At 42.1% G+C, this 141,116-nt stretch overlaps 1 protein-coding gene across 2 annotated transcripts; it reads left to right on the top strand.

The window, feature by feature from the left end:
- Positions 1-20,882: 20,882 nt before the first annotated feature.
- On the top strand, positions 20,883-108,979 carry sez6a (seizure related 6 homolog a). 2 transcript variants are annotated; one of them, XM_084028637.1, is made up of 19 exons: positions 20,883-20,968; positions 22,415-22,555; positions 64,735-65,445; positions 65,912-66,033; positions 78,254-78,446; positions 88,918-89,103; positions 89,925-90,093; positions 90,618-90,784; positions 90,887-91,081; positions 91,817-91,955; positions 99,141-99,337; positions 100,051-100,245; positions 105,220-105,411; positions 105,571-105,765; positions 105,849-105,887; positions 106,256-106,364; positions 106,460-106,556; positions 107,076-107,149; positions 107,983-108,979. In XM_084028637.1, exons 1-18 carry the CDS (start codon positions 20,887-20,889, stop codon positions 107,100-107,102), a joined length of 3,156 nt encoding a protein of 1,051 aa, XP_083884763.1. In that variant the 5' UTR covers positions 20,883-20,886; the 3' UTR covers positions 107,103-107,149; positions 107,983-108,979. The 2 variants fall into 2 exon arrangements, with proteins under 2 accessions (XP_083884763.1, XP_083884762.1); XM_084028636.1 differs by lacking the exon at positions 107,983-108,979 and having other exon boundaries at positions 106,460-107,661.
- Positions 108,980-141,116: the final 32,137 nt, after the last annotated feature.

The following is a 141,116-nucleotide window of genomic DNA, read 5'->3' as shown; positions in this document are numbered from 1 at the left end:
AAAATAACACTAAACAAATGACATCATCGCCGAGACGGTTGGCTGAATTGGACAATCGGCATCTATTGGATTTTGCAGGAAATCTGCAGCCTTGTTTCACAATAATAGCCAGAAAATAATGGCTGCTTGTTGAACCAACACAAAGAGAAAGCATTTAGAGTGTCAGGCTTCTGCAAAATCCCTCTTTGTGGTGGAAAACAAATGGTAGCGCTAACAATACGAACAGAATAGAAGCTAGAACCCCAACTAAGGTTTCATTGTTCATTTAACAACGGGTGACAGCTGTTTAAAATACACTAGCACCTTCGATGCTGGCATGTAGAATTACTTTTCCCCTTTTTTTAGGGGGGCATTTCTACTCATAGATGAATTTTCCGTTCATCCCAAAAAACAACACGTTCTCTATCCTGTTAAACAGACGCTTCGTCAAAAGTTACAAGTTGAATGGAAAAGTTTCAACAAGGTGAGATACCAAATCATCTCGAGTGAACGTGTGCCGTGACAGTTACCTTCGGACACTTCTGACCGGCCCATACAGTGTCCGGCTTGTGAGAGCTATAGAGTGGATTTGTTGCGGGCTCCGTCCCCAGCTCGTCCCTCAAGGGCCCGTGGCTGCTGCAGACCTCAAAGTGGCTGCGGCTCAAATCGAGCGATCCGGGTGATGTATTGCCTCTGGGTGTGATGTATGGCTGCTGCTTTCTTCCCACAGGCCTGCATTGGGTTGTGTTTGGTCAAGTGACCTCCGTTTTCCTGTGCATCCCATTGAGTCCCCGCAGCCCCGATCTGCTGTCTGGGTGTAAATATGATGCATGGCGCCGCATTGGCAGACGCTGAGTGATGGGCCTCATTGTCCGTGGGACGGAAATCAGATTCCCCCGGGTTTGTTCCAGCAGCCTTCGCCCCCCCGAGCTGAGTGGGGATTCACTCCCTCCACATTTGTTAAGTGGAATTGACTGTCAGGTGATGCAGGATTAGTGTTACGCCTGCTGGCTTTGGTGTTATGCACTCTAGCCTTTGCATGACAAAGAGATGAATGATATGATCATTTAAAGGGCAACGCCACCGACTTTAAAGCATTAAAAACACGCAGCACTCATGAGAGACTGATTGAGTTGTTGTTTTGAATATTCTAGATGCACCGGCTCAAGTTAAGTATTTACATTCTGGTAATCAAAGTGAAATAATAAAATGTAGCTCTATTGGGCACTGAGTTCACATATTTGTTCTAAAATAATCTTAGTAGCTAATTGTATTCACCTTATTATACCTGTCAATAGCAAGGTGACATAGTATTATATTATCATATATATGGACTCTAAATGGACCATCATTTAAATGAACATCTGTGTTGAAGAAGACTTGAAACTAGAGATTGAGACCATAAACTCATGTTTACAATGCCGAGATAATACATCAAGTGAGAATTAAGGTTATTTTCTCATAGATTTCTGTGAAATCAGACTTATTTTTGCAACCAGAGAATTCGCCCCCCGATGGCCACTAGAGGGAATGCAAGTTTGCCGCCTGCTTGGAACACAGAAGGTGACATTTGCCTTTACAGTCCAGCAGGAATGCTTATACAGCACTGACTTTTATTGTGTCCAACCTTTAATCAGCCAGCCTGTGCAAAGCTGGCATCAAATATCTAATTTCTCAGCATCGAGTGGTTTTATTTTTTCTTGCGTCCGTTGCCATGCACCACACCCCCCCACTGAATAATGGGTCAATGAACTTCCATAACAGAGAGAACTGCCAGGCGCTGACACAATACATTTTCCCCTGCAATAGCTACTCTGGTAAATACACACACTGAGAAATTAGATTTGACAGGTCATTCAAGTCTCGCCTAGGGATCTGCAACTTTGCGACTGCAATGTTTTTATTTATTATTTTTTTCGGCTCAAAATAAACAGCTCACCTCAAACGCTCCAAGCGTTTTGCAGATTTGACCGTTTCCTTTAACCTCTTTAGATCTTCTGAAACATCAACAGGAAGTAGAAAGAAAAAATATTTATATATCTCAGCTACTAATCAAAGAGCATGTGAGGGTAGAATTACAATCTCATCCTTGACTTTTGCCTCTACACTTGTACTCTGAGTAAACAGTGAGGGAGGGAGTGAACTGCTCGCCAAAAGGCAAAAAAACAACTCCCAGGGGATGAATTTCGAATCATCGTGATCATTTTTTATCCGACTGTAATCATATCACTCTGGCTGAGCAATAACAAAAAGAAAGAAAGTTTTAAAAGCCAAAGTTTGCTTCCTGGAGAAGCTGCTGCTTCTTTTGCTCCACTGCTCGAGTACATTTCAGTGGCATTAGCCTCACCTCTAACTTTGCCCAGAGCTGGTGGCACTGCTGGAGGATAAAAGCCCTGCTCATGGATCTTCTAGAGTATTCATGTATGTCCACTGCAGCTCCCTTGGCAACAGTGAGGGAAAGGACTTCAGTCTTTAATGCTGAGGTGGTGCACTGTGAGTATCGTACAATGAGAGGAATAGACATCATTCCATTTTAATATGTAACCATCCATTCATCAGTGATCAACACCTTCATTAATGCTCCTGCTGTGAGCCTCAACTACTGTTGTCAAGACGAAAGCACAAAGGAAGCTTTGGCATCTGACATTTGCTGTTTCCACAATTCCACCTCCACGGTTCGTATCCTGTCTCACGACTCAGCCTGACACGACAGCAGCAGCTGCATTGTCTGGTTACCTCCTATTTTTGTCTTTATTAGAAACAAATTAAAAGTAGATTTCGCTATTAGTTGATAGATTCAGTTCCTAAATTATGAATCTGGCATTTATTATTTCTACTTGACATTTTGTTGCCCTTTTAAAACCAAGGGCAAATAAAAGCTGATAGAGTCCCCGGTCACACTGGCATACGCCAGCTGTTTCCTAAATGCCCCTTAAGTGCGTCGGGCAAAACAGCTGACAAAACATGTAGTTCATCATAATTAAAAAACACACTAATGTGGCTTAATGGCTGTCCAGGCGCACGCACAGGAAAACAATGGTTTCTAGTGACGTGGCATAAGATCTCATGACCTCTCCTGTGACATTTTTGTCTTCATTGAAACATCTCAACAACTTTTGGACAGAAAATGTGTACAGATGTTCATGGTGCTCAGAGGATGAACCCCACAGAGGTTCACTTATCCAATGAAATCTCAACATCTAACTCCTGCCACAGAATTCATTCGTGGTTCTCTGACAATGTGTATCAATGACTTTAGTGATTCCCATATTTTTGTGGATTATTGGGTGATTTGGATCATTTGCACGTGGATGATTGTACTTGCAATACTGTAAAAGTCCACCAGCAGTTAAAACAACATTTACATAACATGCATTAGCTGTGGTGATCCTGTCTGCTCCCCTCTCACTCTCCACAACGTCTAATGGACTATGAGACAACCTGCTGCTTCCTTTCTGGGTATTAGGAGGAGGCAGATGTAAATAGTTTAAACTGGTTGGTAATCTTTTTAAAACTTCAGTCTAAGTTCAGTGTCAGTGTTATGCACATGAGAACAGTAGAGAATAAGAAGTTTAGAAAGGATGGAGGTTACGAGCCTCACAGCCCTCCCAAACTTTCCTCCCATCTCCAGAAAAGTGTATGTGCTCGTGTTGAGATTGTTTTTCTGTGAATACTGACTACGCTCTGGGGCCATCTTGTTTTGTTTATCATCCACTTCAAAATAAAATAACATGCTATTCTACCAAAACATCTTTTGGGAGGTGCATTGTTGTTTTATATGTAAAAAAAAAACAAGAAAACCCCCGCTAAACTGGCATATGTAGGGTGTTTTGTACACACACACACACACACACACACACACACAGACAGAGAGAGAGAGAGAGAGAAGGCATCCTGCTGCTCCTCCAAAATGACATTCTGGCAGATGTAGACATTTATTTACAGGTGCTATTCAAGCTCGGGAAGACGGCGGTGTCCTCTGAGCATCTGGATCCCCAGTCTCAAACCGGAGTCCTGCGCCTGCCAGCACGATTCAAAAGCTCACTGAATCAGCGGCAGCATTGTATCTCTACCAGAAAGGTGAGCTTCATTAAGTCCCCCCCCTCCCGTTCCTCTGGCATGGAGTCTCATCACATTGCTTTCCCTGAAACGCAGTGAATAATTAAACTGACTGGACACAATATTGAGTTTGGACTTTCCCGAGGGATACAAATATTTCTGTAACATCTCTGAGGACACAAATATAGCTGCTGCAGGAATATCAGCTTCGACTGATTGATCACCTATCGCTTCATGTGCATGTGTGACCACAGACATGTATTGCATCCTCAGAGTGGGCATGGGCCCAGCTGGTTTGGATGGAAGATGATCAATTAAAATCCCTGGACTGACTTTCTTTCACCCCTCAACGAATCCCATTCAGGTGGCATCAAACAGCGTTTAACATCCCACCGCAGCTCCAGCACACGATGGTTATCCAATTTAGGCTGCAAAGCATTTTTGTTTTCACATTCAATGAGCTTTTATTTATTACTAGAACAAATTTCCCTGCCTCTTCTGGTAAAATGTTTTCAAACATCCAATGCATTCATTAATTGTATTTATTCAACAACCTTTTAAAGAGTACCACCTGTAAAGTTTCATAACTGCTGCATATCTTGCATAGTTGTCTCACTGACAACATCCACCCACAGACACAAATATATATCATATTAACAGATTAAATAATATGAATTATTATAGAAGAGAAGAACACTAAGAAAGGAAAAACACAAGAAATGTAACTATAATACAGTCTATTTGAAGTAATCCTTCTGACATATGAGATCCTTTCAACTGATGTCTTAAAGCCCGTCTCTACACAATACAGTGTATAACCTCATGTTTCTACAATAGAAACATGCTCAGCGTATTCACCGATGAACAGATCGACTCCAGACTGCTTCAAAATGATATTTTGGTGACAAACTTCAAACAAGGATGCAAATCCAGCGCGAGGCTGTCCTCTTCCACATGGCTCACTCTACTGATCGTATGTGCGGCAGCAGGACCACACGTGTTAATTAACATTCGCAGGCATGTATCACATCGCTTATTTTTGGACCGGTTCAAACGGCGAACTGCTGAATATTAATGCTGCTCTCTGGGTTGTGCACAGGTTAAAACATGTCCTTTCTGATGAATAACTAAGGGATCATGTATAATGCATAAGACCTGCTTGGGGCTTTGCCGTTGTCTCAGGTGTCCACGTTGGGAGGCGTTGGAAGTCACCATCCGGAGGAATTGTGACTGTAACTACAACGAGCCAATGCTCGGCTGACCGTGGTTGTAATTATGTTAAATAAGTCATTAGAATTATGTTGTCACATTGTGTTGTGCTTTGAATTAAATCAACAAAACTGCATCTGAGGTTTTTAGTCATCTAGATTTCCCCATAAGCTCCACCCAAGTGTATCACACCATCCTGCATACATTCAAAGTGCATTTCTCAACAGTTGTTAGGGTGCTCTAAATCAGCACATGCTTCCCAATCATACTACTCTATGACAGGCGCTGTTTCATAGAAGAGATGGTGGCATGAGAGGCCGACGCTGGTGAAATAATGGAGGGAATATACGAGCATGGCTCGAGGCGCTAGATTGTTAGCTGGCTGAGTGAAGCTGCTTTGCAGCACTAGTTTGCAGACCCCTGGGCACCCGGTCCATGTAAACAGAATATTTATTTAATCGTCTTCTTGGCATGTGGGACTGTTCCAACTCAAGTAAAATGCTGCACATGGATTTATTTTACTCTCGTCTGCTGATAGTGTGTAAACCTTTGCCTGCTTATTGGTCCGTTTCGCTTATTGATTCGTCGGCGTATCGATTCACGGGAGCATGTCGGTGGAAGTGTTACGGCTTGAGGAAGGATTTAGTCTGGACCCAAAAATGCAGAGTTGTAACAGATTTATTCCAAACAAAGTATCAACAGAAATCGCCTTAGCAAGGGAAAAAATGTTCTAAGAAGTTTAAACAACGAAAAGGGTCTTCACAAAACAAAGTAACAACACAAAGTCACCACGAGGGGAAAAACCTACTAGTAATCACTAAACAGGAAAAGAACAACGAACCACCGGATCGTGGAGAGAGGCGAGGAATCTGCTCAGAGACATGTACATGCGAGGAGGACAAAGGATCATCTGGCACAGGGCAGACAGAGCAGTTGGCTTAAGAAGCCGGCCAAACGAGCCGATAGGCAGCAGGTGTGTCTCGTGAACTGCCCTGGAGCACCGGCCCCGCCCCTCTCCACTCACCTGAAAAAAGGAAAAGAAGGTGAGGAACACAAAACAAGACCTGAACCACCACAGTACCCCCCCCCTAATGGACGCCTCCTGGCGTCCTACCAGGCTTACCCGGGTACCTAACATAGAAATCTTGCAGCAGCTGTGGATCGAGGATGAGGGAGCGTGGGAGCCATGAACGCTCCTCGGGGCCGTACCCCTCCCAGTCGACCAGAAACTGAAAGCCGCGACCCCTCCTGCGGACGTCCAAGATTTCCTTCACCGTGTATACTGGATGACCATCGATGATGCGGGGAGCTGGCGGTAGCGGAGCAGGGGGCTGAAGGGGACTGTCTGTGACCGGTTTGAGCAGTGAGACGTGGAAAACCGGGTGGATCTTGAGGGCGGCGGGGAGGCGGAGTCGGACGGCGCTGGGGTTGATGATCTTTTCAATAGGGTAGGGGCCGATGAATCGAGGAGCCAGCTTCCGGGAGTCGGTTTGAAGGGGAAGGTCCCGGGACGACAGCCAGACCTGTTGGCCCACCTGATAGGCCGGAGCTGGGGTCCGATGGCGGTCCGCCAAACGTCGGTTTCGCTCCGCGGTCCTGCTCAGGGCTGTGCGGGCCTCCCTCCAGACCCGGCGGACCCTGTGAAACTGGGCTTGTACTGAGGGAACCGCTGCGTCGGACTCCTGGCTAGGGAACAGGGGAGGCTGATAGCCCGAGGTCACCATAAAGGGTGACATACCAGTGGCCGAGCTGATCAAGGTATTGTGGGCATATTCGACCCAGGGGAGGTGTGTGGCCCAGGAAGCGGGGAGACGAGAAGCGACGCAGCGGAGGGCGGACTCAAGGTCCTGGTTAGCCCGCTCTGTTTGGCCGTTCGTCTGAGGGTGATAGCCGGACGACAGGCTGGCGGTGGCCCCCAGGGCCCGACAGAAAGCCCCCCAGACTCGAGAGGTGAATTGTGGACCTCGGTCTGACACAATGTCCAAGGGGATGCCATGGAGCCTGAACACATGTTGAATGAGCAGGTTAGCGGTCTCCAAGGCGTTGGGCAGTTTCGGGAGGGGAACAAAATGAACCGCCTTGGAGAACCGATCAACAATGGTTAAGATGGTGTCATTACCTTCTGAGGGAGGGAGGCCGGTGACGAAATCCACAGCGATGTGTGACCATGGGCGTGGGGGAACAGGTAGAGGCTGCAGCAAACCAGCTGGAGGACGATGAGAAGCTTTACTGCGCGAACACTCAGGGCAGGAGGCAACGAACGTCCTGACATCAGCTGCCATTGATGGCCACCAGAAGCGTTGCCGGACCAGTGCTAGCGTGCGATATACACCAGGATGACAAGCTACTCGAGAGGTGTGGCCCCAGATGAGTACTGAAGACCTAGCAGCCGGAGGAACGAACAGCTGTCCAGGTGGGCAGCCATCAGGGACCGGCTGATTCTGCTGGGCGTCTTGTACTTCCTGCTCCACCTGCCACTGCAACGCTCCCACCACACGTTGAGAAGGAAGGATCATCTCCTCCTCTGCCTTCCCTTCCTCCACAGTGAATTGACGTGAGAGGGCATCTGGCTTCACGTTCCGGGAACCAGGGCGGTAGGTCATGGTGAAGTTGAACCGCCCCAGAAAAAGCGCCCAGCGTGCTTGACGGGAGTTCAACCTCCGGGCGGTACGCAGGTACGCCAGGTTTTTGTGGTCAGTCCAGATTATGAAGGGATGAACAGCCCCCTCCAGCCAATGCCGCCACTGTTGAAGAGCCAGCACCACCGCTAACAACTCCCGGTTCCCCACATCGTAGTTCCGTTCTGCTGGGGAGAGGCGTCGAGAAAAGAATGCACACGGGTGGAGTTTGTTGTCCGCAGGGAGACGCTGGGAGAGGACGGCCCCGACCCCAGAGTCCGAGGCATCAACCTCGACCACAAACTGCTGCTCGGGATCTGGGTGAACAAGAACAGGCGCTTTAGTAAACATCTCTTTTAAAATAGTGAAAGCGTGATTGGCTGCTGGAGTCCAACAGAAACTAACCTTACTGGAGGTGAGTTGTGTGAGAGGGGAAGCAACCTGGCTGTAATTTCGTATGAAACGACGGTAAAAGTTAGCAAATCCTAAAAATCTTTGGAGATCTTTTCTGGACGCGGGAGTGGGCCATTCCCTGACCGCCTCCACTTTGGAGGGGTCGGCACGGAGCTGGCCTTTCTCCACAATGTACCCCAAGAAGCTCACTGAGGGGACGTGAAACTCACACTTCTCTGCTTTAACAAACAATTTGTTCTCCAGCAGCCGGGTCAGCACATCACGGACATGAAGCACATGGTCTTCCTGAGAACGAGAGAAGATTAAAATATCATCCAGATACACGAAGACAACTCTGTCTAACAAGTCTCTTAACACGTCGTTAACCAGTGATTGGAAAATCGCTGGGGCGTTGGTTAGGCCGAATGGCATAACCAGGTACTCATAATGCCCCAAGTGAGTGTTGAAGGCGGTCTTCCATTCATCACCCTCACGTACCCGTACCAAATGGTAGGCGTTGCGCAGGTCCAGCTTTGTGAAGACTGTGGCATGGTGCAGCGGACTGAAGGCAGAGTCAATGAGAGGCAGGGGGTATTTGTTCTTCACGGTGATGGCATTAAGCCCTGTATAGTCAATACAGGGGCGTAAAGTCTTGTCTTTTTTGGCCACAAAGAAAAACCCCGCCCCCACCGGGGACGATGAGGGCCTTATCAGCCCTGCTGCCAAGGAGTCGTTAACGTATGTCCCCATGGCCTCTCGTTCTGGTTTTGTAAGGTTGTACAAACGTCTAGTGGGGAGTGGGGCACCAGGGAGTAAGTCAATAGCACAGTCATAAGGACGGTGTGGAGGAAGTGTGTTTGCGGAGGTCTTGCTGAAAACTTCTCTTAAATCATGATATACTCTGGGAACATTTGACAAATCTATGACCTCTGTTTGCTGAGCGGGAGCAGGGGACCTGGCTGGAATGGCTGACTGGAGGCAACAGGCGTGACAATGTGAACTCCATTCCCGGATGGAGGCCGTAGGCCAGTCTATATGTGGGTTGTGTTTTTTTTAACCATGGTATGCCCAACACCACAGGAGTATGAGGGGAAGAGATGACAAACAGTTCTACAAATTCATGGTGATTGCTGGAGAGGATGAGTTTTAGCGGGTCGGTGCGGTGGGTGACTATCTCCAGTAGCTTACCGTCAATGGCCAGGACCTCTTTAGGGGAGGTAAGTTTATGTAGGGGCAAATTGTTCGTCTTAACAAAGTTAACATCAATGAAATTGTCGTCAGCTCCTGAGTCGACCAGGACTGCGACTGGGAGCGAACGTTGTGGCCCGTGAATCATACCTGCAACCTGTATGCGGGATGAAGTAGGGGAAGAGATTCGGCTCACCAGAGTTCCCCCATCTACTGGCGAGCCTTGTCTTTTGGCAGCTCTGGGCAGCTGGTGAGGAAGTGTCCAGGGTGGCCGCAGTAGAGGCAGAGCTTCCCCATTATGCGTCTCCGTCGTTCTGCCAGCGTGAGATGAGCTCGTCCCAGCTGCATGGGTTCTTCTTCTGGGGTGTGAAGAGTCCCTGGGGCTGCCAAGGTGGCGCTGTTGACTGTCGGTGATGTCTCGAGGAGGCTGGACTGGGAAGCGACGAGGGGCCGTCTTCTCCTTCCCTCTGTTCTCTCTCTATTTCTTTCCCTGATCCGATTATCCAACCGTATGGCCATGTCTATCAACTGGTTCAGGGAGGTGCTATCGTCACGAGTGGCTAACTCGTCTTTCATAACCCCCGATAAACCTTTTAAAAACACTGCTTGTAGAGCTGAGTCCCCCCACCCACTTTCTGCTGCCAAGATGCGAAACTCTACCGCGTACTGGGATACTGAGAGAGAGCCCTGATGTAAGTCCAGAAGCTGGCTTATGGCCTGTTTGCCCTTTACAGGATGATCAAACACCATTTTCATTTCCTCTATGAACGAATGGTAATCAGATGTGATGGCTGAGTTCTGACTGGAGATGGCTAACGACCATGCGGCCGCCTGTCCTATTAGCAAGCTCATGATAAATGCTATTTTGGACTGGTGTGTGGAATAAGTGCCTGGCTGTTGACTAAAAACTAGTGAGCATTGGTGAAGAAATTGTGCACAAGTCCCTAAATCTCCTGCATATCTGGCGGGGGTAGGGATGTAGGGCTCACGGGGCTGCAGCGGGGAACTGACGGGTGCGTCAGCTGCAGGAAGTGGTGGTGATGAGTCCGGGGATGGAGCCAGCCGCTCAAGCAGGAGAGCTAGCTGTCCCCTCATCTGCGCCATGCTTGTCGTCATCTGCTGGAGGTGCTCTGTTGTTTGCCGCAGGACTGACTCCTGCTGGTTAAGCCTGCTCGCTTGGTCGGCAAAGGCATGTTTGAAGCCCTTGATCTCCGCTGGGTCCATGAGGGCCAGATGATTCTGTTACGGCTTGAGGAAGGATTTAGTCTGGACCCAAAAATGCAGAGTTGTAACAGATTTATTCCAAACAAAGTATCAACAGAAATCGCCTTAGCAAGGGAAAAAATGTTCTAAGAAGTTTAAACAACGAAAAGGGTCTTCACAAAACAAAGTAACAACACAAAGTCACCACGAGGGGAAAAACCTACTAGTAATCACTAAACAGGAAAAGAACAACGAACCACCGGATCGTGGAGAGAGGCGAGGAATCTGCTCAGAGACATGTACATGCGAGGAGGACAAAGGATCATCTGGCACAGGGCAGACAGAGCAGTTGGCTTAAGAAGCCGGCCAAACGAGCCGATAGGCAGCAGGTGTGTCTCGTGAACTGCCCTGGAGCACCGGCCCCGCCCCTCTCCACTCACCTGAAAAAAGGAAAAGAAGGTGAGGAACACAAAACAAGACCTGAACCACCACAGGAAGATGCTGTTGTTAGTTTGTTAATGAAAACATTTTGCTATTCAGGCATTCAACATGAATGAACAATTTGTGGGGTGTTTCCCCCCCCCCCCCCTGCAATGAAAGCGGGAAGAAAATGATGCATTGTGTGTGTTTGTGCGCCCCGTCCTTGTGGTGGCACATGTACTGCCCCATGTTGTGAGTGCTCCCACTGAGCTGTAATAACACACCTCACTGCTGTCTGAAATATTCATGGCCAGGTAAGAGTCATCACTCTGAGTCAGTCACATGGATTCCTTATTATCAGCCCCCCCCCCTCCTCAGGCCCTCCGGGTCACTTCATTCCACCCGCTTACTGCTGCATCCCACTCGCCTCTCAGCCACCCAGCGCTGCCACTGTCCCACTCTGCATTGATTTCTTTGTATCGGTTTTCATATAGGACTCGGCGTACATGCTTGAACGCATTTTATTTAATGCCAGAGTTTCCACTTTAAGTGGAAAAATGCTAAAAAGATGATGAATTGGAGATACGGGGTGTGCATCCAGCAATGGCTGCCGTAGCAATCAGAGTGTTGTTTAAATGAGCAAAGGTTAACACTTCTAAATCAAACCTCATTTCTTTCTATGGTTGACTATCCCCCCCCCTACAATAGCCATTCACTGTATATACATTCTGTGAATACCATGTAGTCCCTTTCATTGTTGGTGACCGCCGCACTAAATTGCTTCTCCACACATATTACATTTAAACGTAAACAGATAAACCAGTTTCCTCTTCTGTTGTATTCCTGACAAAGTGCACCTGCTGTTATGAAAAATGCCGAACAGCCTCGGGCTAGTCTATACAATTATTGCAGATATGTGCTGTTTATTCATTATTTGTGTAAACATGTGTATGTGCATATTGTTGTGTGTGCATCCGATTGCTTGGAGGTTGCCACGTGGCCACATTCCTGCGGTCCGTCTGTGGGATAGATACAGAGTTTTTGTACACAGCCGAGCGCTCGGCGGCAACATATAACAAAACAAAACAGTTTAATTAAGTCCAGTTAGCCTAACTCATGCAATAATCGAGTTGTGGTACAGCACAATAATGATTGAATACTCTCAGGAAGCCAAAACAAGGCCATTACCAAACTCTTTTTTTTTTTTACTTGGGGCCTTGTCTGAAAATATTGATAAATTCTTCATGAGCAAATCTTGCCAATACCCGTAAGGTCAGGCCTCCATAAGCTCCAACCTTTTCCACTCAGGCAAGAGCAGCAGCTCGTAGTATAAGCAGCTTTTCTTGGCCAAACTGCACTGATCAGCGCTCCACAGCTGAGGCCATTCAGCGAGGTCAAAGTCAACCTGCACCGGGTCACGGCCTCAGCCAGGTACCGTCAGTTAGATACAGCCACAACTCAAAATACCAGAACAGCCTCTATATTTTTCTTTTTCTGTGTTTGTTGAAAAAAAAAAGATTTTTCCCGGAAAAAGATTTACAGAGTCCTGCTGTTTTGAACAACACCGAGGTTCATAAACAATCACAGCTGGGAGCTTCTTACAACAATCACACTTTCCACTGCCTAGCTGGAGGGGCTGCGTGTGAAGTGGTTTGCTCAAGGGCACATGGGTATTGGCTGTTTACGGAGGAATACGGGTTCAAACCCGGACCAATGTGCCTTCTCTGACAGTAGACAATAGTCACTTATGTAATCTGTGTAATGTCATACACATCCAGCAATGAGGTGCAGACCTCTGAGGAAATCAACAAGGCAGAACTAAAAATAAATCAATCACTGGAAATGTCATGCCTCCCGGTCAATATGGTGGGCTCGTGTACTGTATTTTATCGTTGAGGTTATTGTTCATATTGTTTATACAGCCAGTAGTTGATTCAGGACGATAGCAGACACTGAAAACAGAAAAGAAAATGTGTTTGTTTCCCGTCTTTTAGGGCGAAGGAGATGCAAGACGTGATGTTTTCATCCTTGTGTGATGCGTATTAAACAAAATCTCCCGTGTTGACATTTAATGCCCATTTCAGCCGGCTTTGTGCACACTCACAGGCTCTATAGCAGTTAGAGGAAACTCTTTGTCTCGATATTTCATCAGCCAAAACTTTGTTGCTTTTATTCCTCTCGGCTTTTAAATCTGGTTGCAGCAATTGGGAAAAACACGTTCTTTAATGATGTTTACCGTCTTGTCACTGTCATGAATACAGTACAAGGAAAGAACACAATAGCGTCACGGAAGCCAACTAAGAGGTACTTTTGAATGGAGAAAAGAAGAAGAACAGAAAAACAGGTCCAGATCTCACTCCTGTTGACTGCTACATCGAGCCGAACATAAGGAGGCCATTAAGAACCAAAATCCTCACACAGTGAAGGAACATTAAAGGAAATAGTGAGGCATGAAACAAATACATGCAGCTTGCAACGCCCAGTGCACAACCCCAGCCATACAGAATGAGATATTCTCTGCAGAGATGTCACGGAGCGATCTTATCAGAGGGTTCATATTGTGAAGTATAAAGTGTTCCCAGCGATAAAGCTGAAAATATATACCGATGTTAGAGCTGGAAATATTACAAAAACACTGCAACGGTCAGCAACCTTGAGATATTGCTGTGGAGCTCTTGAGGTTTTGTAGACTTTGATTCAAGTCACAGTTCACATGCAGCAGGACTGACAATGGTGAGGGTTAAGCATCTACAGAGATATGATCTGGAAGAATGAACAACCTTGGGAGGGAAAGGCTATGGCAGGCAGGTTCTGTGTGCAAAAGGAAACCCGTTCTCATCCCGCCAACTCATCATACGGATGCATTATGTTATGCTGCTTATAATATGTTAAAATGACGTTTGGGCACCATGGAACCTATTTCACATTTGGTTTTGGCAACAAAACACTGGGGGACATGAACACTGGTCTTCTTATTTAATGTCCTGTGCTTGTTTGACCCAACCGTCTCCCTTCTTTCTCATCTTAACTAGTGTTTATATACTCGCTCTGACATTGCATTTGGATGATTTAATTTGTGATTCCACCATTAAAACTGATTCCAATTGACTTTCCATTGTTTTTCACATTTTACGTGTCACTACATATCGGCTGTTAACATTTCAGGTATTTCTGTGAGAACAATTACAAGATTGTGGTTTGGGTTAAAATCACATAAAAAATGACGTTATCGTCGACTCTTGGTTCCACACAGGACATAAACAGTGGTCTCCTGGGTGAAAGAGCTGATAATGAGGTGTCCTCAGCTTGGTGTATGACAGCGATACATTTGTGTATACTATCGGGGAATATTTGGTGTGTTTGGGGCATTTATTATTAATGCTTATTCAAAGTGACAATAGTACGATAGCGTATTAGGGCCACTGTAGGAAAAAAAAGCAGAGAGGTGAGCAATATTCTGAAAAAAAGTGGCAAATTTGCGACTTTAAAACTATTTGCTGGTTTTAAAGGGTGGTTTGGCTAAGCTAGCAGTAGGTCATAGAGGAAGTAAACATGTTGCTTGACCTGGATGTTTGCCAGTGTAAGCTGTGAACCAACAATAACGATTAACAGCCATCTCCCTAAGGACCTTAGCAAAGCGTTGTCACATGTTGGAATGGATTAATTAGAAAGATAAAAGTGACATTCATGGGAAGTTAGCTAGCATAGATGCCGGTTGTTGGCATCGTAATAAACTAGCAAATTTGCTAGATTTAAAGTCGCAAATTTATCACTTCAAACTAGCAAATTTGCGACTTTTTTTCTTAGAATATTGCCCACCTCTCTTGGCTCCGTTTTTTATTCTTTTTTCCTACAGTGGCCCGAATACGCCATCGTACAATAAAAACAAAAGTCTTGCATCCTTAAAGAGACTGATCCAGTAGATGTATAGCAAGTCAGAGTAAATGACACACACACACACACACACACACACACACACACACACACACACACACACACATATATATATATATAAAGCCTTTTTAAAATAAAGACATGGAGGAGACTGAAAATCAATTTGAAGTGCGCAGCTATCTCACAAAAGAACAAAGTGGACATCTCCAGTTATATTTGATCAAAAAAGGCGAATACACCTCAAAGATAGATTTGTCGGTTTTAAAATCAACAGTCACGCTTTAAGAAAAAAACAACCGTAAATAATGTATAAAATACAGCTGTCGCTCAAACTGGAGCACTTTTTTAAAATGATTTGTTAACCTTGCAGCTCCAGGAGGAGATGAAAAATGTAATAGAATGACCATCCATCCTCCTTCTTGACATTTGGTATTTCAGAAGCACTTCAAAGGAGCTCCTCTATTACCTCTGTGTAGCTATCACCGCACCCTTCTGCAGTGTGCACTACTGTGCTTCTACAGCCAGACGTGTGGAAGACTCCTGTGAAACTCCTCCTATCTCAAGCAATTCCCTTCCGCTGCACTCGCCGGAGATAGCTGTAATTATCACGTTTCTGGATGGCTCCTCAGAACATCTTTGCTCTCTCTCGCCAAAGTTTCATTGATTTAGCTTGGTGTTAATTTGAAAAACATGAAGCTCTGTCTATTTATTGTGCATGAGAAGGGATTTCCTGCAATTATGACTGTTTTGTTTTTATTTGTTACTTAAAGGTGCTATGACAAAAAATCAAGACGCATCTATTGCCTCCACACGGCTTTCACGTGTCACAACATAAAAACACAATAATAACATACCAGCAACTGTTATTAGTAGTTATACCGACTGTATATTCTAAAATGATTTATCAAAGAGTATCTCACATGTATGATGCATGTGAGACTAATCTTCGCTCAATCCTATTGTATCAGAGATCTGATTTCCCTCTAGAGGTAACATCAAGAACAGCTGACCCTGAATCTGCACTTCATTGTAAAGTACACCAATGTTGAAAAGCAGAATATTTGATATACTGTAATGCTCTTTGGACATTAACAGGGTTAACTTATGCTGTCAGTAAAGTGTGTGTGTGTGTGTGTGTGTGAGAGAGAGAGAGCATAAAAGAAAGATAGGCAGAGCAAGAAGCACATTTTAGGTGGAAGGAACAAAAGAAAATCAAACTCTGTGGCAATAAAGTAAAATCCCCTTTAAGCCTTTTCATTAAAAATGACTCTCCGTGAACAATACGCTTTTGAATTCTAATTGAACACGTGTTTTAATAGAAAAGTGACATTTAAATGTAATTTAATGGTGACTAGAAAAGAGAAGCGGGGGAAAAGAAGAAAAAAAAAAACCCCACTGTCAAACTCGCCCACTGCCTCCCATTAGAGCAACCGCTAATACCTTTTGAAGAGAACAACATAACTTCCCTGTCATCTCAGTTGTCAGGTTGAGTCCGAGAGCTGAACGGTGATTTCCGGGCTGGAGCCCCCTGCTCACCCGAGGGGGCGAGCGGCACCTTTGTGAAGGTAGAAAAAAACAAAAAAAACAGCCATCGAATTCAGGGAGGTGAGCTGAGCAGCGGGCAAAGATGAAAGCTGACGTTGAAAGTGGCGAGACTTGCATCTCGGTGACTCAGGGCCTGCATGCTTTAGCAGGATGTCGCTGAACTACACACACACAGCAGTGAGCTCATGTGTGTGTGTGTGTGTGTGTGTGTTGGCGGGGGCAGATCTGTTGTCTTTGTGCAGCCGCCCGCCCTTCATCTGCACTTAACTTCTCATTAGGGGCTCCTGTGACATAAGGCAACAACCTGTGACCAACTAGGCATGGTGTACGGCTACGGAGAGCGGGAGGGCGAGATCTGCCGGATGTAGGCGGTGTGTGTGTGTGTGTGTGTGTGTGACTTGTTGTCACTTGTCAGGTAGCGCGGCCACTCGCCTTGAGATACTTGGCTGTTGTCTGGGAGTGCTTTATCATCTTGATAAATGCAGCCTTGGAGCGGTGCACTATCAGCATGCTCAGGGGCATGAGACACACTCTGACTAATGAAAAGAGAAGGTCAAGGGGAGGGAGGGGTACGCGGCATGCAGGAGAGAGGGGGGGATCGTGAACAGAGATGTGGATGTAAAAGTGCGGGACAACATGTCACACATCCCATGAAAGGCATCATCCTATTTTGTTCCTGCCGTGGTGTTCACGTATGTGTGTGTGTGTGGTGTTTGTTTGTGTTTTTGTGTGTGTGTGAAAATGAATTCTTTGGCCGTGTACAATCCCTTCTAGCTGAGCACTCTATTATACTTATGGACAGAAAACTTCATCTTAACATACGCCTCTGCAAAGGCACACAGAACACTGTTTATCAGGGCGAAATAGAGTTTCTCGCTGCAGCGATTTCACTTCTTTAAAAAAACAAACAAACATTCATTACGGCGTATCTGTGCCGCTGCGGTTGTAATTACATTTGACGAGAGGGCTCACGTTCATTTTCTCGCACCCTGTATTACAGGAGACGCGTTCCTTGTATCTTGAATGTTATTACAGCAGGTGTTGAGAATTCCTTGCGAGGTGTTAATTTTGGAGTCATCAAAGTGACAGCTGGGAGCTAGGGAATCGTTTCGGGGGGCTCATTACCATGGACACCGCTGAATCTATCGGCGGGGTTGGGGGGGCGCCGCATGACTGGCCAGACGGGGCTCTAGCCTCGCCGTCAGATAGAAGAGCAATGATCAGGGGGTTAACAGATGCTGCTCAGTCTTTGGGGTCGCATCCACTCTATTCCCACTGTTGGGACTGAGTGGAGCCGGCGCAACAACCCTCCACACATGCTCTCACACCAGTTTGAAGACTGCTAAGAGAAACGTTCCCCGCTGCAGAGTGTCTCCAAACACTCTTGTACGGCACGCAACAGCTACAGATCCACAAAAAAACGTCCTAATTTGACGGTCAAAGGTCATGTGCTGGGTGAAATCCTCCTCCCCTCCTGTTTCCCTTTTTTTTTCTCCCAAAGAAAATGAATGTGGACAGAAAGCTTCAAAAACTGTCTACTGTGCACTTGACTTGCTCGGAGGGAGCTCTTTTCCAATACATGGTAATGAGGAGTGTGCAATTAGCCGGGCTCTACCAGGAGGAAGCGCACAACAAAGGGGGGAAGAAGAAGAAGAAGAAGAAGAAGAAGAAGAAGAAGAAGAAGATGCTACAAATTGCACTGAGCTATTTATACAACGGAGGCATGGGCAAGTTGAGACGACACTTGATATTTATAGGGGAATCGGGTCATTGTTGTCGCAAGGACCAGGCCATAGAGAGGACAAGATAAAAACAATAGACAGAAATCTATTACAGATATTCTTCTGAAATAGATTTTTCCCCATTGTGGAGCATTATCAGTGTTGCAGACTAACTAATTGGTAACAGTTATCATGAAAATAAGGTGAAATGACTGATTTGATAATTATGGATAGCTCACCCTCCATATCTTTCACATGCGTTAATGCCGTGATCCTGCTTATATATTAGTTCAGTTTAGATAAATGGGTCACGCTGACGGTGTTAAAACTGGATACGTGTAATTTGTTGCACAACCCTAATTACTGAGCCAGCAATACGCTGATATGTAAGAAAACATCATCGTTAGCATAAGATGTTTGGTTCATTTCCATATTGGGCATCATTATCATTTAGCCAATGTTGCCTATTAAATATGTAAAAGCTGTGGAAACAGAATGTTTTAACCTTGAAATGTCAGTTCCAGCGGAGGTGAGCAGCACAGGGGAACAGAATGAGTCAACGCTGATCTGGTCTTGTGTCCGGCGGTCTCTCATCATCGGGGATATGGATTAAACACTCCGGCCTGCTCGTCCCGTTCGGTCTGTTTACACAATCTGAGGTGAATTTTCCCAGACCGTCATCAACATCAAATAATTTATTAAAAAAAAACCAAAGATAAGACTCATGTCCTGTCAACATACGTAATCAGTCAAACTGTTAAAATCAGCAGTGACAAATGATTATATTATATTATAAACATGATATGCACATTTCTTATTTTGCTTCCTCTTATCTGTTCCAAGAGAAATACAATTTGATGCATTATTCTGTGGAAAGAAGCCTGGTGATTAAATAAAAAGGATACCATTCAATAACAGAAAAGGAAACGCATCATCAGCTTTTGTGGATGAGAAAAAATATATGGAATCAATAAAGAAGAATGTGTTTCTTTTTTGTTTCTTTTGCTATAAAAAAGAAGCCAAAACACATATTTCAGCAATCATAAAGAGAAACTCTTGGAGAGAATCAATACCTTTAGAAATTCACGTCCCTGACAGTCTCTTGTTTCCTATGATCAGACTTCTCTGAGTATTTAACAGTTATATAACGGAGACTGTTGGTAGAACTTCACCAGTCAGTATACATATTTTTCTAAAACCTTAAAAAATGAACAAAATAAATCACAAAACGTGTACAAACTAAACCTTAGAAAGAAACACTCGGCCAGTATTGAGCTGTATCCGCTACGGTTTAAACTATAGTTAATTGTAGTCATTCAGGTGTCTATTATTTTCTAGAACAAGCTCCGATATTATCCGTTTCAAACCTTAAATTGTTCACATTTCCCTCCCATCTAGCAGCTGACAGTCTGACTGGCATAGCCTAACACGAGACAAATAGCAGTAAATAACAGTGAACAGACTTTTGGTCCAGAACTCTAATTGCGACTGTTAGCTGAAAGGGGTCACGCTTCTGCACTGTGAATGTAATGCGCGATGATTAGCCCCGCATGCATTTGTGAGCCCTGTGACTGTGATATTGTTGCCGACAGTGTCTGTAATATGGGCTGTAATTTGTAGGTTGTAATGCTACGTGGGCAGAGACTCATTGATAGTGTTTGGCACACAGCCTCGCTTTGATGAAGCACTTAGCCGAGCGAGTCAATGTGAATATCACAGACGGCGCTCTGAGTCAGTAGGAGTGTGTTTGTTCGCCGAACACGCCGACGTAATAATCAGTCAGTCCTTAGCCATCTAATGAACAGTCATCATAAGATGTGTTTTTTTACATAATCCTGCCATCGAAGATAACCTTAATGCATGTAAAGGCTTGCTGCCGATGTGTGCCTCATTACCTTGGTACATTGGTCATTTCATTTCAAGGGTCTGATTTTCATTAACTGCTCTGCCCCCCTACCCATTAGCAGAATGAAAGCTCGGCTCAAACCATCTGGCTGCCAACTAGACCTCAGGGCTGCTTTATGGCTCCGCCGAGCTTCACTAAAGGGAAAGTTGCACTATTAGAGCCTTCTTCTGAGTCAGGCCGGAGGGATATACGGGAGTGATGCAAGGAGTGTCCCATGCTCGGGGACATGGGGGAGGGAAAACAGGGAGATAAATTTAGAGAGAAAAAGAGAGACGGGGTGATAGAGGAGACGGAGGGAGAGGCAAAGTGAGACAAAGTCAAATAGAGCCTGAAAGAAAAGCCCACATGAAAGAGGGAGAATAGAAAGGAGGGTGCAGAATGCGTGCAATGACAATGATATTTCTGAAAGTACATTTCTGAAAAGGCAGTTTGGATTTAAAGGAGGCTGTAAGATTCAACCATGGACTGATAAAAATGCACCGTGCCAAATGCCTTTAATGGAATACTGCACACGTAGAGCTCCGGGAACAGACGGCGGTCCGGCTGCTCACCTGTACACCTTTTATTTTTAGAATGAGCGCTCTTGTTTTGAAATAACATCTGCTCACACATACTATTTCAGAGTCTTCTGTGTACTCTGGTTCTCTTCCAGTGCTTTTATTCTTCACTCCTATCCCTAGTCACCCTCTTGCCTTGTAATTGGTTTTATTTTGAAACCGTTTGGCTCCTGTCTCGCACGACAGACTGCCTCATGAACGCACGTCAACCTGCTGTATCTCCTTCCAGTCGGGTGACAGGGTGCAATACAACAGCGCGGGAAACCATCAGGAAGAGTAACATGTTTTGTTGCTGGTTTGTTCCTGTCAACTGTGAACCACTGCAGAGTTTAAACCCAGAACGCATCACGTAGAAATAAGTGACTGGATCAATTGAATGCGGACAAAGTCATTTTTTTTAAATTGTTAATCTCGATACAACAGGGTGATATGACCTAAATGACTAAAGGCAGTGTAATGATAGGCATGGCACTTACTATTTCCTAATAATTGTTGGTGTCACAAAAGCAGCATACTTCAACAAACTTATCCAAATAGTAATTTCCAAATAATCACGTTTGTCCCTTTCAGATGATTAATGAATGAACACAGTTTCTAGCAGCTACTGGCTAAGAGAATCTCTAATGTCTTACATACAAGAACGGTGATGTAATAATGTATTGATCTTTTCACTTGCTCGGTCTCCACGGGGAGGTGAGGGGTCAAACACACAACACCAACCCTTAGGGCTTGTAGGAGTTTGACGTCTTGCTCATTCTGCAGTTTGGCAACTCTCTGCCTCCATGTGAGATGAATACTACCTACTTCCTCAAGGAGTGTCACAAAGACCAAATACTGTATTAAATGATCCTTTACCCACAGTAAGACCATTCTATTCCTTAATTAGAGTTGTCCTACACGCACAGGGCATACAGATACAGTCCTCGGGCAAACACACAACGTAGAAAAGGGACATCAAAAGGGACCTAAGAGACTCAGAGCATGGCATGTTTATTTCCAGCACCTGAGGACCGTCTCACTTCAGGGTTCATCATGCACAGCAGGCTCTGAGTTTTACTGTGAATGGGTCTAAAAAAAGAAAAAAAGAAAAAAAAAAATCCACTCAGCTGCTGTCCTGACTCGTGTAGGGAAAAAAGGGCAGAATAACCTTTGCTAAATGTATGATCAGAAATAAAATGCAATGCAAGTCAGAATCTACATAATGTATGATATTGTACATGTATGCACCCTCCACCTTAAAGCCTCTTGATAAAGGATCACATATGATAATAAATAATCATAAATCATGAACAGTGAATATAAACACAGTCTGTCAGAGCCCATATAGTAAAGACGACTGTGCTCTTCAAATGAAGAATGAAGAGAGAACGTAAAAGGTTCCCTGTCTGAACCCCGTTGAATAAGTTGGCGGCGGCTGTTCCCTCAGCGGACGCTAGGAGCTGTCCGCGGTGCTGAAGCCTCGGCTGCTGCCTCGTCTCTCCATGTGCCGACTGCTCACACAGACGGGAATCCGCTTACGGAGCGTCCAAATGAAAAGAGGAAGCTCCGCGTTTCACTTGATCATTCTCGACCATCTTCACAATTAGAAGAGGAAGCGCAACAGCAAACCGCGCGAGCTCTCCTTTGTGTTTTGCGGACGTTTGAATTTGCTTGTTGTTCTTAAGCCTTGGAAGTATTTTTCTTTTTTCTCTCTCCTTTTCTTTCTTTCTTTTTTTTCTTAAGCCAACACAAGGACGTGTTCTGTAGCGACGCGAAGAGCGACCCCGGCTGTAGTCGACATGTGTGTGAGACAGGACTGTCAATTGAAGAGCCTCTTCGCGGTTTTGCTCCTCGCCGCCGCCGCGGCCACGACGCACGGCCAAGGTAAGAACTTGGGCTCTTGCACGCACTTTGTGGGGATTGTTCCGCGGACTTCACGGTGTCGAACTCCACGCGGTGCCGGCCGATGACGCCCGGTGCACCGCCGCCGGATCCACAAGTGTGTACGTGGCGGAGCTGACACACAACGGTCCATTTCATGTTAAGTTTACCATGTTGTCGGTTCAGAGCTCCACAAGAAAACATGTCATAGCTTTGGATTTAAAAGTTGCAGACGACAAAGACGCCCCCGTTAATCATCTGCACGCAATCTAAACTGATACTATTTTCTTTGACAACAGAAATACTTAAATAAGAAGCACGCAGGACGTAAAAAGACAACAAAAATCAGCTTCCAAGTGCAATACTGCATAAAGTGTGGAGCAAATTAGAAGTTACACATCCTCACTGGGTTAAAAACACTCAGTTACATAAGGATTTACTGTCAATCACAAGTCACACAACCTCTTTAGATGTATGTCATAGAAAACAACCCATGGGGAAATCAAGATATTCACAAACTTAACCTACTCTGAAACCATACTCAGTGTGGTGTGTTTTCTGCAGTGAGATGCTTCTTCCATGTGTTGAAGCCCGGAGTAAACAGTCCGGAAGTGACTTGTTTTGGGCACCGAGGTCTGCGTGACAGACGGTGCTCGGTAATAAGACTCTAATCCTCTGGAATTGCTGAAGATTATTGACCAAGCTGTTTGACACAGTTGAGTGCTTGCGGGAAGCAGCAACACGTCCACACACAGTGTTCTTGTCCTAATTATTTTTCTATTGTGCGCCTGCCCTCTCTGTATCTCTCTAACTATGCATGCTGGCATGTACCTGTGTGTCTGTTTCACTATCACCTGGCGATGTGGATCTCCTCCTTGTCATGCAGTTTGAGCCTCCTCCAAGGTGATGCATGCAGACACAGTTTGTCTGGCAGGATAGCAGTAATGATAATGAACACAATGTCAAAAAAAGGAGAAAAAACTCACCAAGTAGTCATATCTGTGCTTATTTATGTGAGTGGGATTACATGTTAATAATAATCATAATTTGGACACTTTTTCTATGTGCAGGACAAATAAACATCATCAGTTATGACAAGCGTCACATAATATTGGAACACAGCCCTTCAGCATTAGGTGTAAATGGCCGGATGCTTTTTCCACATCATCTTCTGATGACGCCTTTCATGAAAGCTGTTAGTTTTTGCCGTTGAACGTGAACACATCTACGGAGGGACAAGTGGTTACTAAACAATGCAATTACTGTGAAAATGAATTTCACATTGCTTGGGCTCTTTCAGTCATTACATCTCAGCCCATGCAAAACCAATTCTGGACCGGTGCCTGAAACCACATTTTACACTATTCACAGAACATCTGCTGATGGATATCTGGAGGAGGGAAAGGTGCTGCTTCCATACAATACACAATATCACAACCTTACAGGAGCAAATTGCAAATCTAGTTATAGCCCATAACCCTCAGAATACATTTTGCATTGTCAAATGTTTCACTACATTTTTGGAGTGAACACACACTGTGCATTAGTGCATCGAAGATATACATTTTTTATTGGTTTCAGAGTCACAACTGCCCCCATACCAAGAACACACCTGCACTCCTCGCTCACGCCTCAAAACCTCCAGGGAGATGGGAAAATGTGCACCGTGCACTTTTTTTTTTATTTTAAAGCAAAAATCAAACTTAACAGCCTCCATTAGTGGATTCTCTGCCTTTGCTTAGCCAGCAAATGTCCACGTCTTGAATTCTCCAAGGTTGGCTCTTTACATTTTTAATTCTATTGGGTTTGATGTGCTTCCATTGTCACACGTTTTCAGCATGTAGACACGGGAACCAGTGAGGTCTCATGTGTGGCTCAGCCTGTTGTTGTGAACTCTCCTCGTTCTGTTCCCGAGCCGGGAACACCCAATCCATTTCACTGTCACCAGCATGCACCATTTTGTGGACTGTGACGTTTTTTTCCCATCTGTGGTGTGCACATTCACATTAGTGTGACAAGAAAATGTCATTTTCAGTAATAAATGTTGCTTGATAATTATTAGCAAAAAAATTACAAGGGGCTGATTGATCCTCAACCGCTGGGTTGAATTGTTCCCAACACTTTCTATTTGCAGTGCAAATTCAGGCTGCTTTTGTTATGCAAAAACATCACACTGCACACAAACTTTGTTCATTTTCTTTCTTATTTTGGAGACATCAGTGTAGATTTTCGTCTTCTTACTGTTCATACCTTCTCAAAGTCAGAAAAAAAGCAAAAAAACAGGGATTAAAGACATTTTTCTGACACATACATGTATTTAGAGCAGTGGCTATTTCTTTCATATGGTTAGCATCAAATAGACAGCAAGCATTCACATGATGAAAGGAATGTGAGCATTAATGACCCTCTGATTAAATACAAAAAAATGGAACCTCTGGACAAAGTTCATGGTTATACCAAAAAAATGTTGATTTCCAAATGAATCTGTCAGAGCTTCTTCCCCCCATTATTAAGAGGAAATTAAATGGACAGCCCCTGTATCTGCACCATGCTTTGTAAGAGACATTTTCATTTAGTCGGTCCTCGGCCTTCATTCATGCTTTGTGGAAATGAAATAATGACTTTGTACTTCTGTGTGCAGTCTGCTAAGTTTCCTTACATGGTGTTTTCTCTCCCACATGGCAAAGAAGACACACAAGTCAAACTGTTTAAGTCCCTGAAAGTCTGTTGTGTTTGCCATCTGTGTCCTTGGATAGAATCTGTCTCATATTGTAAATACATGGAACAAATACACATTCATTCATATTTAATCTCATTAAAACGCCGCTCACTCCATGAGAATCAAAATGAAAGTGTGTCCATTGGCGAGGTGTGAAATGCACAGCGACCCGCTACAGTGTTCTGAGGATGTGATTACTAAATTGCAACAAGCAATACTTAACATGAGAACGCTGCGGGCCTTCAATTATCTCAACGCGAATCTCCGAGCGACAAAGTGACAGGACTTGTTATGAACATTTACTTGGATGGACAACCTGAGGGAAGCAGCTTGAACTTGTCATAAAAGCTATCAATCAAATGTACCCGCTGATATAAAGCGTGTTTTCCGATGTATTGCTTTTACAGCACTGGGTGAAGTTTAAAAACACGAAGAGAAAGGAGCTCGGTACATCTGATCCATCATTATGTAGAAACATCCTATTGTACATTTACTGAGAACATCTCTTACAGTTTAATTCGTTACAAAGCTGCTCAATAATAATTGATTTTTTGTAAAAGTATTCAAATGAGTACGTCTGAATGGATGCATGATTAGTTATTAATTATGCATCCGGATTTTATCAGTGTGGAGAGTTTGCGTTGGCTTCGGTGCGGCACTTGAAGTTTTCCACAATTTAATGGCATTCGACTGAGCCTATTATCTTTATGCTTACACATTATCTCCGCCTGTTAACAATGATCTGTAGCCATCGGGGAGTCGGAGAAAAGGATGTTTTATGTATCCTAAAGCTCATTAAAATGACTTACGATCTCCTCCTGGTTGACAGAGCGCTCCCCGATATGCCACTATTGGTTTCATGAATGTATATTCTGAAAGTCCTGCATTCACAATGTCTGGCTAATGTTATTCACCATTATGATAATTGCAAATTAGATTATTTAAAACAACAGTTTTGCATCCAGTTTCTCCTCTCCAAACTAGAACTGTACTCTCTATGCTGTGATGGCGTTGACTTGGGGTTATTATTGGAAAAGGTTCATATTGAAGCTGCACATCTGATAGTCATTGAGACACTGAATGAGGAAGAACGTTTCTATGGACCCGATTTTGAGATGAAATTCATTTCACGTGTAAAAAAAAAGAAGCATTTTTGTGTTTGTGTACTCGATTCAACGTGATGGCAAATCTCCCTGTTTGTCTTGCTAACATTACAGGTTACAACGCTGTTTTCTGTTTTTCCATCACTGGAGGTTCATATTCACAAACGGCTGTGAAATGTGCCCGGATCATGGGAATAAGGCGGCACACTTTAGGGAGGCTGCTTTAACGATGCGCTTGAAAAATCTGAACATTCTAATGTTCCAGGGTGGGAAGAGAAATCATTCAACACCTGTTTGTTGGATTGCCAGTGATTAACTTCATCAAGGGCTATTCAGCATCTGTGTGCTGTCATAATTAGTTTAACTTTCCTAAGGCCTGTCAATGGTAAATGAGAGTCATTATTCCAGAATGCCCCTCTTCAAGGCTTGGCGCCTGCCTGCCTGCCTCAGCCCCTCTCTGTGCCTGCCTCGCTCTCTTTCACTGCCTCCTAGGTGGAGCTCACAGCTTGGCTGAATGCGACTCATTTTCAACTCTTCATGTGCAAATGCCTCTCTCGCCTCGTGAATATGTTCCGTGCATTCTAATTTGACTCATTGCCTCGTGTACTTTCTTCCTCAAAAGTGCAGAGCTTTATTTGTCAAAAGGAAAGGAGTATTTTTTATTTTTTTGTAAGGATCTTTTTTTGGATTTCATCACCGTTTTTTTTTCTTGGAGCGGCTCCCCAACAGCTGGTTTGCCCCTGAAGAAAATAAAGCCCCGTGCCTCTCTCTAAATCGGGCCGTACTTCAGCTAAATCCGCAGTTTGGTATTAAAATTCTCATGTGATGAACGTAAAGAAGTTGGACACATGTTTTTTTTTCTCCCCTCGTATCCTTGTGTGGTCAAAATGCAGCATCAGCTTTAAAAATGAGGGCAACCAGCTATGTTGTATGAATAGTAACATGTTTCTTCTTTTAGAATCAGGTTCTTTGTCAGATTCTCTTTCCTGCTCCCTGTTTTATTTAACAGTTTTGCATTTCATCTCTCTAAGAATAACTCACAAATGAGTGGTTGACATTTGGGTCTGAACATTTTCATAGTTTGGTTTAAACCAAGTGATGAACTAAACATTTTCTCTTCTCCAGCAACAACATACATAAAGGCTTAAATATTTCTTGTATGTTTACACATACTATTATTCAATTCTACTATATTGTCTGCATCAACACCAACATCATTCTCACCATCAAAATATGTATTCAGAAGTTACAGTATTGGCTACTAGACCATTAACCAATCAAACACTGGGAGTCTTCTTGTTTTTAATTCGTAAATAAATTACTGTTCACACAACATAATTAGCATACTCAATTTATGAGTTATCACCTCACCTTTGATCCCATAAATTTGAGTCTATTGAGTATGCAATGTATCACAATAAATACATCAAAAACAGTACTTTTGGATTAAAGCACTCCAAACTGTGAGTAATTACTAGAACAAGTAAGCAGAGAGTCAGGGACAGTCTCAGAAAAAAAAAAAATCTAAATTGTGTGCACCATATGATGGTTTGTTAAAAATGTACATAACTTTAAAACTTTTAAAAATACAAAAATGCAGAGAGACATTCAAATTGGCTGCCCCTCCCCCTCTGAAAGCTTCTCCCATCCTGTTTATTTAATCACTTTGACCGTTTGAATGACCTAAAATGTGTTGTTGTATTTAGATAATTATGTGAGAGGTGTTTTAACTCAACACAATCATCCCTTCAGAGATTTAAAGTGACACGTTTGCAATGAAATTGTCAACATGTGCCCACAGCAAAGGAGCTAAATATTCCTCAGGATGGGAGGAAGTTATGAAATCTCTCTGGGGCCAGACTTCCAGCAGGGAGGGCAATGGACTCTGGGAAACTGGAGGGCCATAGACATTTAATTTATTCCAAGTGCAGAGTGCCCCCTCTATACTAAAAAAAAAACCCTAAATGAAGCAATGTCTACTTTTACTTTGTCAAGGTAGTACATCGCTGGCCTACTTCCACCTACTTTGCCTTTGGCCTTATCGATCGCAACGGTCGTCCAGCGAAAAAAATTTAAAAAAGAGTCAGCACGGTTTGCCTCCCCAAGGCCTCCCCTCCGCACCTTTCACGCTCCGCCCGGCCGTGTGCACACCTCTCTAATCAGGACTGGCGTGTTTCGTGGCAGCGGTGGGGATGGCTCTCTGAAACGATTAGGCTCGGGGACAGCTCCGGCTCTCTTTCCCCTCTTCTCCACGCCACATCCCATCTAGAAAGCATTTCATCTGCGGCTGTGGGTAGGCTTATGCGGGGGTCGGGCAGCACTGGGTGAAAAGCAGCAGGTAATAGGCTGTGTAATGTGTTTGGGGGAGTAGTTTTAGTATTCACAGTTAGCGCTGACCTCTGGCAGGCTGAGCCACCCCCACAGTAATTTCCTCTGAAAAGATGTAATTGAATTCATCAGGATGAGTAAACATATTATAAGTAGCTGCGAAAAGATAACAATGTTGTGGATAGATCAAGGGAGGGGATAGGAGCTCCACGGGTAATTGAAAATAGTCAAAGACAAACATAAGCGAAGGAAGTGTGTAGGACGTCGGAGAAACATTCGTGGTTGCTTCTTGTCTGCTTCTCTCCCAACATCTGTCCACAGATGTAGGATTTAAAGTGCTGCTGATCATAAGCTCACACATAAAATAACACATTTAGAGCGGACGCACCATTCCACTGAACCGAGTATGAAACATCTGCTGAACCGAAGCGGGCACTATCACCGGTGTTCATCCATTTCTAAGCATCTTGTACAGCCGGCGTCTTTGGGCGAGACAATAAAGACACAGAGGCGAGGGACGCGGCGTGACCCCGAGCCTCGTGCTTCTGTGGTGAGATGTATTGCAGCGACGTCCCAGAGGACCTTGTGTATAATTCAGAGGCTCTACCATCGACCGCCATCTTCAAAATATCGAACATTGTCAGTCCGAGCGACTGCCGGGTGGTCGGGCAATTGTCTGTCAGTTATAAGGCGGCGGCCCTCTGCCTCCGCTTCTCTCCCGGTGATGGAGAGCCGGCTCATTGTGGCCGTTCTCATCTGTCAAAGCCGCGAGCAGCCTTTAGAAAGAATCCCCGTCCTTAAGAATGGATTACTTAGCAGGGAACAGCTGGAGCTCTGTTAGACTGCCATTGATTGCTGGACTATGGCTTTTAGTGGTAAATGCTGGTCCATGCATAGGAAGCTGCTGACATTTCTTTAAGATGGTGGGAGAAATAAAGGGTGACATGACGTTCAGTTGCTTCCTGATAATGGAGGAATGCTTTGAAAGCCAAACAATACCGCTGACAGGGACTTGAACAAACATCAGTTTGTGTTCCTTCTCTTTACGTGACATGAAGACAGGCGGAATATCTCAACAGCTATTCGATAGATTGCCATGAAATTAAGTAGAGGCATTCGTGGTCCCCAGAGGATGAGACCCGCTGCCTTCTGTGATCCCCTGAATATCTCTCTGGCACCACCATGATATTGACATTTTGTTTTTCCAGTGGATCTTTACCACCAAATGGATTGCTAATCATTTCTGGACATATATTCATGATCCCCAGAGGATGATTTGTAAAGACTGATCACTTTTCTTCAAGTGCTATCATCAGGTCAAAAAGAAAGCTAACTGGTTCATGAGCAAATCCCCATGAAATAAGCCAGTGCTAGCATGCTAACACACTAAACTAATCAGCATATTAGTATTGTCATTACATCGTCATGAAGAAAAAAATTGGCAAATTATTTACGATCCATAGAGCATTTGTATGATTAGATTCAAACTCTTCTAATTAACTGCTTAGGTTTGTGGTTTATATCTGTCATTTTGTCTTAAATGTGAGGCCAATATGATTGCAAAATGATAGAGGTCCATAGTGTGTGTTCAGAGGCGTGTGTGATGTGACTATTATTACACCCCCTGTTTGCCTTCTGGTTGTTTTTTTGCTGATGTGCCGAATCCCATTGGTCCTATACATTACTAAAGCCTCTGTATTGGAAACATATGGGAGAATAACATTTTTATTTGACTTTAATTAGATTTGATTTAACCCAGGAGTCGGTTTAAAAATGTTGCTCAGCAGCTTGAGGGAGGAGCATGAAGGCCGGCTGGGAAGGATTAAGTCTGAATTACGAAGGCAAACAGAGAAAGGGAATTCTGACAGTAGGTGATGATCCTCGCCAAATACCAGACCTTTTACATGCTTTACACGGAAAAGTGTGGTGTGATTTGTAGCATATCTGGATGATGAACGAACCAATGTCATATTGTGTTTTTATTACATTCCTTTTCATACATGATTCAGGACAAACGATGTGAGATATATGTAGGATAAGGCACATGACATCGGTTTAACCTCTAGTGAAAACGTCTGCTAACTTAACCGTCAATTATTCCACTCGCTGGAAATAACTTCCAACATGCATCAATGGACTTAATGGTGATATTTGTGTCAGATTTAATGGATAATGACTTATCACACCATTGATTTATAAGTGAGGTAAACTAATGACAGTTAACGCTTCAGCTGAAACCATTTTCCATCATATAACTCAATTAGGTATTCATTTATTCCTATTAAGACAACAATAAACTGACCTATGGATGAGCTGGAGCGGAAACGCCATCACTCTCAGGTCAATCACGCGTCTTTTTACTGCAGCGTGCCTCGGCGCATGATGGGCTGTAACAGGCCGGTGCTATAACAAGAGCACATCTCAGCCTGTCCCAGCATGCACAGGGCAGAATCTACAAAGGGAAACAAACTCCCATCTAACTGGCTGTGAGGCGTTGTTCCATGCTGAGCTGCCTTGAAATGCACCATTTTCAAAGAACTGACGATTTTCCCTCTCCGTCCTTATTTTTAGACCAAGCGACAACACTTAAATGGCACCGTTGTCTTCACCTCAAAAATGCATTGCATTAACAGATGAGCTGTAAGTCTTCTTCTGTGGGTGGCATCATAAACTGGTTGCTTTTAGTGGAGCCTGTTCTGCCCCCCCGATGCTTATCAGAAAACAGCCACCGGAAAAGGAGAATTGTGTCCAAAAACATCTCTCATGCTCTTGAGTTGTCTCCGTGCGGCTGCTGTATTGTGAGTGAAATGTTTTTGCTACATCCTGTGTTTTTCACGAGGACAAAATGTGTAAAACAGATTTTTTGCGATGTGCGAGGACAGCTGTTGGGACAATGACTGGGTTGGACTTCTCCGGCACACAGTGTCTGTCTCTTATTATCTCCGCACACGGGGTGACGCCGATTTTCGTTTCATTTAAAAAAAAATGTTGTTTTGTTTTCTCTGACTGGGGCCGTGTGTAAACAGTGTAGCATTAAAGTTCTCACATTGAGAGTGCGTCTTGAAGGCGATCACAGCTGCGAGGGTAAACCCTGCATTTTCACGGCGAGATATTGTCCCTTGGCTAAGGTGGCAGGTTATAAACAATTTGACAAGGAGGGTGCGAGAGACGGGGAGAGAAATGAAACAAAGTAGTGGGGAATCTTCTCCCCTTCTGTTTTTATTAGGGAAAACATTACATACACCACTTGGTTGATGCTTTTATCCAGAGTGCCTTCTCAGAAAACCATGGGAGCGATCCAGCAGGGGTTCAGAACCCCACCTCTAGAAATGTTAATATCCATCTGTTTTTATTCGGAGCTCCTGAAGATATCCTGACCAGACAAGAATCATCTGGTGTACACAATGAGCAGGATGGTGGGTAAATATCTGCCAATGTCAGTGACCGCTCCTGCTGAAAGGTGACGTGTTGTTTAGCCAGACTTATTATATGTCCCTGTCAAAGTCGTTTCCTCCGGCGAGTAAGTAAATCTGGACAAGGTTCGAGCAAAGCTGTGGAGGAAAAAATCTCATCACAATAGTGCACCACTTGGCTCCAGTGCAATTACCTTCTGTAAATGAAGCTCAGTCTGTCCTGTGAGTCGCTCACACTATGCAGGCGCTTTGCACATACTCTGTGTCAACAAAGTGGCACCGGCCTCCGTTCGGGAAGGTGCGAGGCTGTTTACCTTTGTTGCTGTGTGGATTGATGAGGTGGAGGAGGCAGAGGCAAGAGCATGATGTGAATAGTCGGAGTATTACTGTGGAAAGAGGTGTTTCCCCCCTCGGGGGCGGCTAACTGAGTTTGACAAAGCTGTTGCTGCTGAGCGGCTACAGGGACGCTCCCTGGCCCCGCTCCAGGAGGCTGGGCTCTGCATGTGGATGCACATTCGAGGCGGCGATGAAAAGAGATGCAGAGACGGGAGGGAGGAGACGGCTCCTTAGTGACAGAGTGGAAGTCAGCCTATCATGTGTTAAGTGGAGAGAATGCCAGCATGGTTTGACTTCCAGGGAGCTTCGTCAGTCCCAGTTAATCTAAGCAAATGTCTTCACCTGCACTCAAGGTTGAACTGGTAAGAATTAGCTGGTAAAACTTTACTGTGACCTCACAAAACACGTTTTTTCGGCCATAAATGAAGAACATAACATAACATTTTGGAGGGACATTGACACAAACTGCAACATGACCGGCTAGCGGATGCATCACCTTGAGGCAGTGATTCTGGTTTGCATCCGTGAGTGAGTGATTGTGCACCTCTGTGCTGTCCACAGCTAATCTCACATTCTGCTGCAGCAAACTGCAAACTGACTGCCTGCTGACTCCTCACTCACTACTCTTAACAGGCTTTTGGCCAATAGGGGCCGTGAGTGACATCACAGCTGAGAACAACCCCCAGACACCACTCTGTGGTCAGAGACACAACCACACCTTCACTGTGTATATTTTGGAGGAAAAAAAAGGCATAAAGCCTAATAACGCCTGTGAGAGGGAGCTGGATATCTGCATCGATTATTATGAGAGGGTATCTATTGTGTGAGATGTGGAAGTGAAAAACAGGCCTGGGGTCTAGACCGAGGGTGAGCCAATCGTGTGTTGTTTTCATTCAAAACAGCAGCGGTGGTTGCTGGCCTGGTCCTGGTGGAGATCTACTGTATACTCCGTGTGCACCTTTAGACAAGATATTAATATTGATTTCATTCCAAACTTCTCCACAAACATTCTGTCCTCTGGCTACAATAGAGTATTTGAATCTGTCGTCCTCGTTAGATTGTTGAGCAATTGTACTTTTGGTGTTTTGGAATTGCCCATTTGGATGGCACGTAGCCATCCCTATGGCTTTTAAAGGGGACAAACCACGATGATTTTCACACGGCTCCAACTGCCGAGCAAATTGGATTAAACGTCTGCTGTGATTTTGGAGTCTTTTTATTCCGCAGCCTTTCCTTTCATTATCTGTAATATGCACCCTCCCTATCTCAGCATCCTTTGCCATTAGTGAGGGTGCTCTCCCCCTGTTTTTAACTCTGACTAACGTATGGTCTTTTTCTCTCATATTTACTGCACTCAACTGTAAATGAAAGCAGAGATAAGAGAAAGGTTTCAAGCCAACCGGATTTGTCACCCTATAATCCAATGGGATTTGCAAGCTCACATTTCATTCCACAGTACAATCCAGTCTGTCCAAACTGATTATGAAAGCAAATATGAGGACAAATGTGTAGGCACAAGTTCAAACAGATTCAAAAGGTCCCCCCCCCCCACTCATTCATTTGCCTCCACATGCCACCGTTTGCAGAAAGGGGGTGGATCTACAGGGATTAGACAATCACAGTCTTTGAACCAAAGATGAAATGATTGTTTTCATGTGCAAAGAAGAAAAACTAACAATGACTATGGGAATTAGCATAATACAACTATAACGTCAACAAATGTTGCTATGCATTTTCTTCCAAGGAACATATAAACCACAGATATATTTGTTTGGATTGTTTGGTTTTGTCTTATTCAAACAAAAGTTCATCCTTCAAATCCAAAGATGGTTCAGTATCTAAAAAAGATGTAATTTCCTCACTGGTTGGTTAGAGCGACTTAAGTGTTAATTTGATGTTTCTAATATATTATAACATGCTTTCTTGATTTTTATTCCTTCATATATTAAACAAAACCAAAACAATGCATGTCTCCTTGGTTACCGCTGGGTTTAGAGCCTTTAAAACTGAAATGATTGACCAAGACACATACTGACAGAAGAAGCACAGAAGTGTCATTTTCTCCCTTTTCATCGACTCAAGAATGGATCCTCAGAATAGAAGTGTTTTAATAGATCTTTGGGGAGGAAAAATATTGTTGTTTCCATGGTAATATCAGTGAGGATTGTTCGCGTGCAGAAAGTCATTCCAAGACGAAACTATTGAAGTAAGGTGACCAACCGCAATAGTGACAGGGAGGCCTCAGTTCTTCAATTTAGACATCTAATGAAGCTGTAAAATAGAGTGTAATAATAATAATAATAATAATAATAATAATAATAATAATAATAATAGGAATTTTGAATGGAGTTACACAAAAGGGACACAACAGAAAAGGGTCAATACACGAACGCACTCACAGAAAAACTCTGCCATTAGGCAAATGGATCTGGAAAGCCCCTCTCCAGCATGTTTGCTCTTTGTCTCGGGCTGTCTGAGGATTCGTGAGCTTGGAAACAAACTGCCTCTTGATCTGAAAGCCCAGAATCACGTAGAAGATAGATCAAAGCTGGTGCCTCCTTCCCGAGATGCTTTCGTTAAAGTCTGGGGGGAAGATTGAGCGAAGGATGGGAAGGGAGGGGGAGAGAAAAGGGCAAAGTTTGTGTGTGTGTGTGTGTGTGTGTACCTATAGTGTGTAATTAGGGTGGTTTTCTGGTAAATGTGTAGGAGGGGAGATGTTTTTGTAGAGAAGAGAGAAGAAAATCCTTCTGTCGAGGACTCGAACCAGCCTAGGACACACGAGCATCGTGGCCCCGTTAGATACCGTGAGACAAAATAGGGCCTTGTTAAATGATGTGTGAAAGCAAGAACTGGAAAATAGTGTTTGCAAAACCCCACAGAGTCGGCAGTTTTGTCCCCTGCTAATGTTATGTGGATTAAAATGCCAGCGTTAAAATAAAGTTTAAGAGCTTAAATTTGAAGGTATTTCTCGCTGAATCAGCTGAATCAATAAAAATGTTGCAGTGCGTTTTTGTTGCACAAAGACTCAACTTTTCAGTGCTGTAAAAGAAAAAAAAAACCAAGAACAAAAAATCTGTTGGCAAAAGATGGTGACCATATCCAATAAAGCATTCAGACCCTCGCAGGTTTCTTGGCTGTGTTCTATGTTCAGTTAATGATTAAGCAGAAAGCTGTCCTTCTGGCCTTTATTTGAAACACTTCCTGTGAGAGAAGCTTCTTAAATTAATTATGTTTGCCTAATGAATAATTAAGTCAGAGGAAAGATAATTTGGCGTTACGCAGTGAGTCAGACCATTGTGCATGTAGAGGAAGCGCTGCTCTGTGTGCCTGGCTGGTTTCACATTGGGAGTGTGTGAAATGAGAATTAGCAAACAATTTGCCTCCTGTTCCATCCTTCGCCGTGACTAAAACATCACCGCTGATTATGTCTTGACAAGTGTCAATATTGCATGCCTTGTTTGTTAACCGTACCGGAGACAGGGCGGTTATGAGCTGCCATTGTTGTGGTTTCAAATTGTGTTATTGATTGGCGGGTTTGAATGAGCGCAGATAAGATGTGTTATTGTGTCGGGGTGTATTGTCACAGAATATATAAAGAATGAAGTCGAAGCACAGCCTTAATGACAGGAGACATAAACAGACGTTAATGGCTTCTTTTCTGTGGAGGTGAGACAACGAAGATAGAGATTAAGTCATGAAAGAAGATGTCTAATCATCGATGTCATGCTGGTAGGTTTCTCTCAAGATCTACATGCTGTTACAATCTGATTTATGTTCCTATCATTTATTGGAATTAATTACTGTTTTTTTTTTTTTTGTACTCCTTTGTAATTTAATCTCTCTCACTTTCAAAATATTGCCATATGTGTGTTTTTTCTAAAAAATATATCGTTTGAAGACCCAACTCCAGCGTCGCCGTGTAAACTAGCAAAACCGGTCCCCGTGGAAACGGCGTCACTTCGCACATGAGTATTACGTTGGCAGTCAAAAAGGCATGCGCGAGTAAGAAGACATTAACTATGGCGGGTTACAGAACTGTGTTGTTATCTCTAATAAATGTAGTAACGCTCCTCCAACAAACCTTAGCTTTGCTGCAGCATTAATGCGATCGCATCGTTTTTAAATGTTGTCGTCTAAACGCAAAAGAAAAAACTTTCCCATATTTTTAGTGTCTTGTAAACGTAGCCTAATATACACGAATACATATCCACACACACACACATGCAGAGCGAGAGAGAGCGAGAGAGAGCCAGACGCACCCTTCCCTTCTCTCTCCTTGCCTCGCTCTCTCCTCCTCTTTGTTACTCCCTGGTTATAAAGACATGCCAAGAAATCATCGGCTCAACAGGGAAAGGGCAAATCCTCTTCAGCCAATTTAAATTCTCCTGAGCACATGGTGCCGACAATTCCAAACTAATTAATAGACATGTCATGAATAAAAACACTTTGATTATGAAAAGAGGTTGCCCTGTGCCTCCTTTTAGGCTTGTCATTAGTATGAGGACACATGTGGTGAATAGCTGGAGTGTTGGTACCAGCAGCCCGAGACAGCCGCAGATGCCCCCTCTTGATTACATTTTTCTGTCCATGTTTTATTCAGGGCCGGCTGCGTGGACCCCAATGCCACAGTCTCTGATTAGCCATACCTGAACCAACAGGAGAGCCAGGGCCGGCAGGGCCGCGAGGGCAAGGCCTGTTCAAAGGGCAGGACACAAAGACACACGACCCTTGAGCCCTCACTCACAACTCTGAGTGCACTCCGCCGCTCGCTGCCCTCCCGCTCTCGCCGTCTAAGTGACATACAGCGCAGGTCTTCCTATTGTATGGCTCCACTGTAACCTGCACCTGCTCAGTTCTGTTCACGTGGCTGCACATTAGGTTGGACACAGTTCGTCTCAGGAAGCAGTTTGTCTGTCTTGACCTTATTATTTAACGTCATGTTTTGATTTGGTTGACATTATTTGCCCCGCACACCACCTGTCAATTTCTTCTGGTAATAGCTGGACCTGATCCATCCAATAATGATCCTCCAAAGCATGTTCCTGTTTAGAATAAGACCTTTAAATTATTTGTGAGAAGAGAGGTTATTATTTTGAATGGTTTATAAGGGCAGCGTACAGCAATAGACCAGCAAGTTATAATCAACTAAAAATGCATATAATAAAAATGATACATTCATGATGTGTTCAATATTAACACATTAGTTTAATGGCTTATAAATATAGCACATTGTTTGCAAATGAGGTATTAATAATTTACAAATACATATTTGTATATATTGCATATCTTTTTTTTTAAACCAGTAGTTTAATGAAGGCACAGTAGAGAAGATTTGGTCGATATAATAGTTTCCATCGGGGAATCTCACATCACACATGATATGTACAGTAGCGGATGTATGTCGGAGCTGTTAGTGTTACATTCGGCTGCTTTATTGATCCGTCGGTACAGTGCAGCGTCTCAGGGATGTACAATACACGGTCTCCAAGCAGTTATACACGGCATCGTGGAGCCTCCTGTTACGCTGCAAAAAGGTTCTGGCTGTCAACATGCGGTCCTCAGCCCAGCTGATTCATCCCAAAGGGAAGCCGGACCCCCTGCAGGAGCCATCTGTATCCCCGGCAAGACTATCCATCATCCTCACCGCAGCGCTCAATTTGGGGTTCTTCTGCAGACAGCTTCAGGCAGCAGTGAGCAGCTTTACATGTACGTGTTGGTAATGAGAGCCCTTGAAACCACGGCTAGTGGCTCTCGCAGCCAGCCTCGGGGCTGAGGAGAATCAATGAGTCAATCCCTGAGGCAAAACCCACGCCCATCCTCCAGGGTTGTTGGTTTCTTCTCCAGACGTCTCATTGTGGAGACAGCAACGCTAAATTAAGTGAAGAAAAAGTGATTGGTGTGCTCGGTAACGTACAGCTGTGGCTTCTATAGGTCAGTGATTCTCAAACAGGGAGCGCCAAGAGGTCCCTTCAAGGGTTTGAAAGGGAGATTCATTCCACTGCTCCCTCATTCAGTGTTTTTCCACACATACATACTGTACTTTAACAGAAGAAGCCTCATGCAGAGATCCCACAATCTTTTTTCTTTTATCAAACAGGAATGTTATCTGCACAGACATATGTAGCAGCAAAACTGGGAACGGTATGTATTTTTTTTGTGCTGTGGTCTCCAGTGCAACAAATGGAACAACAACACTGCTCTATTAGTGCTCTTGAGTATTTTGATCATAGCGCATATCTCTCCTGGAGGCGCCCGGCATCCTATTTATCACACTAATGGTCGATGTTGTTGTAGATTCCACAGGAAGTTTACATTTTTACTCCACCAGGTGTGTTGACTTAAACCTCACGTTCATTTACATCCTTGGGGCAAAAGTTGTAGGGAAGGGAGTCGAAGGAAATTGTGTTCCCTCACGCTTGAGGGTTCGCCTGCTGCAACAACAGGAAAGTGCTTTTAATTAATTTCCACAGCTCAGACTTTCCAAGCAACTCCCCCCAGTCACAAGCCTGTTTCTCTAACCCTAGGCGACCACTGCCACCGCCACTATTGCTAGGAAACAAACACATTTATGTCAAACAACCAACCCCTGCCTTTTAATGCGGAGCAGGAAACAAGAAACCTTTCACAGAGCCTCGGAGAACTCATGCCAGGGCCGAGGGTCGTTATCTTTTACAGTTGTACCAGTTGTATTAGGCGTCACACTGAGAGTGTGTTTCTCCTAATGGCTATCTGAGCCGCCGCATCCCTACCTCCTCCTGTCACACACACTCCTGATCCGGAGTCTGTCAGTCGGCACGTTCATCTGTCCGGCAGGTCGAGTAAGTGGAATCCATTTTGTTTCGGTTAATGTAATCTGGCTCAGCTGACTCGTGCGCGCTGGCGGTGCTCTCGGAGGCCACAGGCTCTTTGGAGGGAGAAGATAGAAGAGCCCACGTTTTTTGTGTTGTCGTATTAAGTCCACGTTTCTACATCGCAAATCTCATTCTTCATGCTGGCGTGCTGAGCTCACGCAGTTTCTCAATAATCTCATAGACTGGTTGGCGACACATCTAAATCCCTCTCCTACAGGTTTCCCAATTCCACATTAGGTTTGTTGTGATGTTTTCTGAACCACGTACAAAAAAAAAAGTGTAAACAACATAAAACGTACTCCAGACAGACAGGCATAATACCTAACCATCTTTCCACGCCCAACACCTGTCCGTCCACACCTCGTGTCCTGCTGAGTGAAAACGTCATTCCATATCTAGTCACTAGTGGGTTTTTTTGTTACCTTTAAGTAAAACGCAGCCTCTACATTGTTCCATTTTATTTTGAGAAAGGTGCTCAGACAGATGCAAAGTGGTACAATGCAACCACCTGGTGTGACATGATAGAAATTAAATAGGTTTTAGAGGGAACGACTCAGGGCTTTGTGTGTGGGGAAAAAAAACCTTGACTGACACTGGAAATGTGTCAGGCTTCCTGCAGGTACCACAGTGGTAGATACAGTCGGATAGTTAACTGTGCAATGCTTTGAAACCACTTCTATTGGATTTCTATCAGTGTGTTTAGTTCACAAGATTTCTGTGTTAATGGTTCTGTTTCTATTCTTAGACGGAGAAGTCTCCAGAGGGACCCTTGCTTTTTATTTTGATCACACATGAAGGTATCCTGATTTTCCCAGTAATGATCCCCTTCCTACCTGTCTGCGAGATTGGCAGTGAGACTCCCTGTAGACAAACAGCTAGTCGCAGTGTTGGAAATTAAAGGGAACATCTCAACAATGCAGAGAGACGGTATAGGGAAAGCTTTACTTAAAGCATTAATCGTGTCCCTGAGAGCTCTGCCACAACCCATCAGCTCTCCTTTAAAAGGAAAATACTGGAAGTTATGTGCTCAGCTCCATCAGTTCTGCAGTTGTAACATCCCACGTAATTGCTCACCACAAAGTCAGAATATCCTCTCGCTGCTCATAGAACCATTTTGAAACTGAATGTCGATCCAATGTCATGAACGCCCTCCTTTGTGAATGTTTTGTCTTCTCCCCGACCGCTCTCTTTAATATCAGCCAGCAGTTTCCTCCACCAGCTGAATGAACGCATTCGGAATGCATGCAAGATGTCTTGTGTGTGTGAGTGTGTGTGGGAGCAGTTGAGCATGTGGCCGAAAGACTGTCGCTAATAACAGAAATTACATTTCTGTAGATTAACATATGGAGATTGCAGGCTGTGAAATTGACTCGAGGCTGTGAAATTAAAGGCAATCCCCGCCGAGGTGAGCGCGGCGGTTGTTCGGGGGGTGGAGCGCTCGCCGCCGTACGTGTGTATACCGCAATTCAATTAGTGCCCTTGATCATCTTCTTTAGCAAGTCTGATGTGGTGTGACTTTGCGATCCAGGCGCTGACACACCGGCTCAATCTGTGCGAGATGTTTGATTTATTTGTTCATTAGGAACTCTCTCTGCAGACCCAGACCTCTCATCAATCCCTGTTCGCCCTCAACAAGCACAATCAACCGACGTTCCATTTCACAGCCAAAAGGGAAATAAGAGAAAAAAATTGCCGTGCATCATAACCACTGATAAGGCCGCCAATTTTTTCAACTAACCCATAGCATGGTAATCCCATCTAAAGTGGATTAAATATTAAACAGTTTGGCGCGTGTGAGGAAGGAGAGCCGGGGCTAGTGAAATGCCAGGAGGATTAAGACGGGGCGGATATGTTGCGGCGATAGTGGCATGCTATCCCAGAGTTGCTGTTTCTCAATAATAGAGACGTCAAGAAGGGCAACAGGAACGGAAAGGAGGGGTGAGGGGGGGATGTCCTCACCTCGAGCGGTAGGAATCGTATGGAGTCTAGGATTCATCATCACTGCTTCGCGTTGGACTTAAAATGACAATAACCTTTGCTGCTGAGGAGAGTCCCACTAGAGATGCTGATCTGAACGACGTTCGTTGGGAATAAAAGTGCTTTATTATGAGGTCAGAGCAAAACAATATTTACAAACGTTATCAAATTGTTTCATTAAGCCTTTACAAACACACACTTGCGTGGGCACACACACACTTACCAAATGTAATAATCCATAGCGATCAGTTAATAAGCAATTGAGTTTCGTTAAACAAACACTAAAACAACCTTGCCTTGAGGAGGAAGTGTTATTCATATCCATCTTCATGCTTTATTTTGTAATGTTTTATCTCTCCCTGAGCGATCACTTTGTCAGCATCAGTAATGCCTATAAATCCTACTGTGGAGGAGATTAGTCTGAGAGAAGTGCTGCTGCCTGCAGTAATTAAAATTCTGCTGGATGGCCAGGGTTTCTCCAGCCGTCATCTTCTCCAAACATCGTTCACTGTCTGCCTTGCTAACTCCCTTTGTCCTTTTGTCCCTCTCAATAGTTTTAATCTATTACAACACATTTGAGGCCTGATAACAGTACTCCGCCGTGCTTAAGTGGATGATGAGCGACGGGAACAAAGGGCCTTTTGAGAAAATAAAACCAATGACAGTCACGTAGCACTTACACTACTGTGGCGTTAAATCGTATCTTGCAGCTGTCCGGTGTTATCTGTAAATGAAAAAAAAAAATCAGACCGAGTGTTTTTTGCAGCTATTTAAAGCAAAAATGTGACAGAAGAACTGATGCGTGATAAGAGTCGTGTAAGACATATTCAAATTCTCCGCATTACAAGTTCAGACACAGAAAGTCCACTGACTCTCCATTATAATTCAGTATTTATACCAATCCCACCACAGTTTACAAATTATGATTGTTGCAAGATGTGGGTTCGTCTGTTTACTTCGTGAATCATTTTTAAATCTAATCCAGATTTGTTGACAATTGCTCTCTTTTGATTTAGTCATGCGGCCATCTGCTGCTGCCGTCTACAACTGATCCCACAAACTATGCCCGTCTGCGCCTGGCTGTCTTGCTCTATAAACATGTAGTTTATGACACTCCAGCTCATAGCCTGACAATTGCACTCAGTCACAAATGTAATAAAATGCCATTGTGCATCTCTCTGCAGCATCAGCGGTATGCAAAGGCAATGCAAATTCCTGTTCCTCAATGTCTGACAAACAGCTTTATAATTCATCATTTTCACAACCAAACTTGTGACTCCTTCCATACGGACTTCACGGCGCTGGAGTAAAAAAAAAAAAAAGAGAGAGACTTGCATGATCTATGGACGGTCTCCGTCAATGTATCATCATTATGGTCATCTCAGGGAAAAGTGTGTCTTCATCTGACAAAGACACTTCAAGTAGCACTTACCCTGGACAAACAACACATTGCAGGTCCTTGACTTTTATTGTCACGTCTGCCAGGGGATCAGGCAATCGCTCGGTGTGTGTGCGTGCATCCGTGAGTTTGTGTGCACCTCTGTGTCTGTCCGCGGTTAATCTGGCATACCGCTGCAGCCAGTGTTGTGCAAGTTCAACTGCAGGGCAAACTACTACCGAACCTGGCTGTTTGCTCACAAAGAACTCAAAGGAATTATCCCTTGAGGTGCCCTTTTGGGCCCTGTTCCCATGTTCACGACTACATGTTTTTTTTTAGAAACAATAACATGTTCACATGTTTACCTTTTACAGGCAGCGGGGGAGGGGAGAGGAGGGGAGGGGCCTAGTGAACCTGAGTGATGGAGTGAGAGAGGTGGAGAGGAGTGCTGTGCATGAGGACTGAGAGAGACGCTTCGCTCACACAAACTCTGTGAAGAAATCCCAGTGATTGCTGAACTTATAGAAGAGAAACTACAACAAAAATATTGATCTCATCACACTAGTATTGATACAATACCAATGCTCACCTTGAATATCGATACTATCGATATTTGGATCGATCCGCCCGCCCCTAACAACGACATGCTGTTTCTAACGTGAGAGCAGGTCGTGTCACTCGACTCATCAGGAGAAAACAAATTCCGTAACGTTTAATCGGACCTCAACATTGACGTTCGTCGTCCATTTCTGAACTAATTCACTTTCAAGTTCTTTATTTACAAATGCGTTGCGTTCAGTTCAAAGTTCACAGGAAAAATGAACGGGTTCTTTTGAACTCGTTCATGCACAACAACTGGCTGCAGCACACTGCATAATATTTTGGGTGCTCCTTTATGGATGCAAGCCCAAGGACCTCTCATGGGAGTGAGTGAGTAACTCACTCTCCCGGCTGTATAGGGGACACGAGTGAGACAGAGTGCATCTCCGACCCTCAGCAGCTACTCTGGGGTTGGAAACACAGTCTGTGTGTGTGTGTGTGTGTGTGTGTGTGTGTGTGTGTGTGTGTGTGTGTGTTGTCGGGGCTGACTATATGGCCACTGCTAAGTTGCTATTTTTTGATGCGAGCACTTATTCATAGCCTTTTTAATGGACGTCAACCCCAATTTAACACTTGTATTATCGGAAAAAATAGACTTGCTAAAAAAATGCTTCAAGTCGGGCCGAGGGATGGAGCTGAGACATCTGCAAATAATAAAATGAGAGCATTTCTTTTGTGTGAGACGTGCGCGTGGAAAACACGCCTGATACACGCCTGGTCGTTGCAGACTGGAGATCGTACACCTCTCTAGTTGCCACTGTGATTTATATTCTTACAAACACACAATCACACACACACACACACACACACACACACACACACACACACACACACACACACACACACACACACACACACACACAGACTCATTACAGTACAATGCTGAAAACCAAATTATAACATGCTGTCTCCCACCTCTCTGTTTGCAGAATCATGTTCCCGTTACACACACAGGCAAATTAAAGTGAAGATATTTGTAGATGTGACCCTTACTGGTTTTCTCTACGTCTTCAGAATGACAACATTCAAGGAAATAACAGACATGAAAATACTGTAAAGCAATCACTTTCTTATCTTAATCTGTCAGGCTTCAATGCTGCCAACTCAGTGAGGCTCAGCAGTCTGCACTTTGAAAGATCTTTGATGACAGTAATCTGCTCTGTTTCGCAAGCTGTGCAATCGACCGTTTTTCAGGAGGGAGTGAAAATGGCGCAATCGCTCCTGTCCGATTTTTTTTCTCGCTCTACTTTTGCCACTTGTTGCCTTAAATGTCAGCTGTTTGTCTGCTTAATCACCTTATTGAACTAGCCTTTGTGTCTGAGTTATACTAATGGTGCGATTGGTCGATGAGTCCGTGTCTCGTTTATAAGTTCTCCACAGAGTTATGAGCAAAATTCTGGAGTTTTAATCAACAACCATGCCCACTCAGTCCGCACCTGATTTTGTTTTATGGCTTCGGTGACCTTTTCTGGGCCATAAAACTCCACCTGTGCCAATCTCTGTGACGTCGCAGGGTCATCGCTTCATCAGTTATCTCTTCACTATGACAGCAACATGACCTGAACTCTCCGTCCTCAGTCATCAGCCAGAGAGATAGATGGTTGGATCTGTAAATGTAGCAGTTGCGCTACATGTGCCGACATAAATTCCCCCGCTGATAAGAAAAACACTTTGTAGGCTGCAGGTCATGGCTGCTGCTGTATCTCAATACGGCAAAGAGAGCAGGAATTTAGTCTTCTTGGCTCTCCAGTTTTATAAATAATAATTATAATCATTTATAATTTGGTAATAAATTAACTCATGGCAGCCTTCTGAGCAACTAATTTATTTGAAGTGATAGATTCATTTGAAAAAAGAATGCTTCAATCTGAAATGTGAAATAATGTGAAGCAAAAGACACATTTGTAGTATTTATTGTATATGTTATATATCCCAAATCAGAGCTTGTGCTCCCTGAATGAATTTTATCAGAAGAAGTTGATTGCCAGTCTGGCACTTTGCAACACTCATCCACAATCCTCCATCCAGGGAGTCGGCCATCAGCACTATTGACGCTAAGCCTGATTGATGCGGTCTGGCAGACAGCATCGACTGAAGGAACTACAGTGTAGTGCAGTGAGCGGCTGCTTGGAAAGTGCCAGAGAGAATCCTAGAATCGTCAAGCAAATACCAAAAGACAGGTTTGATTAGAAAAGCAAAAACAACTTTTAATGAGAGATTAATAAGAGGAAATGTCTCAGATGTTTAGGTGCATGTTTATTATTTTCTTCATGTTGAGACCTTAAAGACTAATACATATGGGATAGAAGCCTTTTGGTCTTATTTAACTTTACTTGCCCCCCCCTTTAAAAAGCACCTTTAATTTTAATTGAATTTAGATTAATCATCCTTCTAGTCAGTGTAGCTGATTTGCATGCTCCTTTTTAGTTTTTCTTTCAGAAAAACAACAACATCTACCTCAAAACGTTGCCTCGGGGGCATGTGTGTTTGTGTTTTGGTTTCAGAATATTGAAATAAAGGTGACAAGGTGTCAGGCACTAAGTCAGCCCAAATCTCTGGATCAGTTTTTAGTTTTTCCCCCGGTAGAAGCAATGAAACTATGATGACAGGTTGCTACAAAATGAAAAAAAAAAACCCTAACTCTTTCAGACTCAGTTTGGATCAGAATTAGCATAACCTGTCTGTGAACAGCCGTACATAAAGGTTGCTGTCCTTTTAACCTTGTGTTTGGCACCGCTCGCAGCGCTGACACTGATGTGTCGGACCGCTTGCTTATTCACCTCCCTCCGGGACGGAGCAGACAGGTAGCTGGAGCCGTGTGAGGGCGCTGGCTGGCTTTGTAGTGACGACAGGCGATGCTTTAACAAGCTCTAAATGGTGAATCTCTCTCATTTAAGTATTTAAGTCACAGGCCACCGGTGCCGCTAAGACCTCAGGCCTTGTTGCAGACTGGCTTCATACGTGAATGCAAAGTCACTTGTCAAAAAAAAAAAAAAGATAAAACAGTGGGCACTCAATTTTGCAGTCACACAGAAATTAATTGGAAAATCCCACAATTTACACTTGAAATGTTTCCTTATCTCCAGTACAGACAAATATAGGGACAAAGACATGATTAAATGGCTGTTGCAATTATGTGTCCATTTAATTTATTCCTGCCAAAGATGGAACAAATATCAGGTGACCAGTAGGAAAGCTCTTTTCACAGGAGGCTGAGCTAATCAAACATTTAACAATAGGACAATGTGTATCACATGGTATCCGTTTCCAGTAACGCTGGCTGCACTGTTTCCCCCTGTGCAGGAATCTCTGCCAAGATTTAAGGGATTAGACGGGGTTGTGTTTTCCAGGGCTCAACAGGCCGCTTAACCTTGCACCACTGTGGCGACCATTTTGTACTCAGATTAAGCAGCAAATGTACACATTCACCAAATTTGCTTTGGGAAAGTAAGTGCTTACTGCACCACTCTTCGGTTAATGTACTGTCAAATTTTGGTGTCATGGATTTCAAGGTCCATAAATGACCATATCTCATTATAAATATTTTTCTATTATATTATATTTTACTATTTTATCATTTATTATTTATACTCGAATAAAATAAAAAATAGAAAAGGGTGTTAGGGCTTTATATAGGGAGAACAATTAGGAATATGTTTTTATACTGCATTTTGGAAATAAAGTCAAAATATTGAGAATACAGTAAAAGTATAATTGAGAGTAAAAGGCTGAAATACAACCTTGTGAATAAAGATGCCTTTTGAGATTAAGCTAAACTAGCATTAGCGCACATTTTATTCTGAAATTTGGTCTTTATTCTCAAAATTCACTACAAAAAAATATCCTAATCCTCTCATTTCCCCCCTTATGCCTCGTCCAGCAAAAATAAGCAGGAGGAACCTTATATAATATATAAGGTTCCTCCTGCTTATACATAAGTAAAATTTAGAGCAAGTGTCCCACACTGAAACACTATTAAACGAAACACTGAGTGGTATCTCTGCTAATTGAAGGGGTTTGTTCCAAAACGCATTAAGAGAAGTGCTGCCGCTGGAATCCAATCAGGAATTCAAAGATAGATGATTTGAGTCGCACGTTAATGGCTCTTTTATAACACGGGCTCTTGAGGTGACTCCTCACACTTAATTAGGACATCATGTACTAATGTGCTTCATGCCGGAGATCATTTTGATTTTAATAACATGTACTGTATCCTTGCCCACTGGTCCCTAGTGCACTCTGCATGGAAGGCAGCGGATTTTAGACATAGAATATCTGATTACACAAATATCCAACTTAATCTGTTTATGGATTACAGCGACATCTAAATCCAATATGGAAAATCCTGATTTTCTTTTTTGGCCTTTAAAATCCTCAGGTCAAGGAGTGACATATGACGGGAGACGTACAGTCAGTGAATATGCAGCTTAAAACGACTGGATGAAAGTCGATATTTTGATACACTCAAAAACAGCACATACACTCATAATCCTAATAAGAATATTCTACTAAAATAGGTCATAATATATAAAATAGGTCATATATATATATATCATGATAAATAAATATAAGGATGACATCTGTGATAAACGCACTGACCATAAACTGTCAAATCAGGGCAGAACCAGCCTCCTGGCCGCTCCCTTTGCTACGCTCAGCACCCTTTCCCACCCTCGTCCGTGTGACTCCCCTTCAGCTTCGCGCGTGGCTTCAGCGTCGGACACACTTGGTCAGAGTTCACTTTGACGGGAGCTAAAGTGAGTCACATAGTGGCCGAAGGCATTAGCAGCCAATGTTAGTCACCATTAAACATCTCTTCACCTCTCTCCATATGACCCCTTTTGAGTCCTCGCCCCGGCTCCGGCTTCTACGTGCTGCAAAGTAAACAGCAGCTGGAAAAATGTACAGGGGGAAATATGTTTCTTTGTCAGACACATGACGATAAATACGGAAGAAAGAGGAAAGGGTAAAGGGGTAAACACATATGAAAGACGGGCACTGCGGATGTGGATGGCATTGGGTTACCTACATCTGCTGGCATACTTTTATTTGATTCATCTGTTATTCATGCACCTAGTTTATCTCCCGCTGACAAGTTGTCATTCTCCCCTCGTCTTTTGTCCTTTAAAAAAAAATACATTGAATTATTCACCTCGCTTCATGTATGATACTGCTGCTGTCAGTCCACATCACTCTGGAAGCAGATAAGAGAGAAGTTTTTGGGTCATGTTTGTAAAAAAAAAGAAGAAAAACCTGCCAGAGGATACTGATCAGCCTTGATAAGGTGCTTCAAGATGCTTTAAGTTCTTGCTACCGTCTGTTTAACTTGTGAACAGAAAGGCTTGAGGTGCCGTGAACTTCCAGGTGATGCTGCAGGAGAACGTCTAAAAGAATGAATTTACTGAGCTCATTCACCACGTGTTAGAACAGCTGACTTCCCAAAGGTCGTCACAGGATGATGTTATCCGTCTGACTCACTTCTCCTGGTGGACGGGTGCACCATCTCCAAAGGACCCACAGCAATCCTGGGTTTGGTATGCTAGAGCGTATGAAATCTATAAAATCACCCTGTTGTTAGACGCTACAGTGCAGTTTTGTAGCTGACAAGTTTGATTTTTCAGCGTGACAATAACGCGGCTGATCACAGTGCATTAGCTGGAAGTACAGTAGGACTTGTGTGTGTGTGTGTGTGTGTGTGTGTGTGTGCGTGTGTGTTTATGGAGGGAACTAATGTTTCCAGCTCGCTCAAATCAAGGTCTGCTCATCTCGCTGCAGAGCTGCGGCATAAACAAACACCTGCCGGTGTGAATATCAGCTTTGATGTACATCTCTCACATGCAACGGCGGTGTAGGGTTAGTGCTGGCGTGGGTGTTGGGACCACCTGCTGTCTTGAAAGACCTCCAGGAGAAGCGCTAGATTCTCGACAGGGCTGGAAGAGGAGCGTCGCGCACAAAGGAAACACGAGGGATCCGAATGAGAGAACCGTCCCCTCGTACTCGGCTAAGTGCGTGCAATGCTCATCGCTGCTAATCCTGGCGGCCTCTCGATCCAGATTAGCTCTGACGGCATCGGATCAATAATCATGTCTCACATGTAAATAAGATGCAGCAGGTTTGCATCAAGAGAGAGAAGGTAGGCAGACTGATTGCTAAAATATGGCTTGGCATCGCTTGCAGACTTCTGCAATTAACAGAACTATATGAATGATGCAAAGATTAAATGCGACCCAACAGTTTAGCTGCATGAAACGGGGCGAGAGCGAAACACCTGCTGATGAACGCCTCAAGATTTCTGCCGAGCCGTAACAGACAAAGCTTTAAAAATGTATATTAACAGTGATGTGAGAAGGATGAATGACTGGGCACTAAAATTTAGTTTGCAGCCCCTTAAATTCGTTCAGGCTAAACCACTTTAATTTCCCCCTCTTTCCCCCTCTCTTCCACACAGATTTGCTCTTGCACCACATGTGTTTGTAGATCCTCTTAGGGTAGCCAGGCTTGAAATCCAATTTTGGTGAAGCTATAAAAGCGCAGAAAAGAAATAAATAAAATAAAAAGTTTATAAACTGTGATGATTCTTTTCATTACACAGGCGCCAGTGAAAAAACAACTTTAGTGCAGAGAGGTATTTATTTATTAATTTTTTGTGATTTTACACACGGACTCAAAAAATGCTTATGTATAGTTTATTTTTCCAAAGAATAACAGCTGCTCACCAGGAGCCTTGTTCATCATCTGGATTTTGTTTTTACCATCTGCCAGTGCTTCGATTTTATTGGCTCTACTGATGTTCTGCAATTACCTGGTGTGGTAATTTACAACACATCATAATAACCTGCTCCTGCAGAAGTGTTTAAATAAGATCAGAGCAGAATATTCTCTCAATCATGCACGAGCACACCACTCTCACACAGTGTATTAAAGCAATAAGCCACAATAGTCTGCAGTTATGTAAAGCAACTACTGGAAGAAGTATTCTGAGGTAAAATGAAAAAAAAAAAAAATCCACTGTTAAGTGGATGATTGTGTTAATAAAACTACTTTGAGTTTTATAAGTCACTAAACCAAAGTTGTAACACATTTATACGATACCTTCAGGCTACTTCAAATATGGAGCAATTTCCATTCAGCGTGGTTTTAAATGTGATTATTTTTCACCCATCCTTGACTCGTAATTATGCATGCATGTAGAGAATGATAACCGTGTCACAGAAGATACAGAATTACAAAGACACAGTACACTGACAGTAGACTCCATGGCATCCGCTTTGCATGGAAATAAGGATTTCACATCATACAGAATGATGTAAGGAATACTACAGTTAGGTGTGCTCCATAATCCAATAAGCATAGAAACAAATGTGTCTTTTTTTCAAATCTGCCGCACAGCTTATCAGAGTGATCATATTTCCTCTTACATGATATTTTGTCCTGCAGGACGTTAGCTCCCTTTAACCCGTCCCCATGCTCCAAACACGCAGTCGAGCGACGTGTTGGGACATTTTTAATCGCTCAAAACCTGAAACACCACCAGCAGCTGTCTGATATATTGAGTCAAACTGTTATGGTGGAGAGCAACATCAGTAATCAGAACACAATAATATATCGTTTTGTTGTTTTCAGAGGGCTGTCTTTCTGCCTTTATGTAAATACTCGCTGTGATGTCATTGATAGTCAAGAAAAAAATGGGACCATTCATGCACGCAAACACAGGTTACTAGGATCGGGATTAATGATAAAATGTCACATTAACTGGGATTAATGTAATTATATTACTGTACTGCAGTATTTTAAAAGTCTAACAAAAAACACTGTTAATGCTCGGGATTTATTGATTTTGCTGTAAACAAGGTACTGCTTCTCGCCAAATAGATAACAAATATATTACAAATACACTGTATATAATATATTTTTACTTTGAGTTCCACTCAAAAAATGAGAGAAGTATGTTTGCCGTTTCAAGCTTTTGGTTTGAATTCCAAACAATCATCAGGAGGAGGAAGAAGAGTGTTTGCTTATTAACAATGAAGCTGATGATGTCACAGACAGTCAGCGGCGGTTCATAAGTTTCTAAGATCGCACATAAACAAACGTATAAACGCTCAGAGGCAATGCGAGTGTTGCTGTGCAGTGTGGATGTGTTTCTCATACTCACTTTAACGGTCTTATATGAGGAAGCCCATCTATCTTCATGCAAATTGGCATCGTGCACTTTTTCCTTTACAAATGCAAGTTTGAGCTGAAACACTTATGGAAGGGACCTTTTCGTAGGACATGTGGCTTCTCGGCTCCAAAGGGCCCTGCATCTATCAGACCTCTACGGGAAGCAGAGTCATCCATCACTGTCACTGTTAATATTGTTTCCCCTCACCTCCCAATAGGCAGCTTGTGTATTGGTTTACAGCATTTATGTTTTCAGACTTGTGTACTCACAGGCCCTCACCTGGCTGTGCTCTCTGGCATCCCCCTGCCAGAACGCATAAAACTAATTTCAATGTTACATGCAGCCAGCATATTAAAATGTCTCCGCTCCAAGACGTCTCTCTCTCTCTCTTGTCACATTCTGTTTCTTGTCTCAAGAATGCGTTGAAAAATGTTCTTGTGAAATTGCTAAGATTTGCTGTATTTGTAATCGATTACATTTCCAATGCTTGGTGACACCAATTTCTGAGTCTTTACGTGGGAGAGATGTCCATTCATGATAAAGTATGACTTTTTCTCCATTAAAGTCAAATAAATGACATTTTGTGAATTAGCTCTTTTTCCACAATGCCTGCAAATCCTAAAGCAAAAGGTTTACCTTGACCTATAATGTGAACCTGTAACATTTTAATAGAATAATTATCTAATATAATAATATAAATTACATATAATCTGCGTGCGATGATACACAACAATTGTAGTTTCCTATACATTTCAATCTTGATACACTTGTTTGGAGTTTCAATGGCTCCAGTCCACAGTCATATTTGTCAATGTTCACAATCATGATTAAATTAGTATTTTTTAAAACATTCATGTCTATTTCCGCAAAATCTGTATATTGATGAAAAAGCAAAATTACAGTTTTTGTAATACTCGTTATGAAACAAGATACCCCAACTCAAAGGTTGCTCTTCTAATTGGATGAGACGACCATCAAAGGGTTAAAAGAAAAAAAGGAATTCTCCAAATTGCCAAAAACAGACCTTTGTTGATACAAAATACAAAAATTGCAGTTGTCCTGATCAAAGCAAAAATGTCGTCACTCCACTTAGATGCAACCTTCCAGCATGTGTCTGTCAAGTTTCGAGAGGAGAAATTGGCATCTTCTTCTAAGAATAGGAACCTAATGGTGGGTCTTTCTCTCCAGCTGTGCGGCTGTCTTTACTTACAAGAGACTCAAACATCACATGTCACAAAAACAACATTTCAAACGCCCCGTCTCTTTGCTCCTCCTGACTTCTCGTCCTTTTGACCACTTTATTTTGCTTGCTTGCTCCGGCAGAGTGCACAGAAAAAATACTTGTGCTCACAGTGTTGGGAGATGTGAGTGCCAAAGTGATTTTTGTCTGAGAGTCTGCTCGTCCACCTCCTTCGATCCAGTTCTGTAAATATATAAAAGGTCAAGGCTCACACTTGAATGCGATCGCTTCTGCTCTGCCTTCCAGCGCTATTATAGTAATCACCATTTCCCCCCGCATACGTAGACGCTCACATCCACGTTTCCACGCATGAAAAAGGAAAAGGAGTCACAGCAGAAATACAACAAACACAACAAAGTCTAACGACTTGACAATGTGAGACGACACAGCAAATGTTCAGCCCGATTGTTGGACAAACATCACCCTGATACATCACACAGCATCACTCCAATGACTTGCTTTGTCCACTTTTGTGTGGTCACTGACTTAAGACCATGTTGTTGAGCTAACTGTTTCGGTATACCGTCTAATGTGAGTGTGGAAGGGAACCACATAGTTGGGTTCAAGACACAGACTGTATCTACAAATTGGATGAAGTCATTGTGACGACCCCCGATTAGTTGTGGACTATAGTTTTGAAGCCTCAGGATTGGCATTTTGGCAGACGCCATCTTGGAATTTTTGCAACCAGTGAACAGATATTAGGCCTACAGGTGGATCTGATGAACAGAAGCGCCAGAGCGGCACTCATTTACATTTAGCGTATTTAGCAAACGCTTTTATTCAAAGCAACTTACAACAAATACATTTGTCGGAAGAAAGTATATCAGAAACAGTATATCACTAGCAGTAGGCTACAGTAAGGCACTCCAAGCAGCAACCTTACTGGACCCATCTGGATTCTGGTGTGAAGCTGTTTACAAAGTTAGCTTCCATTATTCAAAGTTAACTTATACTATCTTGGTAAGTATAAAGTAATCCTAGTAGCTATTTGTATTGGTAGCATGGTAGCAAGGCTAGCCACCTGTCAATCACAAGGTAGCCCCGCCCTAAAACATACCCTGCTTTATTAGCTATTTAACTGTAATTGGGACCATAATTTACCAAATCAACATCATGCTGCATTGAATAAGACTTGATCGAGACCATACACTCATGTTTACTATCTTTACTGAGATAATACATCAAGTGAGAAGTAGGGTAATTTTCTCATAGACTTCAATGAATTCTGACTTTTTTTTAAACCAGAGGAGTCGCCCCCTGCTGGCCAGCAGAGAGAAGGCAAGTGGGCTTCACTTTTCAGAAGTGGAGGTTCCCGCCCAGTTCAACCAAAAGCATGTGTACGCATGTAAAGTGTGTGTATCCGTGTGCTATCCAATGATGCGTGTACCGAATGAACCAGGCAGCACACATCACAGGAGCGGCAGTACTGCAATGTATGTCACACTATAAAGGCATCGACAAATGGAACAGCTGGTCAGGTGAGGACTACAGTAAGGCACAAGGTAAACTGTACTGAATATTAAGTCTGGACTCAAATAGACTGTTTGGCTGTGAATACCAGGAGGCCTGTTTCAAAGGAAGTTGACTCTGCAGGAGAAGACTCCCACTGAGCGAAAGACTGAGGTAACAGATTTCTAGTTTGCATGATAGTTCGGGTGAAAATCTATTTGAGTAAATGTGCCAGAGTGAAGTAAGCTGCAGGCCCTGGTGATGGATTTATTCTGCAAAAATATTAAAGATAGTACCTTGAGGTAATTCTTTTAAAACTGATAAAAAATAATCCCAGTATTCTTATCCAATGAGGGTTTCTTCCCTCTTCTTTTCTTCCATTTGCTGGAATAAAAGAAAGCAGTGAAAACAGCAGGGTGCCGAGTAAGCCCACCTCACCCATTTTTAACCTTATCTTTATGGCGTTGCCAAATGCCGCCATGCTTGCACACACCATTGAAAATTCAGTTCATTTCAAGTTTATTAACCTGAACAAAAGAGCAATGTACTACCTGGTAAAAGCAAATAATGGGAAAAAACAAAGACAACAACCCTCAATGTTTCTTGCTGGCACCTCAATTTCCCTAGTTTCAGATGGCCTTTTTCTGTCTGATAAAGAAAATGATGGAGTTCTTGAGGCTGAGATGAGTCTTTCTTGCTTGTGCGAGGGATTCAGCGTTTTAACAAGAAGTCTCCCAACAACCATTGACAGGTGTAATGGGCATGTCAATCTGTGACAAGTACACAGATAAGATTGGAAATTGCCCGTGTGATCCTTTAGTAGTATTTTCCTTGGCCTGATGAATTTGTTAAGTGGCTGGGGAATGATTGAAGGAGGTATGACTGCATGACATCAATCAATCGGTTTTAAGTTCACCACCAATGTATGTAATGTTGGGATTAACATATATGTGTACATTATACAATTTCCCTCTACAGAGAGAAAGAGAGCCTTTACTACAAGACGACTGTTAACACATTCTGCTCACATTATTTAGTAATCTGCTGCAGATTTGGAAGTTGTATGTCTTTTTTCACCCACAGCTTCATTCTTAATTGACTCCACCATGGAGTAAATGAGAAGAAAATGAAAAGATAAATGACTCTAATGGGAGGAAATGAAGTGTGAAAAGAGACAGCCCTCCTTGTATTTTCCAGGATGCAACACATTGGTGAATTGAAATACATCCGGCTTCTGTACAAGAGAGATTCTGCCATGATTACAGAAAATGATGTCATTTTAATACCGGGGCGTTTTGCACAACAAGACATGTACTCATTTATTCATTGGTTTTCTGGTAGAAAAAATATAACAAAAGGTTAAAAGCAAAGAAGACACAGAAGAAGATATAATAGGAAGAACTGTGGCATGGAGAATTGATTAAACTAACAAAATGATAGATTATCAAATAAATGATTGCCATTCAAACAACCCTTCAGTATAGAGTTCAGAGTTGTTTAAGCTTGGCCCAGTTACCCCCTGCTGCTTTGGTGCTTTACAGTAGATTTCATGCAAGTGGCGGCGGCTGGGTAGCTCCGTTTCTGTTCTGCTCCAGTTTAAAGGTCAGGTCTTACAAGCTTCCTAGCACCATTAAGACACAGTTTGTTTAAAGCCTGTCTGAAGGACAATGCTCAATGAACCGGAACACAGACAGGCCGTAATAAATGAAAGGGAAAAGTTATGGTTCCGCTCAATGAAGTCAAAGGGCAGATGGAGGATAAGAGTGCGTCTCATTTCAATATGCTGCTATCCTCACGACTCAAAGACCAGAACGAGGGTAAAAGCTAAATGTGATGCTCAGAAATTCATGGATGCACTATACTGAGCTTAGAATGGAAATTACTGTGTGATTTGTGACCTTTTGGGTTTTTTTTCTTCCTTTTCTTTGAAAGGCTTATTCTTCCAGGCACTGCTCACTTAATTTCATTTTCTTCATTTTCTTCCTGTTACCTTTTTTTCTTTCTTTTTTTAAATAATGTATTCACACGTCCATGCACTTGTCACACCCACAAACCACATTAAATTAACAATTCATTACGTTAACTAATGGAATCATTTATCAGTTTCACCCCATTATTTCCCCTTATGCCTTTCCTTATGGCTTCATGCAAACAAGTGTAGACGCTGCACGATACTGCGGGAGGTTGCAGCGAATGACATTACTCGGAAATGTTCGCCACGTGTCTGAATGAATTCAGCTCAAGGCTCCGCCGAGGACCCTAAAAAGGAGTCATGTAGAGCAATCTGAAGGCCTCGTATCTGAGCCCAGCGGAAGCTGCTTATTGATTTGCTTGTCTAGTGGCTCTTTGTAATAATAAGGAAATAAATCCCCTGGATGTGAGGAGATTGATGTCAATCAGCGGCCCGCCTCAAGTGTGGCTTGTCCCATCTTATTAGTGCTCCCTGCGTGCGCTGAGTGTTCACTGATGACTGCATTGATATGCAACTGAAGAGATGAGGCTATGTGTTGCCATCTTGAGGAGGATTCCCCTGTGATTGCTCACTCAGTCTTCTCAGTCAGTGGCGACTGAGAGAGAAGATGTCATGGAATATCAGGGCGAAGCATAGCTCACAGGATGGCCGGCCGCTCTTTATTCTAATCTAGTCAGAGATGAGACATAGGACGGGATACGTGCGTTATCATTTTAGAAGTCTTGTGCAAACCCCATTTTGGCTCCTCGAATGCTTTCATCGTGTTGAGAAAAACAAATGAGCAGCCCAGTTGAGACGCTCAGCTCAGTTTAGAGCAGCAACATTGTTGTCGCTGCAAGACAGCATAAAAACGTGAGAACAACGAAACACAATGACAAAGACAAGACCATTCAGAATAAAATAAAGGGTGTACAATAAAAGCTTGCAAAGAGCAGCATGGAGTATAAACATTGGAAATGTATAAAATGCGAAACTGCGTGAGGAACAAGAGGCGGTGTATGAATGATGGCATAACATCCCGGTTGTTTTCATTTCACTTTATCCAGCAAGATACCTTTTAAAGATTCAGCAGGACGACACCTTTTTAAACATTAATGTGGCAGATAAATGTCAAGAATATACGATGCCGTATTAGGGCCACTGTCGGAAAAAAAGAAAAAGAAAAAAAAACGGAGCCGAGAGAGGTAGGCAATATTCAGAGAGAAAAAAAAAACAACAGGCTGTACTTTGTACTTTAAAACTAGCAAATTTGCAAGTTTATAAAAGTAGCAATTTTGCTAGTTTTAAAGTCACAAATTTGCTACTTTATTACGATGCTAACAACCGGCATTTATGCTAGCTAAAATGCCATGAATGTTGCATTTATTTTCTAATTAATACATCACAACAGGCAAATTGTCATCTTATGGGTGTTTATTGATCGGGCAGTTGGGGTAAATGCTAGCAGTAGCAAGTAACATGTTTACCACTTTTTTTTATAGAATAAAGAATCTTGCCCCCTTCTCTCACCTCCGTCTTCTTTTGGCATGTATTCACGTGTACATAAAAACAAGTTGCTTGGATCCGCTAACATCGGATATTTGCTGTTGCTATGCTGATTAACTGTCTCTATAATGGTTGCGTATTTAGTTTCAGGTTGGCATGTCCTTACATAGCTGAATAAAGTGTCTTTAAGAACAAGTGAACCTTTTCCTCCGAGACCCTGAATGTCCTGAATGTGCTCTGCTAAATGTGCCAAGCAGATGAAACATTACACTAAGTATATCTCCCCCGAGACAATAAATGGTATTTTATTGTATTCGTGACACGGCTTAGAATAAGATAACAGTTATCTCATTATGTCAAGGTAATTACCACCTTTAATTTATGAATTAGCACGACAGTAATTAACCAGCTTCGGTGTGGTGTGATTTAATGTCGCTGTTGGATCTACTGCAGTAAAGTAAGCAAACTTCGACTGAGGTACACACCATGCTACATTTCATATCAGCTATATCTCCTGTAGGCAGTGGATGATGTGGAAAATTTATGCTACAATTATCCTGGCAAAAATATTTGTGATTCACGACGTTATCCCGATAATCATCAAAATATGCTGTCAACTCTTTAAATGGCAGCACAACATACTCAAATAACTTTCCCCTTACTTTGTCAAGACCGATTTGTATAGCACATTGTACAGAAGACACCTATTTTTGAAGATTGTAAATTAATAATTAAAAATTAATAAAGTTTAAAAATTAGCAACATTCTACGAGTCTGTGTGAGGCCTATTTTTTTTTAAATCATGCTCTACTATTCACTTCTCTACCACGATAGCAAGCTAGCTATTTCAAGTCACTCAAGTGACAACAGTCAAGGTCATCTCACTGATGAAAATTCACCACAATCAACTTATTGTGTTTTTATCCCGATCCGCAAAGAAATCCTATACTTCTGATGTCACTCAGGCCATAGCAACACGTCTTTAACCACCAGTTGTACAGTAGACAGCACAACTTTCACACATGTCAGCATCGCTTTGTGATTATATTAATTGACCGTGAATTGATGCGACTTGCAGGTGTGTGCAGGGTTAAATGTGACACCCATTCTGTGGACCTGACGGAGCACATCGAGATCACTCTGTTCTGACAGTTGCCTGGTTATGCCAGCATGTAATAGTACCTCTATACTCGATTGGAGTCCTTCAAGCACATTACATTTAAATTGGCAGGCAGTACAGGGTGTGATTTTCTAGGTATGGATGGAAGCAGGTGAGAACTGGACCTGCCTGTGTTTCAAATTACAACCTTTGCCAGACCCTTGGAGAGTCAGTATCCAGCAAAGGTTGTCATTTTTTTTTTTTTTTTACAGATAAGACAAGATAGGTAACAAATCAAATGATCATCATTTCAGTGTTTGCTTGCACAAAAGTGTGTTGCTAGGTTTGATAACAACATGAGAAAAGCCCATGGAAGCCTCTCTTACTTGTATAAAAGCTGGTCTGCCTGACTGTTACAAGTTAAACTGTATGAGTTGTTGGCTCTTTAACACTTAACTGGCTGAATTTGATCTTTCAACTTTGCATGCTAGAATTAGGATGATACAGAATCAATGTGCTGCAGGCCATATTTGATGGAAGGAATCATTTTCTGAAAGACAGCAAATGACAACCCTTTCTCACTCTTCCCCAACTATTCAATAATAATTGGTCAGTGACCCTTGATTTCATAAATTCAAGCACTTCAATAAAAACCCGTCCCAGCATTAGTAAGAGCATGTGATCTAATATGATTCAGCCGGTATTACTAATTCAGGCAGAGCATTTTTGATCAATATATTGGCATCAGCCATTAATACATTTTTTTAACAAACAAAAAAATCTTGATTCATTCCATTTATCTAATTTTAGGTTCATAGCTAAATTCTAAAATCAGTTTTATTTTGGGTATTTCTATTATTCTCAAATTGTTTTACTGTCATTTGCCACACAGCCCCATGGCAAGAAGCTATTTCACACATAACTTTCTAATGTTGCTAGTTTGGGATCGGGGACGTACTGCAGAGAGAAATCCAACCGGCACCCGTTGCATTTACACCGATAATGTTTCATCGTTGTGGCCGTAATAAACATTATTACTGCTTTGTACATGTTGTGGAAGTCCCGGACACACCGGGAAACTAAACGGCGTCCTGCCTGAGTTCATACCGGGAGGGGATGTTCCCATTCATTTTCTATGTAAGAAGCCATGCGATGTCGTCACGGAGCGGCGAGTTTCGAGAGACGGGGCCGCCTCCACAAGCTCTCGGAAATCTTTTATACTGACCGTTAAATAAAGACAGATTCAGCAACTGCATAGCTTATTTCTCGCATAAAATGTCTTCAGAAACACATTTCGGTGAACTATTTTCGTAAAATAAGAGAATGTTTTTTTAATTATCCCGGTAATTTGTCTGCGTGATAAATACTAGATGAAAATTGGTTGAAATGCGTGTGTCTCACACCCAATGCATGAGACTTGAGAGCCCTGTCAATCTAATATGGCATGCTCTACACGTTTTCTTTGCATATTGCCAGTTTAGTTGTGTAAATATGAAATTTCATATTGCACCTGTCACATCTTCTGCAGCTCAAATTTAAAGTCGCAGTTGGCAACATTTGTTTGATCATATTCACTGAAGCCGAGACTATGTTCCTTTAGAACAACATAAATCATCCAGTTTTAGAAAAAAAAAACGCGCCTCTACGTTCACGTAGCGTTGTTTGTTTTGCACCCGTATCACCCTGTAGTTCACAGTTCGTGCACACGCCACAGATCCCACCTCCCCCCTCACGCATGTTACAATATCACAGGCACACACCTCAAGCTAGGTATACGCTAAATGACATTAGCAGTTGCTATCTATGAGTAAGTTAGCCAGCCTACCTCTGTGTAGCGTGTACTCCATGCCGTTTGTCGATGAGAGAAGACACGTGCGCGTTCACAGGAATCTGGTGCACACGCACTGACGAGCACTCAATGGGAGGGAGTGGAGGAGCTCGGTGGTAGAGGGGGAGGGGCGTGAGTGTTGTAAACATTCAAAATTTGATTCGATTGCGACTGCAGCTTTAAGGTATTTTACAGACAAGATTAGCAATCAGTGACATTGCAGTCATATCTACTGTAAGTATCACAAATATAAATAATATTTGCAACCTATTAATGCAACTTCCTTAAAAAACACAACTACGTATCTTCAACTGTAAACACCTAATTAAGGTTCAGCAATGAGAACAGCTTGGTAGCAGCACTCGCTCCGCTGTAATCACCACAGTAAGGTCTCCAACCTGTACACATTGATCCTGTATTGATCTGTGTATGAGAAACTCTGGTTTAACCCAGTTCTCCGTTCTCACTCTCCACTTCCACTCGATATTCTGACTGAGGAGAAGCTACTGGATGGTCAACAGCTGACCAGCACAGATAGAGATGGATCCAGAGACGAGGCAGAGAAAATAAGAGTTGGGCCAGTTGGCAGTTCAGCTCAGCAATAACAATACTCTTGTCAAAAGTGTAATTCCCCAGTTCCACCATACAGTATATTCCAGATTCCTCTATACTTTGCAATTATGAAGAGCAGCGGGGGAGGGAGGTGGCAGCCTCGTAAACTTCAATCATTCATGAAGACCTCCCTTTACACTCTTTATTCTCGCCGGTTGTGAGACATGTCAAATATGCTTAGTTTGCCTTTATAGTGCGGCTTTCGCTGCTCTTGTTGTGACAGAATAAGGCTACAAGGAAATGTTCCTCCTCCATCTGAACAGAACATCAAAAGGTCTTTGAATTGCTCCGCCAAGAAAGATAAATGTGGTGTTGTCGCGTCTGCCAGTGTAATGTAAAACCATGTGTCAATTCTGTCAGCCTGGGAGAGGCTTTGTAACAAAATTGTTTACTCTTCCTCTCGAATAGCTCGATCAAACTTTTATTAGCGTGGTAAAACCACTCTGCATCAGCAAAATGTTACAGTGGCTTACAACTACTTTCGAAGTTTTATGAGCGAAGCAGTGCCTCTTCTGTGGCGCACATCATTTTTCTTTTTGCATTAATTCAGGCACCATTTCTCATTTAAAACCTACATATGTATTTCTTGTTATGGGATTCCTTATAGAATCAATAAAGACAAAGTCAGTTTTCCAGGTTGAATGTTTGCCCTTGGCAAGCACGTTTCAGCTTTCGTTTCATATGCAGGAAAAGCCGCGGCGGCTTGTAATCAATGTCATAGAATAAGCCAGTCAATTGAAGAGTAGGCAAGCTTTATAATTTAATCAGATGTTAAGAACACGGGGATTAAACAAGTTTAGACAGGCTCTGAAGCTCACCATGATAAGCATTTGAGAATATATCATTATATAAGTTCTCCCATCACATGCTTGCATTTTACTAACTAAAATGTGCACAAACATCATATAACCATCATATAATCATCATATAATGGGCCATTAAAGGCCATTTTCCAGTGAATCTTGCATGGTTTTTGACTTGCAGCCTTCATACAGCGCTGTGGCTAATAAAAACACTCACCATGACGATTTCTTTTGCCGCCTGTGTCAACAGCATCCTTTCATCTAGAAAGCATGAAAGGTGTACTGGCAGCTTTTCTGCCTCGTTAATACAAACGGGTGCAAGCTAATTAAGGTGTCAAAACAGATGGCATTGTTTCATGCACACATAAGAGGATTAGATGAACTCCCTCAGTGTTTTTGGATATTCATCTTACGGCATTTGAAAAAAAACAACAAAAAAAACAGAGAAAGGCTGAAATGGCATTAATGCCAAATTAAAGTAAGAATTCACAGTCAGCTGTAATCATTATAGTCAACTCATCTCACTCTCCTTAAAAGATGTCGATTGTAGTAGATGTTATATTTTTTTGTCCAGCACTGTATTCCTAGATCTGTCTTAACAAGATAGACGGACATCTTGCCTACAAACCCTCAAAAACAGCCAGTCAGCATTTCAAAAACTTAAGACAACTCTTTCTATAAAGGTAATCTTTCGTCCCATCTGAGTGTGTATGTCTAGCAGCCTGCCGGAGAACATTTGATCATTTCAGGATAGCTGTCCTGTCAAAGCCACAAAGGACGTACAAAGACATTCATCTTTGCTAATGTTGTCGCTGTCTGGAGGATTTGCAGTGGTGGGAGCCATCCATTCATCACATTATCCCCAAACAACTGATGTGAGGAAATGTAGCAGATAATAGGGTAAATATGGCACTATTGGACTCAGTCATTGTGGCAACAAAAAAAGCCCACTTACACTGCATGAAGTGATTAGCCAGTCTCTTCTTCTTGCGCGGTTAAAAGATGGCTGATAGAGGCATAGAGGTGAGAACATAATGAGTTTTATATTGGACTGGATTGCTCCTTCAAATTTGGTGAAGAGCTGAAACCAGAATTGTATTCAAATGCAGCAGATTCTCTGTATCATTCAAGAGCAGGTGCCTCTTAGACTGAAGCAGATTTTTACAGGGATTTAAGTTGAAAAGTCAGTAAACTTTAATGTATTAAGCCATTTTGAGTTGCTTATGATGGCGTATTAGGGCCACTGTGGGAGAAAAAATTAAAAAATGGAGAGAGCTGGGCAATATTCTGAGAAAAAAAGTCACACATTTGTGACTTTATAAAGTAGCAAATTTGCTATTTTATAAAGTCAGAGATTTGCTACTTTATTATGATGCTAACAACCGGCATCTATGCTAGCTAACTTCCCATGAATGTCGCATTTATTTTCTAATTAATACATCACAACGTGTGACAACGCTTTGCTAAGGTCCTTAGGGTGATGGCTGTTGATGATTATTGTTGGGAAATTTTATACGGGCCAAATTGTCATCTTATGGGGGTTTATTGATCGGGTGGTTGGGCTAAAATGCTAGCGGTAGCTTTCACGTGTTTTCACGTTCTGTCATTTTGTTATTTAGTCCACTTCTCTATACCTACTGGCCTTCATACGCCATTATAATTACTTCCCACTGGTGGTTTCACTTTATTATGTTTGAAAGTTATTGTTTAAATCTGTGCATCTGTCTGTGGTTGGCGATTATTTTATTACTAACATTCAATCGTGTTCTGTCCTTTTCCTAAAGCTCAGTCACTGTCAAAGTGGAAACTCGTGTCTGCAAATATCTTCTGTGACTTGCAATAATGTCTGTTTTGTGTGTTTTACTGAATACTCCCTGCTTGAGTGTTTTTCCTGTGGAACTTTTAATAATGCCTGCTCTCTCTGTGTGTGTGTGTGTGTGTGTGTGTGTTCGAGGTCGACAAAAAGAGAGCATACAAATACAGCACTAGCCTACAAAAGAATGCATTAGAAAAATATGTGCTTTTAAATCTTTATCTTACAAGTAACGAGACTATTCTGCTTAGTGTCTCTCCGCTCTGAGATTCCGCCGCCTGCAGGGTGCGATTGTGGAATTCGTCTTTGATAATAAACCGGCTTTCCACAAGCCGCTACCCGCCACTGTCACTGTTAGTCAGTCACATCTCAAAATCTGAATTCAACAATGTTCTTCAATGAAATGCACAGTGTGGCGTGTCATGCACAGGAAGAAAATATGATTATAACACTGAAGACATATTTGGAAAAAAAACTGCATGTGTTCATACATAGGATACTATACTATCATATAATGCGTACCACAGCCTGCCTCACATGCAATGACCTTAAATGTCAAGCCGTTGGACTATTTTGCTATTATTTAAGCTTCCGTAATGGATAGCAAGGATTATACTTACTATGCCTCCCCCCAAAGCCACACACACACACACACACACACACACACACACACACACACACACACACACACACACACGCACACACACACACACACACACACACACACACACACACACACACACACACACACACACACACACACACACACACACACAGGATAATGAACTGATTTAAATAGCAACACACTATGTGTGGAAGAATTATACAAGGAGGACAGCCTCTCACCTCATTAGGCATCATTTTTGTAGACTATAGGCTGGCAGTCTTGATGATTCTATAATGAAACTGTCAAAAAGACGTACTGCTCTCGTGTGCCGTACGTCGCATTTGTAGCTCGCTGGCCTGTTATATTTTCTGCTTAACACAATCATACTCTCTTTCTTTCCAGGCATCAGTAAGAGGACACTGGGCCTAGGCAGGGACTCGTCAACACAGGACACAGAGAGCGAAGTCCACCATGTCACCACCGTCTCCCCAATGAACATCCCCAACCACCGGCCTGTCCTCAAGGGCCTGCAGCTTCACGAGCACCTACTCATAAGGGATTTCCAGGGGGACCAGCACTTTTTTAAGGAGGATGGCTCCGTGGCTGCATATTCCACCTTGCCAGGCTCTGTGTCGGCCTCAGATGCAGGAGATTCTGTCACTCAGCTGGTGCCCCATGAGGACGCCCCAGCCTTCTCAGACATTGCCACCACTGCCACTGTAGCCGCCACGTCCCCACTGACCACATTTTTTCCCACAACACCGAGGCCGCCCATGTCTCTCCCCCAAAAGAAGTCCCCTAAGACAAGGGAGCCGGACAAGGTAGAGCCAACAACAGACTCCCTCACCACTCAAGTGACGCCGAATAATAGAGGCTCAGCAGTGGCTTCCTTATCGTCGCTGAGGAGTCGGCCTCAAAGCTGGAGTGCATCTCCCGTGGAGGCGACCTTTGCGCCCTCCTCAATGAGGACGGATGAAGAGGAGGTGAGGGAGGGAGCCCCGATAAACAAAACTAGCCTCGATCATCCACTTCCCAACCTAACTACCCGAGGAGAAGCTACCAACACGGCGTCCACAACCGTTATCACGACCATCACCACCATGCAGACAGCAGGTAAGCATCTTCATTTTGTTTTCTCTCTGACTTTCAAAGATGACATTGGAATGACTTTTGTTTTAATAGCAGCAGCATCCGAATAAATTTTGGCCCAATGGAAATTCATTACCGAGGGTACCTTCCCCCTAAGATTTAACGCCTCCATCCCAGCAGACATAAAATTGAGCATCAGATCGTCAACATCACTGGTGGTCATTTTGTATGCGGCACACCGCTGTTCATCTCTCCACCAGGGATAACGGAGTCACTCATGTGTCAGAAACAATCTGATTTTCCCTGATGTGTCCCGCCTGTCCTTTCCACTGGCCACAGAGGGCTGAAGGCCCAGATGAGCAGTGTCGGAGAGGAAATCTGCAGAGATAGTTAGAGGGCTACAAGGCCATGGTGACACAGGTGGGCTGTCAGGAAGATCAGTGGGCCGGGGAAAAAGGGAATCACTTGTCTTTTTTTCTCTCTCCCGCAGAGCAATGCAGCCTGAATTTCACTGACCCTGAGGGTAACATCGAAATCCTGCAGCAACTTGACTCTGGAGTGGAGTGTAACTACCTGATTACGGTCTACCTGGGATATGGCATTGAGGTTCAGGTCAGTGGTACAGGCTCACTGTGATGTTGTCCCTTGTTACGAATTTTAAACTATATGTTCAACTTCTGATGAGGTTGGGAAATTCAAAACTGCATTCTTTAACCGACATTTCTAGATGTGATTACAACATTGACATTTAATCAAACATACAATAGGTGTATATATCTCCCTCCCCCCTCCCCCACCATGAGTGGTCTCTCGTATTTTGCGCCCACATCCCGCTGAACCCCTGGAGCTCCTGGACAGCGACTTTTACAGAGCTTTTTCATCCGCCTGTGGTGGATGCCCCAGACATGACCTCTTGTCTTTTAAAGTCAGTGTTGCAGAGCTATATAAGCACTTTAGGAAAATTTGTTTGTGTTTGTACAACATAGTAATGGAGGGCTACCAAAAATAAACCAATATAAACATGGCAACATAAATCACTACCTCGCTGGAGGAGTAATTACTTATTCACTCTCACACATGTTTGTTTGAAATATCAACCAATCACCTGAAAGAATAATGGTGAAGTGGGATTGGATGGTTGTCATAGCTTTTTGGTACATAAAGGCTGCCCAAGTTGCAACAAAGAGAGCACTATTAGAGTGAATGCAAAATACAATTTCACCACTAGGTGGGAGTAATTCCTACACACTCTCTCTTTAAGCTCCATTTTAGTCTCCTCCAACCCATAAGGAATAACCTGGCTGTTGCTCCAATACATTCACTAGCTATTTGCTAATGTAAATAGCATTCAGTAGGTTTTTCCAAAGGTCTTCAACTCGGAAACAGCTGCCTGCATCGAGCTATGAGACTGAACAACACAGTAAAGTCGCGGGCCATTAAAGCAACACAATAAGCTATTAAACTCAATAGAGCTGAGAGAAACTGCAGAGTTGGGTGTCTGAAAGTAAAACAATGTTACAAAAAAAAACCATTCCATTCAAACAGTAAGGAGCAGCGACAGTTTGATTCACCGTCTTAGCTCTTACAGTATTTGCTGGTCTTGCGTGGCTTGATGGAGATGGACAGGCAACAAATTGCTGGGGTGAGTGGGTGGATGGGGGCACAAGCGACGGGATCCGTCTCAAGCCTTTTTACAAAAAGGTTATAAAAATTAACTGTCAGTGTGTGTGTTCCCTGGCATTTGCAATTTCTCAAACACCTCATTTACCACTGGGGACTTTCAAATGTGTGAGCTTTGTCTTGCTGCCTCTGGAGGGCTAAGATAAGTCTTGACAGAGTGTATGTTTGAGAGTGTGTTTTTCTCTGAAAGCTTCCTCTGGGTTACGCAAGTAAATCCTCAACCACATGAGTACAGGCACACCTGCACACACACACACACACACACACACACACACACACACACACACACACACACACACACACACACACACACACACACACACAATATCATCACATTCGATACATCAGATCTCAACTTCCACGGCTTCTCCAGTGAATGAAGACAGCCAGGCTAGGAAGGGAACTGAGACGTTTTATTCCACACATCTACGGTGTTAGGCCTGATAAAGAAACAGCAGGAAGCCCTGCGTTTCAGCACCGCCATGTTAACAGTCGAGGCCACTGCCTCCCTCCCTCCCGCAGCTAAACTGATCGTGATCTGATGGCAAACTACACAGACAACTGCTCGTCACGGCTGAAGAGAATGTGGAGCCGTGGTCTCTCTGTTCCTGGCGACTGAAGATGGAAAGATAGAAACTGAAGTCAAGAATGTGTCGCACCTGCTCGTCAGCAATGTGTGAAGCTCCTCTGCCTGGAGGCGACGCAGGTCTCCAGGTTTTTAAGGAATGACAGAGATCAGGATGTCGACTTGTGGAAGAGCAGTGTGCACATGTAAAGGTTATGCAAGCAGAATGATTTTTACCGTGCATATTTACACATGGATGATTTTTAGTTGTCAACAATATACAACATCCTCACTCGTTGGCAGGATGAGATGGACACACATTAAGCTTTAGTCTATTTACCTATTCGATAGGACTTATGACACAAGTATAGGCACACGTGCGTACGCAGGCATACACCAACAGGATTTAAAACCTGGAAGTTGGAAGCCCCTCACACTTTTGATTTTTTACTTTCAGTATTGATTATTCCAAAAAAACAACAACTATTCCTTTCATTACTTTTAAATTAAGTTTATTTAGTTATTATAAAGATAATGTGAGTAACAACATATTATTTTTGGAGAAACATGCAATGTAATTTAAAAAAAATGATCATACACAAACAGCAGAAAACATGCCTAAATCAAACAGCTGGGATCAATGCTCTATCCTTTAATTGTGAGAGAATAAGATATCTTATCATGTTTCTTGTATGCGTTCGAAGCAAATAATTTAATTCATAGCATCCAGCAAGAAAAGAGATGGAATTAACCATCGTTTTAATGACTTAACTGATTCCTTCCCTTGTTTTTCCATGAGCTTATTTATAAATCTCTTATTTGTCCGAAACACAGAATTAATTTTCACTTTCACTCATGCCATTTACTGTGTTGATTGTTAAACAGGGAGAAAATGCTTATGTTCCACACTTCAGTATGAGCCTAAGGAGGGATATTATGGTTGAAGAGCATGTTCTTGTGTTGGTAGCCGGCCTCCGTCACGGAATCGAGTCGTCATTATAGCAGACAGAGCAGCAGTTTGCAAGGGCAAAGGAAGGAAATTAGGGGAAAGAAAAAAACTTTGAAGGACAGATGAGGGGAATGAATAATAACTATTTATGTTGATGTGTACCTCTGGCTTCCATCACCATCCGAAGGCTTCACATAGATTGGTGGGGAAATAAAATGAGCAAGATCAGACCTTTTCTGTGCTTAGTCAATACTCCTTTCAGCAGTCTGGCAGCTTGCAGGAGAAAGAGGATGAAATGAATGTATCAGGAGAATGTATTGCCCTCAGCCTGACTGTTCAACCCCCCCAGAATCATTTAATATTGAGAATAATTTGCAGAATAATAGCATAAATATTAGGTGGCTGATGAAACACCTACATTCAGCCCCAGAGATGAACTAATATATATATATATATATATATATATATATTAAAGGTATTGCACTGGTGTACATATAGTTAAATATATGCAGGACATTTGAACAGGTACACTGCAAATGTATTTTGTTATGAGTGCAGATGTAAAATATAGATTTATGTCTGACATTTCAAGCTGTTATATTAAGTTAGCAATGATGAATAACGTTGCCAGAGCAGGTTAAACTGTAATATGGAGGAAGGTTTTCTTTCAGGGCTCAGTTTACTCAATTTAATCCTTGAAATATACTGCAGGCAGATTTAAATATAAAATATAAAGTATCAATCTTACCAACCACTTCAGTTGGTCTGGGTGCAATGGATTCTTATTATTAAAAAAGAAAAAAAGACTAAAAAAGATAGATATTGAGTTTAAATATACATTCTTGTATTTCATGATCATGTCAACACAGCTGTCACACACATGTGAAAAGGATTTTTTCTCTTTTTAATGTTAATCTTATTTCTGTCCCTTATATCAGTCTCCTCCTCTCACTTTTGCAATAACTTTAAAAACAGGACAGATGGAGGTTTTCCAGAACCGGTCTGTGGTAGGTACTTAAAATCTTAAAAAAAAAAAAAAAAAAATTATCAAATAAATCCTAAAGCTTGCTATCAGCTCTCTCCAGGCTATCTGTCCCACTCAGATTCCTCCATCTCCGCCACTCACCGGTCTTCCTGCATGGGTCTCAAGGAGGAACCATGAGGTTCTGTACATGTTGTTCCCACTCTGTTACCCGGCGACCACATCCCTGCACTCTTGCTAAGAGCAAATGTATTGTGTTGGGAGGACTGAGAGTGGTTGATACATTTCAGGGGTTACGAGCTCAGACATGGCCAATTTCTCCCACTGCCACCAAGGCTGATTGGGGGAGTGTTTCCATTCTCTGACAGCTTTAAAAAGGAGCATCATTCAAAAAGATATCGAGGGAGGATTTTGAGGTCAATACTGTATATCCAATTTTTTTTTTTTTGGTCTTATCCATCCATCTCCCAATTCTTTCATCATTTTTTTTTTCTATTTCCACCCAGCTCTCATTTATCAGTTTTTCTATTTGTCTAGTTTCTCGTCTCGATCAGTTTCTGCCGGCGAATCTGGGGATAAATTATCAGGAATAAATTTACACCAGCTCGACTCACTATATGAATATTTTTTCCTCATACCTATTTGTTTAATTCTCCTGATTATGTTTAAAACAGTGAGTGACCACCAAGTGAAAACAAACCCTCTCTTTTGTTTGTTTCTTTAATTAAAGATTATACATATCAAACAAAGCCTTTGGTCTCAGTGGGGGAAATTACAGCTCGAGTTTTTCATCCTCAAATGAGTGAATATCGTTTTCAGAAGTTTTCAAAAAGGAAAATAAAACTTAAGAACCAAAACATCTAATGAGCTCAAGGCTGCTCGTAGCTAATGAGTTACATCTCAAAGTGGGGATAAAGTGCAGTCGAGGTGGACGGCCAGTGAAACGCCCCTTTAAAAAGGATTGAGATGTTACAGAGCATGCCAAGTGTTTATTGCTCACCCCGACTCCAGGGTTAACGATTGGTATTTGATGCTGCTTCTGCGACCACGCTCCTCTGACTCCAATCAATAGTCATGTTAATAAGCAGCAGAATACTTGACACACAGCCTCGTCTCTGGGCCGGCTGAATTGCTGTATTGATCCTGGAACTCTCATTTTAATTCCAGTATTTCTTACAAAAGAAGCAAAACGCACATGGCATTGACCCTGGCTGAGTGTGGCTGATGGGGGTGGGATTAAATTTGTTTTGTGGGGGTTCAGTGACCGCTAGTGCTCTCATCTAATGAAAGGGCCACAAGAAAGTGTTGTGTTTCCACCGAAAAGCAAGTCACAATACTTTTGTAAAAAAACATTTCCCCTTTAAAATAGGCTTACAACAATGCCCGTAATCCCCCTCCTTACCTTACTGACATACTAAAAGTGGCGTTTTAACAAGGCGATCCACATCATGGCCGTTCTGTGGCTCCCCGGCAGCACACGACTCAACACGTGGCAGATGTGTCGCAGAGAAACTGAGCCTGACTGAGTAATGGAGGCCAAGACGGGCCTGGTGCCTTTAATCAACCTGAGATGAGGCAGAGGGAAGCCTTCATCATGTTGTGCCTTGGGGGAGTAAGACAGGACATAAAGAAGGCCAGTTTGATCTTTATGAGCTTTTTAAGGTGCCGGGGCTTTTCTGAGATGAGTTTTCATGGGGCTTCGGCATCCCGAGAGGAATGCTTTCAGGTGACACTAATTGCTCCTCCACCCAGCTAGCTGTCAAAAGAGGGAAAACTCTGTCTGCCAGAAAACGACGTTTCCCTCCAACTCTCTCGGTGTCGTGATGCGGATGGGAGAGTGGAGATGTATGCTTGGAAAATATGAAGAGTAATTAGCAATGCATGATTTTAAATCTATGCTAAAAAATGCACACTGCAGCAAATAAACGGAGATGTCGAGGCCCGAGAGACACCTCGGAGAATGAGGCTGATTTATTAGAGAGCAAGAGGCTCACTCTCATGAACGGGTTTCAAATGCTGAGGGCCTTAATGTCTGCTTTACTGGAGGGGAAACGTCCTAATATGTGAAAGGATGGTCACTATATGTTGGAGACATTTGAGGATCTCAGGAGTATAAATGTTCCATAAAAATCCCCATATTATCAAACTGCATTGTGAAATTGACAAAACTATTATGCCTCCATGTGTGCTTCCATTTGGACGTGTAACCGTGGCTTGGGTCCACGTAGGGAGGTGATGGGATAAACATGGAACCCAGGAGACTCTTGTAATGTACTTGCTTTAACCGACATCACAATCCATTTTGTTACCTATAACTTAAACATGATTGCAGCTTCAAAACGTCAAAACTGACACAAGCTGTGAAAAACACTATAATGTTCATATAGACCTTCCTAGAAGTGCACATTCAAAACATCTTTGCTACAGGAACGCAGAGACTCACCGTATCCGTGATTTGCAGAAAAATGTACAATGCCAGTGTTTTGGGTTTTTTTCTGGCAACTGGGTTGACAAATGTGACACAAATGACAATAAGCAAGGTAGCATTGTATTCAGCCGCCGGCACATTCTAATTAACATCCACTTTTCACTGATTGTTAAGGATCCATTGTTTTAGACAGCAGGGTAAACAGGAAATTGCCTTGGCTGTTGTATATTGAGGTGAATGTTCAATTAAGATAACATTTTCCATAGAGGAATGTGTGTTTTTGTATGAATTTATCAGGGAGATACACAAAAACACTGTTGTACCAAGAGTTATGCAAATGGGAGCTTTAGATACGGGGCCATGAGGTAGGTATACTACCAGTGTGCTCCACTGCGTCAGCCGTAGTAATGATGACACTGCAGCTGGTGAGTCCAAAGGCTGTTGATTTATTGCCCCCAGTAGCGAGGTCATTTAATTTCCATGTATAGTGAGATCATTTTGATTACAAACTGCTCATTTCTGCATCAGCAATGGCTCCTGTGAGTCAGTGTAAATGTTCATTGCAGAGCAGCACCAGATGTTTTCCACAGTAAATTATCGGTGAGAACCTGCCTCTGCGGACACTTAACTCATATGTGTGCTTACGGATGAATTAATAAAAGAGTGAATAAAGATTACACGCCGTGTGTAAAAGGGCCAATTTGTTTGATGGATTGTTTATTTCAAAGCACCAGGAGAAATGTTTTTTGAGCCCCTTTTCTTTTTTTTAGATGGTATCTGAGTGATGGAGTCGCTGTGTAATGCAGTTACACCACTGGCCAGGAGAGTGTTGGCATCCCCCCATTGGCAGTTGCTCTTTCAGAGTGAATATGGCGTGACGTTGTTTGCGCTGGTAACGTCCTCGATCATCTGATCCACTAGCTGCATCTTGCATTTTTTTTTATTTTTTATTTTGTTTATTTGATAGGGACAATGCAGGTTAACATAGTAACATTTCCACTCATTACAAACAAGTTAATGTGACTGATGTTTTGTAGGGTATTGACACAGTTTGATGCATGTGTTATATAGTTGCTGAAGCCGGAAAGTTATCTTGTCAAATTCAGAGTATTATTACAGCAAAAACAACTATTTGCTATAAGATATTGGAGTAATGTCTATCTGAGCAGGCAGTATAGTTGCTGTGGTAGTAATCCTAACTTCTGTTTGTTTTTTATATTTCTGTAGCTGGTCCAGCTCACATGCATGTCAGTGAGTCCTAGTGTGTGTGCCCCACTGGCTAATCGCTGCAGCGCTGCACTGTGCTCATACGGCGGCTGTACGGCTGATAATACCCTCTCGACCCGTGGCATCACTCCTGGAAAACACCGTTAGTTGTGTCAGCACTGTTGCGGTTGTTTGCACTCTTCAGACCATTAGTACCATTAGCTGCTAGCTGCCGGCTCAGTCGTTGCCATGTTGAGAGCCATGCGTACTCCCTCTAACCTTCAACAGAAGTAATGCAAACCAACACCAGTCCACTGGTTGTTACTGAAAAAGGAAATTAACACTTTAGAAGACTTAATGAACAACACATTGTTGAGTTGATTGATTTACTAATCCAGTACACCTTAACATATATCACTGAGAAAATTGGGGATGAACATTTGATATCCAGGAATTCACATTAAACACAATTACTACTGATTCCCACTTTGACCACAACTTAGCACATAGACCAATATAGTCCATCCATATAGGCTCCTAGGTTTCCAACTAGTGTTGGTAGTTTCCTGTCCTTATGTGGACTCCCAGACACCAGCAATGACTCTATAGTTAACAGATTAAAAGCTGTGCCAGTCAGCTTTCTGTTTGGATGTGATAAGATGAATCTTCACCTCCGCTCAGTGTTCACTCACAAAATGTTTAAAACTGCAGCACCCTGGAAGCTCCCTGTTCGACAAAAGATCATGGGGAAAACAGCGAGATCAAGGTATTCTCTGCAAATATTTTTTCATTCTTTGCACCTCCCCCCCTCCCCGAGTATTGCGGCCTTGCAGGGCGGTCTGTTCATTATGGCAGTTTGATTGAAAAAACAGTGGCTGGAGGAGAGAGGGGGATGACTCTCTCACCCTCTCTCGTCAAGTCCTCTCATTTTGATTGGGCTCAGGAAGGAACAGTCGGGAGAAAGGAACTGCTGGAGGGTTAGGGATTTGGTATTTGAAAGAGCACAGGAGGACAGTCTGACATCCCTTGTATTGTTTAAAGCCTTCCTTTAATAAACTTGATAAAAAAACAACAAGCAAAACACAAAACAGACATTCTTTCTTTCCTCAACACAGGTCTAAAAATGGAACAGCACAAGGATAAGATGGCATCCTCTGATAATGTTGTGGTTGGTGCAGAAGTGTGCTTGGTCAGCCAAATCCCCGGTCCCACAAATGTGTCTGCCGAAGCAGAGATTCACAACAAGCCTGCTCTCATTACAGTCCAGAGGAACATGCATGTGTGTGTGAACATACATGCACACACACACACACACACACACACATACATGTATGTGTGTGTGAGACAGAAAGAGAGAGGGAGACAGTGAGGAAGAGGTCCCTCTGGGCATTTGGCTCCAGCTCTGGTAAAGATAAGGTAGTGTGATGTCTCCTGACATGGCCAATGATTCATAATTGAGGCAGGACAGCTGTTGCTGGCTGCACTGACAGGTCCCAGGGTGGATGACAGATGATAGGGCCCTCTGGGGCTATCAGTCCAACTGCTCACTATCTGCTCACCTGTCCTTCATCAGCCTCTCTGCTATATGTAAACCAAGCGGTCACAGAACAACAGTCTGTTTGCCCTCACTGGCTCTGATTATTTAAGTTGTTGTCAGAGAGTGCACGTATACCAGGGCACAACACCATAAACACTGAACTGTTGTGAATGTGCAACTGGTATTCAGATATATCAGTGTCAGAAAAAAAGGAAATAATAATAATTACACAGACTGAAAGTCGTAAAAAAACTTAAAAGAGTTCATGAGCTCATTTAATAAAACATATGATAAGTAAGGAAGTTTATTTTTTATAGCATTAATAAAACATCATATTCATGGAAAATAACAACCACAGGACCAAAGTGCCTTGCAGAGAAAATTTGAAATAAAATTGAATTATTAAAATGAAAATAAATCGGTGCAGACAAAATAAAAGCAGTCATATACAGTAAGCATGTTAATAATTGAGGAGGATTCAGACACAACATTTAATATGTTTTGTGATAGGAAAAAAGTGATGACGTTAAAGATGTATCACGTAAAAGCCTAATGGGCGTTTGTTCCGATGTCCAGGGACATGAGCTGTCAAGGCCTGGTTGCCCTCGGTTACGAGCGAGGCCTAGGAATCTCATCTATTGATCAAAGATGACAGTGAATCATTGACTGTAGGTGGAGCAAATCAATGTAACACTTTGAACGTAAGCAGTGTAGTTGATAATCATTGCAGAACAGAGAGCGAACATAAAATGCTCATATCTTTTGGCCAATTTAAGCAGCAATATTATGTACCATTTTTGACAGATACCGACACAAAGGGCATTACAGCCGTTCAGGCGGTTAAAAATAAAAAATACAACTCTATGTCAGTAGAGAATAATGATTTTCTGGGGTAAAAAAAAAAAACATTCACGAATGGATCACAACCACTGTTTCTAGCAGTCTGCCTAATATGTTTGGACAAACAGCTTTGCTTTCTGTTGAAATGTCTGGTAGAACTTGCTCATCCAATTAGCATGAGCTCAGATTTATCAGTACATTTTATGAAATTCAGGGATAGCCAGCATCTGATATCATTAATGCAGGCAAAGATATTGATTCTTGGCTTGGACTGGCGATAGGGGTGGGTGAATTGAGCGGATAAGTTCTGGTTTTCTACCAGTTCCATGCAGGGCTGTAACAAGAAAGACATTTGATTTCTGCCCTGATTTTTTTTTTAAAGAGGTGCTTGACTGAAATATTTATGAACCATGTAGGAATATCAGCCATATCTCTCTTATTGGCTTTACCTAATGGTAGAAGCGACAGAAACACCACACAATAATCATTTGAGAATGAATTTCAGAGGTTACAGAAACAGCTTTTTGTCTTTTTATTTTACTTAATACATTTCTTATGAATACAATCTGCCTTGGAAAGAAAAATAATCATTCAACCTTGCTTCGTTGCAGGCTTTAAAACATGTTAGAATAAAGTACACTTTTCTTTCAAGTTCCTTGAAATGTGTTCAAGTGTAAGCTACATTATAAAAGACTGCAATGCAAAAAAAAAAAATAATAATAAAATCAATCACAGTCAATTATGGATGTAATTTGAGAGTCGACTCTCCATGGTTGTCTAAAATTGTCAGTCAAGTTAAACGCATGGTTGGCGACATTGTCTGCACCATCATCCCGTCCGTCGACTGTATGACTATGGATGTTGAGGGAGAATTACTGTGCTGCGCTGTGGGGGAATTATCAAGTTATAAGATGAGAAAGTAGCTGAAGTAACCTGATTTGCAAAACATCCAAGCCCTCCATATTAACTGGGAAGTGCTGAAATGGGGGTGGGGGACGGACGCTTTGTCATTGCTGTTGCCCTTGAGAAACAGGGATTCTAAAAATCATGTGGGATTCTTTTATTACTCACAGACAATCTTGTTTAAGGCTGCAATAAAACTTTTTATATCAAAAAACATACAGAGGTGATTTTTTTAAACAAACAGACATATCTGCTGTTTGGCTATTTTTTATCTCGTGTGTGCTCTGTGTTTTCACTTGTTTTTTATTATGTGTATGATAAAAATCAAATCAAAAGTAGCTGACCTCATGGATCATTCAGGAAGAAGTCACCTCTAAGCTCACTCTCGGAGTGTCCATTAGCCTTTCTGTGCTCATTGTCAGCTCTCCTTCCACTGAGTGACAGTTAGCCATGCCGGCCAAATTCATTTCCTCATCCTCATCCTGCCCACTGTCTCTGCTTTTCCAGGCTGTTGCACTAACATTCCTGCACGCACATTATCTCAGGGACATCGGCCTTCGGAGGGCAGCCCTTTTTTCTGCCTCATGGTTACCTGAGACCTGAGCCCACTACCCGTGACAGCATTAGCTTTCAAAACATGTTAGAAATCGCTCTGAGAGCTTGAACTAGATGTTCTTGAATTAGCTTTGATGGTGGACTTGTCATTTTGGATCCGGTCACAAGATGGTTTCCATTATCAGAGTCATTGAGCTCTGAGCGGTCATATTTTGTATTCATATTTTCCAGGAACTCGTTTTCGTAGCACAGGCCAATGCTTTAAACATATTTTTTTTAATAATTTGATTTGTTACTCAGAATTATTATAAAATGTCTCTTTAGTGGAATAAAAAACTGTAATAATTTTATAACAAATTTTAATTATTTGAATGCAATAAATCAATTGTCAAACCCCGTTGCTATTAAAAACTGCCACGCAAACGAGGACTTTTTTGCCTTCTCCGTGCACCTTGGAAGTAGGTGAAGTCTGCAAACACAAGGTGAAAGCTTTTTTTATTTTTATCATACAGAAAAATGACCATGACCTGCTGCTGGATTAGTATTTCCTCTTTTATAGCTCCGTGGGGGAATGAATCAGGATGTTGCTCTCAAAATGTGTCAGTGCTCTATTATCCAGACAGTGTAACTACATGCAATCCTCCCGAGCTTCCTTCACCAGATTTAGCTGCAGATGCTGTTCAAACCTGTTGAAGACATAAAGAACATGCAATAAACCACGAGCGGAACGATGACCCAGACAGATTGGGAAATTACTTAAAAACGTGTTTCAAATCTGGGAGCAGGTTAACAAAGAAGTGACTAAGCCAAACATTTCCCCCGTGCAACTGCGTTGGTTGACGTCTGAGCAAAGTCACACAGCAGGTGACCCATTTTTCAGAGCGACATCATTAGACTAAACTTGGCTTTACATGGAAACACAACAGTGGGGGGTGCTGAATTAAGATCCCATCTGGTGTGAACCGAGACCTCGTAAGTCAACAGTTAGTGTGCAATGTGATTTTTTTATGTTCGGTGTTAAAAGTCAACGCACTGACTGTAGCCATTCATTGTGTGTGTGTCGCTCCACGAAGACCCTTTGCAAAGGGTAAAACAGTTTGCTTGCATGACATCACCCACGACCCACAGAGGTGCAACGATAAAAGGCCGGCGTGGAATCAAATGGCATGTTTCCTTTTTTCTTTTAGGTACTGAATGTGAGCGTGTTGGATGGAGAGCAGGTGACGGTGGAGGACACGGGCGGCCGAGAACCCTTCATTCTCGCCAATGAGTCAGTCTTGATCAGGGGCCTCATCCTGCGCAGCTGGAGCAACCAGATCTCCATCCGATTCCGTAGTGACCAACAGCACAACACGGGATTCCTCCTGCTGCGCTACCAAGGTGAGCCAATACCGGAGCTATCACATTATTCAAACTGGGTCCAATAACTGCTCTGCATTAAAAACATATGTAACATTCTGCTATTAGCTAGCTACCTGAGCTAGCTAACATGGCGTTTACAGCTAATGCGGCCCTCTGGTTCCCCCTCAGCACGTTCTCCATTGTTTGCACTGATAGCACTGTTAGCCACAACAGAGTAAGCTTACTGCAAAGCTCTCCACATTCTACTGAAACACGGGTTGCGTACTGTCCAAATAGTTTTAGCTTTACTCACAGAAACAGCCTAAAACTGACATTTGGACAAAGGGCTTGCTTGTAATTTCTTTCTGCTGACACCTCAACTCATATTGTCTGTTTCCTCATGTTTTCCAGTTGGACAGCAAATAAAAACGTAGTTCTGGGTTCTTCAACAAGTTGGTAGTCCCATCATGCAACACAACGTCAACAGAGAGTGATGTGTTGTTGTGGTCCCGTCCGGTGTGGGTGGATCTTAATTGCGTTTTGCCTCCATGCAGAATGAAGTCATACATGTGATCAAATAGAAACTACAAGGAAAGCACAATCTGTGAGCAGAGATAGTTTTTGTATGTTCCGGTGAATATGACGGCCCATAAATTCCTCGTGCTCTCTCTCCCTTGTTTTGTGCATGACATTGATCTTCCATGTCCGCAACAATGTCTGTTTATCTTCGCAATCACACAAAGTGGCCGGCAATTACATGCCCCATTGATTTGACTTGATGGTGGAAGCTGGTGGACAAAGCATTCATTCCACCGCATTACTGTGGCACTTCCATCAGGTCGAAAAATGAAAAGCGACCATCAAAGCAGCGCTGGCTGACGTGAGATAAATCACCGCGTCGCCGTTGGATGTGTGAATATAGCCGTGTGTGGTCAGGCTGAATGATGCAAGCGAGGGGTCAGAGCGGATCACACAGGGTGATGCCTAGATGGGGACAGATGGTGACAAAGAGTTGAAAAACACTCTCACTAGGTGTATGTTCCTCCTTCACTCCTTCTTTGCATTCCAGTTAATAGATCTCATTGTGTGTCATTTTGTGTACAATAAGCTCCGGGATATTGTGCATGCAGGTGCTGCTTATTAATCAGTCAAACAACATTAGTAATGTGTTGTTGTTAGACACGTCTTTACAGGCAAACACAAAGCACACAGATACAAATGTGCTTTTAACCAGGATAAGACTCGCAGCATTGATAATAGTGTTCATGTGAACCTACCCATTGGCAGCTGGCCATGTCAAGAAATCAAACTCTTATAAATTAATTATGAAAGGATCAGTTCTCTCCGGGGATGTCCAGCTTCGGGCATCAAAATACTGTTGAACTTTATTTCAAAATCTATATTTATTTAACCCAAGGAGAGCTCCATCTTAACTGAATCTCAACTTTTTATGATGAAAAATATAATAATACGGACAAACTTTAATGCAAAATTTACAAGCATTAACACAATATGAATGAAACATGACTGACTTGAATATGGGATCTTTATTGTTTTTGTAGTAAGATCATAAACGTGTTTGTGTGCATGTTTGAAAGGTTGTTTTTATAAATGTGTCATGCATTCATGAATGAATAACGGTGACCATGTAGCCCGACTGGGAGGCAGGAACTCAACTTAACACCTGTTACAGATAGACCTGTTGTGTCTGATGACAGCACATTCCTCAGCACTTTATGATATCAATTCTTACAACCCTATAAAACACTTATAAAACACTTTATCACAGACAGCTTTCTGTGTTGTGATTGCCAGAACTCGTAGCATATAAAACCCTGCAGTCAGATACGTGGCTTGTCCACCTAACAACACATTTGCTTTGCAATTTCAATTTCAACAAATTTAAGACAAATGTAGTTACATCAATGAGAAAGAGAACGCAATCAACGGATTTCTAGATGACTAGACACATTGGAAGATATTTCAATTTGTGCTCCTCTCCTTGGTAAGCAGAATATCACCTTGTCCTGTATAATGGCCCTGAGAAATGTGATTGGACAGGCGTGGAGAAGGAGACAGAACTGTGGAGAGATGGATCCCGTCTCGGGGTAATTAATATCTGTTACAGCGCCGGCTCTGCTGGCGATGGCAGACTGATGGATGCCTCTATAACATCCCCAGTGAGGCTGACACATGGAACATGATTATAGGTGTGTTTTACTGTTTATATGTATAGAGGAAGACGTAGGAGTGGAGGACAGGAGAGTGGGGCGAGCCACTTTCCTTGTACATCCGTATGTTGTTCTCAACACACACACACACACACACACACACACACACACACACACACACACACACACACACACACACAGAACTTCCAGCCACTGCAGCTATGTATGAAAGAAGTATAAAACATAAAACATGTGTTACGTGTCTTTAATCTCGAGCGTAAACAACCCTACATGCACACAGTCAGTGTGCTTTGTTAGTGTAACAACATGTATCTCTCTGTGGTGTGTGTGTGTGTGTGTGTGTGTGTGTGTGTGTGTGTGTGTGTGTGTGTGTGTATATCTATTTATTCACCATCTGTATTTTATTTTCATGCAGAAAAAACTATTATACACACTGGGTTCATCATTACTGCAATGGTGGGGATCCATAGACAATATGAATAAAACAATTAAAAACAGGTTTATTAATGACATCAATTCTATTCTATTCAATCTACGTTATAATTACAGCTTTTCATTACTGGCACACATAGTCCAGCTTTTATGCAGGAATGTAAATGATTGCAATGCATGACAACAAATTAGATTACAATTTTACTTGCAAGCATGTTTATTTAGTATGTTCATCACTGGGATAAACAAACTGAATACAGAAGAGGAAAATTAAACCATCCTTCGAATACAGATGGGTTAATTACAGCGCTGGCATGCAAAAGAGTTGTTATAATTGCAAATTTGGACAACCCAAGGCCAATTAGGACATTTTCTTCATTTTTTAATACAACTAAAAACTATGAGGGGATTGAACCGCAACCTCTTTGGTATTCAGCTGTTGAAATGATTGCATGATATCCGACCTCTTAACATCTAGAGGTCAGAATTGAATTGTCCTCTCAGAGATTCCGTGAAGTACATAAATCATAAATCGATGACACTGCCAATGTCAGCGGTGCTTCGCAGGGATTATTGATTGGCTGTAACTAATAAGCCGGGTTGACAAGCGAGGTGGCCAGAAAACCTCTGCCACTGGCAGTGATCCACCAATTTGCCACAATGTCTCAGCAGCATCGATGAGATGCCGCCTGCCGTCCAAAGTTATTTCTCTTTAATGGCCTTTATTGAGTAAATGACCATTAAAATCGAGTTTTTAACCCAACCACATAAATATCAATAGACCATATCATGGCAGAACTATGGTCTGGCTTTCTACAACTGAATCACTTTCCTAGAGACAACACTATTGATCTTTCTGTAAAAAGGTAATGCTTTGGTGCGCTGCCAGGACGCGAGGCTTGGATACAGTCAGCCGCGCTCCCCCACAAGTCAACTGCTAATTGCAGGACTGTTGTCATCTCCAGCAAAACAACATCTGACTGGAGATCAGCACAGAGATTCTCTCTCCTCGGGAACATTTGACTCTCAAAATGTAACACGCGGTGGATAATATCCTCCAAATACACCGTCATTAAATATAACAATTGACGCTGCGTTTGTTGTTTGTGCTCCGTTTTCTGTCACCCTGCGTCATTATCTCCCGCTCTCACCTTGCCAACTTTGATCTCCTTCTAGCCCTCTACCTGCAGGGATTTGGGCAACCCGTGAATTAGAACAGCGCAGGAGTTTATAAAGCTGAAATTGAACAGAGTTTTATTTTCCTGTCCAAATGCGGCAGATAACTTCTCCTCATCTCATCTATTGTGCCCTAAATCAACAATATGTGTCCACTATCGGTTGAGGAGCAGCATTCTGGAATAATGTGCTATGCTGCAGAATAAGAGTCATTCACAGGGAGGAGTGTGTGAATGAACGCAGGAGTTCGCACCGAGTGTTAACTTTCTTTAAAGGACTTCTGAGCAACTTTTGACAGAGGACTGAAGAAACCGTAACTAATCATGGGATGCAAAATACACGTCGAGGGTTCCATATTTTGTTGACAAAGAAATACTTGAATTCCACATAGGTGGGAAAAGGGCAGGAAGGAATATAGACAGAAATTCTTTATATTCAAAGAAGCCGGAGTAAATCCATCGCTGTTGCACAGATAAGAGGGAGAGAGAGAAAGAAAGCCCGACAGGTTCCTCCTGAACTCTGAGAAAGCACTGAGAAATGACAAAAATAAAGTGAAAAAGTTAGAAAAAACATTTAACCCATGTTATGTATTGGTTCTGAAAAACACAACAACAACTTTCTAACTTCTAACTAACTGTGCCATTAAAATGCCAAAAGGCTTTCATCGATTTTTTCCTCCCTCATTGATTTCTGTACACTTATTTTAAAAACACCTATTTTACATGAAACTAAAGAATGACGTCAGATGCAGGGGTTAAAGCAGTGTGTGTGTGTGTGTGTGTGTGTGTGTGTGTGTGTGTGTGTGTGTGTGTGTGTGTGTGTGTGGATATATCTGCAGAAAAAAAAATCTAAAAAATGATGTGGAAATTACGGAGCCCCCCTGGTGACATTGGATAAAAAAAAAAATAACGCGTGGTCATGAGATAGTAATGCGTGGCCACGAGATAGTTAATGCGTGGCCACGCGTTATTATCTTGTGGCCACGAGATAGTCAATGTGTGGCCACGCATTATTATCTTGTGGCCACGAGATAGTCAATGCGTGGCCACAAGATAATTCACCTTCAGTAGCGGAATGGTTATCCATATGGAGCTGCCTGTCAGTGATGCTTTTTCATGAATAAAGGCAATTATAGTCTGCTTTTGTATTCAAGAGTAGCTTTGTTATTATTGTCATGGCAACTGTAATGTCAATAATAATGCTATGAAAGACTACCGCGGTCAAGCCAGCCGCAACACCGGTCTCCGTGGTCAAATCAGCCGCACTTAAATTTCGAGTGTACAAGTATTCTCAGCATTGCGGTAAATGCGGAGAAACGTCGTATTACTTTTGGTTTTCAAAATAAAGGTATTAAGAACAGTAAGCTATATATCGAACCTACCAACCATTGAAAATAAAATGTTACATTAAAGTGATTCATGCGCCTATGATGAATAAAAAACACTTGTTATCATTTGTTTTACTGTACCAATGTGGAGAAATTCAACAACAAAGTCCCATATTTGTATCTGGAGATTGCATATTTGCCCATATTTGAGCTACTGTAAAAACACTTTGCTCAATAATTCCTGGCTATGGGTGGTATATTTGACTTCTACACATAGAGGACTACAAGTATGTTTAACATGAACCATTTTTAGTGTACCAATTAAGAGAAATTACAAAGTTAAAGTCCTACATTTAACGAATAATAGGTTGTACAGTAAAAATGCTTGATTTCCAGTCTGTATGTAGTCAGAGATGTAATTTCTCGTAATTGGTACAGTAAAAATGGTTACTGTTCTTAATACCTTTATTTTGAAAACCAAAAGTAATACGACGTTTCTCCGCATTTACCCAGAGGTGTATAAAGTACTTGAAAAAAATAACTAAGTAAAAGTATAAGTACCATAACTGAAAATGACTTTGGTAAAAGTTAAAGTCACCTAAAGGAAAATTACTTGAGTAAAAGTCTTAAAGTAGCTCACATTAAATGTACTTAAGTATCAAAAGTATCTTGTGAAGAAATATACTCAAGTATCAAAAGTACAAGTACAAGTATTTTATAGTATGCATGAAAAGAAGCAAAACAACCCAAAATTATTTGGAATTTGCCCCCATCCCGAGGTAGCTGAACATAGTTCCCAGGTATGCCCACGGGTGACCGTCGTCTTCTGCCGAAGCTGTACGCTGTGCGTCTTCTGTGTCTCCCTCGTCGTCGAAATGGTCTGCGGCTGTCATGTTTCATGTTTGTAGTGCTGCTCGTCTCTGCCGCCCCGCGCGCATCCCGCATTTACCTTAAACTTTGCGAGAGTACCGTACGTGGTTCTTCTCGTCCTCTCGGACCCGCGCATTCCAGATAATTCTTTGATTATTTTAATTTGGAACGAGTAACGAGGTAGCAAATGTCAAAGTAACGAAGTAAAAGTATATTTTTTAACTTTTAAATGTAGTGAAGTAAAAGTAAAAGTCCTGATGAAAAAAAAAACTCAAGTAAAGTACAAATCCTCAAAAAAAATACTTAAGTAGTGTAACGAAGTACATCTACTTCGTTACTATACACCTCTGCATTTACCGCAATGCTGAGAATACTTGTACACTCGAAATTTAAGTGTGGCTGATTTGACCACGGAGATCGGTGTTGCGGCTGGCTTGACCGCGGTAGTCTACATAGCATTATTATTGACATTACAGTTGCCATGACAATAATAACAAAGCTACTCTTGAATACAAAAGCAGACTATAATTGCCTTTATTCATGAATAAGCATCACTGACAGGCAGCTCCATATGGATAACCATTCCGCTACTGAAGGTGAATTATCTCGTGGCCACGCATTGACTATCTCGTGGCCACAAGATAATAACGCGTGGCCACGCATTAACTATCTCGTGGCCACGCATTACTATCTCGTGGCCACGCGTTATTTTTTTTTTATCCAATGTCACCAGGGGGGCTCCGTAGGAAATGATTATGGGGGGCCTTTTGACACTTCAATAACATGTCCTTGACAGGTTACAAGATGGCCTACAATCACAAGGTGACATGTTATAAGGGAATATGAAATTCAGTCAGGCAGAATAAGATTTCATTCACAACCATTCAGTTGAGGGTATATGAAGAAGGACATCGATTCACTTTTAAACAGAATATGCACCATTTGCACCATTTATTTTATAAATAGTGAAAGTGCAACAGTGAACTGTAGACAATACTGTAATTCTATATTGCAACATTTCCATAATTTGTTAAATATAATAAATGGTAAAGTAAAAACAAGGAAATGGATAGAAATATGTCAATCAGGTAATTACTCAGTTAACATTAAAATGCTCCAAGAACTGGTAACTTAAATGTTGGGAAGTAAATATATTTACAGAAAATACACAAGCACAGTGATCTATTTTTTTTTTTTTTTTTAGTGGGTTTTGAGTCATCTGAGTAGACAGTTTTTTCAGGGCAATTTACTTGTCAAATATTTTTTTTATATTTTCGCATACCCAGGGGTTGGAAGGGCTTGAACGACAAAACCTGCTCTTCATGAACGTACTCTCCATCCTACTTTCCTACGTGACGTCTCTGTTCGAGCGTCTATGCAGAACTCGGTTGAAGCACATTTTTCCAAGACCCGCCCCATTCTTCTTCTGATTGGCTAATTATGTTAGTTTGAGCAAGGGAGAGTCGTGTTGCTCTCATATCATCGGCAGAAGAACTCATGAACGGAAGTGATATTTTTTGTAAATATAAGATTTTATTTTTTTTTGCAGCCAAACGCTGGAAATCCGGCACGGTAGCGGGATTCTGTTAGCCCTGGAGATTGACGAGAAGCGTAACATCCCCCCCCCCTACATCTGGTGCCCCCGCTTAGATCACACTGAACTTGACCTTCATTTTGATTGGACGTGAGAGGTGTTTATGCTGCCTCCTTATTTTGACCCGTGCTGCCTTTCTTCATCTAAACAGTGTCATTTATATGAAGCATGGAAATGCTTTTGCCTCATTATTATTTCACAGTTAATATAAGTGGCATTTAAATCAGTCCTCTGATTCAGAAAACATTTTACTGGTTAGCTGTCTGTCTGTAGTGGACACCATTGTACGTCCATATATGCTGGAACTGAAGCTTCTCCTGCATAATAGTGACATGAGCATTTTCTCTCTATGAAGGAATAACTAAAATATGTATCCTTTTCCTGTGGCCCCTCAATACCATCAGCTAATCTTCCTGGCTGTCTGCACCCTGGATCTATTATTTGTAATGGCAAAACAATCAGACTTTATGGCCCAGCACCACATCTACTGGAATGGGGGGCCGCACGTAATTTAATACTTCAGGAATTGGCTCCACAATTTTTGCCTCTGGCTCTCCCACTGCATGCTCAATAGGGATGTAAATGCTGCTATGATAATGGCAATAACTAGGTTCATTGGAGCTAGTGATAAACTGAATTGAATGGATGACCCGGGGGCGGTGTACCTCGTCCCTGTGGCTCACTGATTTAGTGCAAAATAAAGGCCTGTTTCATTATGGTGGAAACTAGTGGCTTGTGTGAAAGAACCAAAGTCGGTAGATTAAAACATAGTAGACGGGGGGCAGATTTATAAGCCTTCATGGCCATTATGCATTTAGGGCTGTTTTCCCTCGAGATCAAGTTCAAAGATTGATTGAATAACATTTTTGAATATCCAATTTAGCTCCAAGGTAATGCTAGAGACATCACTGAAGGGTTGCTTTTTTTCTTTTTCATCGAAAAATAGTGTATAGAATGAAAGCACTTTGTATGCAAGCTGCTGGTGAGTGGTCTAATCTTTCCTTCCAATCGTTTAACCTCCACTAGCTCTGCTTTTGTTCAGGCAAAGACCTCAGAACCCAAATATGTTCAAGTATTCATGTGTGTCTCTATCAAGTGTCAGCTTTCTCTTTCTCCACGTGGCCGCTGCTCAAGCTCTAAATTAATGATGTTTAGCCTTTAACCATGAAACCTGAATCGTTTAACAGTTGGCGTTGACTTCATCGGGACAATTTAGATTGGGTCAGGTGCGTTTTAAACCACACAAAACAACCAAACCATGTTTGTTGTGAATTTGAATTTTGTTCGGAATCTTTAATTAGGATGTTACCATTTTACCTCTTTGATTCATGCCAGTCTTGCTTATGGTCATGTCCAATTTGAGAATTAAATGAAGGGTACCCTTTAAGTACATTTCTATAGGCAGTTTCGCACCAAACAACTGCTATGCAGATGAACATTGCAACGTTTTAATTCTGTAAAACAACAAATAACTTCATCATATTAACATGAGTAGATTAAGGTGTTTAAACTACATAGCCCATCATAATCATATTATAATTGCTTTTAAGGCTGCAAGTGTAATTTCAGCGCAGATACACTTAATCTACACTTTCACTATGCCCTTTTGCTAGTTGTGTTCTCCTTCTAGTTTTAGCTCCTATTAAGGCTCTGCATACACTCCATTAAGCTGAACCATAACATGCAACTTGCAAAGTTGCAACTTTTTAAAAAGGTGTTTCTGTAAATGTCCCGGTGCACAATCACTCTGTGATCGTAACACGAGCCATAGTGGGTCCAATTATGTTGCTTGTTTTGTTGTTCACACATTGCCAGAAGTTTAAAAGTTTTAGTCTGGTCATTAAAGTACCTACACTAATGAGGTAGAACAGTGCGGCTGTTAGACAGGAAGAGAAAGCTGTTTAATAGCTTCCATTACGGACTTGGTTGGCTTTCTCCATTATACCATCCTACACCATTTATTCAAAAACCAGGACAACAATGCAAAGCAAGTCCAGGAGCATTGATCTTACCGCTGCTGGAATCGCGACTCTTTGACAACCACTACAGAGGCTATTCCTCTTCCAGCTATCACATTGCAGGCCTATGATGTTCATCCGATCGGCAACATTTCCATTTGTCAGAGTATCCACACCGGCTCCACACGGCAATGTTAATTATTGTAGTGCTGCAAACCTGTCTCTGTGCATTTACATACTGCATGAAGTGGTAAACTGCAATTAATGAAGAGCTGGGGGTGTTTACGAACAAAGTTAGAGGTTGTATGCATGTGAATGAGAGAGAGAGAGAGAGAGAGAGAGAGAGAGAGAGAGAGAGAGAGAGAGAGAGAGAGCGCAATGGGAAGGCATATTTAAATGGAAAAAACAATTCGATTTTTTTCCCCCTCCGTTTCTATCTGAATGTGTTCGGGTGCTCAGCTGTGTTTTGGAGGAGAGACAACACGGTCAACAATACAACAAAACAGCAGGGGTTATACAAAATGCAGGACACAGAGGATTATGTTGTGGAGCCGGTTAACATTGATGGCTGTTTGTTTTGGCCAAAATTTGGACTTTTGTTACGAATGAAAGAGAATCTCATTTTCGCATTGAGAAGCCCCACCGAGGCCTCTGGGACGTCGGGAGAATATTTAAAAACTCTGGTAGAAGAAGGCCTCTTGGTGGAGTGTTTATAATCAGAAATGTATTTTAACTTTCGATAACTGAATTGCATTTTAGCAAGAACGTGCTGTTTTTAAACACTTCTAAAAAATTTAAATTAACAAATTTTTCCTCATCCAAAGCAGGTAATTGAAAATTTAGGGCTTATCAAATAATGCATTTTAGCCACATTACAGGCAACATGAAAACTTATTTTTGACCTGTACTGCATTGAGTACTAAGCTGTCTTCTTTCCATTTCTGACTTTCTTTCCCCACAGCCTTTGTGCTGAGCTGTGCGTTCCCCAAAGAGCCTGCTGGTGGAGAAGTTTCCGTGACGCACCTCCACTCCGGCGGAGAAGCCTTCTTCAGCTGTTTCACCGGCTACAAGCTGCAAGGCCCCAAAATCCTCACCTGTCGCAATGCAACCACGCCGTACTGGAGTGGAAAGGAGCCCCGATGTGTGGGTGAGCCAAACTGGCTCCTTGCCAGACACATGTTAGCTCATTAACACCAGAAGCAGTTCACGAGCCCCTTAGTGAACTGCAAAAACACGGCTGAAAATGTAATTATCCAGAACTAAATCTCTCAAAATGCAGGCTCGTATACCTTCGGGTTAATTGGGATGCTGGCCAACCTTTTGTTTGAGATTCTTTTTTTTTTTATTTTAGCTCAATTACCTCCCTGTTAGTAAAACTGACTGGGGGCAAGATTCCTAAAGCAAACTTGCAATTGTAAATACATGCATCCAAATGTTTTCCCGAGACTAATCTATATTCTCCAGCTTTCCTCGACAATACAGGTCATTTTTGATAAACGGAATCTTTCATTAGGGCTGTCTCCTACCGAGTTGATTAGTTACACTCAAAAGGCCAAACGAGCGTGCTTGCATGTGATTAGCAGCACATTCTTCACGGCGGGGCGAAACGAGGCCATTGGACCTGGCTGCCTTAATTAGATCTGGGCTGCATGACTATCCTTCTCCTGCTGGTAAAAGGCTCATCTGCCAGTTCGAGCTTTCCTCTCTGCCTAGCTGCAGCTGCTCTGAACCGATACTGTTTTAGTGTTCCCTTTACAACTCCATCACACACGTTCACACTCTTAGACCCAGGTGAGCCGCCTAGTGTATCCCAGCCACAATCCTCTGATGCAATCTACGCTCAGGGACTTGGACTCGGACTTTGACTCGGACCCTTCTATCATAGTTGGTGTCATCACTTTTCTCATCGAGCCGTACCCTCCAACTCCTTTTCTTCCTCCGCTTTTCTCTCTCTGTCTTCTCATGTAGCGTCCTGTGGAGGTATGATAAAAAACGCCACCTATGGTCGCATCGTCTCTCCCGGTTTCCCTGGCAACTACAGCAACAATCTGACGTGCCACTGGGTCCTGGAGGCCCCCGAAGGCCACCGGCTTCACGTTCACTTTGAGAAGGTGGCTCTGGCAGAGGATGATGACAGGTGGTGTATGCACACGGCAAAATAAGAAAAAAAAAGAAAAGAAATCTCACTTGTAGATTGAACGCGTATAGGTGTGAATGTTTGTGTATGTTTCAACACCATGTTTAAACACATTTTCTGAATAACAGTAGCCTGTGGATAGACCAAAGGCTATAAATAACCAAAATCTTTAGGGAGCGGAGATGAATTTGAATGGACCTTTTATCATTATAATCCTTTAACAGTGTTCCATCAAGCGAATGAATTGAAGGGACTTTAGAGGGTAGTGAGTGGTAGGAAGCCGCAATTGCATTACATTTTTTTTCTTCAGCAACCACTGATCCACGCGGCCATCGTCACACATGGCAATTCACCTCATTACCAAGTGGTGGAGAATGTTATCACAAAGTTATTACAGCCACAACTGGAAGAGTGAGCAGCTCTCCGGCAGCTTGTAACTTCGTTTTTATGCTTCTCTTACCTTTCAAGGCTCACTTACATCTATTTTAAACCGTCTTCCCTCTGTGTGTGTGTTTTCTTAAAAGGCTGCTGATAAAGAATGGCAACAACATAGACTCTCCCCCTGTGTACGACTCCTACGAGGTGGAGTATTTGCCCAACGAGGGGGTGCTGAGCACTGGACGTTACTTCTTTGTAGAGTTCACCACAGACGGGACCCTGACCTCCACCGGTGCAGCGATCAGATACGAAGGCAGGTTTGATCATGCTGCTTGTAGAGATGGCTTATAGCAGCCGCTTCCTTGTCACATGTGTTTGATGTTATGTGGGTTTTATTTATTTCTTTGGTCCACAGCTTTCGCCAAAGGCATGTGCTACGAGCCGTTTGTGAAATACGGCAACTTCAGCGGGAGCGACTCCACCTACGCTGTGGGAGCAGTGGTTGAATTTTCATGTGACCCCGGCTACACGCTGGAGCAAGGCTCCGTCGTGATTGAATGTGTGGACACACAAAACCCACAGTGGAATGAGACCGAGCCCGCTTGCCGGGGTGAGTCAACAGATTTCATCCGCTCAAGTAATTGCACGATGGGAAATCTTTTTTTAAAATGTGCTTCCACTGGAGCAGAACTCAGAGGCAGATACGACTGACCTGAGGACCCAGCATTTTTATTGGCTGCTTGATCATTGCAGGAGTTAGTGTTTTTTTTTTTTTATTCAGATATTAAAGAACTCTGGCAGTTAACTATATCTCCCGAAACGGCTTCCCTCTGATCCATGATACACTTTCTCTTAAAATTGTAACATTGATTTACTTTGATATTTGCTTACAGGACAGACTTTGGAAGTGCTTTAGATTAAAAAGGCCGACATCTCTCTCTCTCGCTCTCTCTCACACACACTCACACAACGCTGACCTTACTCCCGCTCTTTGTTGCTTGCATGGTCGTTCTGCCACACAAGGAAATTGAAAAGTCCTAGATATGAGAAAATTTAATTTCTGCTCCTGTGGGTCATGGTCATCAAGCTATTCAGTGATAGTATGCAGTTTCACAAGGCTAACGTCAAGGAGTCTGCACACATGGTTTCAGAAGTGTTTTTATTCAGCATTAAGACCATGATCCCATCCTTTCAAATCATATAGTAGCTCCTGCATCCACATATTTGTACTTTTCCCTTCACCCTGTTCCCTACACATTACAAATTGCATGATTTGATCTTTTATTTTCTCACTTTCAAGTGATTTGGAATCGACATTTTCCGCGTCTTGAAATGTGTGTTGCAGCTGTGTGCAGCGGGGAAATCACAGACTCCGCCGGCGTGGTGCTCTCTCCCAATTGGCCCGAGGCCTACGACAAGGGGCAGGACTGCATCTGGGGTATCCATGTGGAAGAGGACAAGAGGATCATGCTCGACATCCAAGTGTAAGAGACGGCACTCAGGTGTGAGAGGAGCGAGGTCAGAGAGGAGGTCAGACTGACGTTGAACGCTCCGCCTCTGGACGCTTTCTCATCTATTCTCTCACTCAGACACATTATGACACGCACATGGGGAAGTGTTTCTCTGGTTGCAGTCCCTAATTAGTTTTTTTTTTTTTTTTTTTTTCCCTTCATCCACTACATTAAGAATTCTGTGTAGGTTCCAGCTCGCTCTCTGACCAGATTAGCCAGTAAGCCTCCCTGCTCCCACTTCCCTGGTGTGTGTCTCAGAGTTGGCTTTGAAATGAATATGCTCTGGCAGTGAACTACTCTGAGCCACTTATATAGTACAGCCTTCCCAACCGCAATCCAACACACATGCAGACAGATGTCAAAACAGACAGACAGTCACTTCTCCTTCACTTATCACTCTGAGTCTACATGGATTAACATTACTCACACACACACACGTTTTCTCATCCAAATTACTGCTCTTAAATGAAGAGTAAATTCATGTTACACTTTCTTTAAAACCAAAATAGACAATCTGCATCTTTGCCTGCTCAGTTTATAGAGATTTATAGGGATCGGCTTGTATTGTTTGAGTGATTCCCACAATCTCGCCAGGAACGTGCGTGCTATAGGCACAAAAAGTACAGCATAAGTGATTTGTGTGTGTTATTGCCTGAAGCACTCGCACAAAGAGGGCGCAGGGAGGTTAAAATTAAACTAGCGGGAATACTGCCTGAGGTCAGAAATAAATAGAGCCACTGAAAATCTCCAAACAGAGGCTATTGTTTGCAATTGGTCATGATGGTCATCTACATGCAGGCATCTGCATCCTTCAATTTTTATGTTTTCTTTTCCTTATTCATAATTCATTAATTTTTGATATGCTTCTAAACTAAAATTGCCAGATGTGGTTATATAATGGGGCTCTCAGTGCTATACAAGTAGATTGCATTTCATGGTGGTATACCACCTTAAATAGAAGTAGTAGTATTTATTATATAGCTTATTATATTTTCCCATTTAAGTGAAATAAACATTTTAATACATATCAATTGGCAGACAAGAAGAATATATATATTTTTTTTTTATGTATTTAATCAAATAGGCATATAACAAAAAGTCACATGCAGTCTCTCTAGAACTGGATCAGATGGAAAACCGTATCTGTGCGGTGGTGCAACAATGTTTTTGGGGGGCAAAGGATCATCTGTGATATTCTACAAACCACTGCTGACTTGTAACACAAGGAAATAATCATTTTGGGCAGACGTTTCACTAATACACTGATCACAGTGAGGTGATCAAAGTCCCAAACCATTATTGTCCTTCCATTTAGCATTCATGCCTGATTTCTACCTGCTGCCTGGTTGAACCTACATAGGTAACTTTTGGGATAACGTTAGACGCATCATATCGACAGCAGATTATAATCAGAGAACTATGTGTAGCATGACAATATTCAGTCAAAGTCAACAGAGTGTTTGGTGAATGCCCCAAACATTATCGCTCAGGCTTACGGGAACAGAGATATGAGCATCACTCAAATATGATCCGCATATCAAAAGGGAATAATGCCATCTGGGTATCCCAATAATACACAACGTCTGAATACCACACACACACACACACGCACACACACACACTTTGTGTGACCCTGATTGCATCCCAGTTCTTCAGCTGGAGATTAAGATTTGTGATTAATGTCTGATGTTGAAAGCCACACAGTGCACCTACGGTAAAAAAAAAAAAGATCAGAGGGGATTTTTCCCTTTTTTTTCTCCAGAAGTAAACAAGTTTGATTTGATGTAAAGTGATTTTCATTCAGAGATCTCTAAATTATACCAGCCCCATATTTGTTTTTAATCCGAGCCGCATGAGGCTGCTCGCTGCAAATTAATGGTGCTGTGGCCAGCTCTAATTTGTCTCAAGGCTGCTCATGCGTGGCCTTCATGGCAGTAGGAACCCACAGCTGTCTGATCCATGCAGACCCTCCCCATTACCCTCTCGTCTGGCCCGCTCATCCTTAGAGTAGCGTTCCTAAAGGCAAGGTCAACGTGGAATTTGTGCGTTCGTGTGTAGGTATTTTGTGCGCGACAGTAAATGACACTTACGGATGAGAGCCGTCTCATTATTAGGGTGGGCACACACGTTTCCACATTAATGAGAATGTTTGCTGTAATATCATTCATCGCTGTGCCTGTGCTGGCAATTACAGCGGAGCAGTGTGCATAATGAGGACTGATTAATTAATTTAGGCCAAACAGGAGGGCTGGCTCTTTGCTAATTAGCATGGAGCACAGCTCAAGCTAGAGCAGGAGACAAGAGGTTACAGCTGATATACCCACCTGTGGAAGGCAACGAGGCAAATGTGGATTTTACCATTCGGAGTGTTGTATCCACAAATTAGTTTTGCGTCTCGACACGGTGAGGAAAGTTTGTTTTGCAGTGATGGTTTTTTTGTCAGTTTACTGAGCAGCATCGGAGACATGTATAGGACAGGCTGGGTTTATAGAGTCCTCTTGTGGTGACTCTGAGCATTACATGTCATCTGCAAGTCTTCTTGTGCCAGGACAGGTGCCTGGGAAATCAGCTTTTGATTTGAAAAGAGAGAAGAAAAAAAATGTTTCCACCGAGCAGAAACATTTCAATGTCAGTGCATAGGAATGGATGAAGAAAGCGGCCTTTCAAAAGCAATTTCCATTCTGTTTGTGTGTTTGTGGCTGTTTGTTGGGTTCTTCAGACTTGACAGGTCAGTGAAGGTGACAAAATGCCTGGAGGCTTATACAAAACACAGCTGTCATCCCCTCATCTGCAGAATTGAGCTGGCGCCATTGGCATGCAGGGGAGTTTTCAGAAATTCTTTAAAAGTCTTTCTCCACAGAAAAAAAAAAAACAGACCCCGAGAACCTCTGCAAGCATCCAAGTCACGTCGATGAAGGAGACATTTAATCGGATAGGACATATCTGAAGTATTGCCTTTAAGCTGTTTTGAAAAGGGCTTTGTGCATCCTTTTCCTGATTGCACTGACCATGTCAGGAGCTACTCTTTCACACATGAATGTTGACTTCAGTTTGGCTCTGTCCAATCACAGATAAGGTAGTAGTTTCGTTAGTTGTTTGCATTTCTATAAAGTAGATTAAGTTGTGCCAATATGTATATTAAAACACCTGACTGGTTGCCCAATTTATGCTTTTATTTAAAGCATTACATTGACTTTCACTGTAGCTGAATTGGAATGTCTTATTCTTCAAGAATACAACAATAAAGTATAGCCCCCAAAAATTATGCAGCAGTCAAAACTGTAGTTCCCCGACAGTGGTCTGATAAATATTAATGTTACTTTAGAATGGAAGGGAAGATGAACTTGAAGCATTTTTTTAAGAAACACAGCACAGAGTGCATTCCTTTCAGGAGGGGAAAAATTAGAGGAGCCACCGAGTGCTGTGCAAGTCTGGACTGGAGGTACTCGGAGTGTTTGGAAAGCGCCTCAATCAGACGGGATGGAGGGGTTCAGTGGGAAAGTTTTAAACCGAGCTCGACTGCAGCATTGTTTGAATTAGTCACTGGACTTCATATTTCCAGATATGACTGCAGATGTTGAACTTTCACCTGGTCCATCATCAGATTTAAGTTCTTGTTGTTGTAATATAACTGTAATAATAGTCTTGTAATCACATTTCATCAAGCACAAAAATGTGTGGTATCCCCTTATCAGATCAGCAGAAATGCTCTTGAGCTCCATACCATAGTGAAACAAGCAAAGGAAAGTAGAGTGCATGGCAGTAAAAGCAGTGACGAAACAGTTCTGTAAGAAAACCCTCTGATTTACTCTGATTACTAAACCTGTACAGTGTGTAGCAAAATTGAGCAGGAGGTGCTGTATTTCCAATGCGTTCGTGGAACTGCGGAGACTGGAGGTAATCACACGGTTTAAGATTGCCAGCTGACAGCACCACAGCCCTCCTTCTAGGGTAGTCTAAATGCAGGGACACCTTTGGGAGATAAGGTGAAATACAATGTAATGATAAAAGGGGGCTAGCCTTGTTGACGTGAGCAGCAGGTGGAGGACGGAGCTGGAATAAAAGTCTGAGATGTGGAGATAAAAAATAAATAAAAGATACAATAAATTTCACTGTTGTGTCCCCCCGTGGGCTCATATATATATATATATATATATATATATATATATATATATATATATATATATATATATATATATATATATATATATATATATATATATTTTTTTTTTTATTGTGGCACCACTACTCCGAATACAAAATCCACATTGTGTGCAGGCTACATGTTATCCAGTATGCATCCAAAAATGGTGTATGGTATGAGTTTCCGTTATTTTGCACACTAAACAAATGTCATTTGTCAGATGCACCATTTCTATTTGCATGCTTGGAAATAAAAGCTGGTGACAGTGTCACTCCTGTCGCTGTCACCACAGCCGCTGATTGTTGGAGAACATGGAGGTGAATATTGTCCCTATAGCTATCCAGCAAACCGGCGGGAGCACCTTGTCACTCAGCACCTCATTTCACTGCCATTCATGCAGCTGGCATCTATTATGTGTGTTTGTCAGCAGAGGCTGAATTTCCGTTTTGGCTCAGACTTTTTATTTCAGCACCAGCACATTGCCCAAGCAGACAGTGGGATCCAATCAGTCTGGTTCTGATTTTTGTCTTAAATATTTGCCTCCAGAGACTTGCTGGCCTTAACTCGTGGAACAAGTGTACACTTTCTGGGTTTTATGTTTTAAATCTTTGGTTAATGCCAAGAGCGAATTCCTAGTCCGGGAGAATGAAGCCGACGTGGGTGCATTTTGTTTGCATGCTTGTTTCTGCTCAGCAGGAACGTAGCAATTCTGTGGGGGAGGTTGTGAATAAGAGTAAACAGGCTCGGGTCATTTGTTTCCCTCTACTCGTAAAATTGTGTCAATCACAGGCACAGCTGCCCCCGTCAAAGTCTCTTAATGCTGTGTTTGTTTTTCTTCAAAGCTACAAAAGTTAAATTAGTAATAAGAAAAGTAATTAGTGTGTGCTGTGCATATTAAACCTCATGTTTAGCGGTTAGTCTGATCAACAAAAAAAAAGCCACAATCACAACACAAGCTTTAATTCTAACTCAGCAGCAGCCACAACGCGTCTGCACGAAAAGCTCTCTGGAAGGAGAAGAAAGAAGAAAGTGGAACCAGGCCAATCAATGTCATGTATATATAGTGTGTCAGACAGCTGATTCCAATCAGCGAGCTCACAGGGCAATCAACGAAAACGTAGAAACAGAGCTCCAAGAGAAGTCATTCATTAGGCAAGAACCCCCACACGTCCTTTATTTTAAAACAAACACAAAACAGAAAAATCAGAGTAATGACATCACAAAGAACGAATGCATAGAAAGTAGACTTTATCATTGAACACAGTGTTCATGTGTCTTTGTGGGTTCACACACGTGAAACCTTGTGCAGAGGACAACCATTCCAACTTCCCCATCATATACATACAAACAAATGTTTTTATTTTATTATTATTTCGTTTATTATTCCTGTGACCTGGAATGAGCTAAACGTGAAACGTTGGTCACAATTGAATGCCTCTTCATCCGAACATCACCAAACTAGTGATTAAGCTGTTGAAACATTTCCCAAAAATGCTTCCCAAGAAATATAGACAGATGGGAATGTAAATATGCAATTATTGAAATATGACATACATTGTCATGGTGAAACAAGTGTGTGATTAGTCTCACTCAGAATGAAACCAGCTGCAGGGACTTTGCTCAACTTTGTGAAACCTGAAACCTGCTCACTTGGGGCTCCAAGTTTTGCTGTGAATACTACATTTATATTTATATTTGCACATCAATTTCAAGGATATTTAGAACAACTCATTAGCCTTTGTTCATTTATCATTAAATACTACAATGTATGTGTCGGATTCATTTCTTTGTTATCCTGCTGACTTACATTTAATGAATCCATTGCATGCATATGTATTTTTATTTTTTATTGTAATTTCTACCAAATTTCTACTGATTTCTACTCAATTGAATTCTATTTTGAGTCTGCTTCCTGGGTTTCTTTGGCTTCCCTATGAACTCCCAATGATATCCTGTTGATTGTCCTTTTACTTCACTGATTTGAATGTCATCGTCACTTTTAATTATGTGGTTTTAAAATTAACCCAAATTATCTGTGAGTACATACAAACAATTTCCCTAAAAACTAAATACTAATGACATGACAGCATGTATACTTTTGCTAATTGATTTTAGGTAAACTAAATCAATGACAAAGAGAGATAAATACAGGCAGACACATGATTCGAGAACAGCTACGACTGAGAGAGGAGCTGGAAACATGATTTTCAGACATTCATTAAAAGCAGTGCTCCTACATATGTCGTAGGCCTACACCTATTAGAATGACATTATTCAGAAGTGCCATTATTTTCTGTTAAGTTTTGTTCAACACAGCTTGTAAATATAACACAAAGCCAACCGTCGCTACTCGTATGATAGAGCAAACACCTGCTGTAGTTCCCCTGCTTATTAGATCAGCAGGGAACTTGTGTGGTTTTTCCACCATCCTCCATCTCGTGTGTGAATAAATGTCAGTCTTCGCTTTCGATAAAGTGGCAAGGACGTAAGAATCTCCAAATGGAAAAGGTTAATGCATTCTTAAGTTAATGAAAGCAGAGATTCTGTCTAACTGGAACTTGGCTTCCTCGTATTCAATTTCATTGCACATTTAGATGTTTAGATTGTTTATCGGCTGATTTACTTATCTAAGGCCTTAACTCCTCTCGGATGGAATGCATTGCAGCTTTTTTTGTTTGTATGGCTCTAGTGAACTAAAGGACAATATTATATTATGCTCATATATTTGCAGATATAGACTTTGGTACATATTCATGAGACCAATGTGGGGGGCGGACAGACATGCATCATGAATTATTTAGTGTTTACTTCGCATCAGATCCATCCAATATAAACAGAATTAATATTTTCCCCAGTAATGCTGACTTCGTCTTATGCCATCAGCTATTGCTTTCATCAGCCGAGGTAGAAACCAGTCACTTAACTGTTAAAGCAAAAACACACAGCAAACACGCCACATAACCAAAGACATGAAAACCACACAAATAAGAAGAAACTTTTTTTTTTTTTTCTAGTCTCCATGTTGGTAAGAATGACCTGCTGACCTTCTATGATGGTGACGACCTGACGGCCAACATCCTGGGTCAATACAGCGGCACGCGGCCGCACTTCAAGCTCTACACCTCCATGGGTGATGTCACTATTCAGTTCCAGTCCGATCCTGCCACCAACATCTACGGCTACAACAACGGCTTCGTGGTCCACTTCTTTGGTGAGAGCGTGGTTGTGTTTTGTCTATCGATTTGCTGTGATGTTTAATTGGAATTTTAAATTGCTTTCTCTTAGAATTGAATATATGACACTCACAACGTGTTAAAAACCCCATTTTAAGACGGAATAGAACATTTTAAAAATGGTGTGGAATGTGACGCCTACCTATAACCCAGCAGGTTACCAATTAGAAAAATAAATGTTGTTGTTCCTCTGTCTCTTTCTCTTGATGTGTTCCTATCTGCCTTCTGGCTGATGATGAGGAGGAGTTAGCAACAAACACAGAAACAAAATAATAGGGTACACTTCGACATCAGCTGCTTTTGCCCAATGCTTTGTGTTCACGGCCCTCTATACTGCAGTTAGATTGACTGCTGCCAAACCATATGCTGCGTTCCTCCCAGCAAACATCACAAGCCTCTATTTACATTGTCCTCCCAGACTGCTGCTGTTAAGTGGAACAAACAACTGACAATTTTGCAGTTGTATTCATTCCCTGCGGAGGAGGTTGTTATATATCAATGCTAGGATTCCTTCAAGGAACCTCACCGTGTGTCCCCTTTACAATCCTGTATAAAGACTAAGCATTACATAGGGAAATGTATCAGGATGTGAGTATTTCTGTAGCTGCAACACATATCTATAGATATCTGATATCTGTAACTTTCCATATGCTCCTCTCTCCTACCAACGCAACCGCTCCGACACCAACAGAGGTGCCGAGGAACGACACGTGCTCCGAGCTGCCGGAGATCACCAACGGCTGGAAGAGCACGTCCCATCCGGACCTCATCCACGGCACCGTCGTCACCTACCAGTGCTACCCCGGATACGAGCTGGTGGGCTCCGAGATCCTCATGTGCCAGTGGGATCTCACTTGGAGCAGCGATGTGCCGAGATGTCAGGAAGGTGAGAGGAAGCATACTGTTTCTCCATTAGTGCAGCCAGTGAGAGTTCAGACCTCCACAGTCTACTCCCAGAAGCCTTTATGTTAGTGTCATAGGGAACAGACTACGTCATTTAAAACACTTGTTCATTGTCAAGCAGGTGTCTCGACTTTGATGGTCAGCCCAAGGTTGTAGTTTTTGTATATATATATATATATATATATATATATATATATATATATATATATTAGATGGTAATAAGGACCATCTCAGAATGTCCTGTGAAAAATCTAGTACGAAGATACACTTGTTGATAGGACAAATCCAAAATATTAGGTCTCTACTGTCAATAGTTTTCTCATGAAACATCATTGAATGAAGGGTAGTTTAGACGTTTTTTGGCATCATACTCTGAAAAGCCATTTTTAAACAGCAATATCGGGAAAACTATCTCTGTGACCTTCAAAGTTTCTACAGTGTATATCTGTTACTAATCTGGTACTTAAACTTCTCCCAAAATGTGGCTTGTCAAAATGAAAAGCAAATTTGAAGAGTGGCTGAGCTCCCATTTTTGCAGAAAGAAGACTTCTATCACTTCTGCCTCTATCTCTGGTGTTAGCTTTAACATTCTACAAAATATGGTTTCTCTTAGATGATGACTTTCACAGATACTAAGGCTAAAAAATGGAAATAAAAACACATATTCACCGCACTTCAGAGCCATATTCCAGGATCAGGAGGGTGTTTTGCCTAATTTTGTCGCAGTGATTTTTTAAAATCCTGATATTGGTGGGGTTTTTGTGGCCATTTTTGGTACTGCATGTCTTAATAGCTTACTAGTAAACATCACAGCAGGGCAATTCAATTGTGTTTTTTACCATTTACCAAAGACTTACATGTGACTAAATGCTACTGATAAATTTAGCCTTACGAAAGGATTAAAATGTAGCACAGTTGTAGTTACAGAGGCAATAAGTCCTTGAATGTGAGTTAAACATGCTGAAAGCAGCTTTTAATGCCTTAAAACATGAACAAACAGCATAATATTGAAGACATTTTGTCATACTTTAAGTATCTACATTACACATCAAATCAAATAATGATCTTAATTTGAGCATAAAGATTCAACTCTGTAGGAATGGAAGTCTTGGTAGTCTTTTTGAATTGCCCTGCTGTGATGTTTACTAGTAGGCTATTAGGACATGCAGTACCAAAAACGGCCACAAAACCCCCACCAATATCCATCCATCCATCCATCCATCCCTTTTCTACCGCTTATCCTGTATTTAGGGTCGTGGGGGGGCTGGAGCCGATCCCAGCTGTCATTGGGCGAAGGCAGGGTACACCCTGGACAGGCCGCCAGTCTATCGCAGGGCCGACATGTAGAGACAGACAACCATTCATGCTCCCACCAATATCAGGATTTTTAAAAATCACTGCGACAAAATGAGGCAAAACACCCTCCTGATTTTTGAATATGATTTTAACAAGAATTTTATCTTTCAAAAAAAGGGAGTTTGGACCTGATACTTGTTGTCAGTTTTTTTGGAATATGACTCTGAAGTTGGGCAAAGATATGTGTTTACTTCCATTTTTGAGCCTTAATATCTGTGAAAGTCATCATCTAAGAGAAACCATATTTTGTAGAATGTTTAAGATAGAGGCAGACGTGATAGAAGTCTACTTTCTGCTAAAGTGGGAGCTTAGCTAATTCATGTCTTCAAATTTGCTTTTCATTTTGACAAGCCACATTTTGGGAGAAGTTTAAATACCTACCATGCTAGGTTATACACCCCTGACATGGCATGTCTGGAGGCTATTAGTAACAGATGTACACTGTCTAGAAATTTTGAAGGCCACAGGTGAGATAGTTTTCCGGATATTGCTGTTTAAAAATGGCTTTTCAGAGTATGATGCCAAAAACCGTCTAAACTACCTTTCATTCAATGATGTTTCATGAGAAAACTATTGACAGTAGAGACCTAATATTTTGGATTTGTCCTATCAACAAGTGTATCTGCATACTAGATTTTTTTCAGGAAATTCTGTGATGGTGAGGGTGGGAAGATTTTTGGAAAATTTATGAAATGACACGGAATGACCCATTTTGTTTTTACCAATAGGAAAGAAAAGACATTCGCTGGACAGAGATTGACGATACAGGGGACTAAAATACTATTTTAGAATATTATATATAAAGCATCTCATTCCGTATGATTTTATTATCTCCGAATAGAAAAATATGATTAAACATGTGCAACGATTTGTGCGTAGTTTGGGGTATTCACAATTGCGTGTCCTATCTACACCAAAAATAGTCATTTGAACACATGTAATTCAGTTCCGTAAATATGCACAACCTGAATAAATATTTGATGCGTGGATTTATAATTGAAACATCACAGGTCTGATAATTCACTCCTTGTGTGTACAAATGTCTAAAAATACTAATTCATTTACAGATCTGTAAATGTGTTGGATTAGTGTGAACTTTTGAGACTGTCTCCATGGTCTCCAGCTCCACACAGAAAATAACACGTCGTCACCACGGAAACGATGCCATTGGAAAGCCGATAGGCATCCTTTGTCACATTGGACACACAAATGAAAGGCATCAACATGAATCAGCAATGCTTAGAGTGAGAGATGTTGTATAGGGAGGTGGATGGGTCAAACAAACACAAAACTTTCATGATCGTATTTTAAGTATTGTATTCTACATAATTGTTTTGATGCTAGTGGCTCATACACATAACGTGCCACCACCATGTGATGCAATGCTGGGTGGAAAACTGTGAGATCTGAGTTTCCTCATTTCTGAATATATTGACATCAAAACACTTGTCATGTGTCTCAGACATCCTCTCAGAACTTTCAAAGCTGTCAGATTGGGGGGAAAGCCCTCAGGAAATCCCTTGACATCATTGGAGGTGACATTTCGCCTTCAATATGCACAAGTCAAGGTTTTACTTACAATGAGAGACTATGTGGTGGGAAAATAGTCCATTCTCTCCTCAATGTTCTATTGAATTTAAGCCAAACTCCACCTTACATAAACTGTTATGATGAGCAAATCATAAGTTATGCGTAAATGTTTTTTCCATTCATGCTGTGACTTCTGCTGTTTGACACAGTCATTGAATTGAAAGTCCTCCTGAGTGACAGCAGCTGCCCTCCTGGCAGCTCCTTGTTAAAGAGCGATTGGTCCCGGCTTGGTTTTAGACAAGGTTTTAAAAGCCTGCCACACCCAGCACCTTTCTTCTTTCTCTCCCTTTGTGCTGAGAAAGACTTCAGCTCACTCTGTTTCTCATTAAGGTAGTTTGGTCCCTCCCTGGTCTTTCCAGATGCCTGTCAGAACACCTCTACTTCAGCTTTTTTATTTTGGTTTACCGGTGGCATTTCTAGTTATAAGGGAACGCATCGCTTCTTATTACATACAATGAGGGTGGTTATTGCTCAGTAAAACATTAGCATGTTGTGCTGTAGCCTACACGTCACAAAATAGTGGAAACAACTCAAACTGAAAAGAGAAACTTGCAAATAATTTTGCAGCAGGGTTCAAGTAGCTTTGCTTTGATATCTAATTTTAGTAGTCATTATAATCTCATGTGTGATGCATTTCCTTTAATGCCTTAAAACAAGGGTGATGGCCCACAACTCATATAGAAAATCATTAGATATGTGATTGTTAACTGACAAAGGCAAGTCAATTATTAAAATGTGTGTACCCATATTTGTATGGAAGCCCTGGGAAACAACTCAACACAAGAAATAATCAGGACAGCAAACAGTCACAGGTATCAGTGATGCGAGTGACAAATGATTTACATTCAGGATAATTGATTGGTAGAGAAGACAGTTGGAAAATTAAGCTCGAAGAGGGGAAACCAGTGAAATATCCAACTAAATATTGCAAGGTATTATATCATTGTTTCACAAATTCTGGACAGGCGATAAGCCCTAAACTACTCGAAAACTGAAAGCTGAAGAATATGAGCAGAAATTATTATTGTGTTTATAGAACTTATTTGGCAACCCACAAAAAAGTGTTCTTATTTCCATTTGTGAGATTGTAGGCACTCCAGATATCCAAATGTATGTGCACAAGTACTGAAAAATTACTTTTTTCATGGTATGTGCTCCCCTTTTAATAATGCATCCCATCCTTATTCTTGTCAATATGAATGTAAGTCAGTATTATTATTGACAAGTTTTTATTTCTCTGGAAATGAATCGGATTGAAAAAGATTTTCTTTTTGCATTGGTACAAGTCACCAACATGTAACACATCTGTGGAGGTTTTTTTTGTTTTTACAAACTCTCAGGTGTGCAATGTTTAAGGGCAGTTACTCTCTATAATAGCAGTGATTTACCATATCTATGTTAAAAGGGTGATATTTCACTTGTTTCTGCACTCTAACACGCCAGTCTGTGATAGTGACCGATGCCCTCCACAGACATGCAGTTATTTGCACTTTCAACATGCTATGCCAACTTGGTGATTTTCAGAGGATCAAAACGACTGCCTAAACTAGCTCTAAAATATAAACTACAACTCTGAGAAACCGAGGCTTTGACACAGAGCCTAAAAAATACTAAAAAACTAAACTAAAATGTCAATCTTCAAATATAGTAAAAGATACATCTCAGCAACACATTCATTTTTTAAAGTTATATTTTTTGCCTTTTAATTTTATTGGGGTGGTTTTACCACTGAGCTATCAGCGCACTTATCACATTTATTTAATCAGTCAGATCTAGTCGTGCTCTTATGATGGGGCAGTCATATTATACGACTATTGACTTACGCATTCACACAGTCGACAAGTTTTTGCAACTGGAGCAGATGTTCGTCACACCATGTTCTTCATGTAAAATATTAATAACTGACCATTATTTGTCTTGTGTGTCATTGAAGTGTTCATTAGACTTTCATCTGAGCAGTATTTATTACTTTACTATTACTAATGAACAATTTGTTTTTGTGATGCACCAGTCATGACATGTCAGGACCCCGGAAATGTGGAGCACAGTCGCAAGGTGATCGCTGGCAACCGTTTCGCCGTCGGATCAACGGTCCAGTTCATCTGTAATAAAGGCTACATCCTGTCTGGCAGCAGCCTCCTCACCTGCTACAACCGAGACTCAACCACACCCAAGTGGAGCGACAGGCTGCCCAAGTGTGCCCGTAAGTCCAAGAGTCAGTTCAACACAATAAAATGTCAATCTTTGTATGCCTCTGCTATTGTGCACGTTGGCTTTTACATGTGTTCATATGAGCGTCAGCCTTGAGTTGAAAAACATACACAAGAATATGTTCGTGACGCATCATATTCCTGCCAATCAGCTGAAAAGTACGAGCCATGCAGGAACCCTGGCGCCGCCTCCACCAGTGTGCAGAGCTCTGAGAAGGCTTTCTACCAAGCAGGGGAGACGCTGAGCTTCTCCTGCCACTCCGGCTACCAGCTGCAGGGTGACGCCTCCATCTACTGCATCCCCGGACACCCGTCACAGTGGAATAACACCCCACCCGCCTGCAGAGGTACAGCCATCCCTCACAGTGGAGCAAAACATTTCGCTTTTCACAACTCAATACTGACTAAAGTGCAACTGTTGTCTTTGCAGCATCCTCAACAGAATATGTGAATGAACGCAAGCTCGATGGTGAGTCATGTTTTAAATTCTATTGATTATTATTTATGCCTCTGTGCTGGCAACAGTCAGGGCTGGAGGAAGACCTTTTAGAGGTCAAAGGTCACTGTGACCTCAGGTGTATCCCATTATCATGTCTCAGGAGCATCTTGAGCAAACGTTTTCACATTTGGTCGAAAAATTATTAGGATTTGGTGGTGAATGCAAACACATAACTCAATAATTAATTAGCTAATTTTGACCATTAAACCAAATGTTGAATCGGATAAAATGACGAAGTGATCACATTTTGCATAGACATGAATGTTAGTGCAACTTGACTGGTTGCATACAACTGTGTGACGGTCTAGTAATACCTGTTGTGTTCTGTCTTCTTCTAGTTGTTAATACAGATTACAGCTTGGAGGGAACCAATATTGCTCTGGCAGTTTTTATTCCGACTGCAGTCATCTTGGTAGTGGTTCTCGGGATTTACGTCTACTTTTCAAAGTAAGTCGTCAATCCAAAAAAAGGCTGTATCCGTCTCATTTGAAATCAAATGAGCCTTCACGGGATGTTCCCTGTTTCTCTTACTCTTTCCTCAGACTCCAAGGGAAGACGATCAGAATGCCAACATCCTCGCCGCCGTACGACAACATGACAGAAGAGTCGGCCTTCGACAACCCTATATATGAGAGCGGAGTAAGTACAGATGTCATGAGCATGCGAGACGTGGATTCACACAACACCAGTGTTCTGTCCTGATCCCCTCCCATCTGGCTGTCGTCTGTCGTCATCTCACGGCCCGCCAGCAGAGGGCGCCCTCCACCTCATCTTTCATCGCCATGTCAATCATCTGATGCTGTTGCTCCTAAATATAGAAAAGACACTTTCCCTCACCTCACTCTGTGTGGTCATTTTGCATTTTGGATTTCCATACTTCATCTACTGTGGAGGGAGAGTGATGTTACACTTGCAGTACATCATTCACATGGTGGTGAGTCATCGCTTACCCCTGTCATATACATGTATCATGCTGAAATCCCGTCAGGTGTGTAAATGCACATTTGCTCGTCTGCATGATCGTGTTTAACAGTATTAAGACGTACCATAGAGTCACAGTTTTTGTGTGTGAATCGTGAATATCTGGATCTATCTCTTGTTATTATTTCCATGTACTGTTCTCAATGGCGTCCTCTCGTCCCCTCCCTGCTCCTTCAGCACTGGCGGTCTCATTCTAGGTACTAAAACCTGTCAGTCGGTCCACTTTGGCTGAAGTGCTGAAGAGTTATGAGGTGAGAGGTCCTCCTGATGCTGAGAGCACATCTCACTCAGTCAGCTGACCCTTCTCGTTTTGACTAACCTGCCACACATTCTGAACAGCTGCTGGATCATTCTGCTGCTGCTTTCTTTTTATTCTAAAACCACATTTCTGTATTTGCATGTATACAAACCACTGGTTGGTTTGGATTGTTTGCACCTTAAACCCACTAAGTTGAACCCACCCCTCTTCCACCTCACTCCCATTCTAACATTTCTAGAAATAAAAACTGTATATGAGTGATTGAGACATCTACACACATACATACTGGTTATTTAATATGTGTCTCTAAGTCTAGTAGCAGCAACTTACTTTGGGGTTTTCATTTTTGTTATTTTCTTAGTTATTAAAAGTTTGATGGAGTTGCCAACAGGTATAAATGTATAAATGATGAGGAATATTTGGGAAAATAAATCATGATGATTCCTGATTTGCATCATGTAAGCCTTTCTATTGGTTATGGCATTTTAAAAGTTGTCCACTGTAAAGTAATCAATGTAATGTAACCAATATCTCTTCACATCCTGTTATTATTTCTGGGGTTCATACCAAGTTGTTTGTGTGTTTTCTCATTTTAGGTGTATTAATATGTGCAAGACAACATTAAAACAATGTTTCTTTTATAGTAAATAATAATTTGGACAGTACTAGTAGATGAACTTGCACATATTGCATGAATAACCAATCAGAAAGATGCATTTAAAGAAATATTTGTTTTAATATTTAAAATGTTTACTTGTGCATTACTATCATTCTATCATTCTGATTTCTTGTTAACGTATTTATTTATTTGTCTGGTCTTTACAGGACTAATGAAAAAGAGTTAAGAGGTGTCCATTTAGAGACCTTAAAGCAAGAATTGCTCAAGCTTTGCCTTTTGGGACCGTCTCTGCACTGCTCATCTTTTTCCTCCAAGCATTTTGTTCCCAAATGATTTCTTTCCATGTCCCCTTTGTGTGGATTACTGTAAATATGTCTCTCTGTCCACGGTCAAATCTGTGGATCACCATGGTGATATTTTTATAAAGTAAGATGGTTTTGACCGTTGGTGATTGTATGTTTTTTGAGTACTTTTTTGATGCCCTAATCCAGTAGCAGTTAGAGACTGAGAGAAATGTTCATTTTGTTTTTTCTTTGTGTGTATGGGCCTGCTCTTTGTAAATAAACTCCCTGTCCAATAAGAGTGCCTCACGACTGACTATAATCACATGTGAACATGTTTGTAAAGACGGAATCTCTCGTTTTAGCTGTTATTTTGCATTCGTAGGCCTGATGCTCATGCACACACTGTGTTCAGTCTCTTCCGTTACGGTTTTTCTCCCAGAAACTAAAACCAAACGATGACGGATATTTCCCTCTGAGCTGATGTCTCGCATCCTCTCGTTTTTCATATGGGACCCATTATCATTTTGTTCTCATGTCACACTGTAAAATCTGCCTCAAAGTAGCGATTTGTTCATTCGTGTTTGTTCCAAAATGTGGTTGCGCTACGGCTGACCTAAAGCCCACTGCTAACATAAAGTAACCGTAGGATTTCAGCTAACAATCTGATGCTGGGGCTGTTGGCTCAAACAATTACAGCTGTACAGCGTCCAAACTAGATCCTCATGTAACAGATGGGTCTTTACTGGGAGTCACATTGTTAATTTGCTTGTGTTGAATCTGTAGATAGAGATCATGTCCTTTATACTCTAACAAATCTTTCTTTCAGCATCGCAGCTGATGCAACCACACCCAGGAAACCAAATCACCTTCGAATATCTATAATCCTCTGATTAATAATAAAAATACATTGTTGCTTAAAGTATTGTCATTGACTCATTCATTGATTAAAAACAATGTTTTGTTCTGTGTTTTTAATGCTTCATCAATAAAATACACCCAAATGTAAATAGTGCATGAATTGTTTTCACAGGTAAGTGCTTGATTAACAGCCAAATATTGAGAGCCTTTTCTAGAACATGTGCGATGCTTTAAATAGCCCGTGTTCACAGAAGACATTTTGACATAAACAGAACAGAAGTAAAATCACGTTTTAATCGTAAAATTAATGATGGTTGAATTCAATTTAGCTGCTTTGCTTTCAGGATCCAATTGTGCATGCTGGCTCGCTGTTACACTGTGTATTTCAATACATATACTAGTATACTATTTAGTATACCAGAAAAAGATCCATTATGTCTCGAAACAAGTAATGCAGTATGCCAAAAAATATCGGGATGTCCTGCATATGCTCACATTTTGAATTCAGCAAGCCAGCATGTTTTTGCTGGCTATTCTGACCTACAATCCTTTGCACAGCAGATTCACAGAGGGTCAAAGTTCAAGGTGCAATGTAGTAGTTGAATCCATACTGCATGCACATACTTTGTAAGTCCAGCTGCAGTATCACTACTAAAGGTAAAAAATAAAGTGGGCCTAAATGATAAATCCATTTAAAATATTCAGGAAATAACTTTGACCTGGTCAAGAACCAGAGGCAGCAGCATAAACACCAGCATGATGACTGGTGGATCCATCAATTTCTCAATTAATCTGTTTATTCATATGAGAGGGGGTGCCACAATAAAACTGCCATACAGCCCTTTACCTCTAGATGGCAGCAGGATAACATGTTGGACATGAGGTAAAATGCATTATGCCCAAACCTTTGTTATGCCCATACTGTAGTTATCATCCAGTGTGTACAATTAATATCTGCCCATTTAGTATATAATAAAGACAAATAAAACAGATAAAGAGCTGTGAACTGATTATGTAAAAGTTGGTTAACTTTTCAAGTACCCAACATTCAAACATGTAATATTAAAATTAGACATGGAGAAAAGCGGAAGGTGCAGAAATGGTATGTACTATGTTTAGGATTCATATTGTAGACCGTTCAGATTCCAAGATACTAGCGAATGAACAGGGCCCCAAATTCTATTATTTTAAATGTGGCAGGATTAAAAAATAATTTCTTGAATTTCAGTTAGTTTATTGAACGTACAGTACACCACATTTAGTTGCATCCACATTAGCAGGCAAGAAGAAGCTGCATTCTTGAATCAAATCTGGTTTGATTTTTCCACCAAAAGACTTAACATACACACAACATAATCCACATTCTACCTTATTTCTGGTAGTAACATGGCACACTCAAACCAGACTCTTTGGTTGAATTTGCATTGTGGTAGAATATATCTGATTGATTATATGACGGAAGGGTTTTTTTTGGTGTCAAGCTTTTGTTTTTGTGCGGGTGTTTATGTGGGAGCTGGCTTGTCTCAGCGGTTCGTTTGAGAGCAGTCACCCATGATTTCAGCTGAGCTTTCACTCTGATGCAGGGGGCACAGAGCAATTTCAGCCATTAAAATGTAAATTTCCTGTGCAGTCAGTCAAGGTTGAGGAAAAGGGCCACAACCGAGGATCTGCTTCTGTGTCAGCTCGTTCTCTTTGTTCACACGTTCAACGGCGACAAGACCGGCCCGACGTGCGCTATCACACAAATGAAGACATGTATAAGAATGGAAGAATGAAATACTGATTGCTTCAAGGTTTAGACACTTTTTGTGCTTTTGTTTGAGATTCAAAATATGAACCCTTTTTTAATGAACTGCAAGCCTGCATGTGATTCACTTGCATTAAGTAAACAATTCATATTACATTAATCATCAGGCAATCAGAATACAGATATAACATCACTCTGCTTTCAGTTAAATAGGACTAACTGATGACTCTGAAATTACTACAGTGAACAACTACAGTAGATTGAAGTATTTTGGATCAACATACAGGATGTTCGAAGGCAACTTGGTCCAGAACCATAGCGGAAAAGTTGATAGCTGAGGTGATGTTAAAAATCCATTGCTATCAGAGAGAGGGTTAGTTTTATAATGAGGCCAGTAGGTGGCAGTCTACTACCAACATCACTGTTCAAAGAGGAGGGGGGTGAGCTGCCTCAAGTGCATCATGAGGGCCATCTCCAACGCTTAGTACTCCCACCATGCACTAGTGCTGGGCTGCCGGGTGTGGGGGTTTACAGGACAGGGCGGTTCACAATTAAACTAAAACTCCCTACCCACAATCCAACGGAGACCAGGACATGCCAATTAACCCACTAATACTGCAGACCATTAGACCTCCCGCTCTGTGTCTGCGGCCCCCGGGCGTACAGTAGGCTTACCGTGGGGCCGTGGGATGCATATTATGAGAGGGAGAGTTTAATGTAATGACCCGTTCAAAGAGCTCCACTGTACAATATGAACCAGGTCGTAGCAGTTAAGAACATTCAGCAACATTGTAGGTCCAGTAAAACACGCGGATGGACATGTTTATAGAAGGATACACTGGTTTGTCATTAAATGTTAGCAGCTCACAAGTGATTGCTTTACTAGCTTTTACTGATCTCACTGTATAACAGATGAAGCCGTATTCTTTTATCCCTACTTTTGTTTGTTTTTTAAGAAATATTTTTTCCCTTGTGTCTGTTTTGTGGTCTTGTATTGGAAATTCAAACAGATTTATCAGGGCTTTGATGGTTCACCCTGAGGCTTTCTTTCTTCCTTTTTTTTTTACTTACTGTGTTTTTAGCTAAGACAGACAGGAAAGCTCTCCCTCCCTAAAGCATGATTCTATTAATCTGATTAATGTGCCATTAAACAGCGGAAATATCAACTCTGTGATAGAACCTGTGCAGGTTAAAGCTGCCTTTCATTTAAGGTAGTACCAGGTGCAGGAGAGATGAAGGTTGGTGTCAGGGTTGGTTGCTCCTCTGAGGTTGTGACCCTCACAAGCCTGACCTTTGTTCACATAGACCTATAGTAAGGGCCACCATACTTCTTTTTATATATCAGGTTTGTCTGAGCTCTAAACATTATAAGAAATAAAGTATTTGTGGTTTATTTTCAAAACTATAGTCTTGTTTGTATACAGACAAACCTTGAAGGGCTATTTATGGTTTACTTTCACATTGATAGTGTTTTCATTCACAGACTTCATATTTGTAATAGATATACTCATAAATATAGATACATGTTTTATTGTAGCATAACAGTGACTTCAATCTAATTCAATGTTTTATGAATTTGCTGCGACTGAAGGGTGAATTTCACTGTCTTAACATTGAAATTAAGTGTAATTTTGTGTCCAACTAAAGAAAAGTCTGAACGGGATTTCTCTATTCGCTCTTTCAATATGAAATGATGTGTTTCACTTCTCCTTTATCCCTTCATTGCTCCCGTATGAAAATTCTCCCGTATGCTACTGCGTTGTATTTGTTACAGTCCGTGGGTCGTGACGGCTGATGAGGCAGGCAGCCATGTCATGTCGCACAGACAGGGCTCACTGTCTTTATTAGTGCAAACTGCAGCCTCAGGAAGCCATTTTGCACAAAACAATGGGTAGACGCTCTGCACGCCTCTGGTGTTGCTCAACGTGGCAAGATGCCAAATCTCACTCTCCAGCCTGCGCAGGGGGGCTTCCCCAATGCCCTCAGACCGTTGAGACTCAAGATGCTTGAATTATTTCCATGTCCAACCTCTTGTCTTACTGCCATTCCTGATCTCAGACAGAGAGGAATACATTTTTGTTTCTCGTGTGAATGATGGATGAAATGACTTTTTATCTTCTACATTCCTAATTCTCAACTGGAAAAATGTTTAAAAAATACCGCTTTGACCTCTGATCTAGTAAAAGGAACACACATCTTGCACTTTTACTTGTAAAGTGGAAGTGATTTGTTTACTGTCGAAGATATGCCACGTAATGATTAAAGGTTAAATGGTGTAAAGGTAGCATTTAAGTGTTGAAGATGAATGGCTGTAGAGGAAAGATAAACCATTGCGAGGATGAATAAAGCATGAAGTTGTCGGGCCGGACTGCTCATGTGGAACCTCGGCAGGAAAATGACTCAATAGCGGGACTCTGTGTCTCAGGCGTCAGCCTGTTTTCTATGTGACGCCTGGAGGAGAAATGGGAGAGGGAGTGAGAGGATGAATGGATGCACAGAAGGCTGGGTAAAGGGATGAATGATGACAGAGGTGGTACGGAGGCGGGTGAGAAGCTATGACAAACAACGTAGCCTCGGACAACCAGGTATAAAAGGACTTGACAAGGGCTTCCATTTCATGGCGGTGCATGGCAGTTTGCTACTATTGGTTTTGATGAAGTAGAAGGGTGCCTTCAGTAGAGTGCAGATCACCGCCAGGTGTGTCTTCTGCTGCTGCCGCTGCTGCATAGTTGGTTAAATGAATACAACCCACAAATGATGAACTCCTCCTCTACACACCAATGGGCAGTAAGGCTTTATAAACGCACTTCAAAACTCAAAAATCAGCACAGACGCATGCAAGCAATCGTCTCCAAGTCGTCAAACAATCTTGCCAAAAGCAAAAATAAACTCACCAAGCTCCCAAACTGTCACCCTCCTACTGTGAGCGCCGACTAGCAGATTACATGAGGGAGCTGCACCCCCATACCAGCCGGGGGTCAGTTAGGGGAAATGAGTGAGTCAGCAGGCAGTCAATGTAAGTATAAAACAGGCAATAAAATGTGTCTTTGAAAAATAAATGTAATAACCATAACCACAAGAGGTCCTGCAGCGTGCAGCTATTACTGGCCAGCCAGAATATTATGCAACTTGCTGCAGCAGAATGTGAGACTAGCCGTGGACAGACACGGAGGTGCACAGCATTCATTCATGGATGCAAGCGCAGAGACTATAATAGAATAACTACACTATACTTATAATTATACTTCTGACCTACCTTCATTGAATCAAAATGTAATAAAAAAAACTGATAATAATTAGAAAAACAATGGATCATTTGTGTGTTTTAAAAATTCAGGTGCAAAGAAAAAGTGACATTTGCTCAAACAGGACTAAGCTGTTCAGAAGGTCGGTACATCTCACATACTTTCAGACTGAAATGTGTGTGTTCCATGTTTTGTTTGAATGTGCACCATGATGGTTGTACGTGAAGCTGTTCACGTATGTTGTATTTAAAACAGTGTCTACTGTGCGTGTGTGTGTGTATATATATATATATATACACATATATATATATATATATTGTATAGTTATTGGGATATATTGTATATCCTGATATATAAGAGTTAATGTTTGTTAATGAGAGTGAAATATTGTTATTATTTTGAGATTCTGGTACGGTGATTTGCTATTATATATTGTATTGTTGTGTTTGTTCAGTTGGCCGAACGTCTAAATGAATGTTAAGTAAATCTGAAGACCAGCCAACGGTCTGATCGGATTTTTAATTGTTCTTTCAGAAATACAATCTTTTAAATATGTCACCCCCTTGAGTCGGTCTGCACTCTATGGGTGTAACATGCATGTGTGTGTGCGTGTGTGTGTGTGTGTGGCAGGGAGATCACATTGGTGTATTATCTGAACCAGAGCAAGATAGGAGATGTTTTCCTTCCAGGATGCTGGGCAGGTTTGAGATTGAAGGGTCTGAACAGAGGGGGGACAAAAGAGAGCGAGCCAGAGGGCGGAGGGGAGTGGATGAGCCGGTGAGATGATAATGCAGCATGACACCTCTGAAATGAATCCCTGGTTACCATGGCGAAGAAGCGGGATGGGACAGTCTCCCAGGAGCCTCAAATAAAGCCAGCTGTAAATGATGTTTGATTAGTATTTAGATCATGTTCCTGCTCAGCAGAGACATTTTGTCAGCTTTTTGTGCACCAGTAACTCTGCTATTGTTCAGCCTTACACCAGCCTTTGTGAAACTTACAATGCTAATCTTTTTCTCAACCATAATCTAATAAAATCAGTAGCCTAAAACTGCATATATTAGGCCTAATATAACACCCAGGTAACATTCTTTTATCATTTATTTTCTATTATTTAAAAGCGAATTGCTCTCTCACCTTCGGCCATTTGTTTTAACACAGGTGCTTTTGGATATCGTAGCTTATCCACCCTATATGTAAATTTGCGGCAGGCAATCGTGTTTGCTAGAAGCTTAAGCGCAGAGAGGTATCTGTGTACCACTGCAAATACAGAGACCGGGGCGGTCCTATTTACTCATGCACCTCAGCATGTTAAGTAGATTTTATTTCAGCTATTTTCCATCAACTGGGGGATTTTCATATGTAAATTCATATTCGGGCGGGTGTTATAGCAAGTCAAACTACCAAAGTCAATATAAAAGCATAAGTAATTATATAGAATATATGGCTGGTGTAAAGTAATGCAAAGAACAGTAGATGTGAGGTCAGAATGAACTTCTGCTGCTCAATAGAAAGTCTTTGCGTGACTGTTGGGTGAACCTTCATACTAATGTTGGCAGATACAGTACATGCTGCATGTAATACAGTAGCCTGTGAGGTTATTCCACTGCTGCCTTTGCACTGTTTTCTTCTATCAGTGCAGGCCACCGATGGACTGCTTGCCTTGCCGTAACTAATCACATCTGACTGCTATCTGTCTCTGTCAATTACACACTAGCTGCCTCTTGCCCTCCTGCGACCGTGCATCGAAAAAAGGATCCTATCACACATCCAACACGGACACCTGCGGAAAGTGTGCAAAAGCTTGTTATTTTGGGTTGAAGCACAAGCAGCGTTAAGCTACGCTTTCGTTCCATCTCCTGTTCATTCATTGACTTTTACCCGCTCATTCCTATCGGGTGGCCATTGGCAGGAGGAGCTGGGAGTGGGGAGCGGTGGGGAGACCGGCCGGTCGATCACACAGGATAATAAAGATAGACAATCACTCACTCACACTTACAGTCCTACAGTGATCAGCTTCCCTGACCTGAATGTGCGAGCGTGGCTCAGGGTGGCCACGGTGATCACCGAACACCACTTTCAATAGCTCTCACACAGGAAAACGATTCCACTCCAACGCCATTGTTGATTGTATGCATTCATAAATGACAACAACGTGTTTAGTTTAATGCTAATTCTGATTGATGAGCGATTCAGTGTATTTCTGTCATTTGTATCAGATTCTATTGATGCAGAACTCAATACCAATTAAACTAAAAATGAAATCATTACCAACTCCAGGAATGTCAAACCCACTGATTTTTACAAATAGGAAATGCTATTCGCTCACTGTCATGTTTTACTACACCATATTTGCATCTCAGACCGATAATCACCACACTAGTACTTCAACATTTAAAATTGTATCACGATGCAAGTCTTTTGTTTTTCAATCCAAGCATTAAGCTGCATTTTTTTTCTATAAAAAAGGAACATGGTGGCGCCAAACGAAAGGATTGTAATTTATTTTTTTTCATCTCCATCGAGTAGATTTGAGCTTCTCCACTGCCTTGGTCATTTCTCTTCTTCATCTCCTCCTCTTCCTCTTGTTCACTGTCTGGCCCATGTCGCATGTATGGGGGATGTCTGACAGAGACGGATTGCTCAGCCACAGCTTAAAGGTGACTGCCTCGCTCCTTGTTCCCTAAAGCGCTGGATCATTGGAATCCATCATGAGCAGCAGCAGCAAGTCTCCATATAGACAGATCACATGCAATAGACAACAACAGATGGGCAGCACAACAGAGCCGAAGAGGGGACTATATCTCATAAGAGAGGGGGGGAGCATGGAGGCAAATGGCTGGATGAGGTTGATGCTGGTAAGATGTTGGACAGAACCAACACTAGAGGGACGGAGAGGAGCTGAAGCTGGAGAGCTTCGCCTCTGGTCACAGGAGTGTCCTGGGGGTGGAGGGGGGGCTGGGTGGGCACGTGAATGGAGGGCATTTATCATTATTGGCTCTTACCTCCATCCCTTGCTCAACCTGACATCCCTCCTACCATTGACATAAATCATGATTTCTCCATAATAGATCCCCTTTCCGCCATAGAGGGGAAGAATGCGCTGTTTGTATCGATTTCAGTCTCCCCTCGCTCCTCCTCCCCACATTTCGGCTCAGCACAGTGATGCATAATCATTATCAAATATTACAGATTGGGAATGTGCGGGAAGCGAGGAAAAGTTTTGTTTTTACACAGCTTAATTTAGATGCATGGTGTACAAAGAGGGGTAAACAAGCCACCTGTAATGCTGTTTTCCTTGTGGTTTTAGTCGGAGCCACTGAGAGACCCCTAACCATCAAAAAGAAAGATTAAGGAAAAAAGCAATTATCTTGAGAAAATTATGTTCTTGCTTCCAAAAGCGAATAAATAAACCCCATGCTCCCAGAATAAAGTGGCTATATATTAAAACATGATATGGAAAATGTATGCTTCTTGATATCTCATCCAATAACGGATGTGGAATTTTCAACAAAGCGCCTTACAGCAGGTGATGATGAACAAAGAGGACGGATCACTTTAACTCTGACTGAGCTGAGCACGTATTTAAACATTAATAACTCCATTGTTGGTTTGAAGTTCAAGTTCATTTGTCAAGTGCTCCACATTTAAACCATTATGGTCCACGCTGCTGTGCACCTGGACGGTGGCCAAATTGAGGCAAGGATCATCTAGCAGCAAGAAAGAAAAATACATATGTAGGAGAGTTGGAAAGGATCATTATAATGTTTGATAAAGGGCCTTTAACTGCCAAAAAAGGGTTGTAGTTTCACAGATATTAAAAGGGCTACAACTGTCAACAAATCTTTTGTTGTTTGTCAAAAGGCAGCTGGGGAAGCAGCACGCGCTCCGCAAATACGAATCAAAATCACTACCTGAACCATTAAAAGTCATACATATTTAATTTGAGATCTTTTATAATTAAACATTAAAATTTAATACGTTCTTTAATATGTTAACCAGGAGGACTATATTTTACAAGTGTCTTGATTAATCACCTCCCAGCAAATGCATTTTGAAATTATACTATAATTAGTCATTTTATGTTTCAATTGTGGCTGAAGACAAATGAGGAAGGGTGAATGATATTTCCATTCAAAGCATGTGATTCTTTATTTAACAAAAATGTTTCATTAGAAAAAATGCATTAATATCGCACACATCTACGCTGTACCTACTGTCAACGCAGGGTTGGTGTTTTCATGGTTGTTGTTTTTTCAGTAAGGATGACAATACAATACAGAAACAGCTGGGAAAGTCATGCTTCAAAGTGTTTTATGTACAAAACATTCATAATGTCTGCAGAGGGGTCTGATAGTGGCCTGATTTGTGAATTCTCATTCATTACACTGTCGATGCAATTCCAAAGTCATTTGTAAAACAGCAGTCTATGTCAGCCTCAATTTTTAAATATTTAAGTCTGGTTATTGACTCGTCCTTAATGACTGTTATTCTTATTTTAGCTGGTAAAGTGACTTCCTTTCCATTTTCATTTGTTTTTTTGCTTTCATCTGCCTGGCTATAATTGTTCCTTTTTATGGTTATATTTTCAGGCACATATTATAATTATTGATCCACAAATTATTTCTATCAAGCTACACTGACATGCAGTACTTCCTGTTCTTGGAGCGAACTCATTTGATTGTTGAGATAAGCATTAAAAGATGGCAGCTTGTTGACGACCATTTCATTCACGACAAATGCATATAAATATGGTTTTCCATCTCTGTGAGTTGAACCCAATCTACTGGGTGAACGCATCTCGCCTAATGAGCTGGGCTAAGCTCCGCCCCTCCACAACACTGCGCCGGATAAACTGGTGCAGACAACGGATGGAGGGTTTCATAGAGACTTGGATGGATTGTTGGTTCAAGACCACACGGGTCTAACTATCTGAAACAGAGATTATTAATTTAACTTGAGGAGATAAAACCATAGAAGTAAGCGGAGGCCGAGAAGATGAGCCAGATTAGATTCCTGACAAGCCTGTAGTTAATGAGGCCCAGGCTTAACTACATATATGGAGGTTAAGTACTGTATGAGGCCCATACAGATAGAGCCTAAATAAATGATTGCTGGGTTAATTGCAGTGTTCTAGGCGTTTGATAATGGACTGTATTTCCCTAATGATAAAACATGAGCATATCCAAAGATCATTCGCTCAAAGTGCCTTTTTGCCCTTTGGTTTCGCAGCCCAGTGTAGCAGTTTCTCCTCACTCCTCTAGCAGTCACCGCCCTGTCCGACAACCTCATTCGGCTCTCCGTCCCTGTAATTAGGAGGGTTATTAGATATCTTGCTGTAAAGATTGCCATAACGGGGGGAGTGGATTATGTGCAAGCAGCATCCCTGTTGTGGGGCTACATCAGCGTTGCAGGGAGTGCTTTATGATGAGTGCAGTCAAAGGGAAAGCAGCCTAGCATGGTATGTTTTCTTTATCAAGAACACAATCTCACAGCACACAAGCCTGAGGATATCTGCTCCTCAAAGCTGATTGTTTTACACACCAAGGTAATCACTGAAATTGTGCATACTGATTACAAGCTGGATTGTGAAACACCAAGACACACCGTACAGCACCATGAAAGCTAATGGAGACTTTCAGCGGCGTTTATGATGTATCTGCTATAATGTTTCAAAGCCAGCTGTCACCCTCTTGCTAAGCTACTAAAGTGCTCAGAAGCATGCTGCTGAAGTGCAGGTGCATGATATTTTGTCAGCTGCCTTGTCTCTCATGGAAATGACAATGATTGGATGTCACTGATTTGGAGTAGTGGGAAGGGTCATCTGACTGATATTCTCTATGCACGAGGTTGACAGATACTGTAACATAGGTACTGATTGGTCGAGGGTGAGGGTACATACAGAAAGTTCAGCAGCGACTTTGACTATTTGGTTGTTTTCTGTTGTGTAAAAAGAGCATAAGGAAGTCGTTGCAAGACATCTAAGAAAGAAAAATAAAGGCGTTATTTTAAAATGTGGTGTGTCCAGAATAAGGACAGATGGCGGACATATATCATGCAGTTGTGATCTGTTTTTGTTTTGTAACAACTCTCTCTCTCTCTCTCTCTCTCTCTCTCTCTCTCTCATGCACACACACACACACACACACACACACACACACACACCGCACACACACACACACACACACACACACACTGTGTCTCTGTTGCAAAATAGGTAAAGAGATGTTACAAACCAGGCAGGTGCTGCTTGTGAATTACCATGGTAGTGTGTGAGACACCGGGAGCAGAAGAGCTGAGGTTAACGCCAGAGATTAATGATGTTGGAATACTAAAACCTGCAAGCTGCAGCTTGGCTTCACCTACTATACACACACAGACACACACACACACACACACACACACACACACACACACACACACACACACAGTGACAACACACACAGTGACAACAAAATGTTTCAATGCCACTACAGACACTGCATATGCCATACAAGTAAAACCATCACAAACTGTCTCATTATACCATCAACATGCAATATTACAAATACTGCTTTATAGTTTTATGGCATAAGTTGTCTCATTATCTCTGTGAGGAGATAATTAGATCAGTCCCATGTGTGAGTGAATGAGTGTGTACCTCTGTGTCTGTCCACGACACAATCTGCTGTAGTGCATAGTGTTTTGGGTTGCCATGGTTGCATGCTTAAATGCCTCATAGTTGCAGTTGCAGTTGCTCAAAACACCTGTTTATTGCTTGTTTCTTTATTGCCATTGATTGGCTCACTCACTACTTTTACTTACTTTTTACTCTCCAATTTGAATGATTTACGTTTTACGACACCTTGGTGGGGTTAGCCAGTTGTCGGTTGTATTCATTCAATCACACAATACAGCAGTTGTCATTTCCAGTTGCACCTAACACCTTTCTATATGATTATACTTACACTTTCTACTCCTTATTATCACTAGAATTCCAGCAGAGAAATCAGAAGTAGCGCTGCTTTGAAAAGGTGCCTCAATATTTATGTCCAGTCATTTTCTTTGGTGACTTTGAAGAAGAGGGGTTTCTGTGACGGATTAAGTGGATCATTATCACATCGGAGAACATAAAACGGAGTAATGAACACCAGCGCATCAGAAGTCCAGCGAGAGTTCATCACCTCGGCGAGCCACGCACTCCGCTCTCATTACGGCAACAGTGTGGAGTGGAGACGCTAATCAGCCAGAGGATCACCTGACACACGGTTTCTGGCTGAGGACAGAGTGCCACTTTACTTGTATAATTGTCCTAATTGTAGCACATTTGAGAGGAGTGACCATGAAAATGGAAGCCTCTTAAAAATGAAGAGCTCTTACTGTTAATTAAGGTGGAATTTGACAGCATGAGACCCACCCAAGGAGAAATCAGACAGTTTTGTAAACGCACTTCGCTTTCTTATCTGTAGCTCGACGATTGGATAGATGCCACTATCATGTCTCTTAAATATAAAGCTATAGCCTAGATAGCAACCGCCAGCATTATGTTTTCTCTACAGTCTTAAACTGAACAATTGCAGAATAAACGGTCAAACTCTTGACGTGAAAAATTATAATTGAAAACTACAAACAACATATTTCTAATTCGGTGCATATAACGACTGTTACCAGCAAATAATTATATTATGTGCATTAAGACCCATACATTTTTTTACAATCTCAGAGGTCCCATGGGAGTCTAGCGGAAGGGGCGGGACTTCGCCACTCTATATGTGGTTACTCACAGCCTATCGGGAAGCTCAACCACCCTACAGACGATAGCTAGCAGCTAGCCGTGTCCTGCAAGCTGATGCAGCCAGTGGTGGTGAAGGATGCCGTCTGTGAGCTAACGCTCGTAGCCGTCGTTAAAATAATGGCGAGCCAGCCAGGAGATAAGACCGAGTCTCCTCCTCATAGACGATCCCAGAGGTACAAGCAGTCCGGCATGAGCAGCGAGCGGTCAGTCTCTCAGTTAGCACCACGTCACAGCTAGCTAGCTAGCTAAACACTGAGAGCTAAACTAATCTCAAGTGAAAGATTTCCCCAGACACACCAACACACATGAGAGAAGATCTTAGGGACCTTGCCGGAACCTCATCCGGTTGTGGGCCTAGCACACAGCGAACCTACACCCAGGACAGGAAGTCTCTCCAGAGACTCCAGACCGACACGAGGAGACGGGGTGTTCGGTGTTCGGGGGCATAAAATATTTACATGATGTCATTGGCTTACAACCAAATTTTAGAAAAGCACAAAGAACAAATAGGCCTACATCTGATTGGTTTACATGTTTTGAATCTTATCAGAACATAGTAAATGCTTAAACCACAAAGCATGCTGGTAAATGAAGTACAACAAAGTATGTACAGTAAGCAGTATGCTAAACAGTACAATGTCATAACATATGCATTAGTATTATACTAGTTTTGAAGGCCCTTACATTCATATTTAACATCATTTTACATGAGAGTTGTATGAAACTTCAATCTCTTTATCAAGTGGTCATTCAAAGATGAATAATGTGTTCCTTATGAAGAAAATATACAAAATGCAGTGCAAAGAAGTTTTAAACAGCTTGGCACATTTTATGTTAGATATGAACAACGTGTAACAGCAAGATATGACTTTGGTTTGGAATTGAAATGGACAGGTGATTAAAAAAGCATTTAGAATGTGTCTAGTAAAGTTAAAACACAAATAATGTGCCTGACATAGATAAGGAGATAAGTGGACCATCTAAGTGCTGAAACTGTCAGAGTACTTCAATCACACAGGAAGTGGGTGGCGTCGGGGTGGGCTGGTTATTATGGCAGATTGTGGCGGCTAAAGCCTGGTTGCCTCTTCACCTGCTCCCTGTGCTGTTCTGTTCGGTGCACAGAAAACCTCCTCACCTCTAATGGCAGTTTACTGAACGTTTACCCGCAAGTGTCATAATTTGCTTTAACCACTACAATTATGCCATTTATTTTTTTTGAGACATACAGTATATTAAAAGGGAACAACAACATCTCTCATTATAACTCAAATTAGTTGTCGAAGAAAGGACATGGCTGAATTGTTGCTCAACAAGCGTTAAATTTCACCCCTCAAAGCATAACGTGTCTGCAATTTTGCGAGCGTGGAGCAGAAGTAGGGCGAGTGTTTGGCTCCTGACAAAAGTAGCAGACAAGACGGTGAACAAAAGCAGGCGACGGGGAAGAGGGATTGTTGCAAGGGTGATGTCAACAGACGGGAAAAAGATTTTTAAAGCGACTCCGGGGTTAACATCTTGGTTGCTTTTGATTTGGAATGGGTCAGTTTGTTATTTCCATGTATTTTAATGTGAGGAAATCCTCTTCAGCACTCATTCGTCATGAACTGAAGTTAAGCAAAGCAGCTGTTGTTTCCTGGAATGGAAGTGGTTTCATATTTTTGTAAAATTCCTTTACAAATCATTTCAATTGGCTGAAGGTGCACGGACACATGACCTTCTCCGTGCCAAAAACACTTTACTTCTCATTATTTGGGCGTTTCTATACACAGGGTTATAAAAACATGGTTTAAATGAATTTGTCTACCCTTCTGTGGCTCATGCAGCACTCGAGTCAGCCCTGTTTCTCATTCACAGGGTGGAGGCTCTCTGCCTCTAATAATGGATAAACAAACAAGCGTGACGGGCCCGATGTGTATCAGTTCATAATTTAATTACATTTTGATGGTGAGCTCTGCGGGCGTAAGAATAACCGAGTGGGTATGTCGCTGTCACTGTCACGCACTATTTGCTTTATTAGGATAGAGCCGATATTGAACTGGATTCAATTTCATAAATAATCTAGCGTTGATTTGTTTTTCCAAATCTACTTTCTAATATTTCAAATGCGAACACGGAGATGTTGGAAGGGAGTGACTAAATTCTTTAGAACAGAAAACATGCAGGATTTGATATGCAAATTGCGTCCTCTTGTTATTACTGCGAATTAGAAAAATGGACCTTTTGTTTTACACAGGACAACCAAAATAGGTAGCAGCAGCCTGAATTGCTTTTCATGTATGCAGCTCGTGCAACGCGCATGTTGACCTTTGGGCTGCGACTGTGACTCCAACACGCTCTCTGTGCACTGGTGTGAATGGACAATGCTGCGCTGCTCTGGCAGCCGTGTTTCAGATAAACCGCTGATCTCCCAAAGGCACTTAAAAAATGAGCCTGACTTCATTTACATGATAGTATTGCCACGGTGTTTCTGTGAGCATGCGGGGGTCAGAGCGGTGCACGGTGGCATTAGATGGAGGCAGGGTGAGGGGAAAGTGTGCACCCTGATGAATACAGATGGCTTATAACAATCCTGTTACCCAGCTCCCTTATCTGAGAAGAGAACACACGACGCTGCGCTGTACAAACACGGGGCTTCACTCTTTGGATGCCGACACTGACTCTCAGGGGGCAGCGAGCTATAAGAACATGTTTAATTATTGATGCATACTTGTGAATCTGGATATTCTCCCTAATTCCTTGGGTAATTACTGTTGTGAAAAATATTTTAATGATGTACCTGCACATTTCATATGCTCTCTATGCATGATGCTCCAACACCATATTATTCATAGAACATTCACATGGGAAATGTTGATACAAACCTGTCATTTACTCAAAAGTATAACCAACGATCTTGCAATGGGATCAAACTAGCTGTGACCCAAAGACAAGGGTGCAAAGTGGAGGTGGGTCCCTACATGCAGCACCCTTGCTCAGACATCCCCTATATTTCACCTCAGCCTTTATTTCGATCTCAACTACACATCTGTAAGGTTTCGTAATTGTATTTTGCACGATTGTGATGCTGACGAAATCCATTCACAGACAGAAAGACGTAGAAACAGGCCCTTTGGTAGTTCCTCCTGCAGTAGATGTCTCTAGCACCACATTTTGCCCGATGACACCCAAACAGACACACAAGGTGGAAACAATGCTCTTTCAGCTGGTAAATATCAGCACATTACCCATCGGTGATGACTCCACCTTTACAGCACCAGGAAAGTTGAGTCTGGTTGCTGGACATTGAATTGAAATATCATAAATACTGAGTCGTTAAAATGATCGGAACAGCATCTCCTCAATCAGCTGGGTGAGCTGGCTATGGGGTCCTGCATAACACAAATATCCCGCCCTTGTTTTTTTCACATCACCGACTTTGCAGCCAAACATGATCAATGTATCTAAGATGGGTTTTTGTTACGTCATAAATAATTAATATTATAGGGAAATACTTGAATAACAGATCTCAGAGGCTTTAAATAATTGTGAGTAAAGCGATTAAATAAGTATTGGAACATGTATGGATAAATCAATGCTATGTATAATAATATCAATGGGTTTCAGAATGTTTGGACAATGTCTGTGAAAAAATTCAAATAGGTTGAAAACAATTAAATAGACTTTTTATAAGTAACTCAAAAGAGGCATTTAAGTAAAAATTGTGTTCTGATTTTCAACAATAAAGATAAAGAGAGTTACTTTTTGAATGCATTGCAGACGAGAAAGTGGCTCAGTATCATGGGAAGGTAATCAATGTATTATTACTTTCTTTTAAGTTAATTAAAATCAGTCACATTTGAGGAGGCAGGAACTTCCACTATGAATATACAAAAGGTATATTGTGTATTTATACCCCGTTCACACATGCAAAAACACACCTTGTGAAGCTCAATCAACTCCCTCCTTTAACATTCATGCATTCTGGGTCATTTCCTTGGGGACAGTTGGCATTCTCAGTGAAACACTTATTCCCTCTTTCACTTACTAAAATAAGTTATTACACAAGCCATTGCAGTGTCATCAAGCCGTGAGTCAAAGTTCTTTCCCACTACTCACTCGGGGTTAATTGACTGGAGCAGCAAAATCTGAAAATAATTGTCTCTTTCATCTGTGTTTTGCTCCAAGATTAATGGCGTGTGAGAGTAAAACAAAGCTAACTTTCTTCCGAGATGCTGATGGACCGGCAGAGGCCCCCCGAGCCGGGCAGAGGGCACGACAGCATTCAGTAATTCTGTCAAAACACTCCGAGCATCCGCAGCCCACTGATTCATAGTGCCGATGGTTTGGCATGGAGCCATCCTTCTGTGTGCTGCAAAAAAACAAAGATACCGATAATGTTCTAAAACATGATCTGAGTCAAGCCATTGAAGTCTGGACATTTAAATAAAGTGGACGGCCGCTCTGCGTTTCCATGGTGTTGATCCCTACTGAGAGGCCAAAGAAACAGGTCAGAGAGATCCGCAGGGGAGCGCAGGCTTTTCTTCAGACTGTAGACACACACACACACACACACACACACACACACACACGCACACACAACCAATATTGTAAAAAAAAAGAAAGGTTCTGATCTGTTCAGACGGGTCCTTAAATCAAAGGTTTGATCCAATTCATGAAATTTGTATTTTTATGATGCTAATATTGTTAATGTTTCAATAGCACTTGCTGTTTTTTGTCAACAGACCTGCCTGTAATTTGCAGGTTTGTGTGTCTGTGTGAACATGAATGTGGTAAATCTCCATGTGCACATGCTGGGAGCCTGCGCCACCTCATACTTAACGCCATAGAGGAGGATCAGCGCTCAGCCGGGCCGGGTAACACCCATAAAAAGCAGGGGGCCTTTATGCACTTCCTTGATCCCTCCATCTCTTCCCATTTGCTTTCCCCTCCCCCTGCCACGACAGCATGATTAACCATCGGACACACAATGGAGGCACATGTCCCCATAGCCACCGACCGGCTCCCTCAGACCTGTACATCCTAATAAGGATTAGGCGAGAAGTTAACAATGAATGAAGAAGTCCTCCAGGAGCCGCTAATTCTATTCTGCTCTGTGTCACTTTTCATCCTCGGCTATTCACAGCCCTGTGTTTGAACATAAGGTATAATCCTCTTAAATATCAAAGGTGGACAAATCATATTAATTTAGACATTGCTTCCCCCCCGGCCCAAGGGCACATTATGCACTCGACACAGAGCCCCAACCTCACCATCTGCTCTGCTCTCTCACCTCACCTGCCTCTGACTGACACCCCGAACCGCTCAACTCTTTATTCTCTATGTACTTATCTAATGTTTAATCTGTGTTTTTGATGTTTTTAGTTTTTCTCATAGAAAAATATAAAATGCCGAAAGTGGGGACATTTCAAAGGATACGACAACCGCAATAAAATGAATAAATCTCCATGTTGACGCTTACTACAATTAATTCATTTCAATTCAATCAGTTTATTTGTCTTTTTTTTTTATTTTATTTTTTTTATATTGTCTATAAAAAGACGACTTTTTCAGAGGCAGTGGTGATTATTTGGCGGCTTCTATTTGTTTATATGGCTCACTGATGAAGAGCAGATACATGACTCTTAATCAAGTGAATGAAAGAGAGAAGGCAAACTTAAGTGACAGAGAATCAGAGTCCAGGAGACAGGCAGAGGTTCAGACAGGCAGGAATCCACGATGAATGCTGGAGACTGTAGCGTCGTGCAAAAGGCAATCTGCCGACTGAGTAATGGAAGTGAGTCGATATATATAATACTGCATCTGAAGCTTTTTTTCTGAAAGTGTAATTTTGAAAGCATACATCACGATTCAAGTTCCACTTTATTAGCTGAGTGAAATGAAAGCCTTGACTTTGACAATGCAAGATTACAGAAGCAAGAGAACAGTCACCGTGATTAATTACTCACCTGACATCAGTCACTCATTCATTAAAAGAGTGCTCTATCAACTTTTAAACATGTTTTATTCCTTCCTCCTTGTCAAAACCCAGTGCCTATATTACCCACAATGCAACTCAACTGTGTGTTATGCTAGTAGCTCCTAATGTAACCTTGAGCCTCAAGCAGAGATGAAAAGTGGGACAAAGATCTTATAAAATCACTTCTTTAGGACGTTTCATTTTCAACTTCAGAGGCAACCGTTGTTGACTCAAGCAGCATCACTGAGACATTTATTGATTTTGTGCAGCTCTCTCAGTTGCCAAAACGACTTTATACAACTGTATAAAACATTGCAAACAGATGGTTTTATTACTTCATGGATATATATTGTCATTTAACATCAATGAAAATATTTGTCTTGCAGGACTCCACTGCATCCCCTTAAAATGTTATCACTATCACAAGGACATTACTGAATGTGAGAGAGGTTTATTTCTGAGCAGCCACTCATTATTTCATTATTGCTATTACGGAATATTTTATAGAATAAATTCGTTTTTTTGTGAACTTGTTTATTCTTCTTTTTGTGAACAGTATCTCGCTGTCAACATTAGATAGAAACCTACTGTTGCACTTTAAAACCGAAGAGTGCTCCCTCAAACATGTAGGAAGTCAGAGAGATTAGAAGTTAGACAGCAGAGGAATATCATTGAAAGACGCAACATCAGCATCATTGCCATGACTGCCCTCTTGTGCAGCCAACTTCATCTCCACTTGGAATTTATCAACCTTCTGCCGGCCTCTCAAGTAGCTATAGCATACACACTCTGACACGAATTAGCCCCAGATTGACTGATACTGCTTCACCTCGGGGGAATTCACGAGTCCCTGGCTTTTTCTCATCCTTGGCTCTTTTTTCTTCTCCCGTCTTTTCTTTCGCACCGCTGCTTCCGGGTCGGTTTTCTCTCTCCCTTGTGCCCGTCCTTGTCACTCACCTGTCTGTCAGACATCAGGCTTCCCCCTTTTGTCTGACAGACAGGTGCTAGCAATGTCTGATGGAGTAATTTGCCACGACTGTGCAAAACATGACTGATCAGAGAAATGTCATCCAAGGTGGTGGAGAATACCGGCGGGCCGAGGATGGGGGAGAGACGTCCGTTTCCATTCGTCACGAGCGCTGACAGATGGTCCCAGTTCTCATTTTCCATCCTTCTATGCTCGCCCCTCAGCTCATTAAAGCTTTACATCGTCTACAGGTTGATTTATTCCCTACTTCAAGTCGGCGCTTACGCCTCTTGAGAAGACAACCTGTGTTTTTTGAAAGTGTTCGACCAATAAGGTGAGCAGTTGAAGAAGCGGCACTATAGGATGCAAACAGTAAATGTGTGCGTTTAAGTGCCCTCTCACTGCACCTCACATTGAGACCCGTTAGCTTCACTTACATGTAGAATAAACACAGCTGAGGCTCATTATGACAGCGAGTGTGTGTGATTTCCCATTTGCTAGCTGGTTTTAATACTAAGATACCAAAGCAACCGACTGAATGTGGAGGCAGAGGTCACGAGACGGCAACCTGTGTTGGTCAATGTGTTTGCATCACCCGGGGAAATGTGGCCGCGGCCGCCATCAGGGGAAATAAATCAATTGTACTGCAACAAAGATGCAATTTACGTGAAGAATAAGACGAATCTATAGAAAGACAAGTCATTTTGAAGTTGTGTTCATGATGTAACACATCGGAGGATCATACCACGTCAATCATGGATTATCTCGGTTCAAAAAGAAAGCAAATGAATGACGGGTAGGAGTTTTTGGTTGCAGGCGGGAGGTGTATCAAATTACAGGAGGAACACAACAGAAGCAGTGGAATAAAGCAGTCTAATCCCCTGGGTGGGAATAGATTTAAAAAATATTTTAGGGGATTAGTAAAAATCAAAATGATAAGCTTATATTGTACAAACTCCATCAAGGTGAATATTTTTTTGTGTGTGTTGTGAGAAGAGCTTTATACTTTGAGATAAACACGACGGTTCTTTATTTTATGTATTTTTTTTATTGATCCTGTCCTGATCTTGTGATTATAAGGATTATTATTATTTCTGAAACTTTTAAAAATTAAATATTTATATAAAAAGCCCATTAAAGTAGTACACCATTATTATAATAGGCCTACACATTCACAGTATCCTCCCTCATATATGTGGTATTAATAATAACATTCCTTTTATTTGTTTCGCTAATTGTTGCATTAAAATGAAGTCAAAACTGAAATGATTAAACTGATGATGTAAAATTATAATTCAGTGGTGCCAGTTGTTGAAATCATCGAAATAACTTAAAGATCCATTCAGATTTCAAATCGTGAATGTGTTTAATACATAGGTTTGTTTTGCAACATGATTAGTTAGGAGTACAGGGGAACACAGCAGGCTGAGGCCTCCTCACAGCACCTAGAGACAAAAAAAAAAAAAAGAGCAGCCGTGAAGGGCTGATTTGCCTCCTCTCCGTGTGAAGGAGCCCAGGTTCTTGCAGACACAGACAATGAAAGAAATCAATACGCAACGTAACACTCAGGATCCAACACAAACACCTCAACCAAAGGCCATCTCCCCAAGTCGGCTGTGACCCTGAAATGACCATATTCTGTTATTGTTCCCTCATCTCCATTAAGCCACGCAGAATTGATTGTGTCTCCACAAACTAGAGATAGCCATTGATTTTCCCTCTTCTTTTCAGAAAACGGGACCGCTTTGTTCAACGGACATATACGTCTTCCTTCTCTGCAAGGTGGGGATCCCCAGGAGCATTATAGGTAAGTAGGAATGCAGCGATCTGCTTGATCGCCGACCTCATGCTTGAGCAACCTAGTCCTACCGTTGTTGGGGAAAATAAAGTGTCTCAAGCCTGTTCTCAGGCCTGATATTCAGGGGCTGGTTTCTCTACAGAGGCCCTTCCTTCTCCCCAGGGGTTTGATGCTGATCTCTGACAACTCCTGATGGGAGAGTACAGTGTCATGGCTTCTTTTATCTCTCCGTACCTCCAGAGAGAGGAACCAATAGGTGTCCTGCTGCAAGGCCACCGACGAGCGCTCGCTGATATTATCTGGGGTCAGATGGGACGAATCAGTCAATCACTCCTTCCACCGGTCGCTCCCTCTTTAATTCTCACTCCCTCCTCATGGGAACCGCCAGGTTCCAACTGATCAATTCACTGCAAATGGCTTTATTGACATGACAAACGAAACATCTGTATTGATGAGGCTGTTTGGACAAATAGTTGGCATTAATGTATCAGTGGCGGTGTAGTGTGAAGTCGTGCCAGATACATGTGGGCAAAAGGGATTGGAAATCAGTGTCAGCATGATGATCATGTATTCAGTGTTGCTGGCCAAAGAAAAGCTTGTATATCTCTAAATTTGGAGAGGAGTGATTTCGTGTTCCTTTAGAGGTCACTTTTTTTTTAAAGAATTGCTATTAACCTCGTTTCAACATAATGCTCGGTGTTGTTTTTTTAATAACCAGACATGTTCTGTCCATTTTCTATCAATCGAATTATTGTGTCAACTTCCATTGGTTGAAATAATCTAAAGTTAAGACACATTTCGGAGGGAAATACTTTTTTAATACATTAGAATTATTCCTTTCTTGTCAAGAGATGAGAAGATTAATTCTCCTCTCTTACCTGCGAACAAACATCTGAAGACAGCAGCTGCTTAGCTTAGCTTATAGCATAAAGATAAAAACATGGAGTTACGCTGGCTGGGTAATAAAGTCACCAACACATAATCTTGTTTGTTTAATCCACACAGATGCCTAAGTGTATCATTTGAATTTATTCTGAATTGTAAGGCACTCTTGTAGTAGTAAAATGATCTCTTAAACTTCAGAGGTGTGAGGTTTGAATAAAGAGCAGTGAGGGAGCTGCAGCTACGTTTGAGATGTGTGTTGTTATGAGCATATGTCTTAGTCAAGAGGCACCAGGCTTGGCATACACTCTATGTGTCAACCCATTAGCACTTTTCTCAGTGCACCCACCCCCCTGCTGATTCTGGCACTCTGACCAAATGCAATTTGAATAAAATATTATGATGCATATCAGTTCAAATAAACATAATATGATATGATATGAAAAAAAAACGTTTTGAATGATATTTTGATCTCAATTGTTTTCTGGTTTTATTGGTATAGCTGCAGTTGACTTTGTCATACAAGAAAATGTTTCACAGCACAGTGAAGGCGTGAAGCACAAGTGTAGTAAAAGTACACTATAATATTACAGTGAATTTAGTTGGGGGGGAAAAAATCTATTTTACCATTCCTGCCCCTCCCCATCGTGTGACCAATTAACTAATTTAAGGAAAAGACTATTTGTGTAAAGCCCTCGGGCGTGCTGGAAGGAAACAGATTAGCACATTAGCATTGTAGGGGCTGAATGAAGACTTCTGGCTCTGCCTCAGGCCCTGCTGGCTGTGAAAGCCGCTGCTGCTCACTGACATCAGCGGACAATTATCCAGCGCTTTTTTGCCTGAAATAGAAAGGTTTGAATATCAATCTTTCTCACTCTGGCATTTTTGCAAGTCTGTATGGAACAATGCATTAAATGCACAAGATTTACAAACGTTTGCAGAAAGCATTGAAAATGTAACCATCCGCCAATTTCCAGTCAATCTCCCCTCGTACAATACACACCTCCATACTGCTGTCTGTCTCGTTCCCGTGTTGTTGGAATTAACCGAGAGCTCGGTGCGTTCCTCCTCTGCCCTCTGGGCCTTTATGCAGCCACAAATGAGAACCCACAAATACGCTATTTCTTCAGAGTGCTCCTCTCTCTCCAGGGATATTGACCCTGCCAGTTAAGTTCTGCTTGGCTGCGCTCCGCAGAGATGTTGGGACTGTCAGAGGAAATATACGGTCCTCGTCTGGAACCCAGGTGTGCTGAGGCAAAGTGTTAAATTTGGTCATTACTCTTGCAATAGTGCTTTTTATGTTTTCGTTCGCAAGGGGTCATGTGTGCAGCCGCCACAGCAGGTCTTTGTGGAAAAGGTCTGCAGACAGAGACGTAGCGGGCATCAGTTGTCAGGAGGATCGTATTAAAACAGCGTTCCTGTGTCCATGACGAGGGCTAATGGTGAATGTCAGGCAGACATCTACGCACCCTGTTGCCGGGCTGGAAGATTCGAGGGAACACTGATTAAACCTGGTTGTGAAAATATGGTGATAAGATACATCAAGGCTTTGGACGCATGTCGGACAAATCATTTGTACGTGTGTGTGCGTGTGTATGTGTGTGTGTGTGTGTGTGTGTGTGCTCTCCCTTGCAGCAACATATGCATGCATGTGTTGATTTGTATGCCGACGGGGCTGGAGGCAGGGCCAGGGGGAGGAGACGGCAATTCTAACGGCTTTTTGATGTAGATAAATGGCTTACAGATGGCTCACTCAATATATTCAAATGAGGTTTTAAAAATAGGGGAGGGGCGTTCAATAAAGGGACGGTTCCAGGTGTAGCATCATGTGACAAGAATGTGTTGATCAGTATACTGACCGGACACATTTTCACACCGTGTTTTATGTCTGTGATTTGGAAAATGAAGTGTTTAGTCTATGTTTTATATATATTGTATATTTCAAACAAGTTTATACTGAAACTAAATTCCTGTGATAACGGGGAAGGTGGAATAACAGAATTGTCCTATAATAGCGGTCGGTATTAATAAATGGAATCTGTTATTTGATGCTAATTGTAGCTTCTTGGGAATTTTGAATAATATATTTTGGAGCTGAAATAAAGAAGCAGATGCTTATTAGGCCATATGATATTAGTCATTTCACTACATTGTAAAGCTTTTGTTTGAAGATCAATGCAATTGATGAATTAAACAAACAATTTAGATTAAATTCATGCTGTATTTAGGTATTATGTGTTGACAGTTACACTGTAGAGATCAATACAAAACACAAATATACAAATAAATATAAAACCAACAAAGGATAATGCCAGGGATTCACCATTGAAAACATCCTCCGGCGGTGGTATTACAACTCTCCAAGATCCAGCATTCTGGACAGTTTGTGTTTGAAGAGATAATCCTCTTCATTCAGCCATCTCAGTCTGCAGACAATATCCCGGAGGTAACACATTCCATACGATAATATACCACCGCTATAAATTGTATTTACTCACGTCTCACCTTTAACATTGGGCTGGAAAAGAAGCCCAAATGCGATTATGGACACGAAGAATTAATCCAGAGATGAGCACAGGGTAATGCATGGTAATTATCCAACAGGATATTCTTACATAGCGATTAGCATATCTGGGAGGCCAGACAGGGATGGGAGGGCAGTCTGAGAGGAAGGAAAGGACACAGCTGCTGATAAGAAGCCCAGAATGTTGGGCTTTTTTCTTCTTCTTCTTCTTCTTCTTCTTTTTGATTAAAAATGTGGATAGTGTGGCTACATGCATGTACTCACTGTGTTCCTCTATATCTCATGTGCACATAGATGAGAATAAATACACACACACACACACACACACACACACACACACACACACACACACACACTAACACTCGTATCAGTCAGAAGGGAGATTAAATCAAGAAGTGAAACACTAGATTTAAGAAATAATCGCTGCCCACCAGGGAACAGGCTACTGAAGGTGTGGATATAGTACATAATAATAACGTCCTTAAGGCTTCATACAAAATATTTAATTCAAACTCAAAAACAAGCTGCGATGAATGCAGGCAATCGGCTCAAAGTCATACAATCTTGCAAAAACGAACTTAAACTTAACAGGCTGTCTGCCAGCGTTGCAGCAGCTGAGTGACTGTGATGTACTCGGTGTGTGTACTGGTACTTCTGTTAGCCAAAAACACCGTCCGAAGCTCTAAAAGTGAGCAAACTGTTTCCCTCTCTGCGTTCCTGGTTGCAGTAGCAGCTGTGTTATAGCTTCTATCACTGGCCCCTATCGGCCCGGGCCCCTAAGAGTGCGTGAGTCGGCAGCCAGTCAATGGCAGCATAAAACCAGCAATAAAAGGTGTTTCGTAAAAAAAAAGGGTGAGTCACGGCAACCACAAGAGGTGCTTGAGCATGCAGCCATAACCAGGGACCCAAAATATGAAGCAGTTTGCTGCACCAGAATGCAAGATTAGCTGTGGACGGCCACAGAGGTGCACACTCACTCACGGGCACATGCACGACTGATTGCATGATTGCATGATCGCTCTGGTGGAGATAATAATAATAATTACAGATCAACAGGTGCATTCAAAATAATCTGCTTCCCTAATTAGTGTTCCATGCAAAACATGCAATGATGTGACAGGTATGACATTAAAGGAGGGTTATGAGGATGGTGGTTTCCCTTGTGATGATGTGAAGGTTTGATTAAGTGATCACTAGAGCCTCTCTAAATTTAAAGAAACAGTCATGATTCTTAGTTTTAGTTGCATTTATCCCCCCTTTTTCTCAGCTTGTCACTCAAAAAGCAATTACTCCGTTCACATAAAATTCTCTTTAAATAAAATATAACATTATTATCGTTGGTAGACTGTTGATGTCTTTGCATGCTGTATTCCTCCTTGCATGGCAAATGTGATATATCGCATGTCTTCCACCTGCTCCTGAACCCCTCATCTCTCTAAGGTGGCGGCGGCGGCAGCGATATAAATGAATATTTGCCAACCACACAGGCAGGTTTCAACCTACATTATCTTTTGTTTTTTTCCTGTCTGCCCTGTAACCCCAATTGCACAACGTGACCACGAGCCACTGTATCAATCCTGGGTTTGGTATTTAGGTGTAATCAGCCATGTAGGACACCAGCTTGCCAAGAAGCGCGGCCCTTTGTGAGCCGCCCATCTGTTTAGTGCATTGGGACGTGCCCGGTCCCAAAGAGCTGCTGGAATGAAAGGGTGAGCATGAGAAGGCCCAGCTGAAAGGACAAGGGTGGGCGGCAGCATCAGGACGCAGTCTGTCTGCGGCACTCCTGCAGTCTTATTCTAATGCCGCAGCTATGACTCCCCTGCTTGCATACAACTCTGAGATCAGAGACTGACAGATGCACCAGGGGAAGCAGACTGGGATGTCTGACACATGCATCCTTTCATGCATGCAGTGTCTGTGTCCCCCTCTCTCCCCTCTCTCTCTCTCCTTCTCTGTTAAGCTGTTTGACTAATATTTTCCTATTGACTCGGCAGTGTACATATTACCCAGCCTTGGTGACCTCTTGGCGGGGCATATCTGTGTGAGAGCAGATCGATTCATACAGTGGGCTCCCCCCCTCCCCGTTGTCAGTATTCAGTGGATGGGGCTGGGCAGAGTGGGAGCAACTGATAAGCTGCTAGAGGCCAGTCAAACCATTCCAGCAAGAGTCGTGACCCTACTGCAGCAGGGCTGATTACACCTCACCCGGGGCCGCCGGGTCTTAGAATCAAGCCTCTGCACTCCAGCCTGAAATATATCACCCCTGACTCAAATCACAGCGCCAAATAGCAACAACCTGATCGAAAACAATGGGAACTTTTTTTCCAATTTGTGTTGGCATTTCTAAGCGTTTACGATCTGTTATTAGATTGAAATGTTTGTCTTTTGTGTTGAGATTATTATTTAGCATCTTTTTTTGTCATCATTTGTATTCTAAATGAGTAGTTCCATTGCCATAAACACACAGTAGTCCTTGGTTATTCTATATTTAGAACCATATCAGTTTTTTCTCTGAGCAGTCAGAGATGTGCGGCAGGTGACCTGCTTGTGAGAGACTTGGCATGTGTTGGAAAAGAGCCCTCTTTTCCTCGTGTAGTAGGACCATATGCCCCCGAGCTCCAACAATCCCCCCTTGTCCCCTCGCACCACCACTTCCCCCAAACTTACACACGAGCACGCTCCTTTCTACCCACGCTCCCCCACCCCCGGCCCACCGTGCCTCCTCTCGCAAACACTCCTGATAACTGACAGCAGCTGCGGTGAGGAGCACAATGCGGGCTCAGGCAGCTCAGCTGGCCTCACTCCCCACTTGACACTGGTTTGACCTCTGGCATGCGAGACGTCCTCCCCGAAGGCTGCTCGGCCTAAAGCCTGACACACAGCCTGTCTCTCTATCTCCTCTCCCCACACGCCACGCAACGGGAGCATCCTCGGGTCAGCCGGGTCAATTAAATTCAAATTGAGGATAAATGATTTGTAAATCATGTACAGATAAGGAGCTAATGCACCAGAGGGATCGGCTGCTGTCACTGGTGTTAATTGAGAACTTTAAAGGGAAATATTTCTCAAATATAATATTCCCACTAAGTTCCCCATGGATGCTTCCTCAATATTTGCTTGTTGACTTTCCTCGAGCTACTCTCGGATAGCCTGACGCTCTCTCGCTTGTGCACAGATCCATATTTGCCCTCCCTCCGCACACTCGTGCACACTCCCATATGTGCACAAGCAGCATCAGCGGTGCAGTATGACTGAGCGTGAAAGGCTTGTAATAGCTCTCTTCCCTAAGGGGCCGATGACACCAAGGCAACCAAACAGAAGCTGATGGTGTGACAGAAGAGGAGGTGAGTGGGGGGGGGGGGGGGGGGGGCTCATCGCTCCCCTTTTGCCATTCTGCTCCTTTACAACTTTACAAAATAGCCTTTTAATTTGCTGCGGCGTCTGGGGTGTCTGAATTGTGCCTGCATCAATCACCATCATCACCGGGGGCCGTGGGCGCTCTGTCCCTCGGGCCCTCTCACTGAACGGCCCCTCAGGCTGATCACTCTCTGTCCCCTTACATGGGGGTAAGGTCCCGTACTCACCCTCATGAAAGAAATGACTATCGTGCCGCTTCGGAAATATTCGTGTGTTATATTCTAACAGAAAATACCCATCAGCCGGATTCATTTCTGGATTCATTTTTCCAAATAACTGTTGACTATACACAGTTTTTTTTTCACATTAACTTGATATGAACTATGCTCCCTGGGAGGCTGTGGAGAAAATGATCCCCACTCCCTCTGTGCCACTATTGGATACTGCTATAATGATGCCAGTGAAAACCATCAGTAATTCATAGGTGACTGATGAAGATGCGTGTGTATGCGCGTATGAGACAAGTCCCTGATATGATTTGGCAGCTCAGTGTAGAGGTGGTCAATATGGATTAGCCTTCACTCTGTGGCTGTCAGCCCTGCATTGATGGCTTTCCCTGCTCTGCGTTTCTGTGTGGAGGAGCTACCTTGCTACCTCCGTTACCTCGAAGCTCCTCCATCATTTGCACCATTTGTTGCTATTGCCAAATAAACGTCTTCAACCCAGCGCCTCTGTATTCCCCTTGCATTTCTCTGTGCTACCTGTGCTATGCTAATTCAGTCCATTCACGCTGTTCAAAGACAGTATAGATCTGAGTTGTATGCTGAGCTCTGCAAATGTCACGCCAAGCTGTTCCACTTCTCAGCTCTAAAAAAGTCTGAAGGCAGGAGGTCAGTTGACTCGGAGCAGAAAGAGTGCAGATGGTTTGTTCTTTGGCCAGAAATGAATATAAAACTGGGCTTATTGCCCAGTGCAGATACTAGTCTTCTACCATAACAGACCTGCAATACATGCTACCTTCATACAGGTTATAATGTTACTAACTGCTTCAGCCAGGTTCAATTTAATTCAGGAGATTATGGCTTGTGGAATCGTACTGTGTTTTGCTGACAACTAAAACAATGCAAATGTAATTACTTTAATTATTTTGGGATGACATAAAAGATATTTTATTATAAGATGATAAAAAATGGTACACATCATAAAGAAAAAACATGTTCTAAAGATTTCTTTAATGACGTATTATATATTAAACATGTTATGCTTCTTCAAAATATGACCTCCAGTCTAAAATAAAAACCACTGATTTGTTTTAGCACTAGAGATGCTCCATCCGGCTAAGATAAATAAAACAAATGTATTTACGATTATCACAACTCCAACTATACCAAACAGTACAAGGGGACCATTAAAGGAAAGTAGAATTGGGAGGCAATTGCAACTTTAATTTAAAACTGATAGGATACTAGAAGAAGCGAGTAAATGAGGCTGACAAGCCTGAGCCTTCTTGATTGAACTTTTGCCAAGTGTAATCCTCATCCTATTAGGCAGTTATCATGTTATCGCTGTCCTGAGGTGAGGCTCCGACTGAACAATGGAGACTTCTGCTAAGCCGCATTCGGCACAAACAGGGACGGAATGGGCAAAGGCCATCCAGCTCTCTGTCAGATGTATTTGTCATGGCATATTGTGTGTTGCCAGGTATTCCCCTCCTGTCTATAACTTTCCCATTCCACCACTACATAATCAGCTTTAATTGACTTTAATTAGCATCTAGTAATTAATTTTGTTTTCTACAAATTATTTGTATGAACGGTCCCAGTGGGTGGCCTGTTCATCTCGTTAGGGCCAATTAGCTGCAATTAACAAACACTAATGACATGCTTTTTTCATTCCAAAACAAACAGCGTGCACCCTGCCAGATTCCAGTGCTGCACAGAGACCTCTTGTGTGTGGGGAGTGATGCAGGGGGGCAGCTCGCTGGGCGAGGCTTCTAATCAGCACCTCTAATGGAGAAACACAAACCCAGAAGGAGACACTTATCCACACGACTCGCACTTAGGACACCGCGGAGATAATTACTCTCCCCTCTGGTCCCTGCATTGTCACCCACTGTTACATTTAGGCGAGTGAGATCAGGTTGTGGAGCAGAATGTGGGAGAAGTCTTAAGCATTTAGTAGCCTGTACTCAAAGCATCACGTTCATGGATGAACCTCCTTCATAGTGAGATGTCTATTTATTGGAAAGGGTGCCAACAAGATGATATTTCTACTCATTAAACCATTGGGGAAAATAATTAGTAATATTAATATTAATAGTAGTATCATTACTAGTATTATAAAACTGACTTCAAGCTATTGGAGGAAACAAGATGATGTTTCTGGGGGAGAATTTTGTTTTACTTGACAGAACTATTGATATTCTTTATTCTCATATTCTTCTTTTCTATAAGAAAGGATTTCTGAACTTTTTACAACTGAAATCTCTTGAGCCACCAGATTACACTCGCATCTGAAAACACAACAGGACATAAATATCAGACATTGTCACCTGGGGCATCTTCCTTTGGAAATCTGACTGGTGTGATCGGATAAAAAGTAATACATTATTTTTTCCACTTTATGCTATTATGTTATTTGTGTTTGCATTCAAAGATGCACTGAGGTGTTAAAAGCAGCTGCATACAAGGACTGGTGGAGCATTTTCAAAAACATACTTTTAGGATCTGAGAGTCCACAGTTTGCTTTACACCATATCTATGCAATATAGAAGGCCTTTCATCTATGCAGACTTTTTGCAGCTCTCTTTCTCTCTCTCTCTCTCTCTCTCTCTCTCTCTCATTGGCATTTCGTGGGATGAAGGCCTGGTATTGTCAAACAACTTTGGGGTATTAGGAAATTATTATTTTTCATGTTCACATTCAAATGGGACATTAAGGCAAATGTTTAGACATAAAGGGTCCAATGAATTAAAAAAACTCCCTTCTTTATTTTTGTTTTGATTGATTCTGACTAAATTCGAGGGCTAAATCAGTTTCAAAAGTAAAATAGTCAGACTGTCAGAGGCATGAGCACATCATTAACACCGCCCACACGTGTTTTTATTTATTTATTTTTTATCAGCAAGTAAATCGTCAAATAAATTAACTTTGAACAATTTGCTAATGTAGACTTTGGCATTTGTGGCTGTCCAAAAGCAAAAACTAAAATCTGACATACAACCACCCCCCTATATTTTTCTTTGTCTTACTTTCTTTCTTTCTTTTCTTTTTTCTTTTCTTCAAGAAATATTTTGCAGCTCTCCCACTCTCGTTTAGTGTCGGGAGCTGAGATATCAGGGAGCAGCAGAGAGGGAGCCTGCATGGGGAAATGCACTATCTCCTCTCTCACACACCAACACGGCGCGATAACATCTAAGACACGGCCTATCGTCCCGAGATTAGAACCATTAGGGATCCGCGTCCTTTCAAACGAAATCAAGTATAATGTAAATGTAATCCACGTGCAAAACTCGTGGTTCGGCGTGTCCATGTGTCCTCTCCCCGTCCTGCAGGCCTGCTGATCATTTGTCATCAGTCTTTTTCTCCCACAAACAACAGGAGACTGGTTATCCCTGAGAGAAAGGGGATGTTATTATATTGAAGGCGTTGGAGCGTAAATATTCCTATTTGTAGGCCTTTTCATTTTTTAAATTCTAATTAATTATTTACAGTAACAACTCCTCGGGTCTGCCAGTGGCATCTTCATCAGGACGATTAGAGGAAAACTTCCAAAGGATCCTTTTTAACGATCACTCATGGCTTTATTTATAACCACAGAACCCCATTGTTTTAATTATTTAAAAGGTTGATGTGAGTATAGTCCGTTTTGCATTTTGGCACTAATTTCGCATTTTATTTGTATTATTTTAATCCATTTTATCACCGTAGTATTGGTACTTTCTTTACATAA

This window comes from Eutrigla gurnardus, assembly GCF_963514095.1.
Source record: "Eutrigla gurnardus genome assembly, chromosome: 15".
Classification (NCBI taxonomy): domain Eukaryota; kingdom Metazoa; phylum Chordata; class Actinopteri; order Perciformes; family Triglidae; genus Eutrigla; species Eutrigla gurnardus.
Note: the sequence above shows the minus strand (reverse complement) of the source record. Positions and strands in the feature narration are given on the sequence as shown.

Bases quoted from the DNA above. Each gene is read 5' to 3' on its own strand.
- sez6a (XM_084028636.1), top strand. From the start codon at position 20,887: ATGAACGCACGTCAACCTGCTGTATCTCCTTCCAGTCGGGTGACAGGG. The intron at 91,082-91,816 runs GTGAGTCAACAG...TGTGTGTTGCAG, and splicing joins GACCGAGCCCGCTTGCCGGG to CTGTGTGCAGCGGGGAAATC. The intron at 105,412-105,570 runs GTAAGTCCAAGA...CCTGCCAATCAG, and splicing joins CAGGCTGCCCAAGTGTGCCC to CTGAAAAGTACGAGCCATGC.